The sequence below is a fragment of the Rousettus aegyptiacus genome, unplaced genomic scaffold (genome assembly GCF_014176215.1).
Source record: "Rousettus aegyptiacus isolate mRouAeg1 unplaced genomic scaffold, mRouAeg1.p scaffold_m13_p_16, whole genome shotgun sequence".
In the NCBI taxonomy this organism is placed as follows: domain Eukaryota; kingdom Metazoa; phylum Chordata; class Mammalia; order Chiroptera; family Pteropodidae; genus Rousettus; species Rousettus aegyptiacus.
The window spans coordinates 29,168,869-29,313,047 of NW_023416291.1; the positions used below are offsets into that span (position 1 = coordinate 29,168,869).

The window sequence follows — 144,179 nt, forward strand, 5'->3', positions numbered from 1 at the left end:
AGACATATTATTTTTCTTCCAAATACAAATATAAACATCCTTAAAAAGCTCAAAAAGTAGAGAAATCCATATTAAATGTTTCTGTTGTCAGGGAAGCCTTTTTCTTTCAAAGTATTCCTCCTCTCGCTCACAAATTTACAGAAGGAATTCCTTCATAAGGCTGTGGTTAATCTGGCCTCCGATCGCTGGTTTGGAATATTAGGCTATCAGTAGTAGAAATATAGAGAGTGATGGGGAGGTCTTGGTCGGATGCCATGTTCAGCATGACATTCACTCTCTCAAATCCTCTCACCTCTTCAGCACCGTTCTTCTGCGGTGACACTCCAGTCCTGGATGAGCCAGCGATTTGTTTTGTTTCAATTTACATAGGTGCTTCTGGCATAATGGGGGGAAAAATCATACAACTTGGCAAATCAATGGGCCTAGAAATTCTTGACCACCAGCATTAAATGGGCTTTCAAGACTCACTCAACAAGGTTACTATGGTTTTTTTTTTTTTTAACATGATTTTTATCCTCACCACAAAAGCATCTCCCTTCACTCTCAGCTAATACTCATCTTAGTTCAGGATGCTATAGCAAAAATCCCATAGACTGGGTGACTTAAACAACAAATATTTATTTCACACAGTTTGTGGGGCTGGGAAGTCTAAGATCAAGGTGCTGGCAGATCCTGTGTTTTTTGTTTGTTTGGTTTCTTTGGTTTGGTTGTTGTTTTGTTTTTTATTCTTTTTAATTTTTCTATTACAGTTAGCATTCAATATTGTATTCGTTTCAGGTGTATAACATAGAGGTTAGACATTTATACAGCTTATGAAGTGATTCCCCCCATAAGTCTAATATCCATCTGACACCATGCATAGTTATTACAATATTATTGACTATATTCCTTATGCTATACTATACTATACATCCCAGTGACTATTTTGTAACTGCCAATTTGTACTTCTTAATCTCTTCAGATTCTGTGTTTGGTGAGAGACTCTTCCTGGTTTTGTAGATGGCTGCCTTCTGGCTGTATCCTAACACGGTGGAGAGAGAGAGAGGAAGCAAGCTCTCTCTTGTGTCTTCTTATAAAGGGACCAATCCCATCATGAGAGCTCCATCTTCGTGAACTAATCACTTCCCAAAGGCTCCACCCATTAATATCACCCCAGTGAAGATTAAGCTTCGCCTTATGAATTTCCTGGAGACGCAGTCAGTCCCTTGCAATAGCCTTGCTTTTATTCCTAATTTATAACAGGAAAGTCACTAGATAAAATTTTGCCACCACTAAATTCACAGACTCACTTGCCACTACATCCATTTCTTTTCACCCTTCTTGCAAAGAAGAGTCCCTTTTCCTCTTAGGACCCTGTTCTTCCAGGTAAATCTTTAATCCCATCTCCTCCCATTTTTTTCAAGGACCCCAGACCATTGATAATCACTTCCCTTTCCTTCAACTTCAATCTCTTCTTCTGACTTGATTATTCCTGTGAAGATTCTAAGATGTGCTCATAACTACTACAACTTTTTATTTTGAAAATAATGTATGTGTATGTGTGGAAGTGTGCATGTGTACATGTATGTGTATGAAGGGAGGAAAGAAAGAATAGAGAGAGAAAGAGAAAACATGGGAAAATTTTAAAAGTCATTGAATTTGTCAAAATGATCAATTCACTTATATGAGAGAGAAATCAAGCTGACCTCAGAGTTCTCCAAAGCAATAGTCAATGCCAGAAGATTATGGTACTTACAGGATCTTCAAGAAAAATAAACGTGTTGCTCAAGGATTTTATATCCAGACAAATTATCTTTCAACTACAAAGATTACAGACTGTCTTAAATATGAAAGAATTCAGGGAATATTCATTCCATGAAACTTTCCTGAAGGAAGCTAACACAAATTACAGAGAGTCTTGAACATGAAAAAATTCGGGGAATATTCATTCTATGAACATTTTCTTGAAGAAATTACCAAAGATTGAATGTCAGCCAACTAAGAGATAATTGGAATATTATGCAAAAAAGATTGCCAGCAAGCTTTGAATACATTTACTTTAGATTCAAACTGAAATAATTCTACACATTAGAATAATTGAAAAATATGAAAATTATGTATCCTGACAATACATAAACTACATTGTTAACAAGTACTGGTAAATGAAGAAAGTAGGTGAGAGGTGCAACAAGTTTCGTGATTGCTACATCTGCAATACGTGGGAGTCAAAATACATCTCTCAGAGCAGACAAAGCAAACAATAAAATAAGCATTTTTACAGTACAAAAAAAAAGTTGTCGAATCTGGGTGAAGGTTATATTGGAGTTTTTGTGTCATTCTTATAATATTTCTCAAAGTTTTAAATTTTTTCAAATGCCACTTCCTCAGAGAGATCTTCTCAAACTATCAAATATAAAGCTGTTGCTTAATATTATTCTCTCTCTTGGTAACCTGTCCTTTTTATTTTAGAACTTACCCTGTCTTGTAATCCTATATGTACAGCAGCCACCTCAGCTGTGTTTCATCCATGATGCAGATATAACTAAATGTATCTGGAAGTCTGGCAGGAGCAGATGCAGGGCCAGGCCTTGGGTGAGGCCAGTGAGACACTCGCCTTGGGCACAGAATTTACAGGTGAACCTAAAACCAAGGAATCAAGATAAATAATATTTTAATATAATATTTTGAAAAGTCAAAATTAATGCAAAAAAAAACCCAATGATGAACAAAATATCACAATTTTATATAAAGAAATACCCCAAACCTGTGCTTGGATGACCCTGCCTCCCTCACTTTACCCTAATCTTTGTGTTGGTTTCAGTAAAACTTGACTTATAAAACCAGGCAGCTAGCCTATGGGCCACAATTTGCTGTTCTCTTTGAAAATATTGATCTCAATTACTGAAGCTTTTTTTGCCCCCTTAAATTTTCTCTTGTACACCTGAAACTTACTGAATTTCATTAGTCAATGTCGCTGTAATAAAAATTTAAAAAAAAATTTCCCGCACCCTGGTCCTAGCCCTGGGGAGATCCCTCTACCACTTTCATAAAGATCTGCTGAAGAGCCCCAAGGGAGTGTGAGGAGAGGTGTGCGCGTTTGTTTATAGGTGGTGGGCTAGCCTCGAGGGGGAGGGGCAGTTCCGAGCTCAGCACAGTGTCTGTTGCTCCAGCTCAGCCTGTTGTTTTGTCAGGTTGATTTAATCGCCCTTCCTCTGTGATTCCCCAGCACCCTATGTACACTTTGCAGGCTGCATATTCATGTACTACGTTTCATAGAAACTCTATGTATTTACAGGCTGTGTGTTCTTGGAAGGCCAGATTGCATCTTTTATCCATAACTCTAGAGCCTGAGCAATAGTCAATGTAATGGGGTGCCTGCAGCTTCAGAATCTCACCATTTTATACACGTGATAAGCTGCCAACCATTGGGCTGAATGGACTTAACTCCCCTGAGAGACCCTCAGTTGCAGAACTGTGGTTGTTCTTGTTTGGAGGGGGATAGAAGAAGAAAATGAATAAATCTGAAAAGCATTCAAAGGCCTCTTTGGTAGCAAGCAAATGGTTTGCGATTTCAATTCTTTTCTAGCTAAAGGTCAACATTATTAGAAACTTCTGATGAAGTTGATGCTGGCAGGAAAATCCCCAGAGGTGAACAGCTATAGGGAGAAGAATCGGAACTGGTGGCCTAGACCTACATTCCCGGGGAAGGGCTGGTGTCTAGAAGGGTGGCTAATGCTGTGAACTACCTGCAGATCCAACCTGATGGCGACAGAGTCATGCTTTGGAGTAATGCCTAAGTAGGTAAATGTAGATTACAAGAGCTCTAAATTTGAAGTTCAAAGTTGAGACACAACAAACACTAATGAGAATCTGGACAAGCAAAATGATCGAGTCACTTAAAGGGGCAAGAAGCTTTCCTCTTTTCATCAACATAAAGGATGATTATCCATAGGTATGAAGGAGACCAGTTTTAAAACAATAATGAGACATTGAAAGAAGCAACGTCAGAACAAGGACTAGCCTAGCATTCTGGTGTCTGATGCTCTTAGGCAAATCAGAGATGCCTCAAGAGGGAGAAGATGTACTTCCTGCTAAGTTGGGCATATGTGAGCTTGAATGATTAATTGGAAAAATAGAAGAGTTTGATCACATTTGCACACCCAAACTGCTGCCCAGGCCGTGCTTGCTTCGGTAGATATCTGATAAAAGCTCGATGAGTGAATATATGTTGTAATTTCTTCTGCCCCACTGCCTTTTACCCTAGGATACCAGGAAATTAGAGGAGAAAGGGCTAGACAATGAGAAGGAAGAAGAAGGTCATTTAGAGCTATATTGATTATATCCATACGCTTCCTTTAGGTGAAAATTTTCTATCTTTTTCAGTACAGACTATATATTTTCATACCATCTTTCCCAGATCAGCAGATATTTATTGTGCAAAATGCACCTTTGGTTCAAAAAATTTGCCTATTGAAGTGTTTTAGAATTCATTCTCAGCAGTGCTTCATTATTATGCAGGATGAATCATAGATCTGCATCTCTCTGTGGTATCAAGTAAAGAGGTCACAGTAGAATAGAGCCCACGTCTTTGAATATCCAGATTTTCTTCCTTGTTTAGACACACAGAAGTCCTTTCATAACCAATAATATTCTTGGTACTATAAATATGTAAGAATCTAAGAGAGACTGATCCAGGTTTTATGGATCTGCTTATACAACTTAAGGGCCCTACTTTCAAAGGAAAAGAATAGAATTAAAATTAGACATGAAAATGAATAGTTAATCAAAATGAGAAAATAAACCACAACAAACAGTGATATTCAAAAGCAGATACATCTAGTAAAACTGACCTAAAAATCCAGAAATTTGCTGCCTAATATCCTTCTATAATACATTTTCCCTACAGTTTTTACTGCATTGTCTTTGATCACTTTTTTATCTAACAATGATTTCGTAATACAAATTACAGAGAGAATAAAAGGTAGATCCCTCTTTTTTTCTAACATGATTCCTTGAAAAATTTTTTTATTATTCATAATTCCAATTTCTAGAGCTATTATTAAATTTAAAAAGTCCATTGTCGAATTCTTTTATATGAGGTGTAGAATTTGGAAGAATCTTCCAGACTTAATTTTGAAACAAGGCTCGTTTCCACTCCACCCTCCTTAAACTTGTAGGTCTGGGTGTAATGGGACACATTCATAACACAGTAAGTCCCTGAGCCCCACACTTCACATCACCACATCTGGATGGCCAGCAATAACAGCTAGACATAAAAATGACTGTGAACCACATAAATTTATCCCATTAAAACCAGATTAAGTGTACCCACAAATGGATTTCCCCTTAACTAGATCCCCCAAAATGCCCGTGGCCATATCAATACCACCAGCTGCCCCAGACTCTCCCCTCAGCTGTATTTGGCTTGCTAGATTATGACCCACTTGCCTCCTCTTACAAATGCATTGAACTATTGTTTGACTCAAAATGGAGTATGCCCATACCCTTTGGGCTCTGTACCTTGGACTCAGATCCTTGTAGCTGGGTCCTCAGATGTCTCCAACCATAAATTCTGCAATGCCCCAATTTCATCACAACTGATGAGGCAGAAATGATTTGGGTAACCCCAGCTCTACTATACTTCTCACCTTCCTTAGGAAAGAGAGGGTGTTAAATCACCTCTCCTAACCCACTTGCAACTTTTCTTTCAACATACTTCACCTTTTCACTCTAGTAGACCTATTATCTCAAAGGTTTCCTAATTATGACATTCAACATAATAACTAATGACATTCAGTTCATATCTTCTCAATTTTTTTTTTTTTGCAATATACAAATTATTGACTATCCCTTATTAAAACTCTTCCCCTTGGTTTTCATACTACCTGCATCCTTACCTAGCTCTCTATTAGTTTTCTCCCTTACTTTTTCCCCCTAATTATTGCTTAAATTTAGGCCTTCCCTGTTGATCTACTTCTTGGTCCTCTTCTTCCAAACAATCTTCCTTAGCTTCAACTACGACCTTTAAAGATGATTCCTAAATCTAAATCCGTGCCTCTGGTGTGTCTCTCAGTCTCCAGACTGTATTTTTCAATTACTTTTTAGACATCCCACATGCATTTTCTTCCTGGTTTCATACTACACATACCAAAGCTGAAATCTTCACCCAGCAAAAGCTCTTCTTATGTCCTTGTCTTTATCAATCGCCTCGCCACTCACCCTGGGCTTGAAATCTTTAATTTTTTCCCTTCGATAAACCTGTCAGATCAAATCATGTCGAGTCTAGCTCTACCACACCTCCCAAACCCTTGTCCATTGGGTTTCGGTAGCCATCTTTCCCGTCCAGGCCATTCGTTCCTTTCATGCAGGCGTTCACCTTGGTCCCCTAATTGATTTCCCTGTCCCCAAGTGTTTCTCAATCTAATTTTTCCTTCGTACTGTTGACTTTCATTTTTCTGCAATGCAAATTAGTGCATGTCACTTTCCTGTTCAAAAAAATTCTCTTACTTAACAAGGAAAGCTCATATTCTTGCCTGTGGCCTCAAACATTTCCATAATATGCCCCCGACTTAATTTCTCTGCTTCATCTCCCACATAAACCTCCATTCCCATCAGAATCCAGCTACCTAGCCACATCGCCCCTCCCATATGTTGCGCATGCTGTTCCACCAGCCCCATGCTCCCCCTCTCTTCCCAATCTACCCTCTCATTTTTTGAAGCCAACCAATCTTCTTAATTCAAGAGAATCACCCTCTCTTCAGGGCCACAGCATTGGTTTGGAATGATGTCTATTTGGGCGACTTCCATATGGTTCACATATATTTAGATGGAGGCTTCTCTTTCCCATTAAACAGTGAGTTTTCCAAAGGCTACAGTGGTTGGTCTTCCTCCTACTCATTTTTCTCCATTCTTGGTGGTGTGCCCCTTTTTGGTAAACCCATGATGGTTGTGGAGGCTGTGGTTTAGAATCCTTGGGGACAGTGTGACTCACTACAGTATGGCCCAACCGCTGGGTAGATAGGTCCTTGGGTTTGCTATCAAAGAGACCCAGATTCCAAACCAAACTACATTGTTTATTAATAATATGACTTTGAAAAAAATGGCTTACCTGCTTCTGATCTTAGTTTCAACAGTAAAACTGGAATAATTATAACTTTACAAAGATTAAATGACATAACAGGAACAAGAGTGCTTGGACTCAATCGGCCTCAAATTCTGACTGGACCTTACTTATCATGCCATCTCTACCAAGGCCACCTTGATTTTTTGTTTTTGCTTTTATTTTTTAACCTGAAAATATAGCACAGTCCAAAATATTACTTTAGAGTGAAAAATACCTTTAAAATCTTTAAAATTTTGCACTGAGAGAATAAAATTAATAGCTAACACAGTAAAGTGATTATGTGATAATAATTTATTGGCTATATCTTTCCCATGAACTTCTCAAAGGAAAAGGCTGTGACCTTTTATCCCTAACAGCCAGCACAATGCTTGGCATGGAGACAGTGTTCAGTATAAGTTTATCATCGATTCAGAGAGTAATTTTACAATCTTTCACAGATTAAATTGCACATACTCTTTGATCTAAATATTCCACTTCTAGGAATTATTTTACAGATAAGCTTGCACAAATGTGCAAAAATATAAATCCAAAAAAATTGCAATTGTTTAAAGTAGCAAAGAAAAGTACCCCAAACCTTCAGAATTAGAGGTCCAGTTAAATAAATAAATACATGCACACCAAGGAACACTATGTAACATTTAAAAAAAAATGAAGTAGATCTCCAGGTACTGGCATCAAAAGGTGTCCAATATATATCAGTAAATGAAAACAGCAGCTTTATAGTGCAAATATATATAATAACATGCACACAAAACCTACATACACACATAGGCTTGCACGTGCAAGAACAGCTTCTTGAACGATACACAAGAAGCTTTATAGTGGTAACTCCTACAGATTGGGACTAAGGAGAATGAGGAAGAATATTTACGCTCACTGTTTATGCCCCAATACAATTTGAACTTTTTACCCCCAGTAGAAACTAATTTTTAAAAATTTTAATAATAAAGCAAACAAAGATCTGTGGAACAATTTAATTTTGAGTTTGTCTGGGCAGAATTTGATTATTAATTTCCATCAGCAGGATAAAGAAAGTGATATGTGAGACTCCTTTCTTTTCCCTTGATGTGAGTTCAAAGAACATAGGAACAATTTCCGGGACATTTGGTTGCACAGCAGGCATCTCTGGTGGTTTATCAATGTCACTAAGAGCTCCAGATGCATTTATAATCCCGCTCTGTAAGAGTCGATTGTGGTTTGTTCTCCATGATCAATTACCAGCCCCATTTTACACTCTGTTAGCGGAAAGCACAGCCTCCCTGGGACAAAAGGGAGAATGGAGAAAATCAGCTTTGCAGATTGTCTCTGCAGACATCACGCTCTCTCCCTGGAAGTCATGTGGCTGCCGTAACAGTTGTCCCAAAGCTGGCACTGCATACAGGAGAGGGATCTATAGCAGCAAGTGGTGGTGATTAATTTTAAGCTGTCATGGAAAATGTTTTTGCACTTTAATGTCAGAGAACTGTATTATTATTATGGCTCTGATGTTCCCTTGCCAAAGCTGTGTGTTTGCTCCCAGGATACAAAATGAACACAGAAAGCCTTCTGGTGAGCTCCCAGGAGTATCTTTTGGAGAAAGGACAAAAAGGAAAGCTGCCAAGCTAGCCAAGTCCCCCTGGATTCCTCAGCGGGAATGTCAGGCTCTCCTGCACCAGCCTGTCTCCCTCCCCCAGGCTAAAGGAAGCCCTAACTACTCCCCTCCGCCCTTACAGTTGTCCTGACAGACCCCAGTTGGCCCTCTTGGGCCATTTTAAAATCCCAGATAGTAGTGGACACCCCAGAGGAGAAAAGGATAGAAAAGATAAAGATTCACTACATAGAAAAGAAGTCATAGACAGTGAAGAGACAGGTGGAAGAGAACATGGGCCAAGATCAACCAGTACACGGAGATCGTTAAGGCCTGTGACATCTGGGTCTGGGTCAGAAACAAAACTATTCCTCTGCTTTACTCATTTCCATGTCTATCACCACTTCTCTCTCCCCACTGTACACAGGGGGTGGGGGGAGAAGGTGGGGAGAGAAAAACTGAGTAGCTTTTGCATTTCAATAAAATATTTATTTCTTGCATAATCTTCCAGTAAATTAGATCAAAGAGCTGTCAGTTTTTTAAATCATGCAATTCATTAAGGGAAAAAACTTAAAATATACTTAGTCTAAAATAACATTTACCCAGAGACAGGATTAATTTATGTGGCTAGAACAGATCTAGGAACTAAAAGAGAGTAAGAAAGACAGAGAATCAGAGCATTTATTTTACGTCACTATATTAAACCTCTTTTTAATAAGATTATCAAATTAATAATAATAACTAGCACTCATTGAGATCCTACCCTGTGCCAGGCCAGGCACTTTACAAAGTTTTTATTATAACCCTACTACATGGTAAATATAGTCATTCTCATTTCTCTAATGAAAAATCTGAGAATCAGAGAACTTGCTAAGAGCACACTGCAAGTCCATGGTGAGAACCTTCCTGTCTGTCTGCCTGTCTGACTGTCCACCAGCCCATGCTGCTTCCTGGTATGCACTAACAGGAGGGAAACATGTCATGGCTAAACAGCCTACATTTTAAGCTAGTAGTCTTGGATTCAAATATTTCTTTTCATTGTATCTTTATTCAACCCTTGACAGAACAGAGGTCCTAATTTAAGCTTAAAAAGAAATGTGGTTCTTGAAGTTTTCAGATGCTGGCTACAATAAGCCAATAGGAGAAACTGATCTTGCACCTCTGAATCAAGAAATATTGCTATATTTGATGTTAGAGCTTGACGGCAAGGTGCTGAATGTCCATCTTGCATAATCATATGCTACAGTGTCTATAACTGGATTCCTGACCAGTGGATGAATAGCTACCTCTTAAGTGCTCAGAATAAAAATGATATATTGTGGACCATCTTTAAACCAGCTCTCTCCTCTGGGCTCCAGAATCACATAAACAATGCCATTTAGATGCCCCAAACAGGCCGCTCCAGTTCATCATGGTCCAGAATTGAACCTAGCATTTCCTCCAAACTTACTCTTCCTGGTCTTTCATCTGAGTTAGTAGTCCATCTAAATTCCCAAAGGCCCCAGACAGTAACTGGGGTGAGATCTCTAACTTCCCACTGTCTGTGTTCGGCACTCACCCAGTCATGTCCATTTCGCTCCTTCATGTCTCAGCTGTGTCTACCCTTCTCTCTCTGTATGACTACATCCTTGGTTCAGGAGATCTCTCCCAGTCTTGCCTTATCCCAACCAAACTCCATACTCATTCCAGAGAAAATGTACTAAAGAGCAAATCAAATGATGGCATTTTTCTGTTTAAAATTGAATGACCTTCTTATTGCCCCCAGATTTTTTTAACAGCTTCATTATGTATCATTTACATATCTTACAATTTACCCATTTAAAGTGTATAGTCCCATGGTTTTAATATATTAAGAGTTGTACCACCATCATCATAGTTGGCTCCAGAACATCTTTATCATCCAAAAAGAAATCCATACCCTTTAGCAGTCACTTTCTATTTCTCCTCAACCCCCTTTAGCCCCTAGCAATCAATAATCTATTTTGTGTCTAAAAATTTCCAAATTCTGATATATTATATAAGTGGAATCATATAATACATGGTCTTTTATGACTGACTTCTTTCACTTAGCATATTTTTTTCAAGGCTCATCCTTGTTGTAACAAATATCAGTACTTCGTTCTTTTTTCATGGCTGAGTAATACTCTATTGTATGGATATACCAATTTGTTTGTCTATTCTTCAGCTGATAGGTTATTTCCACTCTTCAGCTCTTATAAATAATGCTGCTGTGAACATTCACATACAAGTCTTCGTATGGGTATACATTTTTTGTTTCTCTTGGCTAGACATGAATGAATTGCTGGGTTTAACTTTTCTTTTTAAACTTTATTTAACTTTTTAAGAAATTGCCAAGCTGTTTTCTAAAGTAATCATACCACTCCCAGATATTTTAAATCCAAGTTGTTTACAAAGTCTTTCCTAATCCAATTGCAGCCTGCATTTTCACCTTCATCTCCATCTACGCCCCAGCTCAAACTGTGTACTCTAATTGTGCCCAACTTAGCAATCCCTTTAAAAAAAAATCCTCTGTCTCCTTTGGGCTCTGTAAACACTGTTTCCCACGCTTGGACTACTCCACACCAGGCTCACTCAAACTGCCCTTCAGACTTTGGTATCCATGACACTTCTCCCTGGGACCTCTAACAAGACTAGACTCCCTCTGCTGCTCCCTCATATTTGCCTTGAATTTTGCTTCAGCAGCATTTATCATACTACGTTGTCATTGCCTCTTTGCTGGTTTTGATCCTTCACTAAACTATAAACTCTCTAGGGGTAAGAATTATACATGTTCCTCGACCTAGAATAGTCCCGAGTATCTTGGAGGTTCCCAATAAATGTTTGCTAGATGTACAAAGCCCCTTGCATATAAGGGGTCATCACTCCTCTTCTCTGCTAGATTAAAGCTGTGGTGAAATGGTCCAGAACTTTCTTCTCCCAAAGGAAATCGTTCACAAACCATCTTGGAAATGCATAACCTGATTTTAAAAATAAAACATTTGTAGTTCCTTCCTAATTCCATTTTGCTCAGGCTAATAATAAAATGAGTTGGCATTTCTTGGGTATATATCAACTGACAGTAGAGGGAGCCAAGCCAAGAATGTGTTAGGTGGCCGGTAGGAATCTGTATGCGATTAAAAATAGGCTATGTGTAATAATGAAGAATTGAAAATTACTCAAATGATGAACAATTGGGAAATAGATAAATTCTTGTATTAGGTAGATAGATAGCTAGATAGATGAATTATACTGCCATTAAAATTATAAATATGGAAATGATCTGTCAATGACCAGAAAAGGTCATGTCATAGAACCATATTAATAGTGGGTGCTTTACAGTGACATTTAGAATTTTTGTTTTTCAACATTTTCTGCTGTTGTTGTAAAACTCTATAATGAAGCATAGTTACATAATTTTTCCAAAGTGTGAATTTTGTGTAATTGGACCTACTGACCTTTTCTAAATTACCTAAAGGCACTGTTTATTATTGTTTGGATAAATATGATGCATTGCATCTCTTAATTTAAGAAAATATATGTATGTACACATAAACGTATGTATATACTTGGATGTATATATGTCTTTTATAGTGCTCTTAGAGAAGGCAAATTGTTTCACTTTGTTATCACATCTTGCCTACAGCACTTCTGGGAGTCAGACATAACATGCACTATGGTATTATCCCCTTTTTATCAATTTAACTCTATACACAAGTTGAATTTGAGCTTTATGAAGCGACTTGCCTACATAGCTAGCAAGGATCAGAACCAAGACCAGGATCCAGGCGTCTCAACACAGACACAGCTCCTTCCCTCTGTCCAGAAACCTAGCCAGAACAGCAGCGAGAGTTCACTTCGAGCACTCAGGATCGGCCAAGTTCTTTGCCAAAGCACCTTACACAGCATCCCCTAGATGTTCAGGTAGTATTTGTTCAAAGAATCAATGGATAGATAGGAATTTAACAGGTCAACACTGATCAGCAAAAGTTGTTTGGTACACTCTGTTGTGCCAGGCTTCTTCAGACTTTCACTACTACTTTAAATTCTTCCTCTAGAAGTACTTCATCAATTCATTTATTCATTCCGCAATTAGGTAACCACTCTATGTTATATGCTGTTAGCAGCTTAAGGAGTAACAGAAATAAGATACTTTTCTTACCTTTAATAAATGTATAATCTACTAGGGAAATGAGATTTGTATTTTTAAAAAATTACTGTAATTCCTGGCAGAATGTGAAATTAAGAGAAGATAAGCAGTGTTCAGGGTCCAAGGTGAAAGGAATGATATTCAGCCAAAAGAAAAGAGGCAAATTTCATGGAAACGTGGCATTTCAGCAGGGCCTTGAATGACAGGCATAATTCCACAAGAAGAGATAGGGGAGGACATTTCAGGTAAAGCAAAGCATTTTATTAAAGGAAAGAGGTGAAAACTTTCACAAAAGTGAGGATCTAAAAAACACTCAGTTTCCTTAGAGAAACACATTTCTGCTAAAATGTGTAATCTTTTTCCACAGTCACTTTTCCAGTCCCTCTGTCTAAAGTGAGATAGATAGTGCTTCAGTCATCTCATCCAACTCGTGCAGGTGTTAAAACTCGGGCCCCAGCTGTGTAAGAATAAACTATCAGGACCGGTCTGCTAATTTCCTCCCTTTTATGAACGAGATAGAGAGTATTGTTAGCTCTACTTCACAGCCAGTGTGAAACAAAGGTGCAGAAAGACTGGGAACTTTCTCAAGGTCACAGGATGAGTCAGCTGGAAAGAAACCCTAGAACAACAGCTTCACCTCTCCAAAGGAGGCCACATGGGACTGTCTGCATGAGCAGACAGTATGTTCGCACCAATACTTTCTGCATCCACGCAGTGCCTTTTTCCTGGGAGCTCAGCGTGCGCTGAGACATTATTTAATTAGTTCTCTCAGTACCACTGTGGCTGAAGCAGGGTGAAGGCATGTTTATGTTCTTTCCTCAAATAGACAAACTAGAGTCCGCAGGGTATCTTAAGCAGTTCATCAGAGAGCGAGTATGTATGTTAGAGTTAAGTTGACAATTGACGCAAAGACAGTGTTCTCTTTGGCTCTTGTGTTGGGGCTGAAGGCTAATTAGACAGGTGGTAGGCTGGAACGAGGCCCAACATTTTGAGACCTGAGTGCATATTTCAGCTCTATCATTCACCTGCAATTTAATCTTAGGCTATTGCTCAACCTCAGTTTCCTCATCTGTAAAATGGAAAGAACATGATATAGTTGTATCTGTCTTCAACATAAAATTTTAAATGCTAAGAAAAACATCTGGGAGAATACCCACAAATCCATTAAAAATGGTTAGTTTTGGGGAGGAGAGTGGAACTGATCAGCTTCTATATCTATTCAATGTATTTCTATTTCATTTACAGTGACCTAGGCAAAGAAACAAAGAATAAAATTAAAAGCAATCTCATAAGTTACCATTTAAAAAGTACCTAGAATAGTGATTGCCAAATCCCACCTTCTCAATAAAAATTAGTCTCATATTTAAAAATTAATGATTACAGCTTATGGTAAAAAGAGGTGGACTTGAAGGCAGAGAAAAATCAAAACACAAGAAGAGAGTAACACAAAGTTTCCAATTAAGAGCTAATTAAAATCCTTGGGAGACAATGAAAAAGAAAGAACACGGGCCTAGCTTTGAAAAACAGACGTGGTTTTAAATCCAACTGGTTTAAATGCCACAGATCCATTCTGTGACATCGGAGAAGTCACGGTCTCTTTGGGCCTCAGTTTCCTTAGCTGTAAATGGAGATAAAAATTCTCACCTCATAGGTTTACCATGAGAATTAAATGAGACAAACATGTAAAATGCTTTAGAGGCACTGAATATCACATATAGTGTGGGCCACACAAATACAAACCTTGAGCATACCTGCAGAAGTCTTATTTTACCTGTTTTCGGTAGCTATATCATGTTCCATAGGGCATCTATAGGGCCGTATAATGGGGAATCTCTTAAACTCTTTAAGCCATAAATTGTTCTTTTAAAAATATTTTGGATTGTATACCTGAAAATTGCTATAAGTATAGGGCTTCGATATTCTCACCATAACAACAAAAAAAATGGTAATTATGTGGGCTAAAGGATGTGTTAACTCACCTTATTGTGGAAAATATTTGGTATGTGTACCAAAACATCACATTGTACACCTTAAACTTACACTATGTTACATGTCAATTACATCTCAATAAAGCTGAGAGCATATAAAATAAAGCCCAGAAAGCACATTGAAAACCAGCCAAAGTGCTTTGACTTTTCTACCTTTCTGATCAAGATAGATTTTTCACACTTGCTGTCCTGGGTGATCTGGTGCTTCCCAGACAGGCCGTGTTTACTTGTGCAGCCTTCAGTAGCATGTATTTAAAGAGCCATAAACTCAGCAACAATAGATGGGACATGCTTACTTTCCTGTGGCTTTCGTTGTACTGATTCAAAGAATTTTTTTGTATAGGATTCTAGCCCGAGTGCCCTGTTAGGTAGCTAAGAGATATTTCTACAGGAAGCTCTTGATCTTTGTTTACTTTGAATCAGAGCAGTTAGCTTTCTAAGTCTGTTTCTTCACCTGTGACATGAAGCAGCCTTGTTGTTACAATAGTATAAAATCATGGCTTACTGATTTAAATGACACACTATATATGAAAGTGTTTTGCAAACTGGGAATGCTAAACCATCCAGAAGAAAATGCACAAGGGGAGCTGAGGTCCCAAATGTTAGAATCACAGGATCGATTTTCTTAGCTAAGGAGAAACTTAATGAAAACTTGCCCAAAATTCAGAGGAAAGGCAGTATTTTGCTTCTGAACATTATAGTGTTCCTTCCAATATCTCCCACTCTTATTCACCTTAATCTCAATTTTACGCTTTTTATTTTGGTTCAGGGCTTCAGCCTGTGTTTCTATGTTTTATTCATTTCTCCTACCTCTCCTCCTCTTCTCCTCGCTACCATAGGCATTTTCAGGCCTCGGGGGGGCATTTTGCTTCTACCCTGTGAGGTGACGGAGCTGTATTTCTGAGAGGAAGCAGAGGGGGAAGGTAGTGGCTGGTCCATCCAGCCTCTCTTGCTAATTCCATCTCTTAATGATATCACAGAGGACAACACAACTTTCTAAGAAATCTCGTCTTCTCATTTATTGACCGTTCCAGCATGCGAGACACTGTTTGAGTGCTTTACCTTCATTCTTGCTTACAATCCTCCCAAGAGTCTATGAGAGAAGATTTTATCTGTTTCACAGATCAGGAAACTAAGAGTTTAAGTAAAAAGTTAAGTGACTTATTCAAAATCACATGGCTAATTACTAACAGAGGTGGGATTCAAATTCGGGTGCATGTGATATCAAAGCCCTTAGCCGCTGGCCTACACTGCCTCCTACCCAGCTAAAACTTTTAGAGGTCCCAGAGTAATTGGACCCCTAGCCTCCCACAGTTTGCATAGGTGTCCTTTCTCCATCAAGCCCGGGGCTTCCTCTTCTCTCTTGAGAAAACCCTGGCTAACCCTGTCGGCCATTCGAGACCGTTCAGGAGATGCCTTTGCTGAGAAAGACTCACGGACACCTCCAGACTGGTTTCAAGGGCTCTTCTAGGTTCCCACCACCCTAACACTATACAGTTTTATATTTCAATTGTCGATTTACTTGTGTGTCTCCCTCACAGTGTGGTGGGCAACCTGAGAGAAATATCTAAAAGTTTTTGTGCATTCCTGGCATTTAACTGATGCCTGACACTGGAATCACGTAGCCGATCCTCAGTATTTGTCTGTTGAATGAATAAATGGACTAATAGATAATGAATACATGAACGGCAACAAAAGCTACAACAAAGAACAACCCAACCCTGCTCCTTACTTCTTATACCTTATTCATATCAACAAGACCAATCAACTAACATTAAATCAATTCAACAAAGATTTATTGAGCTGTAGGATGGTGTAGCAGAGTGCTTGCACTTTGCATCAGAATATCTTAGAAACAAGGACGCTGGGCACTGGTTTCTTGTCTGTAAAAGGAGTATAATAATCATACCTTTATCGCAGGATTGCCATGGAGTCAAATTGCAGAATGGATATGAAAGCACTTTGGGAACTGCAAAGTGATACGCAAAGGTTGGTGGTCGTTACTTTATTGTTATTATCATGTACAAGGCACTATGTCACACCCTGAAGGGGGACTTAATGGTGAGTAAGCTACCGCCCACGGGACACCTACAACACAATGAGGCACTCAAAGAACTATGAGTAAGGTGGAAAATAATAAAAGTGCAAAGACCTAGAGGGGCTCAAAGTAGGGAGAAATCAGGGGCCAGGAGTCAGGACAGCCCATTTGTCTAAAGCCATAGGAGCTCTGAGGGAGGTTTAATGACACGGTCCCCACTCTCAAGCCCTTCATATGGTGTCGTGAAATATGTGGTGTTTGAACACAAAGAGCTTTTCCAGTGTGTGGTCAGTGAAGGCATCAGAGACCAGGGCTGGATCTCAGGGTAGCAGGGAGGAGGAATGGCTTTCCTTACAGGGAAGAGAATGTAAACAAAGGCAGGATTGAGTTTGGAGGTTCTGGGAGAGGCCTGAGGAGAGCAGAGAGGGCCCTGTGTGCTCCCTCGTCCTTATTCTATGACCTCGAAGCATCAAAATCTTATGAAGTGCCAGCCCGCTGGATCAATGGCCCATTCAGTACTCTATATTCAGACAGTAGCTCCAGGGGATATTTTGGGAGAGCCTCTGGTTGTGCTGTTTGGATGATTCTTTAGCAATTAGGAAGATAAATTATATAATAGCTCATTATGGAACAATCATTCATGAATTTTTAACCTTGTCTGCATCTATAGGCAAAAATACCAAGAAAAAGCCATCTTAAAGAAATGTTCTATGATACAAAGCTGTTTCCATGGGGTCTAAGATGGCTGATAGGAAAAAGTTTTTTATATAAAAAGCAACCAAAAACAAAAAAACCCTAAAACTATAGAGGCAGAAAGTAGATTGGTGGTTGCCTAGAGCTGGGACTGGGAACGGGAGTGACCGTAAATCAGCACAACGGAACCTTTCAGGGAATGGAAGCTTTTGAAATCCACCTTCCAATGGGTTAATTTTATGGTTAATTTTATTATATCTCATAAAAATTTTTTAAGAACTTATATAAATGTGTCTTCCAGTCCTTACTCATAAACCATTATTCTTTATAAAAAAAAAAAAATTTTAAAAAAGATATGACAAAGACAGCAGGGAGAATGAGAGGAAACTCAAAATCATGTCACATGGGAAAATGCTTCAAGGACCTGGGGATGTTCACCTGGAAAGGAGAAGGGAAAACAGGAGAAAAACCTGGGGGGACCTGGCCGTCTGTGGGAAAGGGATGAGAGGTGCTCTGCATCACCCCCAGGAGGCTGAACTAGCTAAAACAAATGAAGGTTACAGTTTGCTCTGAGAAGCAGGGAGCCAGCCACCCAACATTGGAAAATTCAGACCTAGGCTGGATGCCCTGTTATTGGAGATTGCAGGATTTTAAACAATGGTGAGGGCATGGAGTATGAGGACTTGAAGGCCTTTTCTCGCCCTCATAGTCTATGGTTATATAAACTTAGTGAAATGTGGCTTTGCCCCATATGTAAGGAGAACTGAGTTAACACACTCTTTTCTTCCCAAATAGCCTCACTACAAAATTGGGCAGAAAGATCCAGCAACCAGGAGAGGGACCTGGATGTCAATAGTCACTGCCACCTTTCTTCTCCCAGTTTTTTATTTCTTTACAGTATTTAAAAGTTGAGGATCAGTTATGTCATATCTTTGGGGTTTTTTAAAAATAAATTTCCTCATTATTTAATTATTTACTTATATATTTATTTAGGTGACCTTTGGTTGACCTCACTGATTGCAAGAAATTGATCAGCTTACAATCCCTTATTTTTTATTCTTTACTCCTACAGCACCTGGTCTTCCCAGGTGGTCTCCCACCCAAGTACTAATCAAGCTCAACCCTGCTTAGTTTCCAAGATCAAACAGGATCAGGCTTGTTCAGGATTGCACGGCCATAGACATTTTTGGATCTGAAAGACCTCAAGTTCAATCCTTAGCGTGGCATCCAGAAGCTTTATTCATACTATTCCGAACTCCCTTTCCAGCCTTACTTCAATATTCCCTGCTACAAACCATCTGTTCCAAGAAAACTGGCCAAATGCAGCCCCCAAACACCTTTCACATTTTCCATTCTGCAACTTTCTTTAGCTCATTTCCATTGTATGAATGCCCACACTTGCCCAAATCCCAAGCTGCCCACAGCCCGAGGTCCAGTTGCTTCCTACCACTGCCTCACAGGTGAGAGCTCCATGGAGGTGTGTCCTGGGAGTTCCTCACTGGGAGCTGTCCACCCACCAAAGCTGACCATTGGGAGTCTGAGGCTGCAACAGGGCCAGGGGTGAACACAGAAGCGGAGATCGGAAATCCCAAATAGGTCAGAGCCACAGGGATGTCACCTTTGGCACAGGACTGCCGATCCAGTTGGCCTTTTTTTCTTTCAAGGCTTTCATCTATATATACTTTATATGTAATATTAATAAAGTCAACCTGGAAACAAAATAAAATTATATGATCACCATTTAAATAGCTTACTTGCATAATTGCCATTTTTTTAAAGTTCTAAGGTGTATTCTATTTTTAATTCTAATTAAGATAATGCCCTTGTTGAGAATGTAACAGTTATTGAAACGTCATTTCTTCATTTTAGGCAAGCCAGAGAGGGGGTAATTATAATTTCTCAGTCCGACCATTTTAGGGACCAACTTATTGAGCATTCTCCAAAAGGTATCCTCTTGGCCTTTGAGGGTTTCTATTTTCAAACTTAACAGTAAAAATTGAAAGATGAAGAGACTACATCCTGGCAAGTTTTTAAAACCGAAAAATGTTATAAAAATTCAGTTTATATTTGTCATAATCATTAATCTATGGTCTATATATAACCTTTGCTTTATTATTTTAAGATACTATTATACCAAAGTGTGTTAGGCACAAAGCCTGCATGCAAAACATGTGTAATAAATTGAAGTAAATTGAGGCACTCTGTTCCTAACAACTAAACCCACTATCGCTTTTCAGCCTTGGTGACATGATTGGATAGCTTGTCACATTCGAGTTGGTTACATCCTTGGAAAATATAGTCTGTCCTTTGGAGTGAAAGATTGCAGCAATTTCAGGTCCAAGCCTTGGAAATTTCTCCCTAATCAATATGGAATAACCAAGGTCCATGAATTGTCTGCTCTCATCTCACCTCCAACATTGTTAATCCACAAAGAGGTAGATTTTATAGATAAATTGGATTAAAAACAGCAGCAGCAATCCTTTCAGAGTCAGGGAAGCCCAGACAATGTGTGCTCTTGGGATAGCTTAGCTGTGGTTTTAAATCACTGATTAACCATGTGTGTTGTCTTTAAAAAGAAAAACTTGATTCCTGGCTCCAATTGCATCCGTGGCTTCATAACACAGGAATCTACCACCAGAAGGACCCATCTTCAAAGGAAAAGATTTCTCCACCGGTTGTAGTAGTAGCATCGACATTTATGTATGTTTGGGTTCCACGATGTAAGCATGTGACATAGGTTGATGCTTTTACAAGTCTCTGTAGGGAGACTGAATGTCACAGATGTCATCAGTACAGAGGCAAAATCTCTTGGGGTTTCTAACTACCTGTTGCAGGTCCATAAGCATGGGCAGTGGTTCCCCCTCTGCTATCAAAAGGATCAAAGTCCCTGTGAGCTCCTTGTGTTAACTATATCATAATTTCAGCTTCAATGAGGTTAATCTGCCCGCATTTCAGGGAATCACATCACTCCATACTTGAACAGCCATTTGGATCACGTAGTCAGCAACCTTCCGCACCATGTCAAATGTCACTCCTGTTTCCGTAGGTGACATGATGTTTTACCCATATTGGTTTCCCCCATTATCGTGCTGGACATTGGACACTCCACATCAAGGCGTACACATCATGGCCAGAGGAGACACATCCAACTGCCCAGTCACATTGAACCCAAAGAACTCTGCATTTCCTGGATTTTGCCCACCACAAAGTCACTAAAGACTCTCATTTTGAGCACTGTAGTTCTTTCCGTCTGGAGGCCATGAAAGGTGAGTGGTACCTTTGTGCAAATGCGACATTATTTTCTTCTGGACTGTCATGCAGAGGAACAGCTTCAGAAGCAACAGCTTGAAAAAAAAATTAAGGGAAGAAACTTCATTTTAAACTCCTTTGAATAGTTTAACCCACTTTACTTTGTTCCTTTTCTGTTTCCAGCTGGCTCTCATTCCTGCCTTATATGTATGCAGGTATATCCACCCCCACCATTCTTGCACAGTTCTGACACCAGCTCTCAGGGAGCACTCCTACCTCTCGATTCCTTATTATCTGTACCTCCTATTTAATGATACCTTCTAGCATTACTTGACTTTTCATAAAAGTGAACTGATTTACCAACTGTATTGTAAAACCCTTGAGGACACACAGGCCAATCTGAGTTTCCAGATTTATTATTATTGTTATTTGCTATTTGTATTTCTTAGGCCGACATCTCCCTTCCACCTCCCACTCTTCCCTTCATTCCAAATATTCAACTTTAGACCAAAGTTTACACTGGTGCATTCAGATGAAAATGAGATGGGGAACGTAGAGCTCCTGTTTAGCCAGAGGGAAAGTTAGCCTCAGCACTTGGGATCAACGTCAACAAATGATGGCATTATTATAAGTATCTCAAATCAAACCCGATTTTTAAAATTTGGCTCTATATCTACAAATGTATATGTAGAACTTTTAGGCTTTTCTGAACTTTTGGTTGTTGTTGTAAGGCAAATAAATGCTGTTGGGAGAGGTCTAGCCTATAAATAAAATGTTCTTTCAGAAGAAGACTTGATTTAAAATATTTTATTGGAAGTCATTCCACAGCCTTTGAGTGCTGTAGCTGTTATTTGTCTTGGAAATAATGACACAAAACAGGCAGCAGCTGAATGTCTCTCACACTCCTTTCATTAGTAGGAGAACCACAGACATGTTTTATAAATAACCCCAGTACAAGTGGAGGTGGCTAGCACCACCTAACACATCCACCTGCCATGGAAGTCCTAGAGAGGGGAGATTGCTTTATCTTTTACTCAGGTTACTGGCTCTTGCTTTGAGCATGGAATTGTATTTAAAAGAGCCATTAGAGGTTATTTAACTTAAGCTCCCAACAAATTCTGGCATTCTCTTTTCTACCCGGCCTCTGTCTGACCACATCCAATGCCGGCGCATTCGTGCTGTGCGAGGCGGTTCTGCCCACCACTGCCCAGCTCTGGTGGGCAAGAAACCTCTGATGGGTGAGGTGGACCTTTGGGATATTCGTCTGAGATTCCCCTCATCTGCTTCCTTCCTTGAGTGTAATGTCTTAAACTACCAAGATGGTGCCAACACAAGAGGGCACGGATACACATGTGGGGGGTGTACTCTGACTGTCAAAACCCAGGGAAGACTATGTTGGAATTTGTACTGTAGTGTACTCTCTTTTTCATTTCTTTTTTCTGTTCTTTCAGATAAGAGAGTTACATAACAGTTAAATTTATTAGGGACCTCAGTGTTAATCTAGATCATGAATTCTCAACACAGGCCAAAAAGAAGAACCTCACTCTTTTTACGTAAAACACAGATGTACATACAGCACATAAACAGAGAGACAGTATATCTGGTGGTATTAAATGATTATGAGAATGTGCAATTAAAAATTTTTCTTTAAAAAGGGTTCTTAGGGGAGAAATAATGAAAGAAAAAAGTTGAGAAACTCTGATAGACCAGGATCTTCAGACCAATTAAATCAGAATCTATGAAAAGTGGGATCCAACCAACACTATTTTTTAAAACTGTTTTTCTACCATACATCTGAGAGCCACTGACCTAGACCAACCCGTTATTCCATGGGGGCAGTTGAGGACAAAAAAAAAGAAATAATCTGTCACGATGACCAAACTAGAAATAGAGTCCCTTGTGACTGCTGTTCCAACGTTTTCACCATGATGTATTTTTCAACTTTTATTCTGTAAAGTTTTATTATGCTTTATTTTGCAATTTGGTTCATGCTTTTAAACCAAACTTTATCTTGACAGCTTGAGTAATGATGTATAGCTCTTTGTAAAAGTTGAAAGAAAATGTACTGTATGAACATGGTTTTGAAAAATTCAAATGTAAAAAGTATATTATGAAAACTGAGTTTCTATTTCTCAACACTGACTGCAGTCTCCCAGTCACCAACCCCATTCCCCAGATGTGGGATCTGTACCAAGTGTTTTGAGTATCCATCCCCCCAAAATTCAGTGCCTCCTTCTATAGCTTTTAAATAATGAAAGCATTTGGTAATTAAGCAGGAAAGGATTATGTTCCAATTAGGTCTCCTAAGCATTTTTCACTTGTAGCTCCATTGTAGCTTTCTTGGGGTTTGGTAACAAGCGCACACCCTTCTTCAGGAGTGAAATTAACATTATTTTGAACAACACCACGATTATACTTTCATTTTATACCTAACCTGCCTATACCGGAAATGTCCCAACTATGAAATAGGACCACAACAGACTGTCTCATTGTTTTCTTATAAGGCAGCAGTAGTGGTAAGTTACCCAGCATTTCATAGAACAATCAACTTATCAGAGAAGGAAAACTTTGCATATCAGAAATTTCCTTTTTTTTTTTTGCTTTAAAAGCAAATTGTTTTAAGTGCAAATTGATCAAAATCCTCTATAACAAATATATTTAGTGAACTGTAAAAGGCATGGTAGTCTCTCAAATGCACATAAGCCTATATTATCTTTGTTGGTTAATTTGGATAGTTTGATTATTGATTCCTCTTTTGTAATGAGATGTTTAAATAGAGCATCTCTCTATCTTCCTTACCAAGAAATTCCTGATGTCCCAAAGAGACCTGAGGCAGTGACGGGCAATCATCTATCGTCTCTTATTCTAGGCTGATGACTAATCTCTAAAGTTCTGCTGCTTTTCTCCACCCAACCTCCAACTCCGAAGTGTTACCCTAAGAAGAAAAATAATTTTATTTCTCTGGAAAGATAAAGTTTTAAAACTGTTCTCTTGGTATTTATCCCTTCCCAGAACATGCTGACATAGAAATAATAACAGTTAAATTTAAAAAGTTCTTTATCAAATCAGGGAATACTCCAGATGAGAGGGAAAACGGAGCTCTCACCCATTATTTCATTTCACAGAGAAGGAAATAGAAGACTAGGGAGGTTAACTGGTTTGTCCACGGTCCCGTGGGAAAATTCACTCATTTTCCTTTATAATTAGTTGTTGAGTGTCTACCATGTGTCCAGTATGTCCCAAGCACTGAGGTATAGCAGCAAGTAGGTTCCTGTGAGTGACACGAGTAGCAGTGCCTCGGCTAGAACTCACGTCCCTCGTGGGGGACCTCTGGCCTTGCCTAAGAAGAGATAAAAATAAGACAATTTCCAGGAAGATGAATGGAACCTCATTTTTCTCAGTTCCTTCTGGCAGGAATCAAGACATTGGGAGGAAGCCAAGGACATGAATGTGTCCTTATTCATAGCAAAGATGCCTCTGTCCCCGAGCCCATAGAACATGGGCCTTGCATGATTTTATAGATAGCCCTTCTACGATCATGCACTCCCTCATGACTCAAGAGAGGGGACCTAGAAATGTCTATGGTGCTCATAGAACACCCATGAGAAATCTGACCCGCTCAGGCTGCACCCAAGACTTTATCCCTCCCAAAGCAGCGCTGTGGCCCATCCAGCCACAAACAGAACAGCCCTGCAATCTGGCTTTGGACCGGCAACTCACTTACTTCTGCAATATCTATTTATTTTGACTTCATGACTTAACAGGAATAGTGTGAAGTAAAACAACATAAATCACCTAAAGCCTTTCAGATGGTGAAGCACCAGCTTTAACAAGAAAAATAAAAACCGAACTATACAGACAGGCAGAAGGCATGAACATGCACACATGCAGATGCACACATCCACACGCACAAACACACACAAACACACACATGCTGACGCTAAAATGTCTCCTTACAAAAATAAAATCCTACCATAAGAAACTTCACAAAACACTGACTCTGGAATATCTCTATGAATGAGTATTTATTTTGCTTAAAAAAAAAATCAAATAGATGAATGGACCTTGCAGACATTATGCTAGGAGAAATAAGCCAGTCACAAACAGACAAATACTATATGATTCCATTTATACGGGGTCTCTAGAATAGTCAGATTCATAGAAATAGAAACTAGAATGGTGATTACCAGGGGTGAGAGGTGGCGGTAGGCAGAATGGGGAAATGGGAAGCTGTTGTTTAATGAAACAGAGTTTCAGTTTTACAAGATGAAAAGCTCTAGCAATTTGGTTGCACAACACAGTATTCTTAAAAATGGTTAGAATGCTAAATTTTACATGTCTTTATCACAACTTTTTAAAAATTTCAAATGAAAGCGATGTAATATCTGTGCTCCATCAATACACCATCATCGTATATAGGTGTCAGGGAGGAAAAGCTTTCCCTCTACCCTCTTATGTTCAGTTCTTGGGGGCCTGCGAATTAAATTGACAAAGGCCAAATTAGCAAGAGAAAAGACAATGTTTATTTACACAGTGGAAAGATCACAAAGAAAGTGGCTCAGCTCAATAACTAAAATTAGGGGTTTATACACCTAATGTGATGGAGGAGAAAAAGGAAAAAACAGATGAGTTTCTTTAGGAAAAAGAGATAGGGTTTTAGGAGAACAGAATAATAATAATAATAATAATGATATAATGTCTGATTATGCTGGTAAGTGGTCATCTTCTTTGGAGCATGAAACTCCCCTGAAGAGGGGATTTATGGTAGTTCGATTCTAGGGCTTCTTCCTTGGAGTGAAACTGCTCGAAAGAGCAGAAATTCTGGTAGCCTCACCCCTAGAAGTTTCTGCTTTTCATCAGATAAGGTGTGTGTGTGGAGGGGGAGAGGTCAGATAAAGTCTCCTTTAGCATCTGTTAATTCTCAAATGTCTTCAGCTCAAACCAATATTGATGCCACTGTGGTATGATTTGTATTTGTATTACTTAATAAGTGTTCTTCCAAATATTTAAAGGAGGTGCTATTTATGATATTTTTCAAAACTGTAATCAGTCATGCCAAATGAACCTCTTCCCTCCCTGCAAGGAGCACAAAATTTAATATTTTATATATATTATTTAATATATTATTTATATATTATATAAAATGTAATATTATATATACATATGATGCATTTAAGTATTTTCATTGTATGTATGTATGTATGTATGTATGCATGTATGTATCTATATAATTTGTGGGAACCTTATCTGTTCAATTTTAGTACACATAACACTGAGGCTAAAAGCTCAAAAGGTCTTTTGAGATCGGTTGTCATCGAAGAGTGGCAGTGAAGTGAAAAAATTGGGGTTGTATATTGGTCTGAAAATGTGATTTTATACCTAAAGTCACCAGCTGGCTAACATGGAAGATTTTATTTTGGCTTTAGATTCTACAGCCCAGAAGAAATGAAATTGATTCTCAGAATTCTATGTGCTCTATGCTGTCATTTCAGGAATTTGGCAGAATCAGGAATCAATCCTCAAAGCCTGCTACTCTAAGTGTGGTCCTTGACCCATTGCTTGTGGGAAATGCTTAGAAATGCAGATTCTCAGGCTCTACCCCTGCATTTCGAGGAGATCCCCAGGGGATTCCCAAATGACTGGTTTTAGAAATGTGGGGTTCTGGGTTCCACCTTAGTGAATCTTTTCTAAAGTCTAAGACTCCCATGCCTAGAAGTTTCAACTTACTTTAAAAATTTCATATAAAAATATGAAATTTAATATCCATAGAATTCCTATGATAACGATAATCACTTCTGGAATCACTTCTGGAAGGGTCATATTCATGCCATACCCTTTGTATGGCCTGAATTTTTTCTTATTATGTGTCCAGATGATCTTTACCATGGTAAAGTAATCACGAGCCTTTTCAAACTATCACATTTCAATAGAACATTATAATTTGCAAAGTACTTCATATACATAATTTCACGAATACTCTAAACATCCTTAACAAGAAGTGGTATATTCATATATTACTATCTTACAGATGAAGATGTCAAAGTATAGAAATAAAGATTAAATAAAGGAAACCCTGAAAATTAGAGCCAAAAATATGATCCAAATGTTTAAAATATTTTTTTAATGAAAACTTATAATATTTAAAAAGCAAACACAATATTACTATGAACCCTCCTTACCCCCTACTCCATTATATATATACACACATATATGTATATTTTTAAAGATAAAATTTGCATACATTGAATTGCACAAATCTTATCAGCATCCTTCACCCCCCCCCCCCCCAAATTTCTATCTTGTTTGAAAAATTTCGGCTCTATTGCCTCTCAAATGTAAATGCTATTGACGGATTTCCTGCTGTTTCCTACACTGAGTTGAATCATCCTTCCCTCGATTTAGGTTTGGCTAGAAGAGGAATGCCTTTGTTCTCGGTCGGAAAGCATCTGGGATATCAAGTCTGGTTGCTGCGTTGCGACCCACTCACAAGTACAATCCAGGCATGGCCATTCGAACTGCCCTCTTGGCCAATAGTCAAGAGTGTCCTTCCAAAATGAAAGCACAGAGTCCCTGAGCCATGCTCCACCCCGAGCCAGCCTCGCACCCCACCTGAGTGCTCAACACTGAGTCACTATCAATGTCCTCAGTGTTTAGTGATTTAGTCCTACTATGTTCCAGGTATTGCTTGTATTTGATTTCATCTCAAAGATACCAGAATTCTTAAGCCTCTCATTTCCCTTTAAACGCTGGGAAAGAAAATATAAACATGTCTTCCATCTCATTGCAGGAGATGAGTCAGCAGAACAGGAAATTCTCCCTGCACAAGCCCTCCTGATCTCGTGGGCTGGGTGTGTGTGGTATCGAGCGAGGGCCGGGAAGGTAACCCGCTTCTCTCCTGGAACCACTTTGAAAGGTGAACAATGCAAGTTGGCCAGTGAGTTTAGAAGTGTTGACACACACCTTGCCAATTAGAATTGTCCCAACATGTTTTGGGGAAAGCTCTCTGCTTCCAAATAAGAAACAGGGCAAGTAAGGAAACTTGTTGTTGCCAAAGTGTAGGTGGCTTCAGAATGCGAGAGGGTAGGGGAGTTGCTGCTCTGAAACTCCAGGTGTGCCTGAGCGGCAAGCCTAGCTTTCAGGGATGTTTGAGGAGAGAAGTAATTTAAGGTGGGGTTCAAGGAAGGCCCTCTAATGCCACAAAAGCCCCAGTGGTGCAATTATGCACACTCAGGGAATTACAGAACGAAGCAGGACAGCGGGTTCTGGACACGTCTACACGAGGAAGCCACCCCTGCATAATCCACGAAGGGGCTCAAGCTCTCGTACGGGTTCTGCTCCTAACCAGCTGAGAGACTTGGAATAAGCCATTTAACTTCTGTGGGCCTGTTTTCTTGTCTACAGAAAGAAAATTAAACACGATAAGTTCTTTCATTTCTAAATACTGTAGCTCCGTTACAAATTCAAATTGGTTTAGCATGAAACCCACTTTTTCCTTCCCTTCCATTACTTTTCCAATGAGACAATGAGGGAGAAATAGCTGAGTATGGATGTTAGCAAAACCAGGACTCAAAAAAAATAACTATTCTGTGGGAATCAGTCACTGGATGCTGTGTGTGTGTGTGTGTGTGTGTGTGTGTGTGTGTGTGTACACATTTCTAATGGGTGGGGCTGTGTAGAGAGGAAAAAGCATTCAGCCAGCTCTAAATGTTTCAGCTTTGCAGAAAAATAGACGCAGCTAAGATTAAGGAGTGAAATTTTGCATATGAGAAGAAGGTGGGGGAGGAGTAAATGTGCTGAGATTCCAGCACTGAATTAAAATAAGGATAAGGACGCAGCTAGAAGGGTAGGCTGAGAATGAGCCAAGAAATAAAAATATGCTAGGGCTTTTAAATAGGGTGTAGTCAGAGCCGGTTAAATCCTACTCTTCCACTCCGACCGGCCTTCCCCCTCACCCCACCCGGACCCATTCTAAATTCTTTCAAGTCTCAGATCCCTTCCCCTCCTCCCACGCAGAGAAATGATATAGGAGCTGGGAGGAAGTGACACATTTTCCTGCCTGAGTGGAGCAGGCCCCTGCAGCAGCCTCTCGGCATTCGTCAGCAGTCTTATCTCACCCCAGCCATCACAGGCGCCTGGTTCCTCAAACAATGCTTTCCTCTGGCTGAACCCTGGCTGATGACTAGAATGCCTAGGAAAGCTCCATGCTCAGAGGTCCAGGGCACCCGTGCATTGTTCAAGTTCCTTTCCAATGCAATGCACCTTCCAATCAATAAAGAAACGCATTTAGAGCTTTGTTAGTCCCGTGGAGAAGGCCAAGTCCAGCCTCTGCGCTTCAAGTGTAGGACTCTTGGGAGGTGGACTAGGAGAATCTCAAGGATGGGAGTCCTTGAGACCTGAATTTGCATGCCAGCTCTCTCACTTACTAGCTATGTGACCTTGGCAAGTTACCCAGCCTCGCCAATCCTCTGTATCTTCTTCAATAAAAGGAGAGGGGACAGGTAATAATAACTGCCCAGAAGGTTCCAACAGGGATTTAATACGGTAGCAGATGTGAAGCGCCTGGAGTAGCGTAGATATGTAAAGAAGTCCCTCCTATCTTGAACCGCCCCCACCCCCAACCTGTTCAACCCACACCACTATTTGCCCACCCCTTACTGGCACTTCATATCAGTACCGTATTCATGTAGCACTTAATTTCATGTAGATACTGTAGTTTGATCATATAGGCTTCATTCCCTTAGTGACACCAAAAATGTAAATCAGCATTCCAGTCTAATATCTCATTAGTAGTTCTTGAATGACTAACTAAATGCTGTACTAACAAGATAATGAAACTACATAAAAATAGAGGGAGAGTGAAGTTAAAAGTATTGTGGGCAAAAACAGCCCCTAGTCCTCTCTGTTCACATTACTGTTTTAGCCCCACCTTGTGTATAATTCTATAATATAGGGTTTACCTTACTGTGTTGGAATAAAGTTTCTGTACTTGTTTCTCACTAGACTAGCAGCTCCTAGAAGACAGGGACAATGCCTCCTTTACCTTTGTATTCCCAGAGCTTAGCTTAGCAAAACACATCGTAGGTATGGAACAATTACTTAATGAATTGTTCTGAGGAAGCCATTAGATGAGTAGATTTTAGCTTACTCTGTTGACCAATGTAATTTCTACACATGGACTAGTTCTTGGCACATAGTAGGCACTCAATGTGTGTGTGTGTGTGTGTGTGTGTGTGTGTGTGTGTGTGTGTGTGTGTTGAATGGATATCTTGGGACCTTCCTGGGTGGTACATTCCTCATCTGTATGAAATTAGTTTATTCTGGTCAGTGATTCTCACATCTTAGTTTTCTAATGCACCACAGCAGAACTGCACCAGAATTTTTAAAAGATACAGATTTTCTGAACTCCATTCCTGACTGATTCAGCAGGTTTGAGCTAAGACTTATAAAGTCGTACAAGGAAGAAGGAAGGAAAGGAAGGAAAAGAAGGAAAGAAAGAAAGAAAGAAAGAAAGAAAGAAAGAAAGAAAGAAAGAAGGAAGGAAGGAAGGAAGGAAGGAAGGAAGGAAGGAAGGAAGGAAGGAAGAGAAAAAAGCTTTCCAGATGATTCTGGGACACGACAAAATGTAGGCCTCATTGTACCAGACATATCTCAGTTCTCAAGCAGTATGATTCAATACATCATTTTGTCTGTTTTCAAAAGATGACAGATCATCAGAGTGGTTTACTAGGCTGATATAATGTGAATACATAGAGCTTGATTTAAACAAACAGTGCCTCAAGCAGACTGGTTATCATGCACCCTTTAAACCAATGTTTTTTTTAAATCATGTATTTAGTGGGATTAGAGAGGAACATATTTTTTAAAAAAATAAATACATATTGTATAACTCTTTATGAATAAGAGATTTATGACATGATTTTTTTCTGAATTTCTAAACCAGGCAACTTCTTAAGAGGCAGATACCATAGTTTCAAATTTAAATAAAAATAAATTGTTCCATTATTCAGGCGACTGTCAGCTGACTGCCTTCAAGGGCAGAGCAGGATCTGAATAAGGTTGCACCTGGACCTTACACATGTGCCACAAGATGCTAAAGGTACCAGGAGTACACATGAACAGTAGGATGGGTTTTGTATTTCTTCAAGGGCACTCCACTTTAGTGAGAGCAAGGCCGATTTATATTTCACCAATGAGGTAATAAAATGGCATTAACTGGCTGGAATGGTTCCACCTTGCTCCACTGATAACTAAAAACTATGCTTTTTAGGTTGATGTCCCAGGTAGCCACCTGGCTGGCTGGCCCATTAGTCTTCTTCCCATTTGAGTCCTGCTAATCAGATGACAAAAGAGTACTTCTACGCCCACAAATATTTTTTGTCTCTCTCCCAGGTCAATGTTTTGGACTTCATCTGTTATATAAGTGGATAAGGAGGTCCAAGGTGGAGGAAGAAAGTGGGTCTATTTTGAACTAGATCAAATTCCCTCCCACTCAGTAGTCAAGGCATCTGCTAAGAAGCCAAGTAACTGAGGAGAAGAGTCCATTTCTTTGTGTGCACAAAGAAATGTGAAGCCTGTGAGCAGATACATAAACAAACACATTAGTGACAGTCAAGTGAGGATCAGACAATGAAGGTGCTGTGATCACCCATTGAATTAAACCAGTGTGTTTATAATTATTCTTTTTTTTTCTAGTTTGATTTAAAAAAAAAATGTTGCTGTTTTTATACTGTCACCGAATAACAAAAAACCTGTGCCATTGCACAACACAGAGGCCATTTAGTCAACTTTGACAGCTCTATCATGTTTTTGACTCAGAAACATTCCACTCCTCTGGGATGGTGAGGGTGTCACATGTCTGCCTTGTCATTCCCCCAAGGCTTTGTTTATGTCACTATGTGACTTTGGGTGCCAACACAGGCAGGCAAGATCAGTAATATAATCATGGTCCCCCAAGATGTTCTGTTTGGTGGCAGAGGAAAGCATACCCTTCAGCACCTCCCCACAGGGGCTCTGGAGAGAGACCTCCTCGTGAGTCGCTGGCAAAGCAAGTGCATGCCATTGAATTACAGAACAAAGTTCAGGATTTAACAGTGACATTCCAAACTGCAAAGTTTTGGTTCACCGAACGAAATGAAAGGGACATGCACGGCTATTGTAACACCTTCCATCAGATTTTAGGAGCTGGACTGACATGGTAAAGGTCAAAGACATTTTGGATTTGGCCACAGACTCAATTTCACTGGAAGGAGCAGAAGCTCACCCTAAAAGATCTCCAAGTTCTTCCTCCTCTGGGACCCAAGGCTGCAGAGCACATCTCAAAGCATGACCTGGAGGAGGTGGCTCCTATGGTAACCAGTAGGACTTGCATTTCACGTGGAGTCATTCATGGAGTGGCAGCTGATCCAGGTAGTATGAAATGGCACGTATTCATGACTGCTTTCAGACTCTCTGTGGAGAGGTTCAGCCCAATGACAAAGAAGACTGGGGATGGCTCCTCCATGTAAAACCAAAGTAGCGTCAAGGTTTGGAGTAACCATTCTGCCTTTCTTCAAAAATTTGTCCCCATGAGCACTTAAGAGAGAGGTCACATTCTCAGCTGCAACTTTTATGTGAGTGGAAACTCTTGGTAAATAAACAGAACTAGAACACACTTCAAGTCATCATACTCCAGTTCCCTCATCTGTAGCATTGCCATCCTAATGTGTCCAATTGTTTTATTTTCACCCTAAATTTCTATCCCAGTAATAATGGTAAAGAGTCTGAAAAGCAGCAATTGTTTTGCAGCAGTGAAAGTTCTTCCAAATATTTATTAATTATTAGTTGTCCAATTGGTCCTCTTATTTCTGTGATACTTCGTGAGGATGGACCCTGGAGTCAGACTGCCTGGGTTTGATCTCAATTTTCCCACTTATTAGCCGAGAGACCTTGTCGAATTCCTTACACTCTCTGTGCTTCCGTTCTCTTGTGTGTAAAATGAGGCTGATAGTATCTACCTCCCAGGGTTGTTGTGAGGCACAAATGAGTTAATATATATCAAGGGCTTAGACAGTGTTTGGCACTGCTGGTGAGTACAAGGTAAATATTTGCTGCTTCTGTTGCTGTTGTCATTCCCTCCTGAAAGCATCCCATTCACTTAGCACCAAGAGCAAACTGGCCGTGTGGACGCTTCACATGACACACCTGTGAACAGAAGAGGTAGTATTAATCCCCTTTCATCAGGGCTGGGACTAACAAAAACACAATACTCTATTGTGAGTGATATTTTTTTAATCAGGAGCACTGATTCCCAGGGACTAACCTTAAAGGGCTAGTATTCGACCAATAGAAGGATATTTGCTATCCCAAATAAATTATTTCATATAATCTTTTGCTTTTCGATAAATCAGTGTTTCTTAATATTTTGGGTCGTGGGCTCCTTTAAAAATCTGATGAAAATGATGGGTCCTCTGCAGTGCACATTCACACATCCACGGAATAGTTTGCAAGTAATGCCATAGGATTCACTCATCTCAAGTGAGAGTTCCCCTGCTATGGACATGGAAGAATTAGAAAAAGAAAATTCTGGAGTGAATCTTCTTGCCAAAATTCTTTGAGGCACGTCTCCATGGTGACTGTTTCAAATGCCAAGTTCGAGGGCTATACCTTCATAAGATGAACCTCAGAAATCTAATAATTTTTGCCATTATATTTTTTACTTCTTCTCTTGCAGTGGTTCTCAGCTTTGACCATATGTTAGAATCACAAGTGGAGCTTTTTAAAATCCCAGTGTGTGCCCAAGTCATATCCTAGGTCAATTAAATCAGAATTTCTGGAGGGTGAGAGTAAGACATCAATAGTATTTAAAGCTTTCAGATGATTCATATGTTCAAGCAAGGTCAAGAAAAGACTGCTCTACTGGCTCTCCATAATTAAGAAAATAATTCAGTTAATCCGGGCATTCCAGCCCCTTGCAAACCCTGTATTTTCCTTTCTCTGTCTTTTCTGTGTGGGGTATAACATTTTCCTCTTTAGCTAATAATTGGCTTTCACCTCATGTCATTTAGCATGTCACTAAGAAATGTATTGTTCAACTACCTCTTAAGAAAGGCTTCATTTGACTCAGAGGTTCTGATGGGAAGAAAGAGAGCAGAGGTAAAAACAAAAGCTGCTCTGGATTCTTAAACTCCCTCCAATCTCCTGAGTATGCTTTACCGAAAGAGCAGAAGACAAAGAGGAGATGGCAGCCAAAATTTTTTTTAAAAGATGATTTTAAAGAGCAAGATGACTCAGTTAAATCTGCATGAGTGAAGTCCAGAGATGTGGCAGAAATATCTGAGTGATATTTCTTTTATTGTAGGAGGTGAAGGGTAAGGTGAAGACTGAGTAGGTAGGATTAAACATGGAAATAAGGAAAAAAAATGTTTTTTTTCTTTTAGAGCTAGAAGACACCACTGAGATGCTCAAGTGCTATTTTTTTTTCAGTTTATCTAGAGAATCTTTCTTATTGTGTTTCTCTTTGTATTATACTGCATTCTATTGTTGTCTTGTACTGTTTTCCCTCTTTCTCTGGTCTTTACTCCTATTTTCTCTCTCCGATAGCATCCATTTTAATATGCACTGTATATACATATAGCATATTTCCTTTTTTCTTAATTTTATTAAATGTATTTGGGTAACATTGATTGATAAAATTATATAGGTTTTAAGTATACAATTCAATAATACATTATCTGTATATTGCATGTGTGTTCACTATCCAAAGTAAACTCTCCTTCGGTCACCATATATTTGACCCCCTTAACCCTTTTCTACCTCCCACTTACCCCTTTTCCTCTGATAACCACCACACTATTGTCTGCAACTATGAGTTTTTGTTTGTTTGTCTTGTTTGCTCATTTGTTGTTTTCAGTTTTATAATCCACTTATGAGTGAAATCATATAATTCTCAACTTTTTCCTTCTAACTTATTTTACTTAGCATGTTATTCTCAAGATCCATCCATGTTGTCCCAAATGGCAGTATTTCATCTTTTCTTGTAGCTAAGTAATGTTTCATTATATATATGTACCACATCTTCTTTCTAATCATCTATCAAAGAACACTTTGGTTCTTTCATGTCTTAGCCACCTATTTCTTTCATTTTATAGATAAGGAAGCAACTCAGGTTGGTGATGTTCCACCCTGAGGTCTCAGCTGGTAATGGCAAGATCGGGCATGGGCCCAGGTCTCCTGAATTCAGAGTGTTCTCTCATCCAGCATGTTGCCAGGCAGACTGGGGCACCTATGGATAAGAGAGACCAGGTAAGCAGAGTAAGCCAATGTAACTCATTCATAAGGTGACCATATACTTCCTCGTCTAAACCTAAACACTTCTGAGAATAAAAGGGGACAACAGGAAAACCTGGACATATTTCTCTCTGGACTTATTTGCCATCTTTCTTATGTTATCTTATTGATAATGACTTTCAACTCATCTGCCAGACCTCCAGGTGAGAGTGACAACTTGTACATAAAAAAAAAAAAAAAAAAGTTGCCTGGTTCTAACTCTTTCCTGTCTGTCATCTGGATCCTAGCATTCCTATAGTGTAGTACAGAGAACAGTTTCACAAACATGACTGCAGTACAAGTAAGGTCTCAGATGTGTGTTCTATACCTTGCTCTTCATTTCCTTTCTTGTGGAGTTTCTGTGTGTGAAAATCACACTAAGCAGGGAGGCTCTCTGAGTTGATTTCTCTCTTTCCCAGAGATACAGTGTTCCTTCCCAGGTGAGCACACTATTTCTCCTTCCTTTAAGATGTGTTTCGTTTTGTTTTGTTTTGTTTTTTGAAAAGACAATGCTTTTGACTCCTGTGATTTTTTTTTTTTTTTTTTGCTTAAAATTCAAATCTGCCCTCTTTCCAGATTACATCTTAGTTAAGGGCTAATTTTAGTTATTTATGTTTTATTTAAAGGCCAGATTTAAATATCTACCAAATATTGGTCAGTGACAACAATGGTATCTTTAATCAGTTTACTGTAGGTGTTGCTCTTATATTCCTATGTTAAAATTTTATTCTTTGGGGAACTTCCAAGAACAGAGTACCATTTCCTTAGAGGAGAGGAATGTTGTCTCCAAATGTGCCGATTATATATCTCTCTTGCACCGCCAGGTTTTTTTCCCCAAGAGGCCCAAGACTCAGAGACACTTGGTAAACTCCTTTATAATCTCTGCGCACTGAGATGCAGTGAATTCCTGTAAAGGTTCTTGAAATTGACTTTTAGGACTCCTTTCTAATCGTGAGTGGGACCAATCAGAGCAAGGCTCCATCAAGGTTACACAATCTCTATAAAACCTATAGATTTCGGTTGTTAATACTTGAACGTCCACCCAACTATTGCTGTGTCATCTTCAGATTTCCTAACATAGCAGCTGGTAAATTCAGTTATCTTAATTTAGTGGCTTACCAACCATCGGTCCTCTTTAGTTAGTTTACTGTGATGGAGACTTCTGCCTTATGGAAATTTATTCTCAGATATGTCGGGAGTTTAGTTGTGGCACTGTCTCCCAACTTTGTTGGAGCTGTTACTACCTTATTGTGTTGTCTTTATTTTTATCAGCCTCCTTCTCCAGGTACAAAACAGTATTTTCTGCTAGATGAGTTGCTAAGGGCCATGAAACTCATAGTGAGTAAAGAGGTTAAATTGTGGAGGTGAGAATGGTGCTGGATGAAAATCCTTAGGTTGGAAAGGACTCTGGCCGGGAACGTAGGTGGGATCTTCAATAGCATTCTCATGTGACTTTCAAAAGAACCCCACATTTTTGTTTTTGCAATGTGGTAGGAATTGTGAACTTTCCTGGGGTGGATGAGGTTAGATTGTGGAGGTGGGTGATTCAATAGCATTTGCAGAGTGGTGTCTCATCTAATTTCCTTTGCTGAAAGCAATTTTGAAATTAAACTTTTGTTGTAGCTTTACTGCCTTCCAAATTAAGAAGTTATTAAATTTAAATTTTTATTGCAAAGCTACCAGCATACCATATCAGAGAGGTTTTTGCAGGTCTATTAAATGTAAGCCAGATTTGATTCATTAAACTTTCAATTTTCTCTAAAGCCATCTTCAAGTGTTTGTGGAAGCATTCATAACCTTTTTTGTGGGGGAAGGGAGTTATATTTTTTAAATATGTATGTTTGAGGACATAGCTTCTGTAAGAACTCTGGATCACAGCACAGTACCAAGATAAATAATAGAGAAATAATCAGCTTGGTGGGATAATGGAAGGAGCATTAGACTGAGAGCCAAAAATTGGCTCTTAACTCCCAGCCTCTCCACTAACTGGGTGATCTCAAGCGAGCCACCAGCATTTCATGTTAGCAAATGCCTTAACCTCTTAGAACCCCAGTGTTTTTATTTATCTTATGAATGTCTTTGAGATGATATACATGACAAACATAGCTAATGTACTGTTCCAATGCAGAATGTTACTGTTGATTTTGTTGTCATGAATAACAATATTTTACAATTCGAGATTTGAAACCTGAATTATGATAAAAACTGAAGTGAGCGGTGTATGGGTCACTCAAAAATTTGGAGAGTGAACACAGGAAGACCTACATTGGTACACTTTCCCCCATATACTTCAGGGGCTCTCGTGTTTAAGGCAGATTCGATGTTGGAGCATGGATCAAATTCAGAAGTGCTATTGTTGAGATAGGACATTGTGAACTGTGTGTCAAAATCAAAGGTTATTTTTCCAATGGTTAAGTGACAAACTGTTGTTCTGAGGGGCTTAGAAGCAACACGGACTGGACTTAGATATAGTAGAACAGGATTCAGTAATTAATATTAGAGGATCCCTAGGTTCTTTAATATACCAAACCCAATAGCTTACCTAAATAGCTAGTGTAAAACTGATGGATAGAAAGCCTGGTGAAGGCACATCAAAGGATCTAGAATTTAGGGTTGAGGGTCCCATGGCTAAGAATGTGTGCAAAGAAGGAACTGTGTGTAAGTAAAGGCTCGTGGAAATACTGTTTTCATCAGTGTTGTCAATGAGTCCAGTGAAATAATGAAGGACAGGGCAGAATCTCCAGCCAGGAGTCTGGAAAGAACCATTAGCACTAAAGAGTTTCTCCTGACTTGCTACAGATGGCCCTGAGCTAGATATGGGTAGGGAGTGGATAATGACAAGATACAATAAACCTAATGTAATGCATGTCCAAAATGAGGTTAAAGTACACAAACAAAAGCTTAAGTTAAGTCCTAAAGTGCATTATCAAACATTGGGGCAGAGTTGTGGACCCACTGCTGGGGGCTAGATGGTGGGGGAGGGTGGGATGGGCAGAGAAAACATGGGAGCAATACTAACTGGCATGGTTAGAAATTAATAAGTAATGACTTCAAGCATACCAGGTCAATCTTTATTGCAACCCAAAAACAACTTTCAATTTGTAAGCATAGATTTCTTTTCTATAGATTCATGACTACAGATATTCTAACAGCACTATTTTGCCATCTCAACAGAAAAAAGGTTCACATCCAATGTACATGTATGTTTTAGTAAACATCTTAAAATTGAAATTTTAAAATAAAAGGTTCAAACTCATCGTGGAGATGAGGGACATTATAAGTGGAACATGTCAGTGGAAAGAAATGCTTCAGTGTAAACAAATATTGAGTAGGAAGGAAAGCAGAGTATAACCTCAAAGAAGAGATTTTCTTATGTGGAAGTCAATGAATTCATAGGCAGTGATGTGCTGGAAATGTTCAACAACCATCTTTCTTGTAAGGTGGGGGTACCCCTGATTTTCTAGCATTTGCTGATTTCTGTGGTATAAGTATTTCCATATTGACTAATTTTTGCCACACAGACACTATACATGTAAAGAACCCTAAGAGCATAGGAAATACTAAAATGTAGTAAAATAATTAGGAAATTATGAAATTTGAATATTTATTAGCTTTGTTTATAATAGAAAGAATTGAGTTTAAATTTATATAATTTAACTTTTAATAATGGCTGTTCTTTAACAACCAGCTTGCTAAATTCCTAAAAATCTTACAACTGGCTCCTGAGAGCCGATACAAGCTAGCTCCAGCACACCGCTGTCTATGAGTGAAAGCAGAGCATATACAGGGAAAAATGAAAGGAGAAAGAAATAGCAGTGAGGTGTGTGTTTTTTTGTGTGTGAAGAAAATATGGAGCGATGTGGGTTTAAATCCTTCTTTTGAGTTAATGCTTCAATAGAGAAAGGAAGTTTTTAAGCAAAGGCTGGCTGTATGAACACTGTCAAATAGGAAGTGTAAGCACCTATTGTGAGAATTGGGCTACTTAGTGTCTAAAGTTACTTATGTTACTTAGGCATAAGACACATACGAGAGTCACAGCTAAATTCAAATGTCACCTAAAAAATCTACAGTGTGAAAGTAGACTCATACTTCAAACAGGCTATTTGGATAATAGTTTGTCTATATTGCAGGTCATTTATGATTACTTAACAAGAACCCTGAAAATAGACTTCAAAGATAATGTTTAATTTCATAAATTTGCATTTTATACCAAAGAGGCATTTGATTTATATATTTATAAACTATACCTCCCATGAAAGTATAAAACAAGATTTTAGGTTGAAATTTACAAAAAGAATGTAATGGCATGAATTTACTAATTTTTCTTTCATTTTTTAATATGCACATCATTAAAAGACCTAAACAAAATGTTTTTCTGTTTTATGGTCAAACTATGGGTGAAATCACATCTGTGCATACAATTATAATGGACTACAACTTTTACTTTAATGTGGAAAATCTATACCACAGATTTTATCATCATGTTCTAATATCGGTGTTAGAATGGAGTTTTAAAATTAAATTTATTATATCCCTTAATATATGTTGATTATAGAATATTTGGAGAAAAGCAAATATCAAAGGAGAAAAAAATTACCCATTGTGTCACTGCCCAGAGACATTCCTGGGAACACCTTCGTACATTTCCTTCCTGTCTTTTTTGGCTCTACATATTTTATGTTTGTTTGTTGTACATAACTTGTGATCATAGTGTATATGCATTTTGTATCCTGCTTTAAAGCACAAACAATTTCCTCTGTTTTTACTAAATAATAACCCACTTGGTGGATTCACTGTCATTTTCTTAAACACCTACCAGTGAAGGATTTTTGGTGATTTAATAGTGATTTCTATACCTCAATCATTGTGGTACAAATTGTCATGATAGTCTAGATTTTGAAGAGTTTTGAGAAACTGCCTTGCAGGCCAAATTTGTAGATATAAAGAAAGCATATAAAAATATACTTATAATTTTTCTTTGTAAAGCTCTTGAACCTTCTCCATGTCAGAAAGCATAGCTGTCTTGGGTTTGCCAATATTTTAAATTATATCATTTTCTAATCAGGGACTTCTTTTTCCCCTGAGCTCATGGTCTTTCCTAGACACCCCTTGTTCTAACTGCCTAGAGGAAAGAAATATCTAAACAGTGCCACTTCTCATTTAGTGTGGAGGAGGGTTTGTGTTCATGTTAACTCCAAGGAAAAAACAACTTTCAAGTGTTTTCAACTCTCACTGTATAATATTCTTTAAAAGTTATCTTGCAAAAACCCACATTTGAGTCTCGTTAGTTCCATTCTACTGTCAATATTGTGGATGTACTTGGTGCTTCTCAACTCAGATTGGATGTAGAACAGCTCCAGGACTTATAGGCTCTCCAGGACTTCACTAGGAGGACACACAGTGAATTTTCCTCTTGTGTGAGTAACCTGAACTCAGTTCTTCAGATAGTTATTATATGTGCATCTTACACATGATCAGGTGTTGAAGTTCTGGCTAAGGGCTCACATGAAAAAATGCTTTCATGATAGAATGTGGATTATGCAGATGAGGTAATGGTGTCTTATATATTCTCTTAGATAATATGTATTCCAGGACAAAGGACCAGCCGGGTAGAAGTAGTTGGGATGAATCTGTCTATAAGCAACTTTTACATATTTAACCAACTATTGCCTAACAAATATAGATCAGAATGACCAAGATATATGTAAAATCCCTCTTTCTTCCAGGGATAGGAAAGGTGAGTAAAAACATTTTATGATATGGTCGGCTTTAAGGAGCCAAGTTTCCTTTGGTTTTCTTCCTCAAGCCAGAGAGATTTATTGATTCATCCATTAACCCAACAAATCACGTGGCTGGTAACATGGGGATGAATATGACATGCTTCAAAGAATTCAGTCTAATAACAGACACATACTTAGATAATTTAAACATAACCTCGTGAGAGAGAAATGCATTCGATTTTATGAGAATATTTTGGAAGGGCCCCCAGCCCATCTTAAGGTGGGTAGGGAATGGGGGGGAAAAATCAGCAAAGCCTTCCTGGAAGCAGTTACATCTGAACCGCTTTTTAAAAAACATTTTACTGGCTGAAGAAGGAAAGAGGGGTGGAAATATCTAGTTTCTAGGCAAGCTTTATTGACTTCTAAGCAGAATAAATTGTTTATGTAGACTAAATCCTTTTCAGGATGTGCGAAGATTCGAATCCTACACATGGCAAAAAAACAAGCATAAAAAAGAAAAATGATTTGCATATAGGGATGTCAGTCCCCAGTTTAATAATGGTCTGTTCTCTCTCTCCTTTCTCCCTGAGTTCTGGTTAAGGTGGAGAGCCCTCACTAGTGAAAAAGAAACTGAATAGTAAAGGCGTATGCAGAGGAATACACTTATGAAGTCAATACAAATAAAAGTAAATACAGCACACAGTGCATTGAAGTTTTGTACCTGTTTGTACAGGTAGCTGAAAGGTAACAGAAACAGGGTGGATTTTAGTTTTCATTTGTTTATTGGTAAAGTGAGAAACAATGTAGAAATGGAGCGATAATAATAAAATGATGCAGCTGTTCTATATGGAGGAATTTGGAAACGTTTTACAATTGAACTCTTCTGGAGATCAAGAATAAGGTAGAAAGTGGAAATGATGGACAGGGAGTGTCAGTACTGTAAACTTGCCCTTGGTCTTCAAATGCCTTATCACTCCTTGCAACCTTAATGTCAAATTGTGAATTTTTTTGCAGGTGTTTTGTGTGTGTGTGTGTGTGTGTGTGTGTGTGTGTGTGTGTGTGGAAAATGTAGCTATCTGTCTCATAGGAGTATTGCGGAGATTGAGACATGTAAAGTATACAGTATATTGTGACCACATCATTAACGCATCTTTCAATGAAGTGCACATACCCTCTTGGCTGATGACTGGTGTTTCTTTTTTTATTTTTTTTCCTTATACCTCTTAACGCTATTGAAGATGCTTTCTATACAAATTTAATAATAACTGCAGCTAACATTTATCATGCGCTCAAATTAAGTCATTTAATCTTCGAAATAAGGTAGGATTGTTACCATCATCTCACGTGTGGTGGAGTCAGCATTTGGCAGGCCGGCTTCAGAGCCCAGCTCTTAACCACTTTTTTTACACTTTAGGGCGAAACAGAACTGGGCCACTTTTTCGGCCATATTCTGCTACGAGCAAACTCAGTTTTCTGTTTAGAAACCACTCTTAACTGCTTTCAATCGCCAAGGACTCTCGCCTCAGCTCCCGGGTCACCCAGATGGAACCAGCCCAGCTACGTACGCCCTTCTCAGATCCGTGAACTTTCACCTTGGCTCAGCAGCGAATTGTACCACCGTCCTTTTTTTTCGATGGCCTCAGGGCTAACCCACAGGGTCACTATTTTAAGCAGCAATACGGGTATTCTCTAAAAATACACAGGGCCCGCACAAATTCCTGCGAACAAGCACTTTAACTGCACAGCAACTGAGCCCGCTCCAGAGTCTGGACACTGACACGAGGGTTTGGGACACTGTGATGTGCAGCAGGGCTTGACAGGGGAGAGCGGGCACAGGAGTCACCGCAGAAGACCAGATTGCCGGCGCGCATACCAGGGCGCGGCATGACCAAGACAGCAGGGACCCAGCGGCCGGGCGGGGGAGGAAGGGGCGGGGCCAGGAGCCCGCCGTGCCGCTCCCCCGCCCTTCCCCCTCTGCTCTCTGCCCCAGCCCCCGCCCCCGCCCCGCCCCTCCGGCCCAGCCCGGCGGCTCCGCCCCCGGGTGACGTCACTGGCCAGGCCAGCCGGCGCCATTTTGAAAGTGGAGTCGCCTTCCCCTGCCGCTGCCGCCGCCGTCGCTGTCGTAGCTGCTGCTGCCGCTGCTGGAGAAAGAGCAAGAGCGGGGAAGCCCCAGAGTGAAATCCACCATCCTGCTGGCTGGTCTGCCCGCCCCTCCTTCCTTCTCCCCCGACCCCCGCCCCCTCCCCCCACAGGTGCCATCCACCGCCATCCGCCCTCTCTACCCCCCCATCCCCAGGTGAGGGGGGTGAGTTCAGGAAGCAGAGACCCCGAGGAACCCAGCAGGGTCACCATTTGCAGCGCAACATGGCAGGTAAAGGAGAAATCACCCTCGGCCACTGACAAGGCGCCGCTTCCTTCCTCCTCCCTCCATCACCCCCTAGCGACCGCCTGTGCCTTCCGTAGAGCCACGGGGCGCCCCTTGGATTTCGGGGAATTGGTCAAGTGGGGTGGGGTGGGGTGGGGTGGGGGTGGGGAGGGGTCTGGTGAGGCGAATGGTCGCTGTGATATCGACATGGCTTTTAAAATGAAGGCTGGAATCTTGGCATGGATGGGGGTGGGGTGTGTGCCTACGAGCTGTGGGGTAAGGCGTGGGTGGGGCGGGGTGGGGGCGAGTGCAGATTTGTCCCCACTGCTTTGGAGCCCAGAGTTACCTCTGCTCTTCCCCATCCCCTCGCCCCAGGGTTTTTGGCGGATTTTCATTGGTTTAATTACTATTTTCCCCCTTGCTGCAAGCCTTTCTTGGGTGTTTATACAAATATATTTTGCACTGAGAAAGAAGAGCGCTTTCCAAGTTAAAATACAATGGGTATATATGTGGCTTTTCCCCCTACTTTGGATACGTATATTTTGAGGCTATAGGCCTGAATTTTTTGTCTCAAACCATCTCTCTCTCGTTTCTTACCCTTTACGTCCAGAGTGCAAGGCCTTTAATACTGCAAGTTGCAGGGAAAATGTAATTTCAACTTTCCGTTTTGCATGTTAGCTTTTGTGCAGATGTCCTTTTCCCAAAAGGGTTTTAATAGAGTTAGTTAAAATAGTTGTGGAGTTCAGTGATATAAATAGCCAGGGGAAGAGAGATTTAGGTAAAAGCAGGGGGGGGGGGCGGTGAGGGGAATGCGTAGAGAAAACCGGGTTGGAATATTTAGCAAGGAATGGAAGTAAAGGAAGAGAAAGGTAATTGCTCTGAGGATTACTTTGGTACATTTTGGCGTTGCTGAATATCTTCATCTAGTAAATCAATTCTAGATCTAGATTCAGTTTCTCCATAGATCCAGGATATTTCCTCCTTGGTGTTAAGAGTGAAATAGACAACATTCAGCGAGTAAACCAATTTTCCAAGCCTTTTTTTCAATATTTAGATAGATAATTAAATCTTTGAAAAAGTTAACATGTTGATTTGACTTGTGGTTTGCTATAAACAAGTTGCTCTTTGACCTTGTTGAATAAATGAAATTAAAATTGTTTTGCACAAGATGATGAGAAATTAACAAAATTAATTCTTTGCAAGGTCCTTTGGAATCAGAGTTAAGGTGAAGGGAGGCAAAACAAGCTTCCTTTGACAGTCTCTTCACCAGCATTCATTTCAGCTTTTCCTCTCTGGAGCTAGTGATTTGCTGGTGGTAATGAAATGCAAGAAATGGGTGGTGAGTGGTGTTTGCTGTATATGTGCTTTGGTGATAGGGTTTATATGAATCATTACTCCTCACCCAGGCAGTAATGTTCCTGAAGTTTTCTCTTCGTTCCTTGTTTTATGGTAGTCTAACCTTATTGACTCTTCTGCAGGCTTTTTGTATACTTAAAGGAAAACTCTAACTTTTGGTATTTGCTCTTTTCTGGTAGGTCTTGCTTGAATGTAAGGCTTTTTACTGTATTTGAGGGGAAGGGAAAATGGAAGTTTTGAACACATATACATGTTAATGACAGTACATGGCTTGTAAATATTTTCTCCCTGGAATTGCACTTTTTTTTCCCCCCTAACGAAATACCAACTATTGGCGACCAACCTTTTTTCAAATTAGAGCTCAAGGGTGGTGGTTGTATTTGTGGGCAGTACTAGGCTATTAGTATCATGCCAACCATGGATACCATTTCGGTGTTTACGAGAGTAAACATGAACAGAACTCAATTTTAATTGGTATGTTTTCTTTTTCCAGGAGCTGGAGGAGGGAATGATATTCAGTGGTGTTTTTCTCAGGTGAAAGGAGCAGTAGACGATGATGTAGCAGAAGGTAAGAAAGCATTTAATAATGCTTTTTGAATATAGAATCTTAAAATCTTGATTACTGAAGTATTTCCTTGCAGATGAATCTTTTATAATAAGATTAAGAACATTTTGTGTTGTCTAAGCAGTGGAAGAACAGTTTTAAAAGTCATCTCTGGAAAATAGTATTAGATCTTTCTTTCTTCGTGCTTGCTTCATTTTATTATTATTTTCCCTGAATTAAATGAAAAGAACAGTCGATGATATATACATATAAAACCACCAAAAGAAAAATCTTAAGGTCTGTATGACAAAGGTTTCGTTGCTATATAAATTCCACATACAAATAAACGGTGATGCATTTTCATATTTGTACATCATTTTTAGATAATTAAATTGGAAAAGGTACCATCAACATTTAGCTCAGAAGCATTTTGACAGCATATTTTATCTTGGGGGGAAGATTTTTAGTTGTTTTTGAACTTGCCTACTTTGAGAGTATGTTGTTGATTGGCATATTCTGTGAAGACATTCTGGTTCAAATGATGCATTTTTTTGTCTTGTAAGGATTAATTTAGGTGGGTAAGAAAACAGTGCTATAGCTATATCACATGTCTTCTGGGGAGCTTATTCTTCTGCTGTTAGAAGCTGAATTTGACCAGTTGAAGTACTTAAGTCTTAATTTTCCTCCCAAATTTGTTTTTTAGTGGATTTTAGAAGTTTAAAGTTCTGACATGTTAGGGTTTTACACTCATTTGTGATGGTCTTAGGTGGAGGAGGCATTATTTCCCTCAAAATAGTTACATTATTTCGTTGTTCAAAAATATTTAAAATTTGAATTTTAGTAGTATTCATTGTCTTGGATTACAGTAGGAATTTTCAAACAACTCAGATAAATTAAACATGTCCTTTTAATTTTTAAAAGTTGTCTAGTGAAAGTTTATAAGTCATCTTTATCTAGATTGTATAGTCCTCATAATAAGACCCTAGTACTCATTTGAGTACTGGTTTTTGAGATTTTGTCCAGGTAATGGTAAGGATGATAGCCTTATGTTGAGCCAGTAGAATGCTTGAATTTGCTTGTGTCATTTTTAGTGAAGTGTTTGATCAAAGTTCAGTGAGTCTGTGGGAAGCCAACTGGCATACATTTTATTTGTGATGCTTATAGGGCACTCTCACGTTTCGTTTCTTTTGAATCCTTGGCTGATTTTCAGATGAGAAACCGGAATCTTAAAGAATTTAACAGACTCACTGATGGTCACACAAATAGGAGAAACCAAGGTTTTTTGGTGAAGCTTATGTCATTTGACTTGTTTAGAGAAATAAATCCTAAGTTCAAGGGAGGAATCATGTGTTACCCATTTTATAATTCCTTTACCTGTTGAATGGTAGACACTCAGATGTATCATTAGCTCTGTGTTGTTGTGTGATACGCACTAAGCTGTGAAAGTGCTGCATACTTGAAAAACCTTTCTTGGTTGACTTACATTTATTCCTTTTATCAGAGATATGTTGGGGGCTTCCTAAAATCTGAGCATGGGCTGTGGGGTGTAGACCATGAACCCTGCCCAGAAAGCCTTCATAGTTTGTTTACTTGTGAAACAGTAGACCACATGGGTTTTTGTTTTGTTTTCTAAATAGGAGAAAATGTCCAAAATTGATTGCAGATATACATAAGGAAATGAGACTCAAACATATTGGACAGTTGAGGTTTACATGCCATTTTGGACAAAAGAGAATGGGGGACAGGAGTCTGGGATTTCAAAGGGAAAGACAATTTACACACAGATGAGAAAGAGTGAATGTGTGGTAAACAAATTCTTGCTGGGCCACCCAGAAACAGTGGTACACAGAGGGAAGTTCAACAAACAGACTTTGCTCGATTTCTCTGTCTGCAATAGGTAGTTTATACTAGGATGCTAAGGTGATTCTCCCTTCCTTTAATGAGGCTTTTCTATCTGATTTCCTTTAGGCGGTAGGTAAAGGGGAAGGGTCAGAGGTTCTTTCTCATTCTTTTTTCCTAACAACCAGCCTCTGATCAATATCCCAAAAGGCATATTTTGGGGCGGCAAAACTTTGGTCTCCTTCAGCCTTGCCTTTGAAACTTCGAATTAAAAGTTTTACATTTCAGAAGCTAAATTGGTAGATTGCTTCTTTTTCATCGAACTAGTTATTCAATCCTGAGAGTAATAAGTCTAGTTAAAGCATTGTGTCTCATTTCAGAAGGTGGTGCAGATGGGCTCCCAAACTAGGCACATGGGTTTTATCAGAAGAAATTGATGATTCCAAATTTACCTAACTGAACCAAATGATTGTGATAAGATGGATTAATTGTAGTTCTCTTCTGCTAATATTTAGTAGCTGCATTTTACTATTTATTCATTAAATAATTTTGATGCATTTCTGGCATCTTAACATGCTGTGGCTTGATATGTATATTTCAATAAAAACATGACTTTCTACTTATGTTTATGCAAATTATTAAGTATGAAAAGCACCCAATTTTCAAATTACACTGTTTTAATTTGGGTATTTTTGCACACTATGCATATCAGTTTATTATGTTTATTTTACTAAGGGAAGATTTACTTTTCTGAAATAAAATTAAAAAGTTTTCTCTAGTGGTTTAGAATAATCTCTTAACAGGTTATATCTAGCTCAACCTTTAGCTTAGCTTACCTGTCTTATGTTAATCATACATCCCAAATTTTTCCCATTAAAGGCTCCAAATTGTCTGTCTTTCCCCTCCTACATGCTGTTGGCTGCTATGGCATACCATTTTTACTTCTGCCCTGTTTTAATCTTTCCACATATCCACTTTCACCCTTGTTCAGGTTCTCAGTATCTCTCATCAGGATTGCAATAACTTCCAAAATGATTCCCTGCTTCTTGTCCTATGTTTTCTTCTAAGTTAACCTTAAATGCAGTTCCAGTGTTATTTTCCTCATAATATTCAGTGGTCAGTGTATCCACAGGATTATTAATTACTGTCAAGTATTACAGCCTAGAATGTGAACCTGTCACCACTCTGGCCCATACTGCTCTAAGTTTATTTGATAGTATGGTTTATGATCCAGCTAAACGGATATCGTACAAGTCCCGTACACTCTTACTTTGGAGTCTTTGGTTTTGCTGTTCTCACTTTGGAATGCCTGATACTCTTCTCACAATTATTCTCTTACCAGAATCCAATTTATCTTTCAAGTCACGCCTATAGCTCCTTTACTTACCTCCTTTTTTTTTTAGGAAATATTTTAAAAATCTTCCGTTATTTCATTTTGTGTCTATAATATTTAGTACTTCGAACTTTACTATGATACTGTAAGCTTAGTGCAGGGCTAATACATCTTTGTGCTCAATGCCAGATGTCCTATATAAACTGCTGTGCATAGAACAATGTCTAGCACACAGTAGGTGTTCAGTATTGAATGAAAGAATGTAAATGTTACTATTATGAGGTTATAAAGGGGGAAGAGAACAGGTGAAAGGTAGCCTGATGGAGATATACTTCTGGCAGTCGTGGATTTATTTATTTGGCAGGCTTTATAACTGTATTGATGAGATACAGCTGTATAATAGAAAAGTCAGGAGACCTTGGTTTTTTATCCCAAGCTAGTACATGTCACTTTGGTAAATACTTCTCTGGGTTCCAGTATGTTTAGTCTTAAAATGACAGGACTGAATTAGGTGATTCCTGTTGTTCCTCCTATTCTAATCTTGTTAATTTTCAAAAAGGTCTTAGAAAGAAGCAGCCCAACATTATTACTATGGAAGGTTAAATTGTTTGAGGTGTTGGACTCTCTGAGAGCTTTAATTAAAAAGTAAGTCTTTCCTTGACTTCGTTACTCAAGGCTTAGAATTTTCATTAATATTAATATTGTTAAATGATAAATTTTTATAATTTTTCTTATCTTAATGTAAGTATAATTTTCCTCATATTTGATCATCTTAAACTTTATAGGAAATTTAGAATATGTTTTTATTACATGAAGCCTGTTTTTATGAAACTTGGATCCAAATGTATTGCATGTTTTCAACAGTTTACTTCCTGTTTATTTTTGGTAGGATTTAGACTTGTGGACTGTTTTTTGGGGGAAAAATTTCAATGGTAGAGTCTAAATACTCCCCGAATAAGGACATAAGTAAAATTTCAAGAAATAATCCGTGGCATATCACATAATATTTAATGGTTTTAAATTCATTCCATATGTAATACTACAGTATAAATGGAATATAAGATAATTTGTGTTCTGTGTTTCTTAGAGTGGTATGTATGGTAGATTTACGCACTAGGATTAGTAGAAAAAATGGAAGAAATCTGTATTTTGCAAATTTCAAATATCGGCATGCTAATGATCCATAGCAAAGGTTTTATTTAACATTATTACCTTGTACACCATGCGACACACTTCCTTTCTTTTAATACTAGCATTATTACTGATGGAGGTCTAGTACTTACACAGTATACTCAAAGGCGTGTAAATTTCCCTATTAAATAACATGAATGGCCATATTTATCTAGTATTAGGCAGTGTCCTTGTTTTCTTTTAAGATGTTAAGTTTTTTACTTATTCCTTTGGATAAAAAAATTAGAGGTAATGGCTTTGAAAAAGTATTGACTGACATTTTGTCTCAGGTTATTAAAATAAGCAAAAACCAAAATTTAAGCAGGTATTAATACTCTTTTAGTGAACTGAATTTTAAAATCATTAAAAATTGTGGAATAAGCAGAATGACAAGAGATTGTTTAAAGCAAAGAATTTATTTTGTTAGTGAAAAGATTATATGTATTACATATTTAAACACTTATGTTGCCTAGTTAAGGGGAAAAGGTAAACTATTTTAAGTGTTTTGTTGTTATGTAGAAAAATTGAAGGGTTGGAGAGAGGTGTTTTAGCTAACATCCTCAGCTATAATCTTTTTTCCCTTTTCTTAGGTGGTAATGGAAATTATGATTAAAGAATCAAGGGTGTACAAGTTGCTTTCTTAGTAGAAGGAAAGAGAAGTAAAGGCCTGGGGTTATATAAATTAGGTTTCTTATGGATAATCAAATGTAAATATTACCACTAGATAGTATAAGGAAGAGATGGTATGGCCATCTTAAGTAATCGTGACCGGCAGCATTTATTGAGTGCTTAACTATGTGCCAGGTAGTGTTTTAGGTGTTTTATACATATTAATTTTATTAATTTTGACAAAAACTCCACAATATAAGTAGATCCTGTTGTTTTTCCATGTTACAGATGAGAAACTAGGTGTGGTAGGTTAATTTTTTAACTGTGTATGCTTGAGTAGGTAGTGGAGCTGGGATTCTTACTTCAAACCTTTACTTTCCCTAATGTGATTTTATTTATTTCGGACCTGAACTATTTCTTTTAGTTCAGGTGAAGGTGTTTGAGGTTGTTGAAATGTGACTTGTTATAACGGAGTTTATAATGCCTACTAGATTATTGTCGTTTTTGAAGTAATTAAATTCAGTTTGGAGACTTAGAGTGAATTTTCTGCTAATGGAATTCTTAAGCTAGAATGTTATAAATGGGCTCCAAGGGCTTTACGAACCTTCTGAGATTGTATGTAAAATTGTGTGTGCTGGTACATATGTGCATTGTTTCTAGTCAAGAGGGTCCATAATCATTGTTAAAATAGCCATCATTTATTGCATTTCAAAGTGTGGTCTGGGCAAACCTTCAGCTCTTTCAAAAGGTTTATGAAGTTGAAACTGTTTTCATAATAACACTAAGACACATTTGTACCAGTGGTACAAAAACAGCATGGGTAAATCTGCTGGCGCCTTATCATGAACTAAGTCCTTGGCACCAAACAGTACCACCAGTAAGTTGTCATGGTCATCTTCCATCACCTCATATAAGTACAAGCAGTTAAAAAATGCCAAATTTTCTTAAGAATGTCCTTGATGAAGCAGTAAACATTATTAATTTTACTAAATCTTGACTCTTCAGTACACGTTTGTTTCTGTGTATAACAAAATGGGAAGTGTACACATAAAGCACTTCTGCTACAGACCAGAGCATAGTGCTTGTCTGGAGGAAAAAAGCGTTGGTGTAATTATTTGCTTTTCAAGCTGAACTAGCTGCTCTTTTCTTGTAACATTTTTACTAGTAAGAACTACTGACAAACTATGGTTATTCAGACTTGGATGTTTGGCAGACATTTTCTTAGATGGATAGTAAATCTGTCTCAATAAATTTTGTCTCAATGGATAGTATTTGTTGCCCATGACAAATATTGAGTTTTCATGCAAAAGTCAGAATTTTGGAAAATGCATATCTGCTATCTGGAACTTGATAACTAACTTCCCAATAATTAAGGATTTTTCAGGTGAGATCAGTAGTAACAATAATGACTGTGATTTTTGATATTGTGTAATGAAATGTGTTAGCATTTGGAAATTTTTCATAACTCGAAATCGGTATTTTACAAATGACCAATGCCTGTGATGTTAAAAAAAAATTATGCATAAAACTGAAAGAGCTTTAGATTTTAATGTAACTGATAGGGTTTCAGATTTCACAAACCTTTAAGAAATTACCACTTACCAACTTTTGGTGTAGTATGGAAGAAATATCCATAGCTACGTGTAATGCCTATTAAAATATTCCTCCCTTTCCTACTGTATGTATACCTTTGTGAGGCTGGATTTTCTTAATACAAACAGCACAACCAGAGTAGTATGTTGAATGCAGAAGTACTTAGAGAATCTAGGCATATTCTGTTAAATAAGACATTAGAGACTTGCTGCAGTATAAAACAATGCCGTTCTTCTCACTAATGTTTTTGGTGGGGGAGGGGCAGTAGTCATTTTTTATAACTTTTATTAATGTATATGGCTTCTTATTGCTATTTTTAAATAAATATTTTATAATTTAAAGGTCTTTGGGGTTATCAGATTTTAATAGTGTAAGGAAAATCCTGCCATCCAGAAATATCTGACAACTGTTGTAATGCATTAAAAGATTCTCATGAACCACAAGTGATCAGAATAATGTGAAGCCTTTGTTCATGAATGTCTTAAAGCTTTCCTATGACTTGAGACTGTTCCAGACTATTTCCTTACTATTCTTCAGATACCAAATTAGATCTGCCTTAAACTCTTTCATCTGGTGATCTTGTGAAGAAAGGGTACCTTCAGAACATTAAAATGTGTGTTTTGAAACTTACCTGTCCCTTAGATTAAATACGTATTTGCCAAGATAGTTTAGCTTTAAAAGTGTTTTTTAGGGCAATTTCCCACACTCTGCTCAGGTCCAGTTGTCATTAATACTTAATGTAGGATTACTGAACTCCTCAGAGCCCACTCTAGTGCCGTTTCTGGGATGGCTGCCTGATCATTAGAAATAACTTAGTGCCCTTGACATTGTTTTATTTTGAGCCCAACATGTAGCAGTTCGATGTTGTATTTTCCCTGGAATAAAGGCGTAAAATTGGCATGGTAACATTCTGTTTTCCAACTTGTAACTAAAGGGAGGAAAAGGTGAAAGAACAGTATTTTTATTTAAATTCTACTTTTAAGTACAACATAATTCTGTTTTAAAATAGTTGCTGAATTTCTCATTCTAAGAATGCAGTATTAACTATTGTTTAGTATTTTCAGATTTTTTGTGGCTGTTTTTCTACCTTTTTAAAAAATTTTGTCAAAGTATGTAGGACTTTTAAAACAAGCTGTACCACTTTCCATTCATGTTTAAACATTGAGTTTTTTGTTAAAGCTATTTTTATTAATATATGAATATTTTTAATTAATACTAGCAGTAATTGATTGAAACGTCATCTAGATCTTTGCCAGTGGCATCGGTGGAGTTCTCGGCAAATCATTATTGAATGCTTCTACATACTGCTATACCAAGGGTTATATACTCGTGTAAATTTAGTTTCTGTTGACTTCCTTGAATGTTTAAATGTCAACTGGGATTTTTCTCAAGTCTGTGAATGATCTCTTTATCCAATTCAAGGGGATTCATGGACTATGACCCAGTTTAAGAACCTCTGCTTTAAAGTTTTGTTTATGGTGATATGCTTACTGAAATTTAGAAGGGTCAAGGATATTTTACATGATAATGATCATTTTTAGCCTATTAAGAAGATATTCTTTCTTAGGCATTCTGTTAGTACTTATTGTTCCTGATGTATCATTAGAGGGATGACCCTTCTCTGAGATATTGGACTCGACAGGTTCAGTGTATTCTCTTCTTAATTTTTAAATTAAATACTGTCACTTTAACCATAGGTAAAAATGTTAGAGGAAAATTATTGGATTTTGAACCAATTGCTTTATATTTCATTAAATTCTTCTTCAGTTATCTATATTAAGAGGGAAACCGAAATAAAGGGAATTGGAAATTTAAAAAATTTTTCTAAAGCTCTGGAATCTGCTACTGTAGAGTTTCAGGTTTGCTCCGTATGAATGTAGAAACAGAACCTTTTCAGTACCTTCTGTCTGTTTTTTCTAGCTTACCTCAAGGTAAGAATTTTATGGACCTGGAGCACATGTTTCTAAGATACCGTAAGAGGAATTTTTGATACTTTCTATTATCTATTTGGGAAGGCTCTATGTCAAGATAAACAGGCTGTTGTAGGCAATAAATAATTCTTGTCAAATTTTTATGTAGAGATACAACATGCAAAACTGGTTATTAGAAAAATTGTTAATAGAGATGGGATTGTAGGTTTTTTTCCCTTGGCATAAAAAGAGAATTATTAATTTTTTCCAGAAGCAGGACCAATTCAAGTGAAATATGTTTTGGCTTCTTCTTATTTTAATGCATTTTTTAATTGTAAAAAACATTTGACATAAAGTTTACCATTTTAATCATTTTTAAGTGTACAGTTCAGTAGTATTAATTCTATTCACGTTGTAAAACAGATCTATAGAAATATCTCATCTTATAAAACTGAAACAGGAACCATTAAACAACTCCCCATTCTGCCCTCCCCTCAGCCCCTGCATTTTGTTTCTACGAATTTTACTTAATTTAGATACCTCATGCAAATGGAATCTTAAATATTTGTCTTTTTGTGACTGGATTTCACATCTTCATGGTTCATCCATGTGGCATGTGGCAGGACTTCCTTTTTAAGATTGAATAATATTTCAATGTATGTATATATTGCGTTTCATTTATTCATCCATTGATGGACACCTAGGTTACTTCCACTTCTTAGCTATTGTGCGCTCCTTGTCTTTTATATATAGCTGGGGTTCTGTGGCAGGGAACATTGTACTTCCTATAAGTGATTGAAGGTGGACAGAAAGAGCCCCAGTCAGAACATGAAAGTATCAGATTAGAGGATATTAAAGAATACAGCTTGGTATTGCTGTGAGACAAATCTATTATCCTAGCTTAACAATTTGAAAACTAAAACTACATTACTTTAATTTTTAGTCTCTTTCAGGATAGGATTAAGTAAAATCCAAATTTTTGACTGAAGTTTCACCTCATTTATTCTGTGGTTTCTGGTTAAAAATAGCAAACCCCATAGATTTTACAAATCACTTTCCCTTGAGCAAAGTCTTCAGCATAATAGGAAATTCTGATAACTACATTGCATTTCTTTGTAATGAAATTGTAGGTAAGGAATGATCAAGGTTGCATTTCTTAACAATAGCCTTCAAGGTAGAGGTAGATACCATCATTTCGTAAATGAGGACACAGACTCAAAGGAGTTGAGCAATATTAACCTAATATTATGAGTTAGTAAAACTCTTCCGTCTGCTCTTTAGGCTCCCACATTGCTTCTGTGTGGTTCAATTTTTAAAAATACTATTTGATTAAATATAAATCTCTGGTTCTCATAGGGAGGGGGTGGAGCTAAAGTGAGGCCTTATTTATTCATCCACAAGTCAACAAGTATATATGTTCAGTGCCCAGCACTATGGAGTATGTGAAGGAAATAGAAGTGGTTCCTTCACTTTAGATATTATTAAGGACAATTTTATTAAAATTAACATGTTCTGTAGCATTGTGTGGCTTTTGATATTTAAACTGTTCATGTTATTAGGAGATCCTTGGTTAATCCCATGCAGAAATTTTACAGGTAATGCTAGAATGTAAGTAGTAAATTATTTTCTCTTTTCGAAGTTGACATTGTTGTTTGATGTTGAAATGGTGCTGTAGTACAAATACTTAGTTGTTCCTGGGGATTAAATGAAAGAATTACCTATATCTCAAGTCTTTCTAAGACATGGAAATATGTCTTTCAGTGGTTTTGAATGATTGTGAGTTGAATTTACTGATGAATATTAGTGGAGATTTTCTAGGTAAATGTGGTAAAAAGTTTACAAGCCTTTGTCTCTTTTTTCCTCTGTATACTATATTTCAAAACCTCCATTTTTAACAGTTTGGCTGTTCCTTAAAAGGTTAAACATAAATTTACCATATAACCCATTACTCATACTCTGGGGTGTATACCTAAGAGAATTGAAAACATGTATTCAACAAATATGTATATGAATGTTTCTAGCAACATCATTCTTAATAACCAAAGGGAAACAGACCAAATGTCTGTCAACTGATGATATATAAAGGAAAGGTGATGTGTCCATACATTGTTGTGCAGCCATAGAAAGGAGTGAAGTATGGATATAGGCAACATGAGTGAACTTTGAAAACATTATGCTAGGCGAAGAAGCCAGTCACAAAAGACCATAAATTATATGATTCCATTTATATGAAATAATCAGAATAGGCAAATCTATTGAGACAGAAAGATTAATGGTTGCTAGTGCCAGGAGGTGGGGAGCGTAAGGGGAGTGACTGCTGGCAGCTGTAAGTGATGGTGAAAATGTTCTGGATAGTGATGACGGTTGCACAATTCTGTGAAAGTAGTAAAAACTGTTGAATTGTATACTAAATTTGAAAAAAGTAATAGTAAATAAACTAAAAAATAAACAGGAGAGACAAGGTAGGATTCCCTTTCTTAAACAAGTTTCTAGAACCAGTAAAAAACTTGAATTCATGGAAAACAGTCTGGGGGTTTCTCAAAAAATTAAAAGTGGATAAACCTTTTGATCCAACAATTGCACTCCTGGTTATTTGGCCAGAGAAAACCAAAACAATAATTCGTAAAGATCTGTACACCCCTATGCTCATGGAAGCACAATTTACAATAGCCAAGATATGGAAGCAACCTAAATGCCCATCAACAGACAATTGGATAAAGAAATTATGGTTCATGTATACAAAGGAATGTTAGTCATTAAAAAAAATGAAATCCTACCATTTACAAGGACATGGATGGATCTAGAGGTTCTTATGCTGAGTGAAATAAGTCAGAGAAAGATAAATACCATATGATTTCACTTATATGTGGAATCTAAGGAACAAAAAGAACAAACTAATCAAAAACAGATTCACAAATATAGAGGACAATTTAGTGACAAGGGGCTGGGAGAAAGGGGTGAGGGGTTAAAGAAGTACATATTAGTAGTTGATAGAGATAGATGGTCACAGCGATGGGGAGCATGGCATAGGGAATGCAGTTAGCATTAATGCAATGGCTAGGTGGAGAGCCAGAGGAGAGAGCAATTGGGGAATGTTTTATAAACTATATAAATGTCTAACCAATGTACTGTATACTTGAAACTAATAATAAAATAAAATTTAGAAAAAACTTACATTCACAAAAGAAAAAGCTTTCATTTTTCGTACACAGGGTGCATCTCCATCTGACTTTCTCCACTGTATTAACCAAATTAGTTTGCACATCTTTTTTAAAAACCAAATAAGGCAGTTATTTTGATATTTTACTAACTTGGATTAAACACATACATAATGGTAAATTGAAAGATGTGTACAGTGAAAGTGTTTCTCTTACCCATTCTTCCAGGTTCTGTGTCCCCAGAGGTACTGTCACAAATTTATTATTCCAGAAGTATTTCATGTTGCATGTTTTTACTTAACCAGAGTATGTTCATCATTTCAGATTTGAAAGTTGGAAAATACATTCCAGAAATCCATGATAGGCAGGGTCTGTAGGCTCTGTCTTAGAGAGGATCTGATAAATTGCCCAAGTAGCTTCCATTTTCTTTTAACTGGTCTGTGATTTCTATAGCTTCAGTCCGAATAGTTGTGAGAAGATCGTACAGGTTGGGATATGCATCAAGATATGCAATTAGTGGGCTCTAAAGCTAAGTAAAATTTATCATTAATATCTAAGAGATCCGAGTCTTTAAAAATAACTATTTGGGTTCATTGATGCCTAGAGAGCTTGTGTCTTACTCCTTATTAAATTAGACTTTATACTTTTCTACAATTGAATCTTATTTTATCTGATGGTATCTGAAATGACCAGGTCTTTTTGGTGTTTGTGTAATTAGGACTATACTAGCCATTATTATAGAATAGGCTAGATCCTAAAGACCTAATGTGTCTTTTAAACACATAGATCCTTTGGTTCACATGTTTACCATCTCTAATTCTCAACTGAATTTCTTGGGAATTTTGTTAATATTGTTTAAAATGCCAAAATGTCATTAGTTATATACTCAAATTGATGAGAATACAGCTTTATTGTTGCTATGCAGTATTTTGTTAGTATTAAGAATTTTTATTCTTTAAGGAAAAATAACTTTCTGAACATAAAATGTCTGATATATTTTAAAAATAAGTGCTCAAGAAACTTAGCTAACTGCTATCAGTGTAGGTACTTTTACATACATTATCTCATTTAATCTTCTCAACTAGCCTCGGAGGATAGGTATTATTATTTTCATTTTATAGATTAGGAAATTGAGGTTACATAAAGTAACTTGACCAAGGTCACACAGTTGGTAAGTGGGAGAGCCAGGGGTTGGATGTTCTTTTTGTTCTTCTGATTTCAGAACCACCAGAAGTAAATGAAAAAAATAAAATCTCATATCATTTCACCATTTTTAGATGACATCTGTTAAACTTTTGCAATAGATCTTTCCAGTTTATGGTCCTTTCTCTTTTGTGAATGTATATTTTCAAAACTGGCATTACCTGTATAGTCTTGTATTTTTTCCTCCTAGTAACATGGAAGAAGATAAATGGTTGTATGATATTTAATTGGATTTCTGGTGTATTTAATTTTGACATTTAGGTTCTTTGATTTTTGCTATTATAAATTGATGATGAACATTCTTGTTGAAAATTTATTGCTTAAGGGTTATTTCTAGAAGTAGAATTGCTGGTCAAAAGATGTAATCTTTTTCTTATTGCTTATGATGTGTATTACCAAATACTTTTCTGAATTCTTCTAAATTTGGCTTTCACTTCCTCCAGCAGTAAATGGGAGCTCCCATTTCCTGACCTGTTGACAATGTCAGGCACAGCATTACCATTCAGAAAAATCCCACTTATTTGTATTTAGTGTGTAGAATTCTGTTCATGTCCTTTTGTTCTTTGTGGCTGCTTTTTTTCCTTATTCATTTGTGGTAGCACAGTCCCCTTTTTCCCCTTGGATTATGTTACAGCTAAGGAAAGTTGCATGGAAGCTCAAAGAAGTAATTTGGAAGCTGAAGTAGATGAAGTGATTTTTTGTTTGTTTGTTTTTGTTAGGCTAAGGAAGGCAGAGTGTAAGGAAACAAACATTTAAGAACTACTGTGTGTTCTCTTATCTGTAAATGGGGATTATAGTACTTTCTTCCTGAGGATTAAATGTACATGACAACTTAGTTTGGGCACATACTAATCACTCAGAAAATTTAGATGCTGCAGTTGTTATTTAATGCATGATTAACAGAAATAACAGATTAACAATTAAATCAAGATCAGCCTTTTTTTTTTTGAACACAGTTATAGGCACTTGCATTAATTGTATGTTACATTAATGAAAACAACTTTAGCTTGGTTGGGTTAGAAGTTTGGGAAATCCAAAGAGAAGAAGTAGGAAGATTCGTTTCATTAGAATTGGGATTAGGCTGGAGTCTTACATTTTGACTATTAGTTTGACTAATTAAAAATTAATGTGTGGCAGCAAAAATTCAAACTTGTTTCTTTTTAATTTTTTTTTCTCATTTTCTCAAGTTCCTCCAGTGTTTTGTTCTTTCTTGTGGTTGTATACTCTACATCTGCTTTCATAAATAATATAATTGGGGAGCAAGGGGGGACTTTGACCATGCACTAGAGCCCAAAGTATCTTTTGCTATTAGTTTGATTTTCCCTTAGAAGGGAGGAGTGGAATTGGGGATCATCTGAAGGCATGATCAGGAAAACCTTGTTAGAAGTATTGACCCCTAGCCCCTGAGGCTCTAAAAAGTCCTGTGTACCTCTCCCCCTCTCTCCTCCCCACTCCTTTGTTGCCTAAGGCAACATCATGTCATATTTTCTTTTACATTATAAATATTTTCTTATTACTCTTTCCTTCACTCTTCAGCTGTTCTATGATGGTCTGAATCCTTTACCAGACCTTGAGTAGGCCGAGGAATATACATAGATCCCGGCAAAAAAGATTTGACAGGAATCTGAAGAGAAAGCAAATTTTACTATACCAGTGAACACTCTTATTCCTTCCCTTGATTCCTTCAGAAGTGTGCGGTGTTTTGTCAGAAGAATTGTATTACCCCAATAACAGTACTTTTTGAGTTTATGAATTTCTTGGGAATCTTGTTAAAATGCAGATTATGATTCTGCATGAAGGTCTGGGATGGAGACTGATTTTGCATTTCTAATCAGTTCCAGTGATGGCCATGTTTCTGCTGCTGCTCTGGTAGTCTGCAGTCCACACTTGGAGTGACAAGGCAGCTTATAGCCTTTTTTTTTTTTTTTTTTTGAAGGGAAGGGAGGACAGGTACAGTATCTTAATCCTTTTATTCAACATTTCTGACAGACTGTACAGATCCATTGTGCTATTCTCACATTAGTTAACATTTGTTCAATAAATGAAGAAACACCTCCTGGGGAGCTTTGTACTGGCAGTTAAAAGAGCAGCCTGCATCTTACTACATGTTAGCCATTCCTGATTGTTATATTTGTGTTTGTATTTCAAGTTTAGCTCAGATCCTGCCAAAAGGTTTTTTTGTTTGTTTTTGCTAGTTATTTGTCTTTTTAAATAAATTGTCCCCCGTACTGTGAGGATGAATTTAACAAATGAAATCTTAACTCCAAAATTGGTTGTTTATAACCTCTAATACATGAGTAACCTTTTAATTTTTATTTGTGATTTCGTTTGCTCCATGAGCTTTGAGGTACCTTTTCAGTCTCCAATCAAGATTTCTCTCCCTCCTCAGGTACTTGATCTTAGCTTGTTTTAGGCTGATTTTGATTTTATCTGTAAGCTCATGCATATATTTTAACAGTTTCAAAATGCTAGTCAGGAAAACTGTTTTCTGTCCCTCTTTATCTATCCTCACCTCGAGTTTCCTTCCTCAGACTCTAGCTATTTCTTCTTGTATTTATTTTCCTCTAGAATTTCTAGACATGCCTCATACAGCTATTTCTTTATCAGTTTTAGGCATCCTCAAATATAAATGGTAGCTAAGAATAGAGCTGTATTCTGCCCTTCTTGCTTGCTCCTACCCTATTTTCTCAGTATTTTTATACTAGTGTTCAGAGTTGTAGCAGGTTGAATAATACCATCTCCCCTCCCCCACCCCCCACCCCCCGCCAAAAAAAAATCCGCATTCTGATTCTGGGAACTAGTGAATATTACCTAATATGGCAAAAGGCCCTGCGATGTGATTAAAAATAATGATTTCGAGATAGGGATATTATTTTGGATTTTCCTTCTAGGCCCTAAATGTAAACACAAGGCCCCTTATAAGGAAAAAGGGAGATAAGATCTAAGGGGAAAATAGTGGCTGTGAAACTGGAACCAAGAGGTCATACTGAGTAAGGAATGGGTCACACTGGGTCACACGAGCCAAGGAATTAAGGTGGCCTCTAGAAGCAAAAAAAGGCAAGGAGAAACAGATTCTTCCTTATAGCTTCTAGAAGGAGCTAGCCTAGCTCCTTTAGTCCAGTAAAACTGATTTAGTCCAGCAAAACTGATTTAGTCCAGTAAAACTACCTTTAGTCCAGTAAAACTGATTTTGGACTTCTGGCGTCCAGAACTATAAGATAAATTTGTGTTGTATTAAAGCACCAGATTTGTGGTAAATTGTTACAGTAGCCATAGGAAACTAATACAAGAGTAGACATGTTCATATAGATAGTGTTCACTGCTGCTATGTAATGAATTATGAGTATATCCTTCTGCTATAACATTTTCTCTAGAGTTAATAATTACCTTATTTTTCTCTTTGTTTGATTCTACTGTCATTGTTTTCTTTCTGCATCTTTCAATAAAACTTTCTACATGGTTGAAAGAACCAGATAATCCAATCAGCTTGTTTCCCCCTTACCTCCATGATTTTGTTTCAGTCTGGAGTGATTTGCTTGACTTTCTGTGACTCTATCAATTATCATGAAGTCTCCTATCAGCATATTTAAGCACATGAGATATATTACTGGTTTTACTTTTGCCTTGAGCTTATTCCTCCCATACTTCTTCAGTCTGGCCTGTGTGTTTTCTAATTTTATTGCATAGCTGTTGTCCTTTGGATTTCGTTTTGCTCTTAACTACTTTCACCATGGTGGGAATTCCTTTTACCTCTCTTTTGTGGGATCTCCTTGTTCTACCTGGCTTACTCCCTCATTTTAGTGGTGCACAGCATCCAGTATTTCATGAGGAGTTTATGGGTAGTACCATTTAGGAGATCATGCCTATCTGGAAAAGATGTCTTTATTTTCACAGTTCCATGTTTGGCTGGTGATTGGAAATAATTTTCCTCAGAATTTTCTGTTTACTCTTCTTTTTCCTTTCTGGATCATGTGCCTGTGTGTGGGTCTTTTTCATTAATTTGACTAGTACTCATTGGGCCCTTTCAACGTTTCACTCATTTCCTTCAGAGTTTTTCTGTTTTATTTATTCTTTCTGGAACTCACGTTATATGGATTTTAGACTTTCTGCACTGATTCTCTGTAGTTTTTTTCCCCACTCATATTTTCCATTGTGTTTACATTTTGTTCTACTTTCTGGGAGAATTCATCCATTCCAGCTCTGTCATTGATTTTTACAATTCCAATTTTATTAAATTTTTTAAAGCTTTTTTCCTCCTTTGGAGTATTCCTTTTGTTCAGCATTGTCTGTTTTGTAAATGGAATGTCTTTGAGAAGATTAATTTTATTAAAAATTTTCTAATCTTGGCATTTGTTTCGAGTTTCTTTTTTATTTACGATAGTAGACTGCAGTATCTGGTGATCCTTGGTTGTCTATTAGCATTTAAGGACGAGGTGCTAAAAAGTAGCTTGGAAATTCTGTGTTCACTGGCAGAGCTAATTAGCTGGTAGACTTCACTGTAAGGTGATGAGCTAGGGACCTCAGTGTCTCAGTGTCAGAAGGAACTTCCAGGGTCTCATCTGGGGCAGGTGTGTGTGTGGGAAATGTCATAGTCAAGTCTGACTGCTGACATTCTGGGAGTCAGGAAGATAGCTGAGTATCTTATTGTTTAGTATGCATCCTTTTACTTAATATTGTTTTCAATTTGGTACTTCACTGATACCTTTATAAAGCAAAAGTAGTTCTATTCCTCTGAGTGGGGCTTCTGTGCATTTCATGTAGATATTTCATCCAATATCCCTCTTTTGAACCCCAGGCCTCCCAGTGGTCCTTTCCTGACCCTTTGTAGAGTGGATCTGCTTGCCTCTCTTTGGCAACTCCTTCCACATGCTCTTGGGTTTCAGTTTCCTTTATCCTGCTGAGTTATCTGCTTTCCATTTTCCAGCACATTTGTCTGTGTTCTTTCTGCTTCCTTGTATGTCTGCTTTGTTCTTATTGTCTTAAATTTTATTTACTTATTATCATTTTAGTGGGATGTAGAGGGGGAGAAAGAAATGAATGTGTTTTAAATCTCCTTGTTTAACAAGTGTATCATTAAAATATTTATAGTTCGGTTTCCTTTATATCTCAGAACACTTGGTAATCACTTTCTCTGGCATGGAAAGGGAGAATTCACAGAATTTATATTTGTAATTTTTTAATATCAAAGTAGTTTAATTGTTTTCTTAGATCTAAATCATGATGTGTACTATTGTTTTAATACACTAAAACTTGTTAAATTGTGGAATTCTTTTTCTTAATTCCAGCAAAATAAGATAAATTAAAAGACACTAACTTGTATTTCCAAACCTAAATTTTAGGAATTTAGAAGCCAAAAGCACTGAGATTTATTTATTATTATTATTCTTTTTACCATTTTCAAACTTTGAAATGTATTCTGATTTATTAAACTCTACAGTGACTGGGTCTTTATTTACTGCTATATATTTAGTACCTGCAGCAGTGTCTATTGTACATAATAGGTGCTCATGAAATATTTGACTGAGTGCATATATGAAATTTGTTCACATTTAAAATGTCAGAGAAAGCTTTAGCTTTATTAAATATGAATGAGTTTTAAGTTTTTTTCTACTCTTCAAATCACTTTTAATTAACTAAAATATTGGTCCTAGAGTAAAGACATTTATAAATAAAATGTAAGATTGTAGTCAGTTACCAATTGCAGAGCATTTGAGATCATAATCTTTTATTGGGAATATCATTTGTTTCTGAAACCAAGACATAGAATTAAGGGAATATTAGTTTTTCTGTTTTTCATCAGGAGCACTCATCCCTTGATTTCTATGCTTAACACCAGGCTGCCTCTTCCTGCCTCTCAGATCTTTTTTGTCATTCTCCTGTGCTCACTAGTAGGTCCAGCCACAGGGGCTTTCTTGATGGTCCAGGAACATATACCATCTTAATCTTGCTGAAGGCTTTGAACTTCCCTTTGTAACCTACAATATACTTTACTCAGAGCTTTGCACAATCTTGACTACCCTGTGTAAATTGACTATCCTTCCTAATCCCATAGTATACTCAATGTTATCTACTTTTTTCCTCTTCATAAGCTGCTTTTGGTAGAGATTATTCAGCATCCCAGGTTATCTTCTGTCTTGCTGTTCACCTTTCTGTAGTGTATTGTTGTTGTCTGCGTGGTCAGATCAAGCACGTATCTGTTCAGCACCCAGGATAGAGAGGAAGGCAAGTAACTTTTTTCAAAGATGTGACATGGAAATTTTATACTCATATTCCATTTTCAGAACTTGATCATGTGGCTTCAACAGAGCCCAAGAAATGTAACCTCTTATTTCCTGTTAAAACTCTTTGTGGTTTTGCTGGTGGAGGGGGAAAGTGGGTGCCAGGGTGTTTTATTACTAAAAGGAAAAAGGGAGAAAATGGCCACCTAGGGAGTTAGACTCTGCTATAGCTAGTAATTCTTAGAACTTTTACTCAGGATGCTGACTCCTTAGTTCAGTGCTCTTTCCTTCCTACCTCATCTGCACCTAGTGTTAGAAATTTTCTTCAGGAAATTAAAAAGTAAAAATGTTATACCCTTTCATTGCCAGATAAAATGTTGGTTAGTGCAGAATGGGATAGGTTCTAGAGTAGTAAAAATTAAAATAGTAAAATAGTAAAAATTAAAAATCTTCACCTTTGGTTTGGTTGTGTCTTAATTGATGGGGTGCGGAAAAGGCTTACATCTCCCTTTTAAGAGATGTGACTTTTTCTTCAATTATGAGTGCCCTGTGTAGCCTGCTTCGAATAGGGGAGGCTATTAGGCTGGGTGATGATTTGAGGAAGTTATGCCGTCTTAGATCTTGGTTTTCATATGTATGGCTAGGTGAGAAAAGGCCAGTCTGGCATTTTTTTCATTGGTGGGTTTTTTCATAGGGGGGTTCACAGTTTTAAAACTAAGCTAAATATGAAACGAAGTTAGACATAATATTAGATCTATACAAGGAGGGCTGGAAGGAGCCAGGGAGTGAGAGCAGTGGCCCTTCGAAAGGCTTCATAGCTCTAAAAAGAACCCAAAGAAGAAAGTCTCTCTCTCGCTCTCTTTTTTTTTTTTTTTTTGCTACAGTATATAAGAATATATCTGAAGCTGCTATATTCCCTCCTTCTATTCCTCCCTTTGCCAATTTATTTTGAAAAATTTTAAACTCATAAAGAAGTTGAAAAATAAATACACTGTAGCTATTCTTTGTATTCACCAGTTGTAAACATTTTGCCACATTTGGTTTATCTCTTCTCACACACAGATCTGCACTCCTGCCCTCAGGTCTATTGAAAGTAAGTTGGAAACAGCATATGGCTCTTTACCCCTAAATAACTTAGCATCTATCTCTTAAGAACAAGAATATAATGTTATACAACCACAATACCATTATAATACCCAAGAAATTTAGCATTAATTCAGAAATGTTCTCTCACGCAGTCCATGTTTAAACTTCTTCAGCTGGCTCAAAAACTGTCTTTAAATTTTGTTTTCAATCTAGGATTCAGTTAGCATTTGGTTAATTTTGAAGAGTCAAGGTTTTTTACCTTATCAAATATCACTTTCTGAATTTCACCAACTGTTTTAATTAAATCCAGGTTAAATATTTTGGGCAAGATATATTACATAAGTGTACACAATATGTACTTCCTGGTGCATCAAATCATGTAAATTTGTCTCATTATTAATGATTCTTAGTTTGATCACTTGGTCATGTAGTGTCTGCCAGATCGCTCAAATTTTTCCCTATTTGTAATTAATGGGCATTCATTCATGGTCTTTGCCTGAGGCATTCTGCATTGGTGGATGCAGAAGGGTGATTTTTTACATCTCTTTTTGGTATCACTGTGGACTCAGGTTCTTTTTTTTTTTTTATCATCATTCTTTGTATTAACAGTCTTTCAATGCCACCATTCCTTTTGATGCTCAAGTTATCTGAAATTTGGATAAATGAGAGACCCATCAAATCCCCTCGGTGTCCCTTTTTACATGTTCCAGTCACTCTTGGATCACTCCCTATTTACCGACACAAGGTTTTTCAGATTGTACTTTTTGTGTCCAGACCTGGCTGGAATCAGTATTTTTCCACTGAGCCTTAGGTTCTGTTAGTAGAGAATGGTATTTAGAAACCATTTTATGTGCTGTATTCTTTACTCCTGGAGTGTCATTATTTCTAGGTCCTGTCATTTTGTCTAGACAGCTAGGAAATTTAAAAATTTGGGGGTTTTGTTTTGGTTTTAAATCTTGAATTCATGTAGGAAGAACTGCAATACACAGTTTCTTCAAAAGATAAATTGTAAGAAAAAAACAGGAGGGACGTATAGATTTAAAAAGGCTTAAAAGGTTAAATTTTAGTTTGAAAACCTTACTGGGTCATAATTGAAAAAGTTAAAAAAAATTGTGCATAAGCAATTGGGAATTTGAACATACACTGGATGTTTGATATTAAGAAAGTACTATCGATTTTTTTTTTTTTTTTTTAGATAAATGGTGTTTGGTTATATTTAAAATGGTCTTACACCTTCTGAAATATTTATGGGTGAAATAATTTGAGATCTGGGATGTGCATAAAATAACATGAGACGGCCGTGTAGAGAAAACAAGATTGTGAGTTTTTAATTGCTGAAATTGGGTACCGGGTACATAGGGATACATTCTCTGCTCTTCTACATATTTTTATATATGATTGAAATAGTTTGTAATACAATTTTTAAAATCAGTTTACACCGATCCACCAATTTAAATCTAATACCACAGAATTATGTTTGTATATATTTGTGTCTTTTTCTCCCACAATGAGAACCCTAGTTCCCAACCCTTTAGATAAAGATTGTCAGATAAAAAGAACTTGGATCTGTGATGAAATAAACAAGTGAATTAATTAACCCTGGATTTAATTACCCTGCCTTAGGCCTATGGGAGCTAACTAATAATTCTTGTTATAGGAGATAACATTTTTTTATTGTAGTAAAATATACATAAGATTGTTTTAACCATTTTTCACTGTACAGTTCAATGGCATTAAAAATGTACACATTTTGTGCAGCCATCACCACCATCTTCAGAACTGTTTTCATCATCTTCCCAAACTGAAACTCCATACCCTTTAAATGGTAACTCCCTATTTTCTCCTTCCCCTGCCCTTGGCAATTCACATTCTACACTCTGTCTCTATGAATCTCACTATTCTAGGTACCTCATAGAAGTAGATTTATACAGTATTTGTCCTTTTGTGACTGGCTTATTTCATTTGGCCTGATGTCCTTGTCTTAGATTGTTTAGGCTTCCATACACACTACCATGGACTGGGTGGCTTAAACAACAGTTCATTTTTCACAGTTCTGGAAAGTCCAAGATCAAAGCACTGGCAGATTCTGTGTCTGGTGAGGGCCTGCTTCTTGGTTCACAGAGGGCTGTCTTCTCACAGGGTCCTCATGTGGCAAAAGGGGTAAGAGAGTGCTAGCTAGAATTTTTAATTTCTTCACCTTCTCAGCAACACTAGTTATTTTGTTTTTATTTGATACTAGCCATCTTTAGTGATGTGAAGTTGTTTCTCATTATGGTTTTGATTTACATTTTCCAGATGATTAGTTATGTTGAGCATCTTTTTCTTTCTTTCTTTCTTTTTAGCTATTTGTATATCTTTAGAGAAATGTCTTTTCAAATTCTTTACCTATTTTAAAATTTTTTGTAGTTGTTTAATTGTAGGAGTTCTTTATATATTCTGGGTATTAATCCAGTATTAGGTATATGATTTGTACATATTTTCTCTCATTCCATGGATTGCCACATGGGTAACCGTGTCTTTTGATGCACAAAAGTTTTTTAATTTTGATAAAGTTCAATTTATTTATTTTTTTCTTTTGTTGCTTTTTTTTTTCAGTCATATTCCCTAAATCATTACCAAACCCAATGTCATGAAGCTTTTTCCTTATGTTCTTTCTCTTCTATGAGTTTTATAGTTTTAGGTGTTACATTTAGATCTTTCATTTGTTTTAAGTTAATTTTTGTAAATTAGGTAAGGGTCCAAATTCATTCTTTTGCGTGTGGATATCCAATTTTCCCAGCACCATGTGTTGACCTCGTCTAAAAACGTTTGACCATATGTAGAATAGAATAGAGTGTTTATTTCTGGGCTTTCTATCCCATTGGTCTATATGTCTGTCTGGCTTTATGTCAGTGCCACACTGTTTTGATTGCTGTTGCTTTGTAAGGGGTTTTGACATCAGGAAGTGTGAGACCTCCAACTTTGTTCTTTTTTGAAGATTATTCTGACTCTTAAGGTCCCTTGAGATTCCATATGAATATGGGGATAGATTTTTCTTTGTATTCTTGATTTCTTTCAGAAGTATAAGTGTTTCACCTCATTAAGTTTATTCCTAAATATTTTATTTCTTTTAATGCTATTGTAAAATGAATCGTTTACATAATTTCCTTTTTGGATTATTCATTACTAGTGTATAGAAACGCAACTAATTTTTTTTTGTATCGATTTTGTATCCTGCAACTTTGCTGAGGTATGAAGTAATTTTATTCCTTAAGTGAAGTGCTAAAATATTTGAAAATCCCTTTGACTAAGAACATATCACCTAGATTTCCGATTAGATCAGATACAGGCAAGGTTTAATTCTTAGACACACTGTGTATGTATAGGATGGCTGCTCATGTAGTTTAGATCTCGTGTCGCAGTATGTGGTGGCCTTGTGTCTCTCCTTAATGCATTTTTGTTAAGTCCCTTCTTATTTGTTTCCTGCATATTCATCAGAGGACAAAGAACCTGAATTCTGATTATCCATGCAGTAGATTATACATGTCTGTACTAGAGTATTACGTACAACAGGAAATTTAACATCTGATTTAGTTTTCGTCTATTTTCCTCCTACCCTCTTTTTCTTAGTGTTCTAAGGAAATAAGGAGAATAAGTTACCTTTGGGGAATGAGAGTAAGGTAGAGGGTAACATGGTATAGGAAAATTTTTTTCATCATTAAACCAAAAATGGATATTTTGGTTTGTGAGTTAGAATAACTGTTGGTGTTCTGGTTGACTGAAAGTTTGTCTTTAGTATTAAGTCCTTTCCTCAGTGCTAGGTGCCCATTGCTGGACACATAGCTGTAGGGACATTTTTATGACTGTGATTAGTTTATCCTCTGAGCAGCTGTGTGTCTGATTCCTTTTAAGATTGTAACTATGTCGTTAAAGTGTTTCTGTGCTTACTAAGTTTTGTAATTCTATCTCAAACTGAACTAAGCTTGGTGATATTGCATTTTTTAGAAATCAGCAAAATTTACTTAAATTACCACAGTAGATTTTATTCTGGGAATTGATGATGCAGATGAAAACATCTTTTGTTCTATCCAACAATAGAATTGAATTATATGGCTAGGAAAACCAACATGCATTTCCCATCATATTTATCAAAACAGTCTTTTAAAGAATGTGTAAAGTGCTTTACTGAAACAAATAGCTGTGCCAACTTCTGCCAGAGGATGATGATCTAAGCCCATATGTTAAAACAAATAGATAAACACACAGTGAAATGACCAACAAGCATAATGGGGCAAGTTCAGTTTCCTTGGAAACCCTGAAAAGGATGCCATAATTAAACTAAAAAGAATTTTGGCAGGAAACGGTACAAATGAGAAACATAGTTAGGGAAGTACTTATGGGCCGACTTGGTGTACTTTTTTGTGGTTGAGAAGCCTTCCTGGGGTGTAAGTAAAGGGACCTACTTTGAGCAGCTAGAACTAGGACCGAAGGATGGTCCATGTTTTGTACTTTGAAATTAAAAACTGAATGACTCAGAATGGTCTTATCAAGAGGAATATGATCAATGGAGAGAGGCTGGCTACCCATGGTTTCAGAAGAGAAACTCATCATAGAGCACAAAGCTGAAACTCCCTGCTTCAAAGCTGCCTTCTTTGGCCTGCACCCTTGCTACCTGACTACATATTGCAAAATCTATGAGCTGACCAAGAACGTGTTTAAGTTAGCCTCTAAGGTGGCCCCCAATACTCCCTGCCTCCTAGTTTTCATGTCCTTGAGTGTAATTCTCTCCCCTTGAGTGTGGCTGGACCTAGTGACTTACTTCTACACGTATGGTAAAGGTAATGAGATGTCACTTTGGAGGTTAGGTTACAAGAAGCTTTTGGCTTCTCGTTTGGGCGGCCCTGTCTCATTTGCTCTCAGGGAAACCATCTCATTTTGTAAGCTTCCCTGTGGACCTCACATGGCAAGGATCTAGTAGTGTCTCTGGCCAACATCCAGTGAAGACCTGATGCCTGTCGATAGCTGTGTGCATGAACTTGTATTGCAAGCACATTCTTTCACCATCAGATTTTGAGGTGACAGTGGCCTTGGCTGATACAATGACTGCAGCCTTGTGAGACATTGTGAGCTAGATGCTCCCAGCTAAGCCACATTCAGATTCCTGATTCACAGAATCTGAGATAATACATGTTTGTTTTAAACTGCTAAATGTGGGGTTGTTAGGCAGTAATTGAGAATTAATATAGGAAGTGACAGTGTAAACATCCCCCCTTCCAAAAAAAGATTCGAACTTGGTTCTGAATGTTTCCGATTGAACACAACACAATTCCCAATATTATGTAAACATAGACCTTTCGCTTTAAAGTTTAATACACACACACCAAAAAAAAAACATAGACTCAGTAGTCTGAAAGGTGATTTCCCATGAAACAAACTTATTGCCAGAAACAAGAGAAAATGTTGACATTTAAAGAACAACTAATTAGTGTTCTCAAGGAGACTCGAGTAGTTGAAAAAGAATCAGAGCAGGGAGGAGTTCTTGTGTGAAATTTGTAATTCTTAACTGTTGACTTTTTGGAGGCAGGTAGCAGCAAGGCTTTAGAAATGTTCCCACACTTCAGAGGGAAAAAATAACATGAAAATTATAGGCAAAAATATAAGAAACACAAAGAATAGATCCAGGGTGTGATAAAGTTTAGAATGAGAGGTCAGAGGAAGCAGATAAAAGATAAAATCAGAGAAACAGTAAAACTTTTCCGGAGCCTGAGAGAACAGATGAAAAGACCTCAGGGGATGTTGCTAACATTTATTGAACACTTATTATGTGCCAAGTATTTGTCAAGTGGAAGCTCATTCAAAATTCTCTACAACTCCCATGTGGTAGGGCCTGCTGATATTACTGTTACAGATATCTAAAGTGTATACCAAGCACAATGAGATCCATACCTAGGAATAGCTTAGTAAAATTTTAAATTTTAGGATATAGAAATAATTAGTACAACTATCCAGATAAGAAACAGTTTACTTGCAAAAGAAGGCTTATCAGGTAGGTATTGCCTTTGTCTTCTGTATGCTTGGACAGGCTCGCGGTAGCCACTACCCACATGTGGTTATTAAAGTTAATTAAAATGAAATAAGTTCATTTCCTCAGTTTCACTGCTCGTATTTTAAATGCTCAGTAAGTAGCTGCATGTAGCTGGTGGCTACCATGTTTGGACAGTATTGTGCTTAAAGATGAGTGGCGCCTAGAAAACCGAGGAAACGCTATTATAACCTAAGAATCTTCAGTTGATTGAAACTATCCTTCCCTTAGGCAAGGCAACAAAATGACATTTTTCAGGCTCACGATGACTCCAAGTATGTCACTCAAGTACTTTTCTTGGGGGGAAAAAGTACTCAGTACACTCAACTAACTGAGAAGTGTGATAGGTCAGTTTTACAGTCCTGTGTTGTTTAACCCTCTGTTTTCCAGAATAACTAAAAGCATATAAAAATAAGGGAACATCTTCATTGATGGCAGATAAAAAAAAAAATGATGCCCTTTATAAATTAAATTTCAGATTGTCAAAACAGTGATTTCACCTAGACAGCTCAACTTTAGATCTGCTGCTTCTCACAACCATAAAATAAAGCCATAGAAAACAGCTTTTATTTTAAGGATGCTAATCCACTGAAACCACTTTTGTTGAAATTCATTCTCAGCCCTCAGTTTACTTGATCTTTATGCACTTTCTGAAGCAGTTCATCACTGCTTCACTCCTTCTAGAAACACTTTCTTTGCCTGGCTTCCAGAAGAGCTCTTACTATCTTGCTAGTAGTTCCTGCACAACAACCTCCTTTCCTAGCTGGTTCCTCATCAGTATTAAACATGGGAGAGCCTCAAGGTGCAGTCCTCAGACCAGGCCTCTTCTTTTTTTAATCTGTACTCTCTCACTAGGAAATTACATTTAATCTTTTAATGCCTTCTATTACCTGATGACACCCTCATTTATATCTCCTCTTTCTTCTTTAAACTGCTGTGAAATTTGCCTTGCTGCCTAAATGACATTTCGATTTGCATATCTGGTTGAAATCAACACCATGGATGTGCAAAATGGAATTTTGGGCCCCTTTCCCAAACCTGACCTTTTCTGTTTTCTCTCCCCCCAGTAATTGGCACTGCCTTTTCTCTATAGGGCTTAGTTCTAAAACCTTTGAATCATCCTCTACCCATCAGAAGTTCTAGTAGTGCTGTCTTCAGAATGTATTCTGAGTTCACCATTTCTTTATGGCTGCCACCTGAATTCAGACCATCATCATCTTTTGCTTAAGCTAATACAATAACTTACGAACAATGCTTTTTTCTTCCAATTTTGCACTGTATTCATACAACAGATAATCAGTTTAAAACAGAAATTGGAGACACTCCATTGGCTTCTTATACTCATATAACAAATCCACAGCCCTCTAGCATGACCTACAAGGCTGTATATGGTGTGGCCTCTGCTAAATGCTTGATCTCCTCTGTCACTTTATTCTACATTAGTCTTATAAGTTTAGTGAACTCATTTCTACTTAGGTCCTCTGGAATATAAGTTTAGATGATTACCTACCTGTTCATTTCGGTTTTTGCCTAATCACCTCCTCAGAGAGGCTTTCTCTGACCATCCTACCTGAAATCACCCCCCCCCCATTACTTTCTATTCTTTCCTTGGTTTTTATATTTTTATAGTATTTAACACTATCTCTGGTACATTTTATATTTATTATTCATTTGTTGTAATATGTTCCCATCACTAGAATACAAAATCTAAGATGGCAGGGATATTTTTTGTTTATCTTAGTTAGTCTTGTATTTTTAACACCTAGGAATATGAGCATGATGTAGTAGATGCTCAGTTGTTGAAGGAGTGACTCTCTTAAGATTGAACAAGACAAAATGCACAAAATTTATATTAAAAAAATGAGACCAGTTTTTAGAATTAGAGAAATAAACTTTTAGTTCAAGTGGACAAAATCTTTAATGTTTCTCTTCAATGAGATTCATGAAAGAAATTGCATCTTTGATAATAGAATCATGTGAAAATAATTTCAAATCATTTGAAAAAACATGATTATAATTCTTTAAAATGGAAACATGAATTGCAGTGTAAATACAATTGAAAACAAGATCAGGAAATTATCACCTTGAGCAAATTAACCTACCAAAACCAAGAGGAAAAGGTTTAAAAAAAGGAAAAGATGAACAGAAAGGATTTTTTTTAAGTTCTTTTTTTTTTTTTTTGTAATAGTATGTGATGCATTCCTTTGGTTTAGAGTTTTGATGAAATCATGATATAATCTTTTTTTATTATTTAGCCAATGAATGTTAACTTTTTTCTGTAACCTGAAAATTTAAATGCTGTTAAATAATACTTAATGGAAGGTAAATATTTATTTATTAATGATATCAAGTACATTTAGCCGGCAAAAGACTTGGATATTATTCTTGGCTTTTAAAATATTTAGCTCTCTACAACCTTATCAATGATCAAGCCTTGCTTTATAAACTTCATTGGATTTTTAAATCTATACACCTCTGTTCCCTCTGTTGCCTTTATGCTTTAGTTTCTTCCTCTGTTGAATGAATATACTAATACAACCAACTTTGTAGCTATCTGGTGAAGATTAAGTATCTAACATATGCTGTAAGTGCATTTTAAATGTTAGCTACTTATGATAATATTGTTACTGTACTATACTGGATTAGATCACTACCTTTGTGTACCAGGATTTCTGGAGTAACTCCATATTGATCTCCAGACTTCCTTCTATTTACCTTCTCCTAGTTCCCAGTCCTCTTCACTTCAGCCTGAGTAGTCAAAGCACATCTAATTGGATTACTCTAATATTTAAAATTTCTCAGTGGGCTCTATTTTGCCATTAGAATAAAGTCTAAGATTTTCTATAGCATACTTTAGAGATCTTTAGCTTCTTTAAATATTCTGTCCCTTTGTACCTAGTTTGTAGGTGAGCAGGAGGAATCCTGTCAGAGAACAAACTTAAGTTGGGTGGGACTCTACCAAGATAAATAGAAAATAAAGTGCTTTCTGGTTCTTACAACATGGCTATAGCAACCCTAGTTTATAAAGATTTTAGGTTGATATTAATAACCAGATACCCACTCTGGTTATAAAAATATCTCGATAAGGCATGTGTAGGTGTGCAGGATATTTGTGCAATATTTGTTTGTATAATCTCCATGAAAAACTGTTTGCATTACATTTGATAGGGCAACTTAATGAAGTAATTTGCTTTGTGAACTTAATTATGTGCTAGTTAAAAGTTGGTGAACATCTAATAAAGATGGTAACTTTAGATCTAGAGTGGCCCATTTAGAACTCTTCTTTCTAACATTATATAACATTAATACACCAAGGCTTGTTTGTTAAGATTACACCTATAGACTAAATGTATTAGCAACTGTTTATCTTTCTGTTCTTTGTTGCAGGAAGGTATGGTTCCATTCCATTTTATCCAAACATGATATCAGATTATCCAGGAACAAGTTAAAAAGGAGGGAGACTGGTTCCAGAACACATCTCTGGAAATTACCCTATGGACCCTGACTCTCATGGCAACATTACAATGTAGGTTCTGTATGAGCATCTATAGCCAGTGAGTGGTCTTTATTGAGCTTATCACATAACATGTTCCTGTTCAGAGTCAGAGGCTTAGACAAGTTATTATAAAGTCCCTTAGCACTTACTTCATTTTTAGAAATCTTAGTGTAACTGAGGTGATATTTCGCCAAGAGACACGGGAGTACAGATCCTGTCCTTGACCAGTCAAGCTTCAACTTGAAGACCCTTTGGTATCTATGCAAAAAATCACCAAAACAAGGCAGCTGTAGAACTTTAGACTTTTGGGCTTTGGCCTCAGGCTCCAGACAGCTAAACTGGACCTTTAAGAGAACTCCTTACCTGGGCTAGATTGACTTGAATAGCCTAGAAATAAATTTAAATGCTTGTTTCTACTTTGTGCAACAAAGCCTAAATCCCAGCCAACATCTTTTAATTACCAATGTGCCTGCCATCTGCCTCACGCAAGGCTCATTTCTTTGTACTTATTGCCTATTTAGCATTTAAAACAACTCTGTGAGATACGTATTTTAAAATTGGGAAACTGAGTCTTTAAAAAAGGCTGAGTTACTTCCTCGGAGTCATATAGACAGGTGAAGTGAGGATTTGGCAGTCTTGACTTCTGGTCATTTCCTACATAAGTTCTACAGATATGGCCCCAAGAATGTATTACAGGTGTACTAAGATAATGATCCCTCAGTCTTTGGAGGTGGTGAACATCTATTCTTTCTTTGGTTTTTATTAGTGTTCCTGGGTAGACACGAGTAGCCTCGTGTTATCTTTATACTAGTATGCTATGCAAGTATCATATAGTGTGTATGCCCTGACACAATGTAGGTTGAGATGGACTGGCCTGCTACACTAAAAGTACCAAGAGTCAGCAAGAGGGACCATGTGCCCCCAGTGCCTGTGGCTGCCCTCCTTTCAGCCTCTCAGGTTACAGTAAGATGCCCTGGTCAATGGCAAGTGGGAAAGAATGTTTGAAGAGGGTTGCAGGAGTCTGAAGGAGAAACAAATAGTTGGGGCCATCTCTCCCTGGGGCAGGTTAGGTTAAACCATAACATTATTGAGGAGCGATAAATCCTTAAAGGGGTGACACACATTTAACTTGCTCTTAGGTACCACAATAAAATGTTCTTAACATTTGAATAAACCTGTGTCGTGGGAGTGTCCCCATCTTTGGGAAGAAGTAACAAAAACTTTGAGCTCCCTCTAGAGGTCAACGGTCATAAAAACGCATCTATAGTAGTCTGTAGGGAAATAACTATGTCTAAAGTTAGCCTACTGCCTTCAACAAGAAACTCATTTTATAGATGCTTTATCTTGTAAAGTATTTCCTTATGTTGGGGAGTAATTAGTTATCTTTGAGAAGAAATTTGGGTTAATTATATTCTAATTAGCTAAGTTGGGTCAATCCTAAAGTTTGCTATAGAAGGTATATATTGAACTAATAAAGTAGAAAAGATCATGAAAATGGATCATGTGTCCAAATAGCATACTTCTTAATGGGAGCTCTAAGTATTGAAACAAACCGCATTAAAATGAGAGTTAATTTCTATGCTGTTATGTGCCAGATGTTTTTGACAGCAGCCCCTTGCCTTTAACAGAGAGATAAAGGTGATCAGTATACCTGCTGTGTTCTCACTCCCACCTCTCCAACGTCTGAAAAGAAAAGCATAATAAGCACCAGAAGATTAACATTATGAAATCCAACTTGCAGGCTTATATTAAAACTTCTAAGAAAGCCAACACATAAAATTTCTTACTTATAGAACCTCAGCTGACCAAATGAGAAATCTATTCCAGGACAGAAATCTTAGTCATGTCAGAGTACTTGGAGGAGGAGGAGTTAGTTATAGTGCTGACGTTTACTCTGGTTATACCTTTTGTTCTCAGTATATTTGCACTTCTCACTGAGAGAGTTCAGTTCTTAAAACTTGGTATAAAACTATAGAATGAAATAAGTTAATGTTTAATTCATAATAATGTTAAGACTATGAAGGTTACACATTTTTTAAAAAGTTCCAGAAGAGCCCCCAAAAAACATAAGGTAAGGAGCATGTCAAGGGGACCCAGGGACCAACCTAAAAGAACTCTCAGCGGGCAAATCTGGAACAATGTGAGCAACACAATAAATTACATTGTATTAGTATGAAATAAATACCCATGAGTTGATACTGATAAATGATTGTATAAACAAATGGATGGGAAGAGACAAATTTCCCATACAGAAGAATTCCAAGTAATTTCCTTTCCCCTCAGAGGGGCGGAGCTTAACACTCCCCATCCCTTGTGGGCTGTACTCAGTAACTTCCTTCCAGAATACCTTGTGTTTGCGTGGGGGTTGTGCAGGCAAATAACTTTATAGTACAGAAACCTGGCAGACAGTATCTAGGCTAGATAATCTAGGTTATTATCAATAAGTCATATTGATAGGATATACCCTTGATATGATGTGATAAGAATATTTCACCTTAATTGTCCTGCCAATAACCCATAATTGTAGTGTCGTCATGAAAAAAGCACCTGCAATCCCAAATTGAGGGACATACCACAAAGTGCCTGACCCCAGTACTCTTCAAAACTGTTAAGGTCATCAAAACAAGAAAAACCTGAGAAACTCTTGAAGACCAAAGGAAGCTAAAGGGACAAGATGACTAAGTGTAATGTGGGATCAATAGGAGAAACTAGATGAATGGTATACAGGAACTCTTTGTAATATCTTTGTAACTCTTCTGCAAATCGAAAATTATGCTAAAATTTATGGAAAACAAAAAGATTCAGCTCAGTTCTGCTGTACAAGGTTTTGTTAGTGATGTTTGAAAATTGGAGAACTTTTGTTATGTGTATATACACTATTTTTTGCACTTAAGTAGTTTCTGGCTTTTATGTATAAAAATGAGGATGAGCCCATCTCAGACATGTAAAGAATAATGATAGGACGTGAGAATCTCCAGTATGTCTCCAGTACAGTGGTTTAGTACTGTACAGTGGTGGGAGTTGAGCAGAGCAGAAAGTATCACGTTTCATTGTCTCAGTTCTATTCTTATCCTACCATTGATTGGCTTGTAACTTACTGGAAGCGACTTTCATTAAGTTACTATTGATGAATTGAGGTTGAAAAGAAAGAAATCTTGGATCCATTTTATTAGAGTGAGATCTCTAGAGAAGATCCATGATCCTGGGTAAAGTAGCATGGCTTTTGCAATGTGTTTCCTTTTGGGTGTTCAATTTTTCCGTATTGCAAGTCCCCTAAGAAAAGCATGTTTTTCTCCAGTCGTTATTCCGTTTTCTTCCTCCCCAAAATGTGAAGAGTTTAAGTATGTGAATACATGTTACATATGCTCTGTGAAGGAGAAATTCTCTGAAAGAGATCATCTATATGTTTCTTTGCAGATGAAGAAATTTGAAGTTCATAGGGATTGACGACCTACTCATGGTCAAATTATTACTTAAATAGAGCTGAGACTACTACATCCCCAGGCATCTTGTTGCTCTTGCCTGATAGTTAATGAAGAGCCAAGGCTTGTAGGAAAAGGGGTGAAAAGAGAAGAGGATTTCAGGGAAAATTAGAGCAAAATCTTAAAGTATATTGGCAGAATAAGAAAATTTGATTTTTCTCATACTTTAACACCAAATAATTTAAAAATATTAGTGAGCACCTTTATACATTAAAAGATTTTTTTGGATTATTTCACCAGGGTGGCTTCTGGAACTGACAGTTCCAAGGAAATGAATATGTTGTGGCTTTTAATATAAAACATGAAATAATTTTCCAGAGTAATATATACTCCCTCCATTGTAGGTAAATTATATGAGTCTTTTGAACACTTTGTATTCTTCTTATAGTTTACATGACAGAAAATGGTGTTTTATTTAAAAAAATTTTTTTAATTTGATTTGGCTGGGTATTTCCATACATTTTACCAGTATTGTTATTCTGTGAATTATCTTATGTTTATGAGTTGTTTTTAGAAATACAGGTGTTTTTCCTAGTCTACTTGTCTTTTATTTAGTTTTTATGTAAATCACGTTTTTATTTTATTTATAGACATTGTCCTTCTGTTGTATCACTACCTCTCCAGAGATATAATACGAGTCCCCCCCCCCACAGCCCAATGGACCACATACAGAAGGTCTAAAAGAATGGGGAGAGGAAAGGATGTGTTTTAGGCAAGTAAGTGAGGACAGTACATCAAGTTAAAGGAGGCATGAGGGTGGGCATAAGTATATATGTGGGAGGAAGAAAGCATTTAACCCTCCTAGAGACTCTAGTGAATACTATGGTATTTGAAAGTAAGATGGTACATACTGGCTTCATTGTTAAAATTATGGAGGGGATTTAATGCAAGGATTAGCCAAAATCGTATGGTATTCCTTAGAGGACCTTTGAAGGTTTTAGAGCAGGAAAGCATGGTGAAACCAGTAAGTAAACATGTCATATTAGGATTTCTGGATGTCTGGGAAAAGATTCTAGTATCTAGATTTTCTAGTTGTTTTCTTATGATATAATTTACATACAGTGAAATTCATCCTTTTTAGCATAGTTCTTCAAGCTTTGATAAAAACCACACAGTCATATAGTCACAGTCAAGATAAAAAGCAGTTCCATCACTCCAGAATCACTGATCTGTTCTCTGTCCCTCTAGTTGTACCTTTTCCAGAATGTCAGATAAATGGAATCATATAGTATTTTGAATCTTTTGCATAGCGTAATACATTTTGAGTTTTATCCATATCATTTTTTCTTTCAATAGTTTGTTCCTTTTTAATGCTGAGTGGTATTTTGTTGTATGGATATACCACATTTTGTTTGTTCATTCTTCAGTTGAGGGTGACTTGGGTTGTGTCCAGTTTTTGGTAGTATAAAAAAAGCTGTTAAGAATATTTGCATCCAAATTTTTGTGTGAATATAAGTTTCTTTTGACTTGGGTCAATATCCACTAATGTGATTGTCAGGTCAAATTGTGTTTGTTTTAACTTTGTAAGAAACTGCCAAACTTTGTTTTCCCCCCTAAAGTAGGTGTGCCTTGTTGTGTTCTACCAGCCCTATGTGAGAGTTCCAGTTGCTCAATTTGACTAGCCCTAGGGGTTATCTTTTTCTCTTTCCGTTTTTTTTTTTTTTTAATTTCAGTTATTTGAATCAGACATGTAGTAGTATTACATCACTTTCTTTACCTTGTAGAAATTCACTTGTTAGTTTTATGTTACTGTTATGGTGATGGCTGTCAAGCATCTGTTACTTGGTCTCCCTGTCCTAAGCTTTAATTCCATAACGCTGATTGTTTTAATGTTATACAAAAAAAGGTAAAACTTGCTTTGTAATATTTTTTTAATTCAGTAATACGTAAACATTCTTTCTCAATACAGTCAGATCTGTTATTTTTGTTCTAAGCATGTGAAGTACGCATGGAAAAACTTTGGAAGGATATATACTAAAAAAAACCATAGTGGTTTTCTGAAATGGGACTCATTTTTAGAGTTATGATTATCTATTTTTACAAAGTAGTTTATTTGTGGAATTAAAAAAACAGTAAAATTATTTTAATTAACCATTAATCTGGGATTAAATGATTTTACAGAAATCGTATCATATTTTGCAACTTAAATGAGTTTGCTAAAACTCGGTTATCACCTAGGATTATGTTATTTCTTGGTGTTGGTATTTTAGGTTTTTTATTTCAATTTTTATAAGTTGGTTAGTTAATGGTGACCATTGTGTCATTTTTGAACAAAAACAATACTGTCTTAAATATTTATATACATATCCTGTAAGTCTTTTTAAAGTATTTTTATTGCAATACTGATTTTTTGCCCTTAGCATTTTAAGATTACCAAGTGGTTGAGCATAATCAGTAGATATTATTTTTTAGCTTATTTTATTGTGGTTAGAGAATGTGATCTTTAAATTATAATTAGACAATTAGAATTCTTTAAGGGACTCTGGCTCAATGTATGAGTTTCTTAAAAATTACATAACTCTTTGGAAGCAATATATGTTTTTTACATTGATAATAAAGTTTTCTCTGCATTTTTCAATTATATTTTCAAGTGTCTATCCCTTCACCCCAGATCTCTCTCTTTCCTGCCCCCCATTTTAAAAATCCATCAGGCATGGAGAAGAATATGTCAGTCTTTTATAATTATGGTTTTTGTCAACTCCTCTATTCCTGGTAACCCTGAAATACGTAAAAATCTTTGAGCATAAAGATTTGACTGTTACATCTTCACTATACCTTGTGTTTATTTTATATGCATATATATAAAATAAACTTTTGTACTATTGAGTTCTTTTTTACTGAATTTTGCCAATGATCGGAGGCATTATTGGCATTTACTAGTCATGGCTCAAGTGTGCTTGTTACTTGGAAGTTTGCAGGACAACCCTTGCTTGAACAAGAAAAAATTAACCCATGGCCTTCATGACTCAGAATATTCTGCCAAACGTTTGTGGTGCTGAAACAAAAACCTTCATTTTCTAAGCTTGAAACCCAACTCTATTAAGTATTTTTTGCATGGGTTTAATGTATATACTGAAGTTTACTGTGTAAATCAAGGGAAGATTATGCTGTGAAATTGGAATTTTACAAAGAATTTTTCATGATTTTACAAAGTTAAAGGCTATTGATGGTTTTTGAATTGCCACTATTATGTGTCAATTTGATTATTTTACTTATAGTATCGCCGTGTTTGAGCACTTATATACTGGTCAGTTTTTCAAATATATCCCATCTTTTTTCCCGGGATTGCAGTGATACATATGTTAGAACGTGTGATGTTATCCTGCAAATCAAGTTTTTGTTCTTTTTTTCCCCTCTTTGCTTCACTTTGTTTTGACTTCGTTGTTAGGCCTTCAAGTTCTTATCTTAATCTTTTCTACGCAGTGTCTGATCTATTAATCCCATCCAATGTATCTTTCAATTCAGAAGTTCATTTTTCATTTTTAAATGTTCCTTCTTTATCTTTTATCTTGCATTTCTTATCACATTCGTAATTTATTTTACATTCTTGAACATATGGAGAATATTTACAATAGCCATTTAAGGTCCTTGTCTACTAGGACATTAATTCTATCATTTTGTCATTTCTCGTTCTTTTTCTTTAGTTTTTTCTTCTGGTTATGGGTCATATTTTCCTGATGATTTTAAATTGGATGCCAGCCATTGTGAATTTACATTGTCGCGTGTAGGATTTTGTTCTAGCACATAGTTACTTGAGACTAACTTAATCCTTTTAAAGTTTGCTTTTAAGCTTTGTGTGGAACATTCAGTCTTTAGTGCTGATGTAATTCCACTACTAAGGTTATACTCTTCTGAGGACTCTACCTGATGCCTCCTTAATTATGTGGTTTCTCAATTCTGGATGGTGGGAGCACTAACTATTCTGAGCCTTCATAAGCTTTCTGGTGGTTCTTTTCCTAGGCCTTGTGGAGTCTCAATGACATATCCTCAGATCCATCAATCAAAGATTCTAAATGATCCCTATTTAGATCACTTGAGCTCTCTCTACTCTGCCTGCAAATTCTAGCTACTTCGATTTTTCCCGAACACCAGTTTCTATCCTCACAGCTCAGTGAGATTGCTGGTCAGTGTTTGGATTCTTCCTGACTCGCTGCACTGTCCAGGCAGCGAGCTGGGGCAAATGTAGGGCTTGCTTTCTCTTCAGGTTCACAATCTTACACTCTTTTAGCTGAAAACAGTTGTTTTATATTTTTTGTTTGTTTTCTAGTTGTTGACTGCAAGAACATGAACCCAGATTGTCTTACTCTCTCATGGCCAGAAGCAGGACAGGAGGCCAAATGCAGATTTTTAATATTTATTTTTGTCTTTCACTTAAACCTTTTGAAAGAGGAAATGCTAAGTTACTGCACATTTTTATTGGGTACGTTTTTGGATACTGTTGTTTATGCAGTTAGTTTTAGTGTTCTTTGCGAATCTTTATTTTTACTGAAATGGAACAAAAAGGAGAGGATACTGATTAACGTGATAGAGTTTTGTGGGAAATCAAATATTATTTGTAAAAAGATAAGACTCAGAATATAGCTAACTTGGTAAGTTCATTTTCTTTCGGTTATGAGTTTCATTCATATCTAGGACACCACGCTGGCAACTGCTGTTGTAGCAAGTCTTTGCAGACACTTGCTCTTTTCAGCAGTCCCCTTTGAGATAATATTCAGAACACAGAATTTTAAGAAACAGTGATTATTCATAGAATTTTTGTGTACCTCATGATCATCTTAAGATTTATATTGTCTTGTGTCACGTAAAGTAGATATGTCTGAATTTTTAGAGTTGTTTATTTGCTGAAATAATGTTTATGGTATTTCATGAGTTTCAACCTTTAAAATTTTCTTCTATGTTATTTAGCTTTAAATCCTTACTCAAACTGAGAAAAAGAAAAGAATCTGGTTTGTCAGCATCCAATGGATGCTATATTAACTGTTTCAAGTGGGACTTTGAGGAATCTATAATTCAGATGGTTAAAAATAGATACGCAGTTCCTCCCAGTTGATTTCTCCCATTTTAAAAAGGAGGAGGCATCTTAACATATTTACTCAGTCTTTATGTCTTGGAATTTATTTCGTAATTATTTATTTTGCTTTATATGATATACCTTCTTTGGTTTTCTTAAACATTCACTAAATCCTTTCTTGGTTAACTGTTCATTTGTTGTGGTTACATCTCACTTTCTTATAAGCCTCTTTCAGGGGTAGAATTTAGAATGTGGATTACCAACTGTTTTGAATGTAGCAGGTACTGAAAAAATACTTAAGAGGGACAGACAGTAGGGATACACAGTAGCTGTAATGTGGTCATTAGTAAATAGTATAAAATTGATGTAGTTTGTATTTAATTGAACACAGTCATTTTAGCAATAAAAAAGATGCAATAAACTAAACACTTAAACGTTATTTCTTTATTCATCATTCAGTGATTTACAGAATTCTGTGCTGCCACCTTATCCATATGATTGTTCACACCTGCTAAATTTGAATTTTGGCTTTCGCACTGGGTAGAGGTGTGATGGGTAAATTACTTAATCTCACAGTGCTTCACTGTATTCTTGTGTAAATTAAAATGATATATATAGCATAGCAGTATTATAAGGATTAAATGAGTATATGTAAACGCTTACTCAGCACAGTGCTTGGCACATTGTAGTTGTACATATATGTGTGTATAGTGTGTGCTTTGACATTAGTTAACATACAATTTTATTAATATACAGAAGCAGCGGTTCACAAACATTTTCTGTAAAGGGCCAGATAGTCTATTTCCAGTCTGTCCCAACTATTCAACTCTATAGCCAAATATACTATATTGAAAAATGGACATGGCTGGATTCCAGTAAACATTATTCCCTAAAAACAGATGATGGGCATTAGTTTTCAGACTTGTGTAGTAGACGTTACTTTTATATTTCCTAATTATTATATGTTTAAAATGCATTCAGCTTTTTTAGTTACATGGGTAATTCAGTTATAACCATTTCTGTACTCACTTGCATTGGTTTCCTTCAAATTATTTATTTGGACCATAGTCCTGAAATGGAGTTATAAAGTCAGTGGGTAACCCTGTTAAAGTGTTTCACAAAGAAAGAGTTGAAGTGTTCAGAGAATTTCAGAGCTAATAATAATTTGGTCACTTAAAATATAGTAATTATTGTTAATTACTACCATTTATACTATTATTACTTCTCATCTGATTTTATTACTGAGAATATTTTTGAATCTTTGGCTGTCTGATTGTGTCCTGTTCTGTTTATAATATAGCACATAAGAAATAGAGATAGGTAACAAAGGGAATGGTGTGGTGTGCCTGATGAAGGAAAAACAGACCAGCAATACATGTGTACTGCTATCGTCATTCCCACCACCACCACCAACCACCATTCCACCCCCAAAAGAAAGCAGTTATTTTACCATCTCAGGATGAAACCCAATGCTGATGGTTTAGAAAGAAGGGGTTAGAAGAAATAAGAATTCCATTTTATATAACACATTACAAATTTTTGGTTTTTCTTAATAGTGCATAGAATTTAACAGCAAAGATCAAAAGCATTGTGAGTTTTTCCTTACCAAAAATTTGAGTGTTCCTTTAAATGCTGCCTTTATGTTGCATAGTTTGGAAGTCAGCGTGTGACTAAAATTGCTGTGTGTTGACTTAATGCACAGTCGGGCAACTGACTAATGTTCTGAAAGGGAGCCCTTCCTTTTTATTATAGTGAAAGTTTCTTTTATAATAGACGTTTTTTTCATTGTAAAATAATGTTTTTATTGGTTATAGGAAAGATTCTTATTTTCCTCTTTAAAAGAGAAAGCTTTTTGTTTGGTTTTTGTGGCTTCGTTTTGGTGGTTTGTGAGAACATGACCCCATTAATGTGTTACACTGGACAATGGCTGTAGTTCAGTCTTCTGGCTCTAAAAGTGAGATTAATGTCTTTGCCTTTTTAAAGCATGTTACAGTTACTTTAATCTTGAGCAAAATTTTCTTAAGTATTCATAGCTTTCATGAATAGTTTGTTTTAAAACTGTGGTATCCAGCATTCTAAATTTTCATGAAACAACTTTGTATTTTCAGCCTGATCCTCCTTGGGTCCTGTAAGTAAGATAGTTTCATTTTAACCCAGAGTGCATTGTTGAAAGGTTCGAAATTCTCTTAGTCCTGGCATTCTTGGCTTTGCAATGAAAGTCAGTGTCCACTCTGAAATAAATGTTCTAGACCTAGGCTTTTCAATGTGGTGGCCACTAGGCATATATGGGTAGAATAAAAAAATCAGAAACTGCAGATTGCTAGTGATTTCTGTATTGGACAGTACAGATATAAGACTCATCTATCATAACAGGAAATTCTGTTGAACAGCACTATTGTAGACTTGCTGCAATCATTACTTAGTAATTTTTTTAATGGTATAGCAGTCAGCATTAGAAGAATTTTTCCTAGGAATAGATTTATGTTATGTTCAAAAACATACATACCAGTATTTGGACAACTTTGGATATAGCATGATGTGGGAGCACTATTTTTAGAGCCATGCTTCCTCACCTTTTACACATCAAGGCACACTGAGGTTATAGATTTGGGCGCTCTGCTCTGCAAGAATCCAAGCAAATCTGTAATGCATTATTTACACACCAGTGTGTGTGGCACGTATGGTTCAAAGTTCAGTTTCATAGTGTTCCGCATAATTCTTGAATGTTTTTTTGATTTTGTTCTCCCTTTTATTCATACTTTTTACATGTTGTATTCCCAGTGAGATCTTGGCATTTTATGACTTAGAAAAATTTTTAAAGTGTCATCCATAAACTTGGAGATTTAATAGGTGCTTATGTATATGGTGTCTCTCAGACTTGTACAGATGGCTGAACATCCAGAAATAATGGTGTTTTCTTTTCTTTTTTTTTTTTGAGGGGGAAGAGATAAAGGAACACAATGACATAGTGCCTATAAATTCCATCATACAAACCAAAAAAATAATTTACTTATCTGAAATATGGCTATGTTAAATATTTGAACTATAAAAGTCACATCAAGAAAGCCATGAGCCTGACCACTTACCCTTCCCATACACAGAATTTCACTACACTATTCAACTAAGGAGCAGCTTGGTTGGCTATTACTAAAATTCCTCTTTGTTCATTGGCTTTTGGCCAGGTGTTGCCAGTGTCTTAAGAAAATCTATAGGGAAAATTGTCTGCCTTTCCCCCAGTATTTCTGTCCGTCAGGCATTTAACGTGGGTCAACTTTTATGGTGTAAATCTTTGGTTCTTGTCTTGCCTGATGTTCAGCGTTTCTTGACATTTGGGCCAGTTGTTTCTGGGATTCCTCGGCCTATCTCAAGTATCCCTCTAAAGTTTCTACCCTTGTTGCTACAAAGCTGGTTCAGTCCTAAACACATATCATCACATCACTTTACTCTGGAACTCTCCTTGTAAAATAACTATTTCTAGGATAAGAAGTGACACTTTTTAAGCAAATGTCTTATTCCTGTTGCAATAAATTAGTTTTTTTCCCTTTTCTCTCCACATCCCTTTTCCTCCCTGTCATTCACACACACACACAATACACTTCCTCTTCCTTCCCTCTCTCCACATGATCAGTGACTGCATTATAACTAGCTGTGAGTCAGTACTATCTTCTGTACTTAGGGATATTGTGCCTGCTGCTTTATTACCTGATTCTTGTTCTGTCTTCTAAGAATAATATAGATGTGGAATCCCCACCACCACCCTCCTTATCCCAAATCTCCTCAATTTTTTTTATTATAATAATCTCTTTACTGACTTAATCACCTTTAGGTTTTTCTGCTGTCCAACTCACCTAAAAAAGATTAAGATTTCCACCCTAGCAGAAATTGAGCCCCTAATGCAGCAGCACATCTTTCTCATGTTTTTCATTACTGTTTAGCTGAGTCTGGTCATACCATGATCATTGACATAGCATTTATTAAGTTTAGCTATAACAGCACGTCTACCTAACAAGGAGTTGTAATTTCTTTAATTTAGGTGAATGCAACAATTTGGACCTGGGGAAAAGATGAAATAATTTAAATACTGAGCCAAGACTGCCTTTTATTCCATTGACTGAAGAGGAGAATAAATCTGGTGTTGGTGTCAGGTGTGAGCATTTTACCAAGCCAGGAGCATATGCTAGAGTTAAAGATAGGATTTTTGTCGCACAAATTAGCTGATTTATTTGATTGATGGGTTAGCCAAAGAAACCACAAATTTATCAGTGCTGTGGAGAAGACTGTGTCTAGGGTTTGAGTTATAAGAATTTGCAACTTGAAAGTGATGGTGTCTCTAAGGGATTGACTTAAAAGATAATTTTTAGTACGTGTGACTTTTACTTCATTCCCTGATTTTAGAGCCTAACATTTAAATAAGCTGTGATTCCATATATCCCGTCTAATATATTGTTAGTTCCCACTTATTTTTTCTCTCTAGCTATACTCTGTTGAGATTTAAATACAGAGACTATATATATTTTTAATCCTTTATTATATTCACTACAGAAGTCAGTGCGGTATAGAGCACCTAATAGAATGATCTTTAAGTTCTTATTGATAATTTGGCTTTGCAGAGTAGTCTAATACATTGTTTTACACCTTTGTGCTACATATGCATGCAGTGTAAACAGTAAATTATTTATTTAGTGGTAACCACTAATTACTTAATTAGTGGTAACCACTAACTATGGTGGGCCGTCTAGGCTAAGGTTTTTAACCTGGAGGTCAGGTGCTGTCCAGACTCTCTGAAATTGTATCCAGATTTTTTAGTGCACTTAAATAGGTCCAGTTTCTTGGGAGACCATGTTTAATTTTCAGTAAAAAAAGGTAAAATGCCGTGGACCTAGACAATGGAGGAAGCAAAGAAAACTTCCAAAAATCAAGCTGGACTTAGAAAGATCACTAAAAAGAAAATTATAAAATACAGTGCTGGACAGATTATTGATAAAGCTACACTGGTCAAATTTATGGGTAGATAGTGTTCTCTATTATACAAAGTCACATTGTTAAATTCTTAGAGTGAGCCAGTGTAGACCAGAAGATAACCAATCCTTCCTTCTCTTATAGAAAAAGTTGTCTGATTCATTTAAAATGCATATGATGGAGTTTTTCCTAATTTAGCATTTGCTTGAAGAACTTGCTAGTAACAGTGGTGAACTGTACAGTATATTTGCTTTATCCTAATGCCCAATTCTGTAACTTAGACTTTTTTCTTAGGAAAATGGCTCTGGTGTCAAAAAGCAAGAGGAAAAAAAACTGATTTTATTTGAACTTGACTGTTAAGTTAGGCACCTACTTTGGGTGCACCATGACTGATTCTAGTAGCCCCTGTAGTGTGTATGGGAGCCACAAGAAGAGTTGTGCATAGTAAAGGTGCATAGCACAAAGCATTTGTGGTGTAAGTGTGTTCTATTTGCAGACTTGTTTGAGAGGCTGTAATTTAAATTTATTAATTATGACTATTAAAATTCCATCTGAAATTATAATTACGTTTAAATTTTTTCCTCCATTTTAGTTATACCTGCCTTAATTTTAGAGACCACCTTTTGGTTTGCATAAAGGAACTTATCAAAAGTATATAAGAAATAAAATTAGCAAGATGATTATTAATGTTAAATGGTTCTATTATAGAATGTTTCGCAAGTTGGTGATTTCTTTTCATTCATAAATTTAGTGAAGTATTAAACACTGGTATTTATTGTATTCCTCTTTGTTAAAGTAGTGTCATTAATTTGTCCTGGGAGTCTTTTTGTTTGTTTTTGGTGAACCAAAATATTCAAGAAATCTTTAAGATTTGCTTTATTTCTGATGGCAGATTGATATATAGATTTGGAATATGTAGGGAAAACATGCTAGATTCTACAACTCAAGTGTTTTGGGAAAGAGAAACTAATGTGATTCTTTGTTTGTTTTAATTATACAGCAGATATAATTTCTACAGTAGAATTTAATCATTCTGGAGAATTACTAGCAACAGGAGATAAAGGTGGTAGAGTCGTCATCTTTCAACAGGAGCAGGAGGTAAGTGTTTAAAGTTTAACATATCTAAATCTCAGTTTGCTCTTTGGACTGGAGCTTGTATTGCACTGGAGAGAGTCTTATCAGAGGATATTGGCAGTGTTTATCAAGCCGAATATGCAATGTATAGATAGCTCTGTTTCTCTTAGCTTTCAGTGTGTGTGCACATGTATGTATTGCTTTGATTTAAAAACCTCAATACTTTGATTGTAAAAAGATTTAGTTAGAGAAAGGGCTCGAAAGTGGTGGAATAATGCAAGGTATTAACTGGTTTTGTAGCCTGGGCCCTCATTTTTTTCTTCGTAAAAATTCCATAGCAAAATTGCTTTGATCTCTTCTCAGTTTGCTTTGTGTAATTAGGTGTGGGAAGCTAGCTTAGAGAAAAAGCCATTCGATTATTTTCATGTCAGTTCATACTCTTACCCTGATTTAAATAAAAAGATTTTAAATGACAGTTGCATGTTTATGTATGTAATGTAATTCATAAGCTCAGTGCTGCTTTTAAAGTGGAATTGATTTGAAAATTATTTGCTTTTCTGTTTGAAGAAGGGAATTTCTAATTGCAGAATCTTCAGTTAAAGTGGGTTTGGTTTTATTTTGGGTACAAACCTTAGGCACACTTCTAAATCTGATTGACAGAAGTTTTTACTAAAATTGTATGCTAACCAAAATTTGTCACACTAGACTTTCTCTCTCTACTTGTAGATCAGAGTTAAACCTTTAAAATCATTTTTGAAATATCCTGCCCCATCTCTATAATATATTCAAAAAGTTAAAAGTAATGTGGATAAATTGCAGGTTTTACAAATAGATATCTAAATCATAACAGAATTAGGTTTTAAACGATTGTGAAACTCCTTAAATAAGCAAAGAATCTAGTAATAATACTACTACTTTGCACTTCTATAGCGCCTTTGACCTGAGGATCTCAAAAGTGCTTTACAAACACTAATGAATTAATCCTCACAACACCCCAGTGAGGTAGGTAATTTAATTTTAAAAGAAATGATTAATAGTGTCTGATTAGAAGATGCACATACGCTAAATATGTCTCCTTTTATTATTTTTGGTTGGAAGAAAATATGAAAATAAGACTCAAGCTTTTCTTGACAGCATGTTTTTGTCAGGAGGGGGAGTGCAGAATCAGTTTTCTGTTCCTGTTCTCAGGCAGCTCAAAACTTGACCATAAGAATCTTGAAATACTTAGTGTTGAAATGGAACCTTACAGATCATTACACTTTTTCTATATTTACAAATGAGAAAGTCATGATATTAAGGGATCATTTGATTACTTAGCGACAAAACTAACAACTAGAATCCAAAACTCTGGCATGTCATCTTTCAGTGTTCGTTGATGCCTTTCGTGTTAGATAACCAAAATGTGGATGTTAATTTTGCTCTTCAGAACTTAAAGCTGGCTTTCCCATAGGCATTTTCTGCCTTTGAATCTCCACCCCTGACCCCCTTCACACATACACACTGAAAGTCAATGGCTTTCTATACTTTGCTCTTGTTTTTAAGGAAGGTGTTTGGAGAAAAACACTTAAAAGTAATTTTGTGGCGTAAGCAGTTCTGTCTTGAAGGATAATACATGGGCTTAGCATTGAGGGTGTCTGAGAGAGTCTGCATTTTTAATGAGGGTTTTATGTTATTTTAAAATCTAAGTTGTTAACTAAAAGCTAATTTAGAAATACTTGGTTTAAGAACGAGGTCATTTTCAGCTTCTGTAGAATCTGTTTTATTAAAGTCAATTAAATGTGAAAAAAAATGACTCAAATGTATGGAAGGAGCTGTTTGTTTTAATAGCGGTCCAAAAAACATAGAGTAATAGCTTCGTATTTCCTTAAAGCCTGTCAGTAATATATTGAATTAGAATTAAAGGTTGAACATGGAGTGACTAAAACTGCTAAATTTTTTCTTATATTGAAAAGTAAAGCCCCAGAATATAGGGAATAATTATTTTCTGTGACTTTTTTTTTCCTAAATTTTACCAGAGATTCTAAAGCGCTAGTATTTAAAATATATATGCTTATAAGAAGGAATGACAAAATGACTTGGCTTTTTGAGAAGAGCCGTGGTAGGAAAAAGGGACTTCCTTTTTTTTTTTTGTTTATCATTCTTAACCGCATTTAAGAATTCAAGACAAGATTCATTATACGGAATCTCAGATTAGTACCATGTCTTTTGAGATTTACTTAGTGTAAATATCAGTGTATTTTTTAAGTGATAGGTTAAAAAACGATGATGATGATAATAATTGAACTCCCCGAATATAATCTAATTCATATTAATTTGGTATGTTTTACTTAATTTTCTACATTTTTAAGTACTCTTTTACATTGGAGCTTCTAATATAGTCCTGTCTTGAGGACAGTCAGTATCTGCGTCATTGATTATAAATGTATGTGCCTTACACTTCTAGAGGCACCTTTTTTTGGTACCTACCATATTTAGATTAGATTTTACGAATTCATATATGTATATCTGTAAAACAGTGTTACATTTTGAAAAGTGGACGAGAACTTAGAGATGGTTTCCCCCCTCCACTAATTTTTAGATAAATACCAGGAAAACTTTATATAATGAAGTTGTATTGCTTATGTCTAAATTTCAGTCCAGCTGTCTCTAACAACTACAGCTATTACAATATGTTCCAGGGTACGCTGGTGCCTGTCTGGTGAGCATTTCATAGTCTCTGATAATGATGCTAGTGCTGTTTGCAGAACACAATGGCATTTACACTATTGTGGCTTTATCCTCTCACCTTCAGCTTCAAGTTTGCCAGGGTTCCTTACAGAATTTCAGTTGACTCTAGAGACCACAATATTTTCGCCCCCTCTTTTTGTTGTCCTCAATTAAGAAAAAAAGGTGATCACTAGCAGCCGTGAACCTGGCACATCAGACTTTTTACAACTTTAACCCTTAATTCTTTTACCCTTCAGACATGGCAGATCTTCCTGTCATCTTGTCATGTATGTGTCTCACTGCTTATTTATCCCCCATTCAAAGAAACTAGATATTTATTTAGATTGTCTTAATTCAGTTTGAATGTATTTCAGCCTGGTGATCCTCTAACATTTTTGCTCTCATTTAATAGTATTTTTATAGCATATTTGAGTCATTTTTTTGTTTGGCATAATCGCTGTGGTAGAAGAAGCAGGTCATGTATGGAAATTGAGGCACAAGGGAAAGGTAATTTCTGTGAGGTATCATACCTACCACATGGTCAGTAAGGGTCCACATTTTTTTAGATTTATTTTCCACTTAAAGTTGGCACATGATATTATATTAGTTTCAGGTGTACAATATAGCGATTAAACATTTATACCATATGAAGTGATCACCCCAGTTAGAGGATTCATATTTTTTATATCTAACCCATGACCTGAAATGGATTACCCATCTTACTTATTTTCATAGTTTATATATAATAGCTTTTGACAGCAAAGTAAGTATGTGGTTTTTTTTAATGGACAGTTAAGGAGAAAGATGGGAATGGAGGTGGTTCTTTTCTTCATTTCTTCCTGGATTCTTTCCAGATTGATATGCAGCTTTTGTGTTTTCTGTGACTGCTGGAATTTATTTCTTGGCGAGGTGTTTTTATTTTGTTTGTTTTTGTTTTTGTTTTTGTTTTTTGATTCTTAATGTGATATTCCTAGAAGAAACCTTAGAAAGCATGCTTATCACAAAAGGTAGATGGTACTGATAATATGATTGTATTCTCTTTCTGAATTATTCGAAAAGTTGAGACTGGAACTCAAAAGTCAAGATACAGTTTAATAGACTTCAATATCATTTATATAAAGGGATTGATTTAGTTCGATGTTTACTTAAGGGAAGGAACAGACCTACTGTTATAGAGTGATGTGGCTGCATTCATTTAACATGGTACTTATTGTGTGCCAATCAGAATAGCAAATTTAGACATGTCATGGGGAATGGTTGATGGGATCGAGGCTGTATAACCAGAAGAAGTCACTATGATATTTAGGGATTCATGTGAAAGAAGAGATTATTTTTATGTGAAAATAAATACAGATGAGTTAGATGCCCATCTGTTAGGAATATTGAAAAAAGCACACAAGAAGTTCAAGAAAATACCAGTATGGTTTCTGCCAAAGTTATCTATAAAATAGGGTTTCTTTTCTAAGCTACCAGGCCTTAACTATTTTCATTTTTCATTTACGCTTTGATCTATGATTGTGTTTTTCAGAGTACAAAATGTTAGAATCACTTGGGACGTGTATTTAAAATGCAGATTCCTAGACTGTACTTCACAAGCCCTAAATCAGAATTTTTTATTTTTTAATTTTTTTAGGTGAGGCAACCCTTGGTTGACCTCACAGATTGCAATGACCTTGTTAGCTAACAATCCCTTATTTTTTATTTTTTATGCCTACAGCACCTGGTCTTCCTAGGTGATCTCCCATCCAAGTACTAACTAGGCCTGACCCTACTTAGCTTCTGAGATCAGACAAGATCGAGCTTGTTCAGGGTGGCATGGCTGTAGACTAAATCAGAATTTCTGGAAGCAAGACTCTGGAACTTCACTGTTTTTTTTAAGGTCCTTTGGGGACTTCACCTAAGAGAAAATGTAAAATTAAAATTGTTTGTATTCCAGGAGTACCAGGATGATAAAACTCCAGAATAAAGTTTTCAAGTTTATATTATCTAAAAATACTTTTAAATAACTTTTTCAGGATACATCATGCATATAGAAAAACACACAGTTCCATAAATTTTCACAAAACAAGCACACTTGTGTAACTATCCCCTGGATCAAGAAATGAGTTATTACTGGAACTCCAGAAGCCTACTCTGTTCTCTCCATCACTACTACTCTCCTCTCCCAAAGTCAGCTGTGAATTTTTTGTCCTGTTTTGAACTTTCTATATATATAGTGCATTCATAGAAATTGAGAGGTGAAATTACAGGGTTTGCAAAGGTTCTTAACCTTTTTGTGTGCTCTTGATTCCTTCAGTAGCCTGGTAAAGTCAGAATGTTTTAATTGTATAAAATACAAAGAATTATGAAATAAATTATATTGAACTATGTTTTTCAGGGTATTAAAAAACATTGAGTAACACGTGTTTTCGTGCTGGGGTGTGATTTTTAAAACGTGTTATTTCTTTAGTGACAAAGACACAGGTATTGATAGCACTATAGTTTGTTGCCTACTTCCGTAATTAAAAGAAAAGCTGAATTTCTGCCAGAGATTAGTGAAAATAAATTTATAAGTTTCCTCCACATCCAAGTTCACAAACTCTCCGGGTCCTGTCCATGGACCCTTGAGCTTTGGGTAGTCCGTGGGCCCCAAATTTACAACCCTTGCTAATTCAATCTGCTTTTACCAGTAAAGCAACTGGGGTCTCAGACAACAGATTGACTCATCCAGAGTCAAAGAGGTGAGCCCTTAATCCAGAAGCTGTATATTCTGATTCCCTGCTCATAGTTTTTCCCATTCTGACCTGGGTATATCAATGGCAGTTTATCTTCCAGAGCCCCTAAATCTTAATTAATCTTCACAGCAAAGTAATGAAAATGTATGCATAGTTTCTGTGTTTTGATTTATTACAAATATATAAATGAATTGAGATTTAGAGAAAATAATTTTCTAAGATCACATACCTCATCGAGTGGGTAAAAACTGATTCCGTGTAAGTTGGGATGAATGTCCACAATGCTGGATATTGTACACGTGAAAAAAATCTTACTTGCTCTAATGAGCCTAAGGTAATTGGGCCTTTGTAGCACACAGGAAAATCAGTTTCATTACGTTACAGTAATGGGGAAAGAACTTGATCTTCATACATTTTAATAATAGCCATTAACAAACGACATCTCTATAGTAGGTTTAGAGAAGGAAAAGTTAGAGTTTGAACTGAGAGTTTAAAACCTGAGTTCTAGTCCTCATTTGTATTCGTTCATGAATTCATCCACCTCCTCTCTTGTTCAGCCATCTATTGTCTAGATTTCTACCCAACCAGCTATCACATATTTTTATCAGTTACCTACTAATTTTTGAGTTTCTAATTTATTAGAATACTCTTGCTGGGCTTATCAGTATGAATGCCACTGGAACAACTGTTAATACAAGAGAGGATTCCTTTAAATGTTATTTTTCTTAAGGCCAGGAATTAAATCTTTAAAGAATGCTTTTGACATTAATGTGTCATTTCTCATTTTACTTGTTACTCAGAAGTTGAATTAAACATATTTCTTATATTGTCCAAAAAAAAAAAAAAAATCCTAGCAACAAAAAACAGATCCAGATCTGTGAAACTAATACTATCCAGCAATTTTAAAATTTACTTACTTTTTTCCTATACCATTTTCTCCCCAACTTCACACTCAGAACACTTCTATTATATTCTTATCATAAGTACTTTTCCCCTCTTAATTAAAAACTCATGATATTCATTGTAGACAATTTAGGAAATATGAACAAGGGGCGAAGAAAACACCTAGAACTTCAAACAAAAACATTTTTGGTGTCTGTCAAAGGCCCATCTTTCTAAAATGAGATTATAATATATTTAGGATCGTATTTTTTCCCTTCATGTACCATATATAAAGATACTTTATGTCATTAAAGATTCTAAATCATCTTTAATGATTACATGATATTCTATTACAGAGATGTACTGAAGTTTATTTAATGTAGTCTGTATTGTTAGATACCTACATCGTTTATTTCTGGCTCTGTGTCCCTCACTCCTTTTTTTCTATCATTAATAACACTATGATATCATTCTTGTAGTTGAATCTTTGAAACACATAGTATTTTCTTAGAATATTCCTCAAAGTATAGTAGCTGGATAAAAGAATATAAATATCTTTAAGTCTTATGTTGGCCAAATTCCTTGTAGAAAACTTTATCAATTTATACTTCAAAAAATTTGGGGCCTGCTTTTCCCCCTTTGTCGGTGTTTTTCTCCCTTCTGCATAGAGAGAAAAAGAAATAAATGTGATAAGTTGGTGGTTAAAAATGCACTATTTTAATGGGTCTTAGTTTTACTTTACCTCTTATACGCCCAGTAATTAAAATTATTTGCTCTATGTTCTTTTTTCTAGTGGTATAGTCATTAAATTGATTTGTATAGACCATATATTGTGAGGGGCATCAGTTCTTTCTCTCATGAGATGGTATGTATTTCAGTTTTGTAGATAGATAGGCTGCCTTTAAGTTTTGTTGTTGATTTCCTGCCCTCAAATTTGTTCTCATTTCAATTCATTATCTGGTAAGAATTTATGTTACAGAGATTTTCCCCTCCTCCACCTTTTTTCACCCACTCCCAAATTACCAGGCAGGTTATTACATTGTTTATTGAAATCTCCACATTGAATTTTAAAATGCACATTTATCAGACAAGATTTTTTATTATAGAGTAGTATCTAGACTTCACCGTATTTTACTTTTTTTAGTGCTTTAAGGATGTTAAATTGCAAATCTTTTTTATTTCTTTCAATTTGTGATTTAGTTGTGTAGACAGGTTTTCAAATTTGTTGAAGTTAGGTTCTTTCTCAAATATTTCTTTATGCTCTCTCAAAGTAAATACTTCAGTAGAATAGAGGTTGTTATAGATTTCTATCTCAAATTGAAATTAGGATCCTTGAATTCCCAGCCATTGTATATTTAGCTGCATCATGTTATCTCTAAATGGCATAATGTGGATTGATTGCACTCGGTCCTTATCTGGAAGAGAAACTAATATTAACATTGCTCACTTTTTCATTTAATTCTCAAAACTGCCCTGTCATTCTAAAAGTAATGAGAATAAATTCTTTTTAACGCTCGAAGAAGAAATCGCGGTTCAGAGGATTATTGTATTTTATCAATCTGTAAGATAAAAATAGACAAAATTCGTAAAGAGAAGCCTCCTTCCTCCTTTTTAAATCTAACACAAATAAGATCCATCTGCTGAATGCCTGTATCAGAGAGAAAGCAGCTCCATAAGGGCTAAAGTTGAAATTTCTATTTGAGAGAAACATGGTCAGAGAAGCTTGAGATAATCGATTTCCTTTCCTTGCTGATATATAACGGGAAAAAAACTGGTCTGAGAGAGAGACAGAGCCAGTGAGTGAGCATGGTTTTGTTGTTGTTGTTCTGCAGTATGCAAACCCTAGATTAAATAAGCATTCTTCCTCTGTAACTTTATCCCTTACTCTGTAGCATGGTTTAGAATAAAATATTCTAGGTAATTAGATAATTATAAATAGCACAGTAACAATTTTAGATTTTATAACATTTTAAAGCATTATATTAATTGTAATATATATTACCTTTAAATTTTATTTGAATATTAAAGACAAATATTAATATTGCTTGAATTATTTTCTAATTCTGTCAACCAGGTATCTTTTTTATCTTTGCCACTGTCTTCTAGGGTTTTTTTTGTATACTCTTGTTTTTTTAGTTTTTAGTCTATTTTTATTTTTTTAATTACAGTTGACAATGTTATATTAGTTTCAGGTATACAACACAGTGGTTAGATAGTTATATAACTTACAAAGCGATCCCCCATAAGTCTAGTACCCACCTGACACCATGTATAGTTACTATAGTATATTTGACTACATTCCCTATGCTGTACTTTATATTCCTGTGACTATTTTGTAACTGCCAATTTGTATTTCTTAACCCCTTCACCTTTTTCAACTCAGCCCCACAACCACCCTCCCATCTGGCAACTATCAGTTTGTTCTCTGTGCCTATGAGTCTTTTTTGTTCTCTGTGCCTATGAGTCTTTTTTATGTCTTTCAGTTTTGAGGATAGGAAATTGTGACTGATATTCTTCTAAATTGCATATTGCTTACTATAGTACATAATAGGCACTCAATGAGCATTAGCTTATTAATGGATATAATGTAATAAGATCCTGGAAAATGTTGATGTATGCCACTACCATTATTGTTAAGAAACAGTTGAAAAATAAATTTTTTTTCTGAAAGTTCCCTTCGATTGCAGAATACAATGATGGTGATTAGTTATCAGATGTGAATTAATACTGTTTTGTACCATTTCTGTCACTGTGCTTAAGTGGCCATTTCACAAGACTATATAAGACTCTAAATTACCTTGAAATCAAAACAAATGATTACCTGTAACAAATATAAGATTAAAGGAACATTAACAAATAGTAACTAATTTTTAGTGTTCTCTTTAGACGCTTTAAAAATATCCATTTATTCTCATTTGTGAGATGCTCAAAGTAAATTACATTTAACGTTTTCTAAAATTTTCAGTGTTTTCTTGAAGGAACAAAGTAAATATTTCCCACATTTTTACAATTTTATTTAACGAAGAAGGAAGTTAAAGGCACAATGCAGTTATTTATATTTAGAATTGGCTATTAGAGAATGTTCTTTCAGAAGACATTTTTTAACTCTTGATTACTTTTAATGTTAATTGAAAATATGAAAATTATATCATTTCCCGAAAGAATAAGATAAAAATCCAAAATTATCCCATCACAGGAATGAAGACCCAGTTTGTCTTTCTCTGTATTCTGGGATTTTTTGTATTGTGTTTTTGCAGAACCGGAATCATACACTTATCACTCTGTAACTTTTCATTTTATATCTGTGATGTTTTCTCAGGTTAATCTCAGTCTCAATCAGGGAAGTAAGTGAAGAGAGTATTGGAACCATCAAGTGGAAAGAAGCAGTTGCAAAGAATATATCGAGTGTTTATCTTTTTAAACTTAAGTGACAAAGTTTAATAAACACGTAGCTTGTGGAATTTGCAGAAGATAATATTACATATAAGTTAATATGGTTGGGAAACATTGATCTGCTTAAAAAATTTAATTGCTTCTTTAGTATTATATACTTTACTTGACCTGATGGACATTTAGTTTTTTTATGCATTAAGGTGTTCATCTGTGCATATACTGTTTTTTATTAGGTTACACTTTGAAGTGGAATTGTTGAGTGTTACATTTTTTAAGACTTTCAGTAAGTATTGACAAATAATCCTCCAGAAGGTCTGTATATGATTATACTTCTTCCATTAGCATATTACTTTTGTCCATGTTCTCAATATTAAAACAATGTTCATTATCACATTTTTAATTCTTCATCAGTTTAAGGTCAAAACATTATTCCTTAATTTTGATTACTAATGATGACGAGTAGTTATACTTACTGACCATTTTTTTAATGTAAATTACCAACTTTTGTCATTTTTCAGGGGAGGATATTAATATTTTTCTTAGTGATTTTTAAGGACCTTTGTTTGATTCATGAAAGATAGTAACCTGTCGTCTTAAGAGTTTTCAGTATACTTTTTTAACTTCGAAATATTTTACTTTTTTACCTAGTCAGGTGTCAGTCTTTCTTTGATTTTGTTTTTATACTTACAAGCTGTTTTTCACTTAAAAATTATATAGAAATTCGCTGTTGTACTTTCCTTCTGCTATTTTTATTTATTTTTAAACATTTAATTATTCCCTCTGGAATTTACTTTCGTGTAAGAAATGAAGTTCCAGTTCTCTTTCCAAATGGTTAGTTGGTTTTAACACCATCAGGTTTTACTGTTGTTTAATATATTTTGTTTTGGTTCGTTCGAACCTCAGAGATATACTTGAATGCATAACATATTACCGTTAGGTCATGATGAGGCCCTCTTTAGGCAAACAAACGTGCACTGAGGTGTCCGGCGCATATACATTACTTTTTATTTGCTTAATGTGCTTTTATTCACCTCTCCCTAACATAGATAACCATTTGAATGTGTTCTTTTAATATGTTTTTTGTTTTTGTATGCTGTATTGTTACTTGATTGTGGCAAAATATCACATAACATTCAAACTCCTAACATTTTCCAAGTGTACGATACAGTATTGCCAACCACATACACATTGCTGTGCAAGAGATCCCCCGAACGCCCCTATCCTGCATGACTGAAACTCTGCACCTGCTGAACAACAACTTCCTACCTTCTTCCTCACAGCTCACCATTCTACTTTTTGTATATATGAGATTGACTACCTTAGGTACTTCATATAAATGGAATCCAGCAATGTTTCATGGGTATATGTGACCGGATTATTTTATTTAGTATAATGTCCTTAACATTCAGCCACATCGTAGCATATGACAGAAGTTCTTTTATAAGTATTCCATTGTATCTATGTTATATACCACATTTTCTGTATCCATTTATCTTTTGATAAACAATTAGGATGTTTTCACCTCTTAGCTATTATGAAAAATCTCATTGAAGTCCCGTTTTCAGTTCTTTTGGGTGTATACCCAGAAGTGAGATTGCTGGATCATATGGTAGTTCTACTTTTAACTTTTTTGAGGAATCTTCATAATTTTTTTAAGTGTCTTCAGCATTTTTGTATTATATTTTTAAAAAATGTTTAAAGTATACACAGAAAAACGCACAAAACATTAGTGGGTTATCACACAGCAGACATCTAGGTCGAGAAATAGACCTCCTTACCCTTCCATAAACCCTCTCAATCCCCCTTTCTACTTAATAATTTCTCCCCTGTCTCTAGCACTTAGTTTGGCCTAAAGTTTTAGAACTTTTGGTCTTTTGAGACACGCTTCCTTTGCTCAGGCCTGCTTCCACGTCTGGAAGTGTACTTTACCTTCTAATCTTTTCTGCTATAGACAGTTTTAGAACTTTTTATAAATAGAATCATACAGTATTTTGTGTCTGGCCTTTTTGATCAACATTTTGTTTGTATAGATATACTCACTTTTACTGCTTTAAAATGTTCTTTTTTATTACTGTACCACAATTTATGCATTATCTTGTAGATGCAGACATTTTGGTTGTCTTAGTTTGTGAATATTAAGAATAATGCTGCTATGAATATTCTTGATGATGTTTTTTGGTACACATGGACATCCTGAAATTATTCTTATGGGTTAGTCATTCAGTTTTAGTAGACGGCACAATGAAAAGTAGTTCTGCCCATTTTATTCTCATGAACAGAATGTGAAAATTCTGTCTGTTCCACATCATTGCCAATGCTTTATATTGTCACTCATTTTAAAATTACAAACATTCTAGAGGTTATGAGTTTATCTTATTGTGGTTTTAATTTGTATTTTGTTAACTCTGAGGTCGAGCATCTTTATATGTTTATTGGCCATTTGGATATCTTGTGAAGTGCCTACTAAAATCTCTTGCACATCTTTCTACTGGGTTGTCTCATTTTTCTTACGGATTTTGTAGGCTTTCTCTACATTTTTGAATATGAATGTCATATTTATTGGAAATATCTTCCATCTTAAGACTTGCCTTTTTATTTTTCTGAATGGTATATAATTTGACAAATAGAGGTTATTAGTATTAATATAATGCAATTTATCAATGTTTTCCTTAGGGTTACTTCTCTTTCTGTCCTGTGAAGAAATATTCTCTACCCCAAGGCCCAGGAAGTTATATATTCTTGTTATCTTTTAAATCTCCACTTTCCAGTATTGTAGTTACTAGCTCCATGTAGCCATTTAATTTTAATTCATTAAAATTAAAATCTAAAGTTCATTTTCTTAGTCACAGTAGCCACATATCAAGTGTTCAAATAACTACGTGTGGCTCACGGCTACCATATTGGACAGTACAGACATAGGTGGTTTCCATCATTGCAGAAAGCTGCCTTGGACACTGTTGTCTTTTAATTTAACTATTGAATGTTCACATTTATATTTGATTCACCTGGAATCAATTTACATGAATAGTTTGAGGTAGTAGGGATTAAGGTTTGTTTTGTTACATATGAATAACCAGTTGACTGAAACCATTTAGTGAAAAGACCATCCTGACTCTACAATGCCACCTTTGTCAGACCAAGTATGAATACCCTTCCACTCACTGTCTTCATTACTTTGCTCTAAAGTGTTATAGTACCAATTATATATTTACGGACTTTTTGTGTCTGTGTTGAAATGTTGTTTTGTTTTCGTGTATTTTATTTTTAACATATGTAAAGAATCCTGTGTCTTATTGTGACTTTTTCACAAGCTGTGTTCTCAGGATTCTTCCATCTTGCTCTGTGTGCATCTAACCCATTACTTCTAATTTCTGCTCTATGCTCCATTTACCAGGTTAACCCAAACCTCTTTGTACCATACCAGCACCACTGTGTATTCATTCTTTTTTGCTGTAATTTTTGTGCATTTGGAAAATTTTTATTGAATGTTTCCTATATGCCTGACACTATTACAAGTGTTGAGGATAAAGCACTTTTAAATTATTATAGAAATTTTCACATAAATAGATTGTGTGGTTAAGAAAATAGATTCTCTCTTAGTGATCATAATGGCAAGCTAAGAAAAAAAAAAGGGAGGTGCAGAAGGCCGTGCAAGAAAACCTAAATATGAGATATTTTAGAATGTGTCACAATTCCTTATGGTTTTAGGAGAGCTTGTAGGACCAAAAAAAGCCATATTTGACTTTGATGCATTCTGGTTTGAATGGCACAATGTTGAGGACTTGTGTTATGTTTCCTTTTCTCCATATTTGCTCACCGTACTTAGTTCAGTTCGTGCTCAGAACAACACTCTTACCATTGTGATGTAAATGCGCCTCCCTGAGTTTTAGAGACAATTTCCCTGCTGGCTAAGTCAGTTACCACTCATATATCTTTTTTATGACCTCTTCCATTAGTGACTGCTGCTGTCGTTTCTGCTGTTATTCTTTTTATTCTTGTCAGTATGTATTTAAAAATTCTTTTACTGTAATTTTAGTGGAGTTTCAGGAGAGAGTGGATGCTAGTACATGAGCACAGCCTGGCATCTCTGACTTTTTAGACATAACTTTCTCCTATGTGATATGTATTTTGTCCTGTTGTGAAGAAACCGTGCTTACACTCCATTGAACCTTCCAGACACCTCCGTAATTTTGTCTTTGGATCGTGTTTAGGTCCATGTAGTTACTCTTGATTGTCTAGTATTATGTTCTTTTTGTTTCAGAAAATATTTTCATAGGTTTGTGCTTTTCTTTACTCATCATCAAATAAAGTGTGACCCATACAAACCCAGTTTTTGTATACAGAACGGTGTGTGCTCACTCTTGGCTCTTTGTATGGCTTACCTGAATTAATGGACCTTTATTTATGCTTTTTTTTTTTAATTAAAAATTATTGGAGTGACATTGATTAACAAAATCAAATAAGTTTCAAGTGTATCATTCAACGGAAAGTTGTATGTAGGACATGGTTCCATAGTGAAGAGGTTAGCAAGTCTGCTTTACATGCAGAAAGTCCTGGGTTCACGCCCCAGTGGAGCCATGGTCCATGGTCTACGGCCATGCCACCCCGAACAAGCTCGATGTCTGATCTCAGAAGCTAAGCAGGGTCGAGCCTGGTTAGTTCTGGGATAGGAGACCACCTAGGAAGACCAGGTGCTGTTGGCATAAATAATTAATTAAAGAAAAGAAAGTTGTATATATATTGCATTGTGTGTTGACCACCCAGAGTTAGACTTCCTTCTGCTTAATTTCTACTTTTGACTGAAGTTCCACATAGTCAAGTTACTTTAAGATAGGGATTCTGTCTCATTAAATCTATATCTCTAGGAATTAATGTAAGCAGTACTGTGAAGTCTCTTGTGTAAGTTTAAAACAGCATTCATATTAAAATCAAATTGCTATTGCAGTTTTTTTCGGGGGTGGTGACATGATAAACCTTTTCAGATTGAGTTATTTTAGGTGAAAAAGGTATGGAATTTCTTCTAAAGTAGTGTGAACATTTATTTAATGAATTAGGTTATCTAATTTGGTATAATAGTATAGTAATGAGACAAAGGTTCTGAGTTTGATTTTTACTCCTTCCATATCCCCAGTGTGAATTATGTTCTGTGGTATGCTCTGCATTCTTAATATTGGCAAACACACTCAATCATAATTTATACTACTATCAGAGGGTCCAGATAGAACTGTAACTATATAAATGATCAATCCAGATAATCAAGCTACTAGAAAAAATAACCCAAAACATATGCTTTCAAGATAATGATTCAATAAAATTTTCTTTTAATATGGAGAATAACGATAATAATAGACTATTCTTATTATCAAGTAATGTTAAACATTATATTAGATACTTCATTTTTATTTAAAATAGTTGACTATGAATAATATCTTTCCTTTAAACTGTTTTTACATAGGTTCTTTGAACTGAACTTTGATGGAAAGATTTTTAATTGATGATAGGTTAAATGATGAAATTCTGAACATGGTTAGAATTCTCACTTTTGTTAAGGTATTAGTGTTAATGTCCAAAGAAGTTCATAAGTAGCCTCTATTCAGTAGCTTAAACTATATTCACTCACACTGATACTAAATGAAATAAACCACTGTGTGCCAGGCTCATAATACAGGGAGACTAAATTCTGGAGGGTAAGTTGTTGTTGACAAGGCTATGGGGTAAGATTTGCTGGGTAATGCTGAATGTAGGCTTAATGAGTAACAGCTCTGTAACTGTGGTCTTGGGGTGGGAGGTGGGGGTCAAGTGGCACTATTACATTTATGAGAGTTCTTAAAAGTTTTTCAGCAGTGAAATGACCTAAAGATGGGCAGGAGATAGGGAAAGGAGGAGGACAACATATCATATTAAATAACTGGTTGAGAATTGACCCTAATGTGGGCAGAGCAAGGCGGTCCTTAGCCAGTTGTTTCTGACAGGCTTTTCTCATTGAATTTTTACTTCTTAGATGAGCAGCTTTATTAAGGATGCTCAAACTCTCTAATCAATATATGTCTCTACTATTTAAAATGCCATGGTAAATTAATAATCAAATTGATTATATTTCATTGTTACTTTTCCTGGTGAGTTGGGCTTAATTATTAAGCTTTATTTAGCTTTTCCTTTTTTTCTTTTAAGCTTCCTTATTTATTCTTTCGAAGTCTTTAAATATATATATATGTATATTTAAATGAATCAACCAGAATTTGCAAGATCTGTTTGAATTGATTACATTGACTATTTTGAAATATTTCTCATCAGTGGTCCAAATATTTTTGTTTCTATTTTAGAACAAAATCCAGTCTCATAGCAGAGGAGAATATAATGTTTACAGCACCTTTCAGAGCCATGAACCAGAGTTTGACTACTTGAAAAGTTTAGAAATAGAAGAAAAGATCAACAAAATTAGGTGGTTACCCCAGAAAAATGCTGCTCAGTTTTTATTGTCTACCAATGGTAAGTGAAAGTTTTTCTTTTCATATGCCTTCTATGTACACATATTTTATAGGATACTTTTTTCCCTTTTTAAAGAGAAAAATTGTTAAGAGATCTCTGCAAATAGTCATTTGGAACTATTTCTTCTCCATAGAATGTAAACTCTTCTTTTTCGTCTTCCCTTTTTTTTTTTATTCTTGTTTAGTTTTTAAATTCTATGAAAGATTCGTAGGTGTCAGTTTCCTTTTAACACACACAGTTTGTAGTGAAAAGAATGGGCTTTACCAGGGGATTTAGGTCGGATTCTGTTTCTGCCACTTCTTGGCCTAACCTTGGGCAGGTTACTGACACTGAGTCTAAGTTTTTCCCTCTGCAAACTGGAGGTAGTAACATATATATTATAGTATTGGTATGAGTAATGTGACAATTCTAAATGTACATAATGCATGCTCAGTAAATGTTAATTTGCTTTCTTCCTCCTTTATAAGTGTGCCAAAACTCTCCAAAGAGTATTTCAAAATGTAAATTTAAAATACTCTCTCAAAGAATGGTCCCCATTCAAGGATACTCTTTCTTCTTACCTGGTCCTTGCCATTATGGATACAAACGAATTGACAGACTGTAGCCCTCTCAACAAGCCTCACATCTGGAGGAATATTCTTCTTATTACTGTTTTGCTTCCTCAGGGAAAGTTATTAAGTGTGGGTTAGAATTGTGTGATGACTCTTAACCAGAATTTAAACTCCTTTATTACAAGTCAAGAGTTGGGTCTTTTGTTTGTTTTTCATGTGAGTTGTTGTAACTTGGTTTTTTCTTGGGGGCTAGGGTCTAAAGAGAGTCATTAGAGTGGGTGAAGAGTACTTTCAGATTCTGGATAGCCATAGTCTGTAAAAATTTAGATTAAAACTTCTTCAAGGCTGGAGAAAACCTCTCATTTTCTCATCCCTTCACTATTCATAAAAGCAGATGTTAGCGCCTGGACCTTAACATTCTTTACCATTTGCAAAATGTAAACTCAAATGACCTCTAGGGTGACATGGTAAAAAATACTGAGGGCCCCTTTTATCCAGTTTAGGCCTCATCACTCTCAGTATCGAGTTCTTGGAAATGCTTTCCACAAAATGATGCTACTCTCTAACACGGTAGATCTTTGCTTCCTCTAGCGCATTTTACTATTCATCAGAACTCTCCCTAACCAGCCCATTGAAACTTGTACCCTCTACCCCTCTCTTTTCACATAAACTGCATTCTTATTATTGTTAAAAGAAAAACGAATAGAAATAACAGTTTAAAGCTTATAACTTAGAATATCGTAAATGGAGTACTGTGTTTACTCATGTCATATGTTCGCCTCTAATCTGGTTCAGTTTTAATTTATATGGTAAACTACATTATTTCAAATAGCACTTCGGCTACTGTTTTCTTTTTTGATATGAAATAATACATAATTATACCATTTATATTGCTTTTACTTTTGGAAGTAAATGTCCCAGGGAAGTGTGTTGTTACACATTTTATGTATTGGAATATTCTTAACAGTTTGACAGTTAGTTCACTTCTTACAGGCTAAATCATTTTACTTTTAATAAAGGGGAAATTTTTAAAATACAGGCTGAAATAGAATAGTATAATGAAGCCCTGTAGTAATTCTCATCACTCAGCTTTAACAATTCTGTTATCAGCCAGTTCTGTTTCTCAGACACTTCTTCCCCTTCTTCTCAGTATTATTTGAAAGCAAATTTAATTTCAGCTTATTTATGGATTAAAGCTTAAATATCTTTCAATTCCCACCTTATATATATGCATGTGTCTTCCTTGCAACCTTTCATGTCCTCCAGTGTGGTTTGAAACAAGCAAGACAACATATAACCAGATGAGCTTTTCTAGACACCTAACTCTACGAAGGCTCAGTGCAGGAAGAGACACTGGGAATTCCAGTGGTTGGGTCAGGGGTTTGCGAATCTATATAGTTCTTTTTTGTAGACAGAATGAACAGTGTCCCAAGTAGATTACTATGTAAATTCAAGAAATCATTGATTAATAATAAAAGTTGTTTTAAAGGACACTACACAATGCAGTGTAGGTTTTTTGTGTATTCATTGTTCTTGTTGTTGTTAATGAATGCTAAATAAAATGCAGTATTTGAAGGTGGTACTTTTTTTGGTGCTAAAAATAGAGTCCAATGTGGAAGGACAGAACTGGTATTGCTGTGTCTGGGTGTGGTGGGATAGGAAAACAAATGAGAGGAATAGGACTTGAAGTATATCTGAAAAGCTTTATTAAAAAAAAAAATAGAAGACAATTATGGGGAAATGTCAACATCTGTTAAATCTGAGTAGTATCTTTATATTATTTTGTATATTTTTCTCTGTGAGATATAGCATAATACTACCCCTTCCCCCCAAATGTGTAATGGGTCTTTATACTCATAAAAACATTAGAAACTGCTATGGGAAAATGGGAGAAAATGTGATCAGATGTTTCAGCTTTGATTCACTGAAATTAATCTTACTTTCATCCTTTCATTGGCTTTCCATGATCATCATAAACAGTTTAGTGTTTCTCAGATCATTTTTACTTAAATAATTTTATAGCCATTTTTATAACTTTAGTTCACTTAATGTTTTTCAAGTGATTTTATTCTTTCTCTTTAACCTTCTTTTGCTTTTCTCTGAATTCTCCTCAATTCCTCCACATTGCAAAAACATCCAACTCTAACCTGATGACCCATGGGTCTTGAAAATATGAGTAATACAAAGTTTACTCGTTAGTAGGTGTTTTAGCAGTTTGGTAATAAGTCTTTTGGACCCACAAAAGAAACTCTTGGTAGCATAGTTTTTCCCTGCCTCAGCCCTCTGCTGGGACGAAAGAAACACGGGGACTTTTGGACTTCTGGAATACTTGTTTAGTTAAGAGTGTTGACAGTTTAGGGAATCACATAGAGCAGTACTTAACCTTTTGGAAGTAACATTTCTTTGAGAATTTGAAATCCCCTTCACATAAATTATGTAAATTCACATAATCGTGCATGCAGTCTTATAGAGTTTGATTATTCTCATTGCAGATGTACCTGTGGGCCAAAAACTCCAGGTAAAAAGTCAGCACTGTAGAGCACATCAATTTAAATTTAATTTTATGTTGTATTTATTTAAAATTTTTATTTATAACCTGTCTTGTCCTCAAGTATTTCACTAAAATTGTGTAGTACTTCTGTGTCCTGTCTGTGTCCTGTCCTGTGTTTATGCTAAAGTTTTTTTTACCCTCTTATGTCACAAATTGTACCACTTTAAAATTTTTGAAGTTTAATTTGTTTTAAAAAAAATGTTTGCCCAATTTTTCATGACTTTTAAAATTTTCTTCTAATTTAAATAAATTTCATCTCATTTGGAAGTTTAATAAGTATATAGTAGATTTCTTTATGTGGATTTCTAATAAGGTTGTTGAATTTGAATAAGCCATAAGACAATTATGGGGATTGGGTCGAGGAGGCTTGTCATTCTCATCATCTTTAGATGATAATTTCTCCCAAAATGTAAAATTTAGGCTTGATTCATTTCTATTAAGATTTGGGCAGAAGTGAAATATTATTCTAAAGTATATATTTATCTAACTTACATAAATACATACAAATTAAATAGCATGTAAAAATATGTGTAACAGCTGCACAGTAACTAGAAACATGATTTCATAGGGCTTAGCTGAAATATTAGGTTACAAATTAGTAGAGTTAGCCATTTTTCGGTGTTTACACTTCATCTTTGCAGGACATCCACAGGGGCAGCTGGCTTTTCTCTACAAGGCTGAGAGAGGTGGCCAGGCTAAAGGAGTCCTGCTACCTGTGTGTATGACAGAGTTTTTAAAATCCTTTTATATACTTTTTAAAAATTGTGTTATGCCCATTTTCTTATGAAAGATAATTATTAAGAATGTGATATTTTTATATGAGTGCAATTTTAGGATTATAACAATGTATTAAATAAGCATGAGTTTATAGTGATATAAACAAATGATTCATTAAGCAGATAATTGGGGAGAAGGGATGCTTCTTATAGGAGAATTCATATATGTGGATAGATGACTCCTCCCACAGGGAGTGTAACTTAATTCTTCCTTTAAGTCAGAGGTCACCAACCCCTGGGCCATGGACCAGTACCAGTCCGTGGCCTGTTAGGGACTGGGCCACAGAGCAGGAGGTGAGCAGCTAGCAAGGGAAACTTCGTCTGTGTTTGCAGCTGCTCCCTAGCGCTGCTAGTATCTTGGCTTCAGCTCCACCTCAGATCATCAGGCATTAGATTCTCATAGGAGCATTGGTCCCTGGTACCACAAAGGTTGGAACCTTTAAATGACTCACTTCCAAACTATTAATAGAGTATGGCAAGTGGGAAAATAGTAACTGCAGTGAAGAAACCTGGCACATACTGCCTTAACCAAGAGATCAAAGCTCAGTAGCATCGCCCTCAGAAGAGTCCTGTTGATCACACATATACCCTGACTTCACCTCCCATGCTCTTCCGGAAGTCTCATGATTCCAGTCTGGTTGAGGAAGCAGCAAACATAACCAGTTAAGGTATTTCTGCAAAATACCTCACCACTGCTTCTATAGACTGTCAGTATGAAGAAAATAAGGAAAGTCTGAGAAATTCTTAAAGTTAGATGGAAATTTGACAACTAAATACAGTGTGGTTTGGATTCTGGATGGGATCTTGAAACAGAAAAAGGAAGTTAGTAGAAAACCTGGTGAAATCTGAGTGTAGTCTGGAGTTTAATTAATACTAATATGCAATGTTAATTTCTTAGTTTTAACAAATGTACTAGATTGCATGATATATTGACATTGGAAGAAACTTGGGTGAAGGGCATATGAAAACACTCTGCTACCTTTGTAACTTAATTCAAAAATAAAATTTATTTTTTAACATACTACATATAGAGAGAGACTCAAAGGGAAAGTTAAGTTTATTAGAAAAGGGTTAACACTCCACAGAGTGTGGTCTCCTGTCAGAGGCAGAGAGTGAAAGAGACAGAGTAAAGAATACTGAGAGACAGTGAGAGGGACCTATATATTCTTGATACCTAAGAATTTTGTCTTGAAGGACTTGGGGACGTATGCTTTAAATCGGTCAGGTTTTTTTCAGACCCTTTTTACTACTTATGAATCCCTAATATACAGTGGGGAAAGATAGAAAGAATTTGTGGACTGATAGGATCCACTAGGAAGTGTGGGACCAAGAGATGGACATTCCTTACCATAATAGTTAGGCTATCCTAACCAACTTTGTTACTTGTTCTCTTTTTAAAATTAAATATTGGATACATTTGTATGTATATATAGACAGATGTGTTTATATGCACATAAATTTTTCCCCTTTAGCAGCTTTACTTTTAAAGGATAAAGACCTGGTTGTGACTTGATTTTAATATCAAATAGAATTTTAGGAGTTTCATTAATATAAATCTGCAGTTTCTATTTTGTATTTCCTTGTTATGTGTTTTTATCTACCTAGTAGTAAGAAATTTGTTGTAAGTCTGGTAAGAGATTTGATTCTTGAGATTTTTTTAGGTGAAATATGAAATGACATGTTTAAACATACCTTAAAATGTTTTACTTCCATCAGTACTACTCTTTTTTTGAGGACTTTGTTCATTGTCTCCCTAGATAAAACAATAAAATTATGGAAAATCAGTGAAAGGGACAAAAGACCCGAAGGGTATAACTTGAAAGAGGAAGATGGAAGGTATAGAGATCCTACTACAGTCACTACACTACGAGTGAGTACATAAGAAAAAAATGATTCTAATTTTGATAGTGTTTTGTATTCATATTACATATTCTAGATCCTGAGCAGAATTCGAATAATTAAGATGATTACTATCTGCCCCCTCCCCAACAATTCTGGGACTAGGGAGGACACTAAAAATGCCTAGTTTAAACAGAACCTGACCCACACAGAGGTCTCACTATGGCCAGGAGCAGAATCGGGACTCAACACCAGACGGCTATAATTCTGTGCCACACTCTTTTATTCTTGTGGTTTGAATATCAGCTATTACAAAATTAAGTTTCAAGAGATCAAAAAGCAGAAATGGATCAAATCTCCTTGAGTTCACCTAAAAAATATCAAAAATTAGACCCGCTGGGCTAATTTCCTTTTTAGTTACTTTAATTTTAATCATAATCACTTAATAACTTTGCAGGTCTTTCAAGCAAAAGATTGCGACTAGGAAGAACTGCAAATCCTAATAGTATTGCTATCTGGAAAAGAAGACAAATTGTTGAAATTATTTATTTTTCTTCTCATTTCAACACTTTGAAGGATAGATAAACATCAGTTGCTCTTAAAACTTAAATACGTATATTCTACTATGTTATGCTCTTTCAAAAACTGTAGAAATGAAGTGTTCTGAACCTTAAATGCTGTTGTAAACAATGAATATTTTGTAATGACTGTTTTTCATGTGTCTTATTGACAGGTGCCAGTTTTTAGGCCCATGGATCTAATGGTTGAGGCCAGTCCACGAAGAATATTTGCCAATGCTCATACATATCACATCAACTCAATTTCTATTAATAGTGATTATGAAACATATTTATCTGCAGATGATTTGAGGATTAACCTTTGGCATCTGGAAATTACAGACAGGAGTTTTAGTATCCATTTGTTTTTATTTGTTCTTGTTTTGTTTTGGTGGTATGAAGTCAATAGAAATATTTCTCCAAATTCCCATTTCATTGTTTATATTACAGCCCTGAAAATTTTCTGTGCGTATACAAGTATGTGATATATAAACATATATACCTGGCACACACATATACGCTGTATACATATAAATATAGAGATGTATATAAATATAGTTTTTTTAAGTATATATTTTTAAAGTTCTTGATAAATGTTAGCAACTGTTACTACTACTGTTAATACATTTCCAATACATATCATTTGAAAAGTTAACAGTTCACTATAATTTATACTCTTAACAGTATATAAAAAGAGCCGGTGTCCCTATACTGTTAACAGTCTTGTGAAAAGTCTTTTGCTGTTTTGATTTGCATTTTTTTCATTATGAGTAAATGAGCTTTTTTCATATTTATCAACCATTTATTTTTTCTATTCTAATGTTTTCCTTGGACTTGCATATTTTTGTTTTCCTTTGTTTTTAAAGAATTTTTTAGGTAAATTAGCTCCATCATTTGTGTACACTACTTTCTCTTAATATTTCAGAAGATAAACTTATCTTTATGGCTTTTGGGATTTGTATCATACTCAGAAAAATAGACTGCTATATTCTAAGTGATTTAAAATTTGTACATATTCTCAGATTTTTCTTTAGGCATTATAAGCTTTGGTCTCTCTGGGATTATACTTATAAGGACTAGAATACAATTCAAAATTAATGCTTGTGCTTTACCCTATGAATGAATTTTTAGACTTAAGAATTGTAAAACTATGTTTACCCTTTCTAAGTGGAAATTCCTTAATAAAATGCTATCCAGATATTGTGGATATTAAGCCTGCCAATATGGAAGAGCTAACAGAGGTGATTACAGCAGCAGAATTCCATCCAAACAGCTGTAACACGTTTGTATACAGCAGCAGTAAAGGAACTATTCGGTTATGTGACATGAGGGCATCCGCCCTCTGTGATAGACATTCTAAATGTAAGTTAATTGCATCTTTTTTTTTTTCCCCAAATGATAACATTTTCTCTTTGTCTGAAATTAGCCTCAGACATGGTAACCATGTGTCCATAGGTTTAAAAATGTGCTCAGAGCCTGCTCTACCCTTGGTGAGCTGCTGACTTTATACAAGGCATCGTACATTATTCTCCTGGAAGAACATAAGTGGCTTTTTCAGGGGCCTGTCTATTGACGTCCTAGTGGATATATTTTTAATGAAAAGTTACTTTTTGGGGAACTTGGGGTGAGGCTCTCCACCCCTGTATTCAAGTAGAGCAGTTCCTTTCTTTTTTTCTCTCCCTCTCTTTCTGTTTGAACTTCCCAGGAAGATTTTTTCTGAAAAGAGTTTTCCTTGGCTTAACAAAAAAGTTTGAAAAGCACTGGGTTAAAACATTAAGGGGTTGCATTATTATCTTAATGTTTTTAAATATTTTTAAGACTTGGTACATAACTTATCAAAATAATTTTACCTGGCCACTAAAAAATAAAATGATATGAATTTGGTGAGGATGGTGTGTTTCTTGTAGCGATAGTGCAGACAAAGTCAGTGAGGTAAATTGCAGAACCTACAAACCTGGGGCTCTGGAGTATAGCACGTACCTCCACGCTTTCAGTTTTAGTGTTTACGTCATTCTCTTAAGAAACTTTCAGGGAGCTTATAGCCAGAGAAGTGTTTTTCAGTTCTTTATTAGCCTGTCATTTTTAGCTTCTTCCTAGGAAGTTTGTGAATTGTTTCAGTAAATGCTTTATGCAAGCCAGAATATGATAACAAATTCCTTCTTCTTCTTCTTCTTCTTCTTTTTTTTTTTTTTTGTTGTTGCTTGTTTTTAGTGTTTGAAGAACCTGAAGATCCCAGCAACAGGTCTTTTTTTTCTGAAATTATCTCCTCTATTTCCGATGTAAAATTCAGCCATAGTGGTCGATATATGATGACTAGAGACTATTTGTCAGTCAAAATTTGGGACTTAAATATGGAAAACAGGCCTGTCGAAACATACCAGGTATTTGCAATTTTGTTTTTCAATGATCATATATATACCCTATTTACTTTCAAGTGTTTATAGAGAAGGATTTTGTATAATGTGTTAATCCTTCTGCAGTGTTTGTTCACCATTAGGCTTTTTTCTACAGAGGTCCATGAGTGTGTTACTTTTCCCTACGTTAAATTTATATGTACTTTTATAGGCTGTGTTGTCTATTCACTTTTGCAGTTAAAGTGTGATTTTGCTTCAGTATCACAATTTGGTTCAGTATTGATAGCTTATTTCCCCTGCTGCTTATCTACATTTAAGTTGAGGAAAGAAGCACACCCTCTATTAAGGTCTGGGGAGAGAAAAGGATTGGGGAGAGTGGCCAGTCCTAGTCGAATTGTGCTGGTTAGAATATTTTTAATAGTAGTTGAACTAGAGCCTAACTTTAGCATGCCAAGTTAAAGGCACTGGCATTCTGCCTTCTGTCTGAAGACCCTTGTCTAAAGCTAAAGGAAAGGGGCTTGAAAGCCCAGCAAGTTGGGCTGTAGAGTTGCCTCTAGTAGGATGTCAGTTCTGAATTCTCTCCTTGTCATCTAACCACTACCATTGACCCCTAACCTCCTCTTCTAGAGAAGAGATGAAGAGGTACACAGTCGAGAACAAGTGAGGGTGGCAGAAACTTGTGTTAGGCCCTCGGTTGTTAAAGAGTAGAAAACACTTCACATACAAAATTGATAAATGGTACCTTCTTTATGTGGTATGTTCTCAGTAAAATTAGAATAGTATTTCTCAAACTTTTCAGTCCATTTTGACAAACATAAAACCACTTAAGATTCTCCTCAGTGGTGTCTGAAATTTTTAAAGCAAAAGCAAGGAATGCAATACTGCTGTCTTCAAATTACTTTTATATATAATGGCCAAGATTCTAATTTGTCTCCTAGAGACCCTCACCGCCACCACCACCCCATTACCATAGAGAATAATTGATTTGAACTTGAACTTCATTCCCTTAAATTGTTTGATGAGGAACCTTGTACATACATTCTAAAACTTTGCTGAATTGTTACGATTTACCTAATTTTGCCTGATTGGCAGTTTTTCTGCCTATACTAAATTAGATTAGTGATTGAGAATAGAGTCACATCATACTCAATGTAGCATATACGCATTCAGGTATTCTTGCTGCATTTGTATAGGCATCTCGCTAAGCTGTGTGTGATTGAAGGGTAACTTTGATCTTACTAATATTTTGCCTTACATGCTTACTTTTAATCGTAACCGTGCGTGAGTTGCAATTCCTCTGTGTTAACAAATTTTTACTTAATGTCACACAAACATGGCCTGAATCATTCCACTAAAACTTGAAATGGACATTTAAAGTGACTTTAGGTTGTTTCATAAAGAATAGAGAAGTCTAAGCATTTAGAAGTAACTACTCTTTTCTATCATCACTTCTTTTGAAAGTTCTCTGTAAGTGAAAAAGGATAGTGAAACTCCTTTTTTTCCATCTGACCACAAGAAATACTTTGAAATTTTAAAAAATGAAATGTATCATTTCTTAGGATACGTTTTAAATGCCAGCTTTGTTTTCTAGTTTATCCCTTTGTGAACTAGTGAGTAAATATAGAATTATAGTTCAAAAAAAAACAGAAGTATATTTTCATTAGTTTTCAATATTGTGTAAGTGATATCAAGTGATATCAGATTTTTCAGTGATACATAATTTATCACTAGGCCAGGGCTTCAGTTATATGCCCAGAAGTGGTATTTAAAAGGAAGTAAAGCACAGTATTGAGTGTTTTTTAACAGCAATTCATGGATTGAAAGCTAAGTGTTAGCATATTTAAATATTGTTATAATATTCTTTAGTCTCTTCTCTGTGACATTTTCAGTATTTTCTGGCCTAATTTATAGAGAGTACATCTGCCATGCCCAGAAGGGTGCTTTTTTTGGTTGTGCAATAGGAAAAATGTGTGTTCACAGAAGGGGGACTCATGTCTATGCACACCTTTTCTTTAAAAATACAGATTTGTTAATCATCAATTTCCTAATTTTAATTGGTAGGTCTTGAGATATAAACTAAGAATGTACTTTGTTTTTCCCTAGGTGCATGAATACCTCAGAAGTAAACTTTGTTCACTGTATGAAAATGACTGCATATTTGACAAATTTGAATGTTGTTGGAATGGATCTGATAGGTAATTGATTTTAATTTGAACTTCTCATTCAAATGTAATTTTGTTAGAGTAAAGAAATTTACTATTTTTATCACTCCTGGTATGGTTGCCACATTCACTAAAAATATGGCAGACTTTTTTTAGATTGACATAAATTATAAATCCTAACTTCATACCCCCAACCCCCATGATTTTCTTGAAATAAATTTAGTAATGTTATAGCAATAGTGGCATATAAAAAATTAAACATTATGTTTATTAGTATTAAAATATATAAAAAAGCTCTAGATATTATAAATTATTATTTTAATATCTTTAAATATTTCCCTTTTGTGAATCAGATCAATCATGTTTGACATGCCAACAGAAGTTAATTCCCTTAACATTTAAATTTTTAAAAAAATAATCTCAAACTTAAAGAAAATTTACAAGAGTAATACAACTCTTAATTAGCCTCAGCTCATGTTCTTCTTGTTGCTGTTTGCTGTGTCAATCTTTCTTATTTCTTTTTACACATACACACATACACACACACACTTCAATTGAACAAGTTGGGAGTAAACTCCAAACGTGATGTCCCATTACCCCTAAATTCTTTAATGAGGATTCCTAAAAGACACTCTTCCTACCTAACTCTAGAGCAGAAAAATTCCCATCAATGCACTACTTGCATCTAATCCACAGATCCCATTAAAATTGCACCAGTTCTTATTTTAGTTATATTTTGTTAGTCTCCATTAATCTAGAACATTTTTTCATCCTTTCCTTTTTCATGACCTTAGCATTTTTGAAAAGCACAGGCCAGTTATTTTACAGAAAATTTCTATAATTTGAGTGTTCACTAATGTTTCCTCATGATTAGATTCAGGTTACATATTTTTGACAGGAATACCTCAGAAATGCTGACATAACAACGCCTTTTAAAATTTACAAATAGCCATAGATAGGTATCTTTATTTATTAAAACTTCATAAATTCAGAAAACATGGTGATACCAGCCTGAATTACATAAATCACTTAAAAAGAAATATAGTTTTATTACTTACAGGTACATGCACGAACTTGAGTTTAAAATGTCAATTGTTTTGGGGGGCGTTGATATTACTAAATAGATGATAATCATTTGTATTTAATAAATAACCTGTATATCATATAATTATGAGTTGTTTTCAAGCATTAAACAGTTTCTTAGTATCCTATAATCTTATTTACAATAATAATTTAAAATATTGTGAGAAGGACGTAGTAAGTAATAGCACCAGATCCTTTCTAAATGATTAATGGTTGTGAAGCTTTGTTTATTGGGATATTTAGTAAACATTGAGCAGTGATGGATAGCAAGTAGGACTGACAGATGTGTCTTGGGCAGGTTAAGAATTTGGCACCCCTTTAAACTGACTGATACTATTAAAAATATTTGTAAAAAATTTTGCTTAAATTTAATGTTACAGATAAAATGATTTTTGGTTCACAAAAAAATGTTTATGCTACTTCTTAATATTTAGAAGCAGATTTGCTATAAATATCATAAGATGTGATTATCCAAACCAGACAGTGTCCTGAGAACAAATAGCTTGTAATTTAAATCATAAAATAAGCCTTGGTTTCTTATGAACCATATATCCCATGCTTTGTTCTTTTTGTTTGTTTGTTTGTTTGTTTGTTTTGGTTTTAGAGCTTGTGAATCCCACAGTTGGTTGATATTTCTAGAAGCTGTCTAGTTTAGTTGATCAAGTAGTCTGTAGTTGCACAGATACTGAACAAAGACAATTCAGTACTATTAAGAAACTTTACTTGAGGCTGCTTTCAACTTTAGTGATAAGTTTTGGTAGTCACGAAAGGAGTCATTAATAGAAAATCGAGTTAATTGCTACCCTATTTATGGTTGGTGGCACCAGCCCTCACCCTAAATTTTAATCTTCATGAATTAGCTGTTTCTGGTAGATTACGAGGCTAGATTCCATCATTGAATCATTTTACTGAAAATAAGCCCTTATCCATTTGTTTGACTGAATACTCTGTCTACTTTCACAGTGTTGTCATGACTGGATCTTACAATAATTTCTTCAGGATGTTTGACAGGAACACAAAGCGAGACATAACCCTAGAAGCATCACGGGAAAACAACAAACCTCGCACGGTTCTGAAGCCACGCAAAGTGTGTGCAAGTGGCAAGAGAAAGAAAGATGAAATAAGTGTTGACAGCCTAGACTTCAACAAGAAAATACTTCATACCGCCTGGCACCCCAAGGAAAATATCATTGCTGTAGCTACTACAAACAATCTGTATATATTTCAAGACAAAGTGAATTAGGGTTGGCATTCCTAGCAGAAGAGCCCACTTCCTGCTTAGTTGAGATAGTTGAATCTAGCATTCGTACCTAAAAAAGAGAGAGGTCCATTGTGGCGCCCCTTTCCAGTGTTTGACAATGTGCCATTCGACAACACATTTTTTATAGCTACATGGAGAAAGCTCTGTGGATTCATCACTGTGGTGTTCTCCATGTCTGCTAGCCATTTAGGTAAGGGTAGGGCACTTTTAATTTAAATGACTTCTTGCACCATCTTGCCTAATGGACTAGATTGGACTGTATCAACATTGATTTACTCCACTTTTTATGCCTTCCATTGTGATGACGTCAAACACAGTGAAAGCCTTCAGTCATGCTTATGGGATTTAATTGTGTATCCTCATTACTGTATCATTTGTGGGGTACACCCCTTTCCCTTTTTTAAATTAAATACAGCTCATTCTTACTGTGGCTTGTAGCATTCCTCCTCTTCTGGCCTCCTGGACTCTTCCCCTTCATTTCTCTTACCCTTGCCCCCTCCACCCAGTCTTGGTGGTGGTATATTAAAAAAAGAAAGAACGAAAGCACACAAAATGAGTCAGTTTGGGGTCAGTGGTAAAGGGGGTATGTGTTGCGAACAAATGTTTTAATAACAGTTGGCTGTAATCACTCCTTGCCGTGTCTGGCACTGAAAATAAGGAAAAAAAAAAAACTACTACTGAATAAAAGTGACAAAGAATGGAGAATCTGGTTTTCTTTTTCTTTTTAATCTACCTCTTAAAGCCAGTATTTTGTGTCATAAATTTGGGTTCAATGAAAGGAAATGAGTTTCCATTGTTTTATTGGTATTTTTGTTAATTATTTTTATCATGTTCTTTTACATGGAGAAGGAGAGGTATTGGTTCTGTATGAACATGTTTCGAATATATATTGGTATTACCAAGGATTTCACAGCCTAAATGCTACTAGAGGTTTGGTGTTTTTTTGTTTTTTTTTTTACCATAGTTATCAAGGTTTTAGATACATTGTATCTACACTTAACTCATTATCTGTTGATGAAATTGTTGTAAATGGGAACCAAATTTGTAGTTTCATTTTTAAAGACTTTTTACAGTACTTAATTTCATTTACGCCTTACTAAATACTAAGTCAAAGACTTAAACTTTTTTAACAAATTGAAACTTTCTTTGTCATTCAATCATAAAACATAAAAATATCCTCAAGTGATTTACATAGATAAAATTAACACTGCACTAAATATTTTTTTTGTATTGCTATCAAATCTGAAATGTACTTTGCCATAGATGTTTTTTCTCTATTTTTGGTTTTCCAAAGCTATTAATATTAAAGACAAACTTTAAAGGTACAGTGTTCGAAAAGTGCTTAATGGACTCCAACAGCTGCCTCAAATAAAAATTTAGTGATCTGTATATGACTACATTTCCCTAAGTGATGATATCTTGTCCAAAGATAAAGAGTACCCCTATTTTATATAGGTAAAATGTACCTTTGTCAATCTTGCAGAAGCTTTAATGGAGAACAAATGGACTTTATTTTTAAAAAGATAAATCAAGTAGGCATTTATATTATTAGAGAATGGTAGTACGCTTTGCTTGAGCAGTAATATAACAACCTTGAATTTTAAAAGACTCTGAGTGCTTCTTATGTGTCCACTACCTATTGTTCTTTTCTCATCAGTGAAAAATGATTAAACATATCAACCGTAAATCCCTCTGCACTTATACAAATATAATGTCTTGTAAGTTAACATTTTTAGCACACAGAAACAATTTTATGTAATAAAATTACTGTATCTTTTGGACTTAACAAATCTGAATTTGTGTTTAAACACATTGATTATCTGTCTGATAATTCTTAAAAGAATGGCACTTGTACTAATTTATTTGGGGATCTTGGATGCATTCATAATTTGTATTAGTTATTCTTCACACTCGGCTTGGAAGTGGGCTATTCCCTTGCCGCAGGTATCAAACACCAATATTCTGTCTCTGATCAAGCATTTTCCAGAAAACCTTTTTGGGAGATTGTTTTCCTAAAGTTTCGATGTAGGTCTCGCTATAATACCACCAAACAGCTCTTGGAAGTTCTTTTTTGATTCTTCATTAGCTATGATGATTCTCGTCCATGACACTAAAGGTTAGTTTTATATATTTAAGAGAAACGTTGCTAAAATTAAAATGCCTCTATAAAGGAATGCTATTATAAATATTGTTAACAATATTCTCAAGTATCAATTTTTAATTTCTTTGGTGTAGCCAACTAAGCCCAGCCACTCATCTTCTATGGTCATGGTTAATCTTTTCTTAATAAAAATTATACTAGAAGAAACTTAGTCTTGTCAAGTTGCTTGTATTCTCCTGTTTTCTTGACACAAACGCATATTCTATTCCTTCTGACTTAACCTTTTTTTAAAAAAATGGTAGGAAAAAACTTTAATTCTGTTAATCTCCTTTAATCTTTGGTGGCTGGGCAGTAGTTACTTTATAAATCTCTGTATATAAATATGTGTTTATATGACTAGATATTAAGCTTTCTTCTGTGAAGCTGTTAGTCTTGAATAAAAATATACTTTCAAATTAAGTGAGGATTTTTCTAAACCTTAAATGTATTCTGGTTACAATAATTTCTAAAGAAAACTAGAAGTATGAAAACAGGTTCTTTTAGTGTGTAACAGTATTTATGCAAGTAATGTGTTTATTCATAGAAAATTATGTGAAAGCTAATATAGTACTGATAAAATATTTTTAGTGAAATATATAAATATAAACCATTACCTTCTTAGGGAACACTGCTTCAGCGTGTTTTTTTCCTACCACATACAAAATCGAGTGGAAATAGTAATGTGCACTCCTAGAAGAATAAAATTAACACCCACCCCCAGCAAAAAAAAAAAAGTATGTTAGCAAATCAAGTCAATTTACTTTAGTATTTGAGAGCTTTACTATTTTAGGTTGTCTTACCTTTTCAAATGATTAATGATTCAATGTATGCTTATGTTTTACCATGGTTAAAGGTTTTTATGCCTTCCCCCCACTCCCGTCCCCACCCCCGCCAAAAAAAAAAAAAAAGCTTTGGAAATCGACTCCACTTTATTTTGTAATTATGAGGTCAAAACAACAGTTTAGTATTACTGAAATATTTAGTGAATTTACAAAGTCTTGGGATGTTCTTAAATGCTGAAGATACTTTTTAAGTGTAATGGTGAGTTTTGTCTCCTTGACATTTCATTGCATGTTGATATTATTAGACTTTGTAACCTATACTATTTCTAGGAATTAAGAAACACCCACCTTACAAGCTTAAAGTGAATAATAACATGTGAAACACCTTCGACACAGTTCCTGTCCAACACAAAGCACTACAAAGATTAGTTTCCTCCAAAAGAAGGAATTTGGCAAAAATAAATTGGCATAAGGGGGAAAGCTAGTATTTTTGTTAATGTTCTACACTTTTGTTGATTAGCAATATGTGAACGGCAACGAGTCATTTGAGGGCTTTCCCGCTAGGAGGCAACAGATAAGTCTTCAGCATTTACCAGGGATTATTGAGAATAAATGGGTTCTTCCTGTACTGGAAGAGCTTCACAGTTAAAAGCCAAATTGGGGACCAAAAAAGGGGAAAGTCCAAAATGTATTTATGCCCAAGTAAAACCACTATTCAATATGACCCTGAAATGAGAACTTGAGGGCCCAGTAATGGAGGGAGAACCCAGGTGTCAACTACAATGTCTGTTGTGGTCATGTCTTACTGGGGAAGCAGCAAAAACGAAATCGAAAGTTCTGAGCTGCTCTTTCTTTCCATCATGGGTTACTCAGTCTACCCACCCCTATGCAAAATGAGATCCTTGTGCCATGTTGCCTTCTTCCTGTACAGGGAGACAAGGACTTTCATGATGCACATTTATGCTGCTTTAATTTAGGAATAACTAAATTGTTTTAAAACTTTACTGTTCTGAATATAAACTCAGAAAGTAGGGCAAAAAAATACCCCACCAATAATCTCATTACTCAGAAAACTCCCATTCACATTTGTATTTATTCTCTCATGAGCAATAATTTATATATATAAATGTATATATATGTGTGTATATATACATATAATGAAACTGTATACAGTCCTATTTCTCTGAAACATGTATCACAAGCAGTTTCCCATATCAAATATTCTCTTTCAGCAAGATTTCACTGTTATGGAAAATCCATTATTTAAGTCCCTTGTCAAAACCGATGCTTGTATTGGAACTCTGAACATCATACCAGTGTAAGATTTTTAGGATACATTCCTAGAAACATGGTTACTGAATAAAAGGATATGGAGATATTTAAGATTTGATAGTGTCAAATTTCCTTTCTAACAATTGAAGTTCCGTCACAAGTGCAGCAGATCTTTGAATAGTGTTTCGTTTTAACGTTGATGAGATGTCACAGGAACTTTTATTGATTAGCCTATGGTAAAACTGCTTTCGTTCTATGGTGTATCACCCTGGTTCCAAGAACTCATTGACATTGAGGGCTTACTGTATACGTGATTTCCCTTAGCTTTATGCTCACTAATGGACAGAATCCCATGATTTATCTTCATCGATTTGAAAAATCAAAAATGATAACCCAATTGGTGTTTTCATATTTCTAACCAGATATTAATTTTGATAATTTCGATAATCTGGATACAAGACCTTTACCAGACATGTGTTTTATAAATATTTTCTCATTTTGAGGCTTGTCTTTCTGTCTGTGCTATCACCCATACTGCATTGCCTTCATTAATTTAGCTTTACATAAGCAAGTAATCCAACTTTGTTCTTTTTCAAAAGTGGCTTGCTATTTTAGTTCCTTTGCCTTTCCATATCCATTTAGAATCAGCCTGTTGACAACAAGAACAAAAACACCCACCTTGGATTTTGATGATTAAGAACTCTTGGTTGCATCGAATCCATACACCAGAAAGAGTGGAGATATTAATATTTTGTCGTGCAATCCATGAATGCAGCATATTGCTCCATTACATAGGCCTTTGATTTCTTTTATCAGCATTTTAGTTTTTAGTATACAGTTCTTACACATATTGATAAAATCTCAAAGTTTATGTGTGTGTGCTTTTGTAAGTGGTACTTTTAAAACTCAATTTCCAATTGTTCATTGCTAATATCTAGAAATACAATTGATTTTTGTATATGGACCTCGTATCCTGACAGCTTCCCAAATCCACGCATGTAGATTTTTAAGTTTTCTCCTTAGTCGTATTATCTGCAGATGATGATTATTTTTAATAAGTGTTTTCTTTCTTTCCAGTCTACAGTTTCCCTTTCCAGTGCTTTTTATTTCTTTTTCTTATCCTGCTGCACTGGTTAAAACCTCCAAGCGGTGATGAAAGGAGTGGTGAGATTAAACACATCCTTCCCTAGTCACCATAGGGGGCAAGCATTCAGCATTTTACCATTAAGAATGTTACTTGTAGGAATTTTGTAGATGGCCTTTGTCAGGCTGAGGAAATACTCTTTTATTGCTAGTACGCTGAGAGTTCTTAATCATGAATGGATTTGATGTTCATCAGATTTTTTTCTACATCTATTGAAATGATCATGTAGTTTTTCTTCATAATGTTGATGTAGTGAATTATGTTGATTTTCAATTGTAGAACAAGGCTTGCAGTCCCAATATATTGCTGATTCTTTTGCTATTATTTTGTATTTTTGCACGAGTGTTTATGAGGGATACTGATCTGTAGTTTCTTTGCCTTTTAATATCATTGTTAGTAATATTGACCTCACAAAATGAGTTTTCCTCCTCTCCTATGTTATAGAAGATAGTAAGTAGAATTCATATAATTTCTTCCTTAAAAGTTAAGTATGATTCACCACTGATGCCATTTAGGTCTTTTTATTGGAAGATTTTTATCTGAATTCAGTTTCTTTAATAGAATTGTGCATATTATCTATTCTTGAATGAGTTTTGACAGTTTGTCTGTAAAGGAGATTATCCATTTCATCTAAGTTGTCAGACTTATGAGTATTCTTTCATAAACTTCAATCTGGTCAGACTGCTATAACACTTTTTTGTGGTCGAACCAAAAAGTTTATTTTGTTTATGGTTAGAAAGTCCTTCCCCAACCTAAAATGAAAAAAAAGTTATTTTATATTCACTTTTTGCATTTAATGCTTTTTTATGAACTATTTTATTCATTTCATTTTCATTTCTATTAATGATGACAGAGCTCTTCATTATTTTAAATTTAACGATTAACTAGAACATTTAATCATTCTAGTATGTCAGTTGATTCTTTTATGTTTTGTATAATTATGTTGTTCCCAAATAATTTCTTTTCCAATATTGTATCTCTTATTTGACTTCTCTGCTTTAATTGCAGAAACTTTCAAAATAATGCTAAACACAGTAATGCACCACATAACAATATTGCAGTCAATGACAGACCATGCATATGACAGTGGTCCCATAAGGTTATAATGGAGCTGGATTTCCTGTAAGAAATGGAAGGAATGTGGTTCAGGAGAATTTGTATTCTGTACGGGAAGCAATATCTGTGGGGCTGGGCAATAGGGTCCCTCTCACAGCACCTCAATTTCAAGTGCACAGACTACATACATCCCAGGCAGTCGCCACTGACCTTTTTCAGCCCAATGGAGCCTGTCTTCAAGTGCTGTATATTCAGGGGACCCACAGCCCTCCCAGATCTAGCATGATGGTCTTCAGGGTACATTGCTCTAAATTCTTTCTTGATGACTGAAGATCCTGTGTAAGGACACAGGTCCATGGGAGCTACCTTAACAAATATTAAATGCCACTGCCACTTTAGAAAAAGCTTTCTGTGGTCATGGAGCTAGCCCATTCCTATACTTCAGAAATGTTTTCAGGTTCTAATAATGTTAAAAACATGGGTAAGTTTTCTTTCTTCTGTCAATTCAATGCTAGAGAGAGTCCTTGGTGCCAGATAGCATCAATGAAACCAAAAACAAATTTCCAATGTCAAAATATTGAGTCCTCAGTTCTACTCCTTCTTCATATTAAACCTCTTTTTGTGTGAGTACCACAAAGTTCCTTAATCTGACCATTGGTTCAATGTCAAATAGCCAAAACCGCATCACCATGACAGTGTCCTCCGTTCCTTTACCTCTCCGTAATTTATTTCTTCTGATCCTAAGACCACCTTTTCCGTTCTCCCGGCAGTCACTATTATGCTAATCTACTCCTTACCCAGCCAGTTTCTGCTTTATATTTCCAGTCAGGCCGCCTCACATGTCTGCTTATGGAGCAGCATTGGTAGCTTCGATGTTTTATATCTGACCTTGTTGGAAGAACACAGGGAGAAGGCTTGGGGGGAGAGTGTTTATAAATCTACAGTCGTGTAGAGTAATTCCTAGGCCTTCATGTTCAATCACCACTGACAAACAGCAACTTCCAGTCCTGTAAGTTTCATCAATGCTAAGTGCCCTGTACAGGCATATCATTTTTAATCTTTTATGCCATAATCATACTGTATCTTTTCTATGTTTAGATATACAAACACCATCGTGTCACAAATTCCCTACAGTATTCACTACAGTAATAAGCTGTACAGGCTTATAGCCTAGGAGCTATGGGCTATACCATAAGCTGTAGCATCTAGGTTTGTGTTAGTGCTCTCAATTATCTCTGAGCATGCCAGTTTGCTGATTACTGTAAGGCTGTCTCTTTCAAGTCTTAGTCAAACGTCTGCTCCTCAGAGAGCACTCAAGACTAAAGCTAGTGCCCTCCCCTTAAGTTAGTCTTGATCACCAACACCAGCCCTCTATTTTTTTCATGGCGCTTGTTAGTATCTGAAGTTATGTCAACCGTTCATAATTATCTGTCTTACTGAGACAGGAAGCTACAAAAAAGGCTTGTCTGATTTCTTAACTGCAGTGATTTGGATCCTGAAACATGTCTGGCACTTAATAAATGCTCAAAGAATATTTTACTGAATGACAATAAATATATCCTGCCTTTTTGATTAGTCTTCTATAACCTTGCCCAAGCTATTCAATGTATATAAGCTTCAGATTCATTAGTAAAATGATGCTAATAATGATACGTATAAGGTCCTAGAGGATTAATTGAGGTAATATATGTACAGTGCCTAGCATAGTCCCTGGCACTAAACAGTAGCTGTTATGATGTGGGCATTTTTAATAAGATGTGATATTTTGTAATGTATTCATTGAAGGAAATTTTCACTGGATAGAAATTCTAGGTTTAATTTTATACTTTTAGCATAAAAGTTTAGCTTTAGTTTCCATTGAGAAGTCTGCCGTGTTCTTATCTTTGTCTCTATAAATAATGCGTTGTTTTTTGCTTCTGCATTTAAGATTTTCTCTTTATCGCTTTTTTTGCCATGCTGTTACAATGTTCATTAGTACAATTTTCTTCACATTTTTCCTACTTGGGGTTTTCTGAGTATTTTGTAAGAATGGGATCATAGTTTTCATCAATTGGGGGAACTTTTCTTCACAGAAATTATTTCTTCAGTGGTTTTCTCTGCTCTCCTTATAAGACTCCAATTAAAAGTATGTTAGACTTTTTGTTAATATCCCATAAGTCATTGAGGGCCTGTTCATTTTTCCCCATTATTTTTCTCTGTGTACTTTTAAAAAAATGGATTCTATTGTTTTGTCTTGAAGTTCACAAGTCTTCTGCAGTATACAATTAGCTGCCATACCCACCCATCTAGTGACTATTTCATTGCAGATATTTTTTTTTCTCTAAGCATTCTATCGTTTTTTTAACTTCATTTTTCTCATTTTTAAAAAAATCTTTGAGCATATTTACAGTAACATCCTTGTCTACTAATGCTATGATTTTTATCATTTCTGGGTCTATTTCTATTGACTTATTTCCCTCTTATTATGGCTCATGTTTTCTGCTTAGCATATCTAGTAATTTTTTTATTAGTTTCTGGACGTTTTGAATCATAGCGAGTGTATATTGTTGAACATCTAAATTTTGTTTCCTTTTCTTAAAGGATAATGGGATTTGTTTTGGTAGTTATTTGTAGTTCATCTCTTCAAGACTTGTTTTTATTAAGCTGCATGAAGTTGGCCATAGAACTTCAGTGTCCAATATGGTATCCTCTAGCCATATTTTAACTGTTGAAGTTACAATACAAATTATTTAAATGAATTAAAGTTAACTAAAAATTCAGTTCCTCAGCCACACTAGACATATATCAAGTACTCAACAGCTGCACATGGCTAGTAGCGACTGTTGGAAATCATTAGTGTAGAATATCTTTGAAATAGTTTGGACCTACACTAAGGGCATGACTTTTCTGGGGTCTCTACCGGGTGTTAAATGAGAACACTCCCATCTGTCTTATCGGAACTTAAATATATCCCATTCCTGGATGATTTCCATCCCTGGAAATTGTTCATCTTGCAATTCCCCAAACATTCTTTGCTTGTGGAGTTTCACTTTATGCTTGCATGGCTTAGTATCAAAGAAAGTATAAAAGGAATTAATGTGCAGATTTCTTTCTCATGCATTGGTCCCTCTTTCTAGAACTCTGTCCAACAACTTCCAGTCATTGTACTTCCCTGAACTCAGACCTGTCTCTTCAACTCATCAAGTGTGCCAGACCTTGCTTTTGAGTCTTTTTCCTGCTATGGTCCTCACTTCAAGTAGAAAGCCAAGGTAGTAGGGCTTGTTTGTTTTCTTTTATGTATCCAAGTACTATTCTTCCCATTGTGCAACATCTGAAAACCACTGTTCTATGTATTTGATTCAGTTTATTAGTTGTATATTGTCAGAAGGTAAGTTTAGTCTCTATTATTTTATAATAGCTGGAAGTGAAGTTCTGTTTCAAAAAATGTTTTTTAAATTTTACTTCCTGTCCTAGTGACTTATCCAAAATATCATAGATTTACTTAATATTTCTAACACTATTGTACATGATAATGAAATTATACACTAATTTTAGCAAGACATTCAACTTAAATAGATATATCTAGGTTCTAACTTTAGTCTACAAATTTCTTAGACACCACAGTGATGCATTCTTTACTTGCTTCTCCCATATTTACACAATTTTAACTGTATATTTCTTCTATATTTAGATACCAAGATATAGGTATCTAAATCAAAACCTCCTAGATAAGGAGATGACTATGTATTTTAGTGCAAATTGTGAAAAATGACAATAAATTTGTAATATGTTACCATTGGAATGTGAAGGAAGATATATATATATATATATATATATATAGAGAGAGAGAGAGAGAGAGAGAGAGAGAGAGATAGCAAGAGTTCAAAAATTGCACTCATTTATTTTAATCACTCTATCACTTTGTTCATTTTTAATATATTAAAAAAGATATATAATAAATTCATTTTCTATTGCTTTTAAGCAAATCACAAATTTAGGGGGTTAAAACAACACACACTTGTCATTTCACAGTTCTGTAGGCCAAGGTGATCTTGGCTGGTTCCTCTGCTCCAAATTTCACAATGATAAAATCAAAATTATTCATTGCTTGGGAGAAAAAGGAAGGTAGGGGCAAGTGGGAGAGGTTTAAAAGAGCACTAGGGTAATGTTGGGGCTGATGGACATATATATTGATTATGGTGATGGTTTCATAGTATACACATAAGTCCAAAGTTATCAAATGGTGTAGTTATAATTGCATTGTTTGTTGTATGTCGATTATTGTGCAAAAAAAAAAAAAGTTGTTTCAAGTAAAAAATCCACAACCAATAGCCCTCTCTTTTGGAACATGCATTATCTTAGGAATGCTATTCTTAGGTAGAAAATTTCACCTAGCTGATATAATTGCATAAATTATGGTAATAGGACCCATAGTGAGCAGTGAATCTACAATTTTTGGATTGAGACTAAAACAAATATGGGGATTATGCTAAAATACTATTGTAGATTATATTGTTGTTCTCAATTCTTCACCCTCCCAGAATTGATTCTTTTGCAACATGACTTTGTGGTTGGCTATCTGACTTGCTTTGGCCAATGGAATGTGTCTGGAAATGATAGTTCAGAGCTACCTCTTTTTCTTTTATTATTTTCAGAGAAATATGTTCTGGCCAACCCATGGTCCAAAGAGGATGACAGAAAGGGGAGCAAAGCTGTACTTTCTTTCACCTTAGAACTAAATCCATCTGAACTAAGTCTATATTAACTATCCTTCAGATGCATGAGAGAACATTAATGTTTCTGGTTTAAACCAGTGAATTGGGGGGATTTACTATGAAGCATGATTTGGCAGTAGCTATAGAATACATATACTATGATGTACTCTAACAATATTGAAATGAATAATGAACAGAAGTTGTTTGTAGTAGAGAAAAGAGAGAAAAGAAAGAGATTGGGCAAATATGCTACCTTATTTCTATTCCTTGAATTTATCATATTAAGTTGATAAATCAAATGATAGATGTATATCTAAAATGACAAGTAAATATTAAGAGGGAATATGATCAACTAAAAGATGAATAGTTGAGGTAAAGGAATTATATTAACCATTATTGTGAAAGAATAGGAATTATTAATATAATTATTAATACTTCATTATTGTTCCTTTCTGGGCATTAAAAGAAACTGTCTAAATAAATGGAGATTAAAGAAATTACAGAAATATACAGTTATAAAGGGAAATAAATGAACAAAAATAAAAATTTCTAAGTTTTAAGGTGACATACAAAACAAATAGGCCCATAGTGAAGGACATTTTAAGATATTAAATGGAAGATATGATATAAATAACAATATTAAATCCAAATACATTTATATTAATAAATATAAATGTGTTAAACTCCCCTATTAAGAGAGAAAAAAAATCTAACTAGACCCTAAAACAAAGGCTACTCTTTGCAGTCATCAAGTGACACACCTAATAGAAAGTGACTCAGAAAGGTAGAAAATTAAAAGAATAGGTAAAGATTTATCAGGACATTGCAATTAAACAAAACACCACCACCAACAATAATAGATAACCAGCATCATGATTTTGATATCAGACAAGGTTCACTGAGGCCAAAATTATAACCACTTCACATAATAAAGAAGCAGTTGTTAATATTTGCATCTAATAATGAAGCAACTATAGTGAAAGGAAAAGAAATAGAAACATATTAAGAGTAAAAGATATTAATTGATCTCTTGGAATCCATGACACCTAAAGGAGGAAAAATATATGTTTAAATGACATTATTATTAAGGTAGTTCAATAGATGCATCAAATTTGACACCCTGAACACAGAAGTTACACCTTCTTTTAAAGGACTCATGGAACATTCCCCAAAAGGAACCATATATTAGGCCTCAGAAAAAACCTAAGATGAATCTGCAAGCTGGAAATACTACAGAAATATACTCTGACCAGGAAAAATTCTTAAATATCTAAATAATGAAAGAATAAAATAAGATGGAGAGTGATAGGTAATAAATACAAGGATTCTTTTGGGGGTGACAAAAGTGTTCCAAAGTTAGATTGTAGTGCTGGGTGTTTAACTCTGAATATAATAAATACTGAATTGTGAACTTTAAAAGGATTAATTATAGTATGTAAACTATAATTAAGTTGTTAAAAAGAGTTCAGAATAATTTAAGTCAATAAAATAGATAAACCATTAGGTAATACAATCAAGAAAAAAATTAGAGGACAAATAACACAAAATTAGAAATAAAGATAACATCCTATAAAGCAGAGCTAACCTCCCTAAAAACACTATGTCTGTGTGTTTTCTTAGGGAAACCAAATCCTTAAAAGTAATTTTGACTTCACCTACTTGAGACCATAGAAAAGGAAACTTCCTAATTATTTTTTTATAAAATTAGCATAAGATTATATCAAAACTCAGAAAAGATTAGTAAATGTTAACGATATTTTTGAAGAAGGAACTTTTTTTATTTAAGAAAAATAAGGGGAGGATATCATTGTCTAAATGGGAAAACAACTTTGTAAAGAAATATAGCAATAATCCCCCAATTAATCTATTAACTGAATACATTTCGGAGCAAAATCTTGAATTTGCACTGGGATTTGACATATCAATCTTTAAAGAAATCTTTTTAGTATGAAAACTTTCAAATATGCTCAAAAGTAGAATAGTTTAATGTAGCCATTACCTAGTTTCAGTAATTACCAACACATGGTCTATCTTGGACTATCAGTTTATAAGTTCATATGAAGAGTGAGTAAACAGTCATAAAAATTGTTAGAAAGACAAATGAGGAGACACTTTCTCCACTAGTTATCTAACAGAGCCATTCTGGAAACGCTTGTAATAGACTCACCTTTTTGTGGGAATTTAGAACGTGATAAAGGTGCAATTTCTTATCAGTGTAGAAAGGATGACTTAAAACCTAAATATTTTTGAGCCAATTAACTACTCAATTAGGAAAAATTGAAGTGAAGTAATTTATAACAATCAAAAATAATTTCAAACGTATTAAGGGTCAAAATATAAAAATTAAATCTATAAAAATTAGAAAAACATAGGAAATAGATTCATAATCATCTTGGTGTGCGGGCATTCCCATCATATAAAAGATAATAAATGTGATTTCTTGAAAATTTTAAATGTCTGCAGAGTAAAACAAAGTCAAAAGACAAATGACAGACAGAGAAAAATATATGCCACACATAAATCAGACTGAAGAACCTGGACCAAGGTACAGGGAGATATGAAGTAGGTGGAGTGTTTGGAATATAAAATAGTTTAGTGTCACCCACATATAGGAAACATGGCTTCACACATCATGTTCCAGGTATAAGTTAGGTGATGGGATTTGGGTGATTGTTTTATGCTTTCCTGAAATATTCCTTTATTCTTTTTTTACAATGATCACATGTTACGTTTGTAATTAAAATTTTTGAAATTCTTTTAACAACTAAAAAATCTGATCTGACTTACATCGTTAATGTTTCACCAGTTTTATTTTAGGTTTAATGACGGAGAGACACTGGGGTCTTTGCTTCCTATGTATCACCACCAAACCTATTACAGAAGTGGGTCCTTACAGATATTTTTAAAAAATGCTCACGGGTGGATAAAACAATGTTGAACTCGTAGATGTGGGCGAATTGGGTGTCGACACATGAACACCTTACACTTCCTCATTACACAGTTCTCCCTATCTTGCATCCCAATTCCAGTGGCATAACTCACTCCATCCTGTCAGTATAAGTGACACGCAAGAACTCATTCCGCGCGCGCGCGTCAACGGGTCTCCAGCGTCTTCACGTCTCGAGTCCGTCTGGGAACGACCCCGCTCCACCCCGTCGCTTGTTGTGTTGTCGTCACGTGGTCGAGGCGGGCCCTGACGTCACGGGCAGGGGAGGGACTGCGCAGGCGCAGAAAAGGGGGCGGGGGACTCGGCTTGTTGTGTTGCTGCCGGAGAACCGGAGACAGTCTAGCTGCGGCCACAGCTTTTCCAGCCGCCCGACGATGTCGTCTCATTTAGTAGAACAGCCTCCGCCCCCGCACAACAACAACAACAACTGCGAGGAAGGGGAACAGCCTTTGCCACCGCCAGCCGGCCTCAACAGTGAGTGCGGGGCGGGCGGGCTGGGTGAAGGAGATGGGGGAGGAGGAGCTGCTCTGGCCGCCGCCGCCAGCTCCGCGCGGGAGGGTACGAGAGCAGAAGGTAGCCCATTGGTCCAGGCCGGGGATGTGCGGGTGACTGACGGCTCCCGTCAGCTGTCAAGGGAGTGCTCCTGTCTTCCTCTGGGCCCATCCCCCCTCCCTTCTGGGGTCTTGGGTAGGGGCCTGTTTGAGTTCGCTGTTGGGGAGGACAGGTGGCTGGGAAGAGAAGCGGGACCGGCCGACCCCACCTGTGCTGGGCCCCTGAGCGGAGCCAATCGGGGCGTGGAGGGGCGGGCCTTGGAGCGCGGGGAGGGAGGGTGGGCGGAGCGGGCCGCGGAGGGTACGTGGGCAGGGATGGGGACGTGCGGCGGGGACGCCAGGAGATGGACGCAGGCTGCCGGCCGATGGGAGGGGGCGGCCGAGGGACAGGCGGGAGGTCAGGTGTGCGGCCTGGTTTGGCCTGGCCCAGCTGACCTCACCTCGCTGGGGCAGCCTCTCTCCGGGGCTCGAAACGTGAGCGCTCTGGTCGCGTTCTTTTGTTACCACAGGCTGGTCAGGAAAATTATTTGGTAATTTAGTGGTTACTTGTATCACGTGGGGTGGGAGGGGGTGAGGAAGCGATGGTACTTTTTTTTTGAAATGTTTCAGAGTTGCTTAAGTGATTTTTTTTAAACGATGGGGCTATGTGCCCTGTAAACCAATTTATGAACAGACAACCTTTTGAACCGTACAAGATTGCACAAATCACAATCACGGAGTCTGGGGTAATGAATTTTCTGAAACGGAATTAAAAACATTCATACACAAGGGGGTTTGAAAATTAATGGCAATATTGAATTACCACCAACTACAGTTGCTTTTCATAACATTTTGGTACTCAGACATCTTGTCCTAAGGTTATTCCCCAGATGCCTTTAAAACTCAGAGCCTTGGAAAGGTTTTGCCTAACCTTTCTGTAATTCCTGTCATGAAAGAGGTGGTTGGGACACTTAGCATATGGCCAGAAGAAACTGTTTAGAAATCTTTTGGGTGCTTAAATGACATTTAAAGGCATTGCAGTATCTTTCATAAAAGGGAGGTGTTCCAGTATGGCCTAAAAATTGTTTTAGGGAAGAGAATTCTCACTTGAATGGCATAGAATTTGAGTGTTTTAAGATGTTTTCATTGCTTACTGCCACTGTTCCATGTTTTCATGGATAAATTACTTAAATGTTGACTTATTAAAACTTCTGGTGTCATGTTCTAGAATGTAAGACATTGTTTCCCACGGTAAATTAAGATTAACTTATGTGTCTATATGTTATCTGCCTGACATATTAATATGATTTTTAAATTATTCTTTAGCATATTTTTAGCAGCATAGGATTTTAGAATGGCAAGAGACTTTAGAGCTAACTGTTATTTACCAGTAAAGAAACAGGTCTAAAGTGCTTTGTCCAAGTTTACAGCTGCCTGGGACCTAGAGCTGAGGTTTTTACTTTGACCCACTCTAGTGCTCCTTGCAGGACATTTCTTTTCAGTAGCCCAGAATCCTGATTGTGTGTTTCTTATTTTCTCAGTGTGTTATTCCACCTAATGTAATGTACAGAGGTAACCTGTCTCTCCGTCCCTTTTTAGTATACCATTTCTTAACTGTACTCAGTGTTTCCCTGTGATACTTTTAAGTTAGCTATTTGGTTAGTATGTGTATACGGTTTCACAAGCAAAGGAATTTTAATTTTCCTTTGACCATTTAACAAAAAAATGGGGTTGAGTTATATGTGATTGTTTATCTCTGTATGCAACAGACCTATGAGATATTTGATGTCCTTAGCCAAGCAGTTGCAGCTACGTTTATGTTTACTCTTAAGAAGTAGAACACTCAGCCTGTGTGTGATATCAAAATGTTGCTTTGGGAAAGCTGCTAGATAGAAAAAGTATTTTTGGGGGGATAGGGTGAACTTCTAAGTTACTGAAAAGCTTTTAGAGAGTGTCATATTTAATTACTCCCCTCTTGCCTTTTACTTTGCTCATTATACAACACTGGACTGAACAAAACAAGAAGCTTTATTGATTCTTTCAAGTGATTTTGAGGCACTGGGCAAAACAACTTATTCAGGCATTAACATGTACTGTCCAAATTGCTGATAGGTTGAAGTTCTTTGTTGGGTAATTTGCACAGCTATGAAAAACAGGAGATGAACTCATTGTACAGATTATTTCTGCCTTGAGATTTTATCTTTAGTTCATGGGTCAAAGCAGAGTTTTAACAGCAAATTAATGATATTTGGAATAATGAAACCTTTCTCTCCGATTTTTTTTTTTTTACATTTGCCATTGTAGGAAAGTTCACTTTCATTTCAAATTAGTGGACAAGTATCTAAGCTACTTTCAAAGCTAAAAGGGTATTTCCAATTTCCAGTTGTTTTATTTTTAAGAAAACTATTGTTATTGTATAACTATTGTTATTGTAAAGGACAATATAGAAAATATAGGGAATATACAATATTTGTATAGGACATTTATGTCATAAAAATCAGTAGGTACTACAAGGAAATCATGGTAGCAGTATAATTCTTATTTAATGTAGGAAGCACAGCCTTTTTTTATTTTTTTAAACATCTGCCATGATGTTCTTGCTTCCTTAGCATGGCAAGAAGCTTTTAAGATTATGACATGTGAAACTTCACTGCCTCGTAATACTGTTTTAAATACATATGTAACTAGTGTCTAAGTACTTACCAGTGCAAAAATACCAACTTTTTTATAAGAATGTCTGTGACTGTTTATGGTCTGGATTCTAGCATCAGGTACTTGAAATAAATTAAAGGCTTTAAGGAATGAAGATAAGACATAATGAAATGTGTAACCCAGGTTAGGGTCAGAGTGACATGTGAAGCCTTAAAAACTTGTGTGTGGGGCAGGGGGAGATGAGAAATAGTACTAGTTTTCATTTACTCCTCCAACCACCCCCCAGATTTCCCACTCCCATCTTGCAAGAAGATCTAACTGGTAAGATAAAACTATAAAGTGTGTATACAGCATACAGTCATAAATATAATCACAATCACTGGACCAGCCATCATGATGTGCTGTATTAGAGAATGTCAGAGCATGCTTCTCTGAATCTCAGTGATTCTCAAAGACTTCAGCTAGAAAATATCATGTATTGCGTATACGTGCAATCTGGCATAAGAGAACAATTTTCAGTTTGTAAGTAGGCTTTTAATAAGAGCCTGCAGTTTTTAAGTTTAAAGCTTGATTATTAGGAAGAGAATTTACTTTGAGATTTTTTTTCTACTTTGTGTTACTTGGACAGCACAATCCTATCTTACGTTGTTTCCTTTCCAAGTAAAAAGTAATTTAGGTTTGGTAGAGTTAGAACATCAAGACATTTTGAGATTGTAAATCAGGAGTCACCTAGGTGATGAGAAAAAGGCGTGAGTAGTTCATCTATTGAGAAAGATAAGTTTGCTTTATTTTCTATTTTTCTCAAAAGATGAAGCTGATGTATAGCCTCTTAATTATCTGTGTGCATAACTTTCTCTACAGTACTTTTTTTTCCATAGATGATGTTTTTGGAAGATAATTATTGAGTTAAAGGAAATTTACCTTTTTAAGGCTCTTAATACATATTACCAAATTACCTTCCATTGAAGCCTTGATTTTAGTAACATAATATTAGAAACAATAATTTGGATGATGGTTAACCATTGCCATTTGGATTATGGTTAAAGTATGGTATATCTTTATAATGGGATGCAAGGCAGTTGTTTAAAGGAATGAAGTTAAGGCAATACATATTGACATTAAAAGACATCTATCTGCAAGTTAAGAAACTCTATAGAAAAATATGTGCAGTGCAATTCTGTGTTTTTTAAAAGCTCTAGAAGTTTATATATGAAAGTTATAAAAGTGGTTTCCTTTTGGATAGGAATGTGAGATTGGGAGGAGAGGTATTTTTACTTTATGTACCGATGTTTGCATTTTTAAGAAATGTCATTTTTGTAATAAATACTTTTTACAAGATAGAGTATAATTATAATAGCTAACATAGCACTTGCCTCATACTAACACCTGTCCTATGCTGTATTTATTTCATCCCACTAACAATATGAGGTAGGTAATTATTATCCGTATTTTACGGATGAGAAAACTGACAGGTCAAGGGTGTAACAACTATAAGTGATAGAATGGGAGTCTGGTTTCAGGCTGTGCTTTTAACCACCATACTAATATATGCCAAAAAAAAAAAAAAAAGTCTGCCTTAAGTAGAAATGTCTTCAGTTATGCTGAGTGTTTAAGGCAATTAACAGAGATCACTTTACTAAGCCTTTCTAGTTATGTCTTCTCAAGTACCTAGGCTATGGTTACTTACATATTTTTAATGCAGGAAATAGAATTGGTTTGGAAGTCTTTCAAAAAAGGTGCAAAAAATCTGATATTGTCATACTCTTTTTCCTCTTTGATCGGCTACTTCAAGTTAACATTAATTGTATTTATGGAAGACTGGCTTCTACAGAGACCCACTGGGAACTCCTGGTTCCTTAGTTCTTCTGAGCATCTCCGGCCTTTTATTTGTTTCTGTTTATCTTGTACACTGGGCTTCTGTACAAGAAGAATTGGTCCTATTTGTTTGAAATAAGTTTGAAAATGCTAGAAACAGTGCAAGTTGAAAAGAACAGTTTATAATATACCTCTCTCTTGCTCTGTCTCTCTTTCCATTTAAAATATTTTGTAGAGCTCTGAATTTAGGGATGCTTTTGGCATGTTTCTTAGACACTCCAAAGATTTAATTAAATTACCATCAGTGTTAGAGCTGTCTTAGCTTTGCTAAATGAGTTTGTTAATCCATGTTGAGTTCTGTCTAGCCTGTGTCCATTTTTGTGTGTGTGTAGAATGAGACCATGGGGATGCCATACAACTGTGTTTGGCAGTATGGTTAGTCTCAAAGAATCGGTGCTAATTATGGCACTGTGACAGCCCCGGACTGCCTTAGAAGGAAAGGAAGGAGGGTAGAGTAACTTCAGTTTTATTTAGCAAACACATTCTAAAAGTACTTTACAAATTAAAAACTTTTAACTGGTGTGTAACTGACTGTCTACTGTTTACTAGATACTTATGTTCCTATATTTAATCTTCACAACAGCCCTCGGAGGTAGGTGCTATGTTATCATCTGTCTTACAAGGAGGTAACTCAAGGTCGAAAAGTCAGATAGATAGTAAGGGGAGGGGTGAGATTTCCAACCAGGTCTGCCTTTGAGCTTTTCCTTCACTTAAAGGCGATGTTGAGTTCACTTCTGGATCTGGAATAGTCATCACCTCATTTAGAATGTCTTTTGGTTTTTAGCCTCTTTTGGTAAATATTCTTATTTACTGATGGAAGACTGTTCAGCCATAGAACTCTTCCTAATACTTCTGTTGAGGTTTAGAGGAATGGCCCCATCAACCTACTTGATTACATTTTCTAAAAAAAAAAAAAAAAATCTACTGTAAGGAATGGAAATTAGGAAAAAATATACTATCTCTTTTTATCATGAAGTTGGCTTATTGGCTACTGTTACCAATTGTTATTAAAATTAAAGCACCTTAATGTGTTCAGCAAAGGGTTAAGCCAAGAAATATTTTCAAGACCCAACCAAATTGCCAGGGACACATCTCCTTTTATGTGGCTCCACCCCCTTCAGCTGCCACCCCGCCCCCCCCCCCCCCCCCCCGCCCCAGAAGACTTCAGTGTCTTCTGTAGCAGGTCCACAGTTGTTTCTCCTCCCCCAAACCAGTGAGGCTTAATGAAAACACTTGAAAATAGGAACTTGTGGGAGAGAAGAGAAAAAAGACAAGATCACAAGGTATGTTTAGTGCATAAAGAAAGAAAAGAAAGAGTGAGGTATAAAGGAAAGGAAGAAACTAATTTGTGGGATATAGGTAAAGCGTTATTTAGAATTTTTAGTGTTATTCCTTGATGTAGTTGAGAGCCAGCCACATTAATTTTATGCTCCAGTTTTGTATACAAATTGAAAGTTATCGATTGCATTTAAGTTTTTTCTCTGGGTGGTTCTCAATTTTTTATGCTAATTAAAATATAGTGTTAACTTATTTAGATGCCTTTTGAAGTTTTTAGGTCATGTTTATTTCATTTGTGGAGAGGATATAACTAAATAGCTAAAGTAGACTATAGAAAAATATATATATAACTAAAATATTAAAGGTAAGTAACCTGCCTAGAAATAAAGTAGCTAGCTATTTCTTGAAAAGCAACCTAAAGTTTTCAGTAAAGTATTTATTGTATTTATAAACTCCGCTTTAACCAAAGAGAAAATCATCAGAAAGACATGTTTTCTAAGATACTAGTTTTAGAGTTCCAGCTTCTTGTAAATTGGTTGATTGTGTGAGCTATTTCAGGAACAGAACTATATAGATTTGTAGACTTTTATTGTTCCTTGTTTATTTTTTTCAGAATACTTTTTGCATTTGGTTTGAGGCGAGTCAGACTTCTTATCTGAATTTCCCATAGTCACATCTGTGTGCACATGACAGATTTCGGTCCTGCTGTGGTTAACTTAAGTTATCTGACTTGTTCAACAGGTTCCTGGGTGGAGTTACCTATGAACAACACCAATGGCAATGATAATGGCAATGGGAAAAACGGGGGTCTGGAACACGTCCCTTCCTCATCTTCCATCCACAATGGAGACATGGAGAAGATTCTTTTGGATGCACAGCATGAATCAGGACAGAGTAGTTCAAGAGGCAGTTCTCATTGTGACAGGTTAGTGAGATCTGCATTTCAGTGGAATTCAGGAAACAGACGGGTTACAAGGCCAATTCTCATTAGAAAAAATAAGTGGCTTACATCTTCATTTAACAAAATAAGATTCCTGGTTCATTGTAGCATGTGTATTTAAATCAGAGAGCTAACTGACAAGTACTTGGATGCCTTTTGGTTTTCCCCATATTAAACCAATGTCCTTATCAGATTGTGTCATTTTTAGATGTTTATCAGTTTAAAAGTCAGTGGCATAAGTGTTTACTTACAGAATTAATTTTTCTCCCATTTTCTGTGTTCCGGTTTCACAGGTCACATTCTGCTTTGAATATAGTTATCTCTGTGTATAACTGTCCTCTCTTCTGGATTGTGGGGCTACAAAAGGCACAGGTCATATTTCATCTCCTTTGTATTCTCACATTAATGTGCTGGCATATAGTAGGCACTCAGTGAATGTTTGTGTTGTAGGAACTGCAAGTTGATTCAAGTTATAGCAGTATTTATATGGTGGAAGCACCAACCAAGCTCTGTAAAAGATAGTTTATTTTGAAGACCAGTCCATTTCCTCAGCAAGTTTTATTTCAGACGTCATTTTTCTATATTTGAGTTAAGAGACCGAGTTCTGCTGATAAAGGACTGCTGTGGCGAAAGAGTAAGAATATAGAGATATGTATGAGTAGAATGAAACCGAGCTGTTGGTTTATTTTTTAATATGTGTCTCTTTTTTCAGAGACACTAGATATTAAATTACAGTGGTATATTTAACAATTCTTAGACCAGTGACAGCCATACTGATAGCATCCTGGGGTATTGGATGATCTTCTGGTTAATTAAGAGTTAACAGATATCAGCCCTGTAGAAAATGCAAATGCACAGGAAAGATTAAGGAAACATTTAAAAAGTAAACAGCGATTTTCTCTAGGGGATGGAATTACAGATTTTTCTACTGAATATTTTTGTATTTTGTAAAAATTGTGTGTATAATATAGCAGATATTATTACTTATCAGAAAAGGTATAAAAAGAGAAACAGTTAAATCTTGTTTGAAATTCTTGTATGTCTTACAATCCACTGATGTTACCAGGGCAGCAGTGGACCTGTTCGCCAGCTCTGTGACACATTGCACCCCACCACCCCAGCTCATCTCTGCCTTGCCCCTGGGCTTCTTAAGAGCCTGGGATGACTCTAGTCATAAGCAGAAGCAGAACAGATGGCTCTCTTCTGAGCAGCTTGCCATTTATTCCAGTAGCTACAGCATTAGTCTGTCTTTCAGAATGAAGTTTATATTATAAAGGCAGACTTTGGAGATACTATGGGTTTGGTTTCAGATCACAATAAAGCTAGTATTGCAATAAAATAATTCGTAATCTTTTTGCTGGTGGAGAGTCTTGCCTGTAATTTGTAAAAAATGCAATGTCTGTGAAGTACAATAAAGCGAAGCACAATAAAAATGCAAAAAAAAATAAAACAAAATGCATTGATAGGTTTATGAAGCTTTCTTCTTTTTATGGGCCTTTTGATAAGAGTTTTTCTGTACACTCAAGTATATTTGACCACTGATCATTGGTACCAGTGTACCCCTTAACCTGCTCTTCACTTGGTGCTATCACTCAGCAGAGAAAAGTCACCTGCTTGTCTTTCTGGTCATTTTATTTCATTTATGGTTGCAGTTATCTTTGTGACCGAATTCACCTTCCCCTGATTGCGTTTGTTATGTTTCTAAAGACATGAAGTGAGGTTACGGCAAATATTGTTCAACACTTTCCTGTCCCTCAGTCTCTGTATTTCAGGCTCTGGGTTACGGGTCATCTTTCAGAGGAGGCCTAGAATTCTAGCTCAGTAATACTCTTCTTGGATATAACACACTTTAACTTTTAAAAGTGTCTTCAAAAGTCATGTCATTTTAATTGGCGTGAACCTCTGTATTTGAAGTTGTTGAGAAGTGTTTCTTATAGGTGGAGAGGTTTTAGGATTGGTGGATATTGGACCCAAAGCTAACTTATGTGTGCTTTCAATTTAAAAATGATTCCATAGATATGTTTCTGTCACTGTGGTAGTTGTTAGAAGATAACCTTATGTGTTTTGCTTTGTGTTCCACACTGTTGTAGGAGTTTTCAGCACTAGATTCACCCAAGGAGATTTTAAAAATACCAGTGCACAGCCTTGAAGATCCTTATTCTCTTGTCATGGTGAGATAGAAACATGAGAATATTTTGAACGATCCTAACGTGAGCCAGTGTCGAAAGCTCTCATGCATTCCAAATTGTTAAGAGTTGTAAACAGTTTACGAGTAAGCGTTCAGTATTTTTCTGAATGAGACGGGTGCCAGTGGTAAAGCGGAGTGTAGGAGCAGAGTACTGCTCCTGTCGGATTCTCGGCTTTGTCATGCTGCTGCCTTGACCTGGTCATGGCTGTGTAAAGCTGGACCTTAATTTGATCTCTCATTGTGAACCCAACCGAATTATGAGCATAATGACAGTAAGCTGAGGACAGCAAGAGTGCTTTGTTCTACTTGGTTCCTGTGCTATAGCCTGAGATTTCTAGTTCAAGAGAAAAATGTTCTAAACGCGTTAACATGTTAGTTTGATACAGAACCAGCTTTTCTCTTTTTCCATCCTCATTTAAGGATCTTCCGTGTCAATTATAATAGTCTAGTCTCCTAGGCATAATCAGTCTGATACTTTTCTGGTGATCTTAATATTTTTGAGTCAGTCTCACCAACATCTCTATATATTAACAATGTACACATGCTCTTGATAATTTTAATAGTTAATGTCTATTCTTTTGAGCAAATTAAGCCTGGAGCATTTTTCATCTCTATTTGAATTTAGATTTTGGGAGGTGGGCTGTGTAGTGAAAGACCTAGATACCTGCTGTGGTTACACAAGGAATCATTGATAAAGCTAAGAATAGAACTTAGCACATTGTATTCATCTATTATATGAAATACAGTTCATGATCATGTGTTTTTGTCTAAAAATTTATTTAAATTTTTATAGTTCTGGGACTATCTCTTGTACTTTTCATTAAAGGTTATATATTAATATATAAGCTTGCCTAATTCTCTCTGAAGCAGATATTTCTGAAGGAAATAGAATGGTGTTTCTCAAACTTTTTGGTCTCTGTGCTCCTTACACTCCTAAAAATTATTGTTATCCTTAGGTGTCCCAAAGATCTTTTGCTCATGTGCGTTATATGTGTTGGTATTTACTATATTAGAAACTAAAACTGAGAAATTAAATATGTATTCATTTATTCAATAATAATAAACCCATCACATTTTAACATAAGTAACTTTTTAAAAATGAAAAATTACTTTTTCATAACCAAAACAATTAGTAAAACTAGTGGCATTGTTTTACGTTTTTGCAAATCTCTTTACTATCTGGCTTAATAGAAAACAGTTGGATTCTCATCTGCTTTTGCATTTGATCTGTTGTAATATCACACATCATGGGGCCTTTGGAAGACCTCAACATACACTCATGAGAGAATGAGAATGAAAAAGGCAAATAAATCCTAATAGTATTATGAAAAAATTTTAACCTCGAAGTTCCTTTGAATGAGTCTTTGAAAACTGTTTTCATGCTTCATGAACTGCTGGTGATGAATTATTTAATGATGAGAGAACTTTGAGACAAAGAACCCCAAACTAGGTTTCTGAATTTGAGGATCATTTACCTGTATTGGAAAAAAAGTAAAAGTAAGAAAATGTGACAGTCTTGTGTATTTAGGTAACATTTCCTATGTAAAGTTATCCCTGTGAAGGAGTTTATCATCGGAACATTTTGGGAGTAAGCGTGTTCATTTTTTCTTGTATGAGGTTATGATACACTTTCTGACTTGGTTCCTTTTCAAAGCCATACTATTGTAACTTTGAATTATCTGATTTCCTGTAGAGGCTAAATTATTTGACAAAATGAAAATGAAAACTAATGGCAACATTCTTTCTCTTCTAGCCCCTCCCCACAAGAAGATGGGCAAATTATGTTTGATGTGGAAATGCACACCAGCAGGGACCATAGCTCTCAGGTATGTGTGTGTGTATGTTAATTTATTTTTTTGATTTACAGTAAATAGGAAAAATGCAAAACTATGTTTTGCTAAAATGTATTAAAGGATAAGAAGACTTTAAAAATTAGTTTGAGGCTATTTTAAGTTATTCAGTTTCTGAATTCGGAATTTATTTAGTGCTTGTACTCCTCTACAACTCAGAATTTGGGGACCCAGCACCCTAAAATAATTAGAAAATTCTTGTCTATGATGTAGCAATCCACTATTCCAGGCTAGTTTC

General features: G+C 36.0%; 2 protein-coding genes and 2 pseudogenes across 4 annotated transcripts in view; 2 read left to right on the forward strand and 2 right to left on the reverse strand.

Moving 5' to 3' along the window:
• Nucleotides 1-18,598: 18,598 nt before the first annotated feature.
• Nucleotides 18,599-18,717, reverse strand: LOC118612782 (annotated as a pseudogene).
• A 24,152-nt stretch (nucleotides 18,718-42,869) lies between these two features.
• PPP2R2A (protein phosphatase 2 regulatory subunit Balpha) lies at nucleotides 42,870-119,918 on the forward strand. Of its 2 annotated transcripts, XM_016154290.2 has the most exons (10): nucleotides 42,870-43,179; nucleotides 45,023-45,097; nucleotides 89,202-89,299; nucleotides 105,294-105,459; nucleotides 111,095-111,207; nucleotides 111,910-112,087; nucleotides 112,931-113,095; nucleotides 113,945-114,114; nucleotides 116,191-116,282; nucleotides 118,296-119,918. In XM_016154290.2, exons 1-10 carry the CDS (start codon nucleotides 43,173-43,175, stop codon nucleotides 118,573-118,575), a joined length of 1,344 nt encoding a protein of 447 aa, XP_016009776.1. In that variant the 5' UTR covers nucleotides 42,870-43,172; the 3' UTR covers nucleotides 118,576-119,918. The 2 variants fall into 2 exon arrangements, with proteins under 2 accessions (XP_016009776.1, XP_016009777.1); XM_016154291.2 differs by lacking the exons at nucleotides 42,870-43,179; nucleotides 45,023-45,097 and adding an exon at nucleotides 74,641-74,779.
• Nucleotides 93,690-93,808, reverse strand: LOC118612687 (annotated as a pseudogene).
• Nucleotides 119,919-132,904: 12,986 nt separating the features above from the next.
• BNIP3L (BCL2 interacting protein 3 like) overlaps nucleotides 132,905-144,179 on the forward strand; it is a 20,477-nt gene continuing 9,202 nt past the window's right edge. Inside the window, exons 1-3 of one of the 2 annotated variants that reach the window (XM_016154292.2) lie at nucleotides 132,905-133,102; nucleotides 139,705-139,888; nucleotides 143,845-143,917. In XM_016154292.2, the coding sequence (XP_016009778.1) occupies nucleotides 133,003-133,102; nucleotides 139,705-139,888; nucleotides 143,845-143,917 (357 nt within the window). In that variant the 5' untranslated portion in view covers nucleotides 132,905-133,002. Of the gene's footprint in view, nucleotides 133,103-138,841; nucleotides 138,969-139,704; nucleotides 139,889-143,844; nucleotides 143,918-144,179 lie in introns of those variants that run through there. The other variant, XM_016154293.2, reaches the window with a different exon arrangement.

What these genes read in the sequence shown, in the direction of transcription:
- PPP2R2A (XM_016154290.2), top strand. An exon ending in TCTTTCAACAGGAGCAGGAG is followed by an intron (nt 89,300 to 105,293) that starts GTAAGTGTTTAA and finishes TTTCTATTTTAG; the next exon opens with AACAAAATCCAGTCTCATAG. An exon ending in CTGTGATAGACATTCTAAAT is followed by an intron (nt 113,096 to 113,944) that starts GTAAGTTAATTG and finishes GCTTGTTTTTAG; the next exon opens with TGTTTGAAGAACCTGAAGAT.